The sequence below is a fragment of the Podarcis erhardii genome, assembly GCF_964252035.2.
Source record: "Podarcis erhardii genome assembly, chromosome: 9".
NCBI classification, from domain to species: Eukaryota; Metazoa; Chordata; class Lepidosauria; order Squamata; family Lacertidae; genus Podarcis; species Podarcis erhardii.
The window spans coordinates 40294409-40438587 of record NC_138512.1 but is presented as its reverse complement, the minus strand read 5'-3'; the positions used below and the strand labels follow the sequence as shown (position 1 = coordinate 40438587).

At 42.0% G+C, this 144179-nt stretch overlaps 2 protein-coding genes across 6 annotated transcripts; both read left to right on the top strand.

Annotated features, from left to right (window-relative positions):
• Window positions 1–51918: 51918 nt before the first annotated feature.
• Window positions 51919–106864, top strand: TRIM2 (tripartite motif containing 2). Of its 5 annotated transcripts, none has more exons than XM_081875319.1 (12): window positions 51919–52208; window positions 81912–82093; window positions 84521–84758; window positions 87806–87957; window positions 88822–89002; window positions 89832–90555; window positions 93750–93853; window positions 94124–94291; window positions 94503–94671; window positions 95800–95870; window positions 100815–100955; window positions 102410–106864. In XM_081875319.1, the coding sequence occupies exons 2-12, from the start codon at window positions 81960–81962 to the stop codon at window positions 102560–102562; spliced, it is 2235 nt and encodes a 744-aa protein (XP_081731445.1). In that variant the 5' UTR covers window positions 51919–52208; window positions 81912–81959; the 3' UTR covers window positions 102563–106864. The 5 variants fall into 5 exon arrangements, with proteins under 5 accessions (XP_081731445.1, XP_081731448.1, XP_081731446.1 ...); XM_081875322.1 differs by lacking the exon at window positions 51919–52208 and adding an exon at window positions 52501–52781; XM_081875320.1 differs by lacking the exon at window positions 51919–52208 and adding an exon at window positions 64343–64475.
• A 1391-nt stretch (window positions 106865–108255) lies between these two features.
• MND1 (meiotic nuclear divisions 1) lies at window positions 108256–141883 on the top strand. Its single transcript, XM_081875504.1, has 8 exons — window positions 108256–108414; window positions 112204–112269; window positions 113601–113658; window positions 116617–116765; window positions 129135–129209; window positions 129979–130093; window positions 140088–140132; window positions 141650–141883. The coding sequence occupies exons 1-8, from the start codon at window positions 108412–108414 to the stop codon at window positions 141754–141756; spliced, it is 618 nt and encodes a 205-aa protein (XP_081731630.1). The 5' UTR covers window positions 108256–108411; the 3' UTR covers window positions 141757–141883.
• The last annotated feature ends 2296 nt before the right edge of the window (window positions 141884–144179 follow it).

Sequence of the window (144179 nt, the reverse complement as noted above, 5' to 3'; positions counted from 1 at the left end):
AGCAACAACAATAATTAAAAGTTAAAACAACAATAGACTAAAAACAGATTAAAGCTCACACAGCTTTCTAAACATGTGGGTAGACTTGTCTAAACAAAAACGTTTTCAGCAAATACTGAAAACCACACCCTGAAGGTGGTTGCCTGTTATCAGTAGGCAGGGGGTTCCAACATGTAGTTGCTGCTACACTAAAATATATAATACATGCACCGACAACATTATTTTTCATTGCATGTTAAAAACATATCTGTTCACACAGGCTTTTCCCGACAAGATATGCTACTGCCCAAAATGCATATTGTATTGTTGTGGCTCTTTGTGCGAGTTTTATTTAGCAGATATACATTCAAATGAAGAAATAGCAGCAAGAGCTTCGGGCCATTGAGTAATGGATGGTAGGTGTTTTATCTTTCCATTCTTGAAGTGTAAGCCTCTTTGCAACCATAAGAGTGATGCTTTTAAGTAAATAAAATAAAGGAGACACATGGCCATGTGACGGCTCCTTTCCACATACTTCATGGCACATCCAGCCACACGAGGAACTGATTGTCAGTGGCCTCTGGCAATGGGGTGAGCTGTGAATGTGCTATCACACACCACTTCCTTGCATTTTTGGGAAATGACTGGAACATGTTGAAGCACCTGCCAGTCTCGTGGATGGAGGCTTCAGATAGCCAGCTGTGCAGCACATAAACAGTCCTGGGTTACTCCCCAGCTTCTAATCAAAAGCCACCAGAATAACTACAACATTTCAACAGAGAGCTCTGCATGCACCTCCGAGTGGACTCCTGAGCATCCAAGAGCCATGACTGGAGGGGTGATTACGATGGAAATGAGAAACACGGCATGTTGAACATGGCAAAGCTTTCTATTTGCTTTTTGGTTCTTGAGCTTTAAACCCTGAAAGAAAGATAGGAATGTTTGCTTTCTTCATACCTATGAGCGCTCAACATTTTATAATAAATGGAGATTATCTGACATTAGCCTGTCAGCATCATCATAAGGCATGGGAGATGGGATTTGTTTTCCGTTCCCTGATCTGCAAATGTGGGCTGCTAGCAGCGTGACATGCACAGATGCTGATACTGTTCAGCAGGTGATGGTGACTAATGCTAGACTGGCAACCAGAATTTGATGGATGGCTCTGAAGTGACACCCAAAGAATGACAAATTAGTGTGGCCAAAGGCCAGGAAAATGGTGGCAGTTAAACTAAGTAATGGATTTGCTAGATGGCATGGTTGTGAGGCCTTAGCTTTAAAACTGGGCATGTGTTCAATTGGCATGCCATAGACATTGAAAACAGAGAGTAGCTGTAGAGTCACAGGGTTGGACGGGGCCTTCTAGGACAAGAGGATCCCCAACAGAAGGTTGTCTAGCATCTGCTTGGAGATCTCAAGTGAGGGAGAGTCCACCCTCCCCAAGGGAATTGGTTCCAGTTTTCAAAGTGCTATTACTGTAAAGTGAAATCTGTTTTCCTGTAACTGAAGCTTATTAAATCTAGCTCTGCCCCACAGGGCAGGAGAGGACAAGCCTTTGCTCTCTTCTACGTGACAAGGCACCAGGTTCCCCCCTTTATTGTATTTTTAACATTTTATTGTATTTTTAATATTTTATTGGAAGCCACCCAGAGTGGCTGGGGAGACCCAGCTAGATGGGTGGGGTATAAAGAATAAATTCTTCTGCTTCCTTTTCTTTTCCATATTGCTTCTCCAGCCTTTTCTTGTAAGATGTGCTTCCCTTGCTCTTCTCTAAACCCATTCCATTTGTCCTACATTCTTCCCAGATTGCCATACCCATAGCTGGACACAGTACTCCAGCTGAGTTCTGACTCATGGAGATTAAAGAAGCAGTATTACTTTTTGTGGCTGCGGTCCTATTAATGCAGTCTAAGATCATATTACTTTTTTGTAAGCTGCATCACACTGCCGGCTCATGTTTAGTTTGTGATCAACTACAGCTCCAAGATTTGTTTTGTTGGGAGTAAAACAACACTTGCAGTAGGTTACCTGAATTGGAGTGGGTGGGTAGACAAAAAGGTAACCTATTCTTCTCTTGCTGATCCCTTCTTGAGTAACCTCTTGTCATGTAGATTGTGTTCTCATTCTTTACTTCCTTCCTGCTTCGTCTCCAGTCAGTCTTGTTTTGTAGGAGGAAAGTCTTAGTGCTGGACCTTGTGAGCCACCTGACTCAATCACATATAAACCTGTACATACTCAGATTGGCTTTGTTTGCTCTGAGTAATATACTTTAAGTTTCTTTCAACCACCAGGCTTACCTGACTATTTATTTCTGCACTCGGGTTAACTATATGCTAAATTCCAGCAAGTTTCAGTGCCAACTCAGGCATTTCCCCCATCCTTTACCTGTGAATTTTGTGCTTTGGTACTTCTGTGATATTTTTTAGGTGCGTTTCTTTAGCTATTGGAATGAAACAGAATAGTAACAAGCGAGCACATTGAGGAGCATACCTCAGCACATGCTCTCTTTTTGAAGAACATTATTATGATGAACATTATCAGGCCATAAAAATAAAAATTACCAGCCATCCCAAACATGCACCTGATTGTGGAGCTTTCCTCCATGTGTCTGATAGCAGAGCTTGACGCTGTGCGCATGTACATGAGACCAAAGCAGGTAGGATAGAACTGAACACTAGCTGCTGGAAACCACAGGAAAGGAGACTGTTCTTGTGCTCAGTTCCCGCTTGCAAATTACCCACAGCATCTGAGAACCAGGATGCTGCAGTAGCTGGACCACTGGCTTGATCTAGCAGGCTCTTCCTATGTTCTTACTTTTGATATTGCATGGCATTCCTTATTTGCATTTGAACCTGTATTATTCATAGCTGTTCTGTCCATTCGTCAAAATCATATTGTTTCTAGCCCTACAAAAAAAGGAAGGTATTTGTGAATCCATATATGCTATGTATTTCCTAGGGGTGCAAAGGTGATCAGTCATGGATCGCTATTTTGTTTTGTGAATGGTTCAAAATATATTGCAACAATCTGTGTTTATATGCCTTCTGTGTTCTAGTGCATTCAGAAAACTCAGGTAGACGTGCGTATCTGATACAAGCGGAGCAAAAAGGTGAGTTTGCTCTGTCAAGGTTTGTGAGAATCCACCCTTAATGAGAGCACTGTTGGAGGATTTTTAGACAAGACTGAGCGAGCCTTTCCCATCATCCCCTCTTTATGTGAAAACAAACAGCAGCAAGCTGCTTGACAAGTTTTCTGTGGGAAACACAAATGTTTTGTTCACTATAATTCATGCTTCTCATTTCCCCCCAACACAATAGTTTGCTTTATCCCCTCATCTTCCCTTGTTTTTATCTGTACTCCTTCTCTCATCTATAAACTTATTTCAGATAATTTTATTTGTGGGGGGGGGGCACTTTACTTTTTGGGGTCTTTGCTCTTTCTGCACCTCCTTCCCACACCCACCCGTCACTTTTTCTTTCTTGTTTCTTCTCTGGTTTCCTACTCACCTTTGGGCCTGACTCACCTGCCTGGTTTTCTGTAGAAGCAACTCCCAAGGCCTTTGATGGTAACTGCAGATATTTAACAGAAATGTGTAACCAGACCCTGAATTAGCACCTGACAGTTTTCCAGCTAAGGGTCTTGGTGCTGGACAAATGGGTCACAGCAAAATCCACAGGACCAGGGCCAGCTCACCCATGAGGCAAGGTGAGGCAACTGGCTCGGGCGGCCAGATCCACAGGGGCAGCCAATCCCAATGTCAGTCTTCCTTCTTGCCTTGTTCCTGATGTAGATCTTCCCTGGTGGGAAAGAGAGGAGCCATTTGCCTCAGGTGCCAAAATGTCTTGGGCTGGCTCTGCACAGGACATTAAGATATATAGTTGCTAATATCTTTCCTTTTTGTTTAATAAGCAATAGATTTTTGCTGTAAAATTCTGTTTTTGAGGGAAAAAATATATCTGCTCACTTAGGACTTACATTGGATACAACCAGCTGTTTCTGAAGTTTTTGTAAGTTCGTGTTTTAAAATTGTAGGTCACTTTGGAGGCCCTTGGGGGGGGGGCTGAAAGGCAGCTCAAAAATAACTAATAATAATAATAATAATAATAATAATAGGCAGTGGAGAAAAGCTTTGCTGGTTCCAGGAGACGGATCAGGGAAGAAAAGGAGTTATCTGAAAATATGCATCATGCCTGCCGCTGTATCAAATAAAAGGTCTGCCTGCATAACAAATCAGCCACACACCCATAGCTGAAAGGTACCCAGGGGCTTCTGATACCTACAACTTTAGCAACCTTACTATAACACGATTCTGGACCAATTACAGTTCAGTACAGTTGATGTTCATCCGTGCTGTTCTAACACAATCACTTCTGGCCCTTTTAGGGAGCGATTCTGCGTTGTTCTCTGTAACAACTTCAGTCAAGCACCTATCCAGACTCTACTGAAGCAGCTGTTGCTTAGAAGTGGAAAAGGAAAGAGGGCTTAGGGGGCTGATCATCAAGCTGATCTTTATCTGCAAAGGGAAAAGGTCAGAGGTTAGGGTGGGGTAAAGGAAATCTTGCTGTCATTTGAAACCCCTGGAATGTTCACAGGACTATCCTTCCTATCAACCCCGATCTTCTTACCCCCCAAGCTGCCTCCTTCTCTCCGCTTATAAGCAGCCTGCTGAGAAAGACCATAGACAGCGTTGTTTGCTTTAAGGAGAGCTGCCACTTTATTGGCCCAATTAACATACAGCAGCCTTAGGCCCTAAAATTCCCAACACCGCCTGTAACTATGCTTGATCACAGAACTGGCAGCCTGCAACTTCCAGCAGGAGATGGAGAAAGTGGTAGCTGAAATACCCTGCCTTCCAGCTGAGCCCTCCTTGACCTGGAGACCACCAGACATTTGGGACTACAACAGCCATCAGCCCCAGCCAATGTGCGTTGGCTAAGGCTGATGGGTATTGTAGTGCAAAGTTTCTACACGGTGGGCACCTGGTTGGGGAAGGCTGTCTTTGCCTATCTGTGAGCCTGTTGCTCAAGAGCTACTTTTTAATGACTCCCTGTCTCTCCGCCAGGGAGTGGCAGTGACCTGCCCCGTTCTTCTTTAACAGGTGACAAAAGATTATGTCATGAAGGTAAAATATGAAGTTGCAAAGCTGGTCTAGCTCAGGGTTTGCATTGTCTTGAGCTGGAATAAGCTGAGCAATGCTGGTATAGCCTTTGGTTGGCTCTGGCAACAGTCCCTTATTGGCTGAGCACAGCAAAGCAACTTTCCTGGCCATAGTATTGAAGGGGCACCAGACCATTCTCAGCAGGATCAGATGGAGGCATCTCCCTGCTGCCTCTCCCTGCATCAGACCATCAGTCCATCTAACCCAGTAATGTCTGCCCTGACTGCAGCTAGGGCAGGAGTCTGTCCCAGCTGTACCAGCTGGGGGGTTGAGATTTGGAGCTTCTGCATGCAAGGCAGAACTACAGTCTTGGCCCCCTCCCACCTGAACAGCTGCCTCACCCTGGCTAATGGGAGGGGACTTGCCTCCAATGAGGTGGTTTCTTAATTTCTCACCCTTTCCCTCTCATCCCCTCCCAGACCTGTTTAGGGCTGGAGCAGGCCAAGGTGTGATTGGCAGAGGTTGACTTAAATGGCAAGCTCCACAATAGGCCTCCCACACAAAGTGTGCCTTGTCAGAGTTGGAAGGGATGCTTGCTATACTTTCGGCTGGTGGGAAGGGGAGCTGGCCTCTACCACTCACAACTACTCCCCTTTTGCAAATGATTGAGGAGTGATAGACATAAATCAAACACCTAGATAGAGAACCTCATTCTGGCTATGCTTCCATGCTGTCCCCATAGAGGTCGCTTAAAGGTAAAGCTAAAGGACCCCTGACAGTTAAGTCCAGTCGCGAAGGACTCTGGGGTTGCAGCGCTCATCTTGCTTTACTGGCCAAGGGAGCCGACGTTTATCCGCAAACAGTTTTTCCAGTTCATGTGACCAGCATGACTAAGCCGCTTCTGGTGAACCAGATCAGCACATGGAAACACCGTTTACCTTCCCGCCGGAGAGGTACCTATTTATCTACTTGCACTTTGACGTGCTTTCAAACTGCTATGTTGGCAGGAGCTGGGACCGAGCAACGGGAGCTCACCCCGTCGTGGGGATTTGAACTGCCGACCTTCCGATAGGCAAGCCCTAGGCTCAGTGGTTTAGATGACCTAATTATTGAACATGCATCCTGATTGTTTGGACAAAATTTGCAAGGTGGTTAGATTACACCAGCTATTTATTGAGCATCTGTTCCAATTTGTGAGGAGGTTATGCAACGTGGCATCAAGCTTTCATTATCCCACACTTTCCAGTGCATTTTCTCATGACTTTCCTTATTGCAAAAAGTCTGGGGAGCGGGTTTGTTGCACAAGAGCACCCCAGCAACTTTAATTGTACAATCTGAATTTGTCAGTATGTGATTGAATTTCACCCCCAAATAGTTACAGCTTCGAAGAGCCAAAGGCTCTTAAAAAAAACAAAGGTGGAAAATAAGGATAGAGTCTGTGTCCTTGGTATTGAAAAAAATTGAACAGCTCTAAAAATATATGTTCCAAGTGGCCAGAGGGTCTTTTCACACTGCTTCAGTCAGCTTTAGTTCCAGCAGAAATGGTGGGTGTGCATTTTGCCTTTGTAATTGGAATCTGTCTGGAGGTTTCACAGCAGATTGTGACGTTGGGGACTACGCTCGGAGCAAAGTTATGTGAACACAAGACACAAAGATTTGTGATAGCTAACAACTTTCTTTGGCTGTAAAGCAACTGCATTGATCTTGTGCCAGAGCTGAGCCATTCAACATAAACAATAAACAGCAGACTCTGAAGGAAGTCCTTAATAGTTTGCTTTGGGGTCCCCTGGACGATTTGTTTCAGACTCTGAAGAGGCAAAAAGCTGCCTTTGTGAGTGAGCTGGACTATTCTTTAAAGTGGCAAAAGAAACCCAAGAACAAACAAAAAGAGATTTTAAACCTGGTCCTTCTCGTTTTGGGGATCTGAAAAGGTCACAGGACTCTTGATCTGTTTCCCACAATGGAAGAAGCTTTGCTATCTTATCACCAGTTCATCAGTTAACAGTTTTAGATGATTGAACCACCTGGATTTTAATTCATTGTCCAATTACATTTAAATAAACTTTCATCTTAGCAAAACTTTGATTTAGGTGTTGTTGTTTAAAGCAAAAAATATTTATGAACTGTAAGGTAATGTACAATTCAGGATGCAAAAGCTAATACTCTATTGGGAGAAAAATGTCACTTTATTTATTGGTTTTAAAATATTTACATACCTCATACATACGTAATTCTATTGGTATGTCGACTTTCCATAGTTCAAGCCACACTCAAGCAGCTTACAACATGGAAAAGGTACATAATTGCAAACTGAATAAAAGTAGCCATAAACAATAAATAAAACATCAACAAGTACACAACCAAACTGAACATTTCCACATAAATCGTAATAAGATCTAAAATAGAGATACAAAAAAAAAATATTAAAAAAAATAACAGCAATATTCCCACTGTCGACAAAACTCCCTAAATAAAAGCCCAGCTCAAAAGTCTGTTCAGCAACCTCAGCTTTTGTAGCTGGAGTCAGTCAGGGCCCCACCCAGGCCAGGTGGAGAAAGTCCAGCAAGGCAGGGAGCACATCTTCCAGGACTTGCAGCCAAGATCCTTACAAAAAGATTAACTACAAGATCCTGGGCATGTTTTCTCAGATGTAAGCCCACTAAGTTCAGTGGGACTTATTCCCTGGTACATGTAAATTTCAGGCCTGAGACAGCAATTTTCTGCCCAATTAGCTTAAAGTAAGACTCATGGAACTCAATGGGACTTACTTCTGAGTATAATTTCTCTGTAAAATGCAGTGATAATATGCATTTTTAAAAATGCAGCAGGAAGCAGCAGCTGAAGACCATCTGCAAAATCAAAGCACATTTAAAACCAGCAGCAAACATTTTCCCCTAACACAGATCCCTTTTTGTTAGTGTTTGGAGAGGAAGTTTCAAAACCTTCATTCTGTGGTGCTCAGCTTTCCCTGAGGGATACACTTTGTTCAAGATAACCATGTTAATTATATGTATGCATATGAGATGGTGGGGGAGAGGATATGACTATTCATTGTTTGGGATCATCTGTTGCTGCATGGTGTCTTGACAGGTCCTGTAGATCTGTTCAGAGAGACAGGCAGCCATAAATGATTTCCTGCCAGAGTTTTAAGCTCCGCCCCTTCACAAGGTTGATGGAACAACAAGTGTAGATTTGGTGTCTTGACTTCTAAAAGAATAGGAAAAGTAGAGCCTGTATTACTGCTGCTACATTCCTAAATGCAGGTTAGAGTTGTAGAGCGGTTCCTACCTTATGATTATTTGGATACTGGTGTTCCTTAGCATTTGATATATCATGGTAGAATATTCAGCGCCTGTCACATATTCATTATTTCACGGACCTCAAAACAACTCTGTAGGGTAGGTCAGTATTGTTATCCCCATACTACAGATGAGGGAGGAGGCCAAAGTATTTGTGTGGCTGAGGTGACATTTCAGCTGGAGACTCTGCCATTCATAGCTCAAGTTTAACAACTGCACGACATTAGCTTTCAATATGAGACACTGGTTGGGTTTGAAATGAGTTAAATGAATCTATGAGGGAAAAGAAGAAAAGGAACACATTTCTCTTAATCCCTTTATTGGGAAAATATATATAAATATTCCCTAAGAAAGCCAAACTCGTTTATAAACTTCAAAAGAAGGAAAATCAGCTACAAAACATTAACTCAAAGCAGCTTTAGAGATGAAGAGTTTGGGAAGAGTGTGACCACATTCAAAACTCTTCTCTTACATTTTCATTTGGCTTATTTTGATTCCAGAGCTGATTCCAAAGCTGCCTCAGGATTCTCCTTTTACAAACTTTTATAGGCCATTGAAACAGCAGTCCTATAACCACTTACTTGGAAAGAAGTCCTATTGAACCCACCGGGACTTCTGATCAGACAGGTATAGGGTTGCACTGTAATTTACTAAAGAGTCTGATATGCCAAACCTCATGCAGCTCTTCTCATGAGTATGGGTCAGGTCTTGTTTCCAGTATTTTGTAATTAACATTAATGTTATCCACAGAACTCCAATTAGATGCCTATATTGCTGTGGAATATATAGCCTGAATATAGAAAATGTTGAAAAGGAGACCCAATGTCCAATAGTTTATTGTAGTCTAGGAAATGACTTTCCAAAATACCTGAACATAAGAATAATTCAATCAAATTCAAATATACATTTTATCCATTTGAATACATCTCAAACAAAGCTCTGTAGTTTTCCCCATGTATATGCCCAAGTTCTTTTCATGTAAGCTGCCAATGAACTACTGATTTATAGTAGTTTTCTCTAAAGTGGGTAGCAAACAAATTCATATCTGTTGCAGCAAGGATGTACTGCAGCTCTCCAAATATTGTTTGGCGAACTTTCTCCCATTTTAAGATGCATTACAGTCGTACCTTGGAAGTCGAGTGCCTTGCGATACGAAAGTTTTGGCTCCTGAATGCGGAAGTGATTGAATGCTCCTGAATGCGGAAGTGATTGTTCCGGTTTGCAAAGGTTCTTTGGAAGCTGAACGTCTGTCATGGCTTCCATGGCTTCCAAATGGCTGCAGGAGCTTCCTGCAACCAATCGGAAGCCGCACCTTGGTTTCCAAACATTTTGGAAGTCAAACGGACTTCCAGAACAGATTCCGTTTGACTTCTGAGGTACGACTGTATTTTTAAATCATGCCATAAAGTGATCTTATATGCTTTGGAGCAGACCACTGTGCCTCTGACTGTCATACCCAGCTTAGCTTCTCGCTGAAATAGGGAGCTCTGGTGAAATCCTCTTATCTCCTCTGTCACTCACTAAACCATAATAACCAAACACAGATGGGGCAAAAGAAGTGGCTTCTGGATCTTTCCCAGATACTATTCTGTATGGAGGACAGGGCCCAGGCAATGCTTGGATTTCATAAGGGACAAATGGCAGGTACAAAAAACAAAATAGTTGTTTATACAGTAAGACCATCACCAGTCACCTATAAACAGAAACATTTGAGAATGATTTGATTATAGAATAGTTACTATTACAGCAGAACTCAGATAGAAGTGTTTGTCTGCTACATTTCCTGAGTATTGGGAATGGTTAACCACTGCTTGTTTATGCATCTTAATTCATGTTAATGAATGCAAATGTAAATTCAACCAGTGGCAAACATTAATTATGAGGTAAAAACCAGCCCTGTCTATGAGGTCAACTCCTCTGCCACAGTGAAGACCTTTCTGCTGAGAAAAGGTCGTAACATTTGGGCCTTTTTTTTTGTTTAGAGAAAAGGTGGCTGAGAGGCACCAGGATAGAACTGTACACAATTATACATGGTGTGAAGAAAGTACATAGAGAAATGTTTTTCTCCCTCTCTCATAACTCATGGATATCTGATGACGCTGAATGTTGGAAGATTCAGGACAGACAGAAAAAAGCACTTCTCTGCACAGCATATACTCAAAGGCAGCAACAGCCAACAACTTGGTTGGATAGAAAATTCACAAAGGATAAGTCTATCAGTTTCTGCTAGTGCCAACAGATATGTTTTTCCTCTGCTGTTGAAGGCTGTATGTTCTGAATGCCAGTTTCTGGAAACCGCAGGAGAGAAGAGTGCTTCTGTTCTGAGGGCCTGCTTGTGGGCTTCCCATAGGCATTTGGTTGGCCACTTGGAGAACAGGATGCTAGACTAGATGGGCAACTGGCCTGATCCAGCGGGTTCTTATAAGGATTTCAGAGTGATCCAGGATTATAGTCTTCCAAATAGCAAATTATGGTGCCCTTTTATCTAAACCAGGGGTGTGGAATGTTGTTGTTGTTGTTGTTGGAATGATGAGCAGGGGTGGGGACCTGGCATAATCTTTGCAGGTCACTTTTGATGGGCAGGCCAGACCAGACCACTCACCTGTCAGTCACCTAAACGCTGTATGACATCCGGTGCTAAATGTCTAATGACAATTTGGAAATGCACAGTTATTGCCATTCTAATTCTTCCTTTGTTTCTTTGCTTTAATCTAAACCTTGAACTGTAAATGAAACAGCAACCGCTAAGATTCTTGCAGTACATGAGCCTTGCAAGCCCCATGTTCAGAGAGAATCAGCTCCAGCGTCACTGGGGTTTGCTTTTGATGCCAAATTACAAAGTACCCGTGCATCCCGCGCTTACTGAGGAACAATGAGATGGGCACTCAAAAGCTCCCAATGGTTGCTTTGCAGATATGGCTTGGGTAAAATGGCCTCTCAGTGGGCCCAATTTGACCTGTGGGCTAAGTGGGTGGTGCTATATTTTCCCTTGCTTTCTTCCACCCACATCTCCCCACTCTCTGCCCCTCAGTGGGCTGTAGAGAGACAGATCATCCTTGCAAACAGATCACTTTTGAAACGAGGCCAAGGTATAACCCTTGGGTCAGTACTCAGGGCTGGGTGCACCTATGCAGTAAACAGCTCCTTAAATTAACATTGTTTAAATCGTATTAAGTTGTTGTTGTTTCAGATAAGCTGTATTTATTTTCACCGTGTCATTACAAGCTTTTGAGCAAGTTCATGCAAAGCGGTGCAGTTGCTCTACGCCACTGGTCTTCAGCTGGTGGGTCAGGACCCACGTACAGGCTGTGCCTTGATCCAAGGTGGGTCGCAACGAGAGCACTACTACCATACAAATGTATGGTAAAAGATTAAGAAATAGGTCCCCAAATGCATGTTTGGGTTAAAAGTGGGTTCTGGGTCTGAAAGGGTTGTACATACCTGCTCTAGTAAATATTGAGGCAGAATACAGGGAACCCTTTTAGCAGGTAGAGGCTCTGTGCCTATAAGAGATGCATTTCAGGCTCTCCACATAGAATGGCAATCCCTCTATGCTAAATGAACAACATCAGGGCCAAAAGAGGATTTTTTTAAATTTAAAAAGCTATTTTTGTTGTTTTATGCTAACAATGAACTATATCAACTTTAACAAACATTGAATACTATTATTCTCAACATGACCATATGCTAAAGCAGTAGAGTCCACATCTCTGTCTGTCTGTCTGTCTGTCTGTCTGCCTCTCTCTCTCTCTCCAAGCATCCCCAGATTTGTCCTTCACTTAGACCCTCTGCTAGCTCTGCAGGTCCAAACTAGACAGATTGTTAAATGAGTTTTTCCTTTGATTCCATGGGGGATTCCTCCCCCCCCCATGCAAATACTAGCTTCAGAAGAGGGATTTTCAAAAGTAGGAGAGGGTTTAAAATTTTTTTTTTTTTAAATCCTCCTTGCCTTCTCTGATCCCATTAAGTATAAACCCTTCTCTAATTCAATTTGCATTTTTAAAAATCCGCACATTGAATGCAAAGAAGCATTAAATTACACTGCGTTGTCTAGTTGGGGCCTTAGTTGTTAGTTACTAGTTCTTCATAGGGTTCTTGGAGAACTCACTGTACACTAACTGCATGTTTAAACATATTTTTTAATATTTAGTTTCAAGTTCAGACATGTTTAATGAAAAGTGGTTCTTTGCTCCACCAAGTGGCATTGTCCTCTCATGACAAGAGCAAGTTGTTAATGGGATTTGGTTAAGGACACTTTAAGAACGGGAGGGGGTGGGGAGAAGCCACAATAACATGAAATCAAGTGACAAGGCCTCTGCCCTGAATCTGCACCACAACTGGCTTGCATGATTGCCATATTTTTTTTTTTAACACAGAGACCATTCCTACACCTTTAAATCAAGAGAGGGCACCCTTTTTCACCTCAAGGGCTATATTCCCTTCTGGAAAAAATCCAGGTTGCCAGCTAGTGGGGGAAATGTAGTGTTTAATAGAGAAGGAAAAATATCTTGGTTTGGCTGAGCCTTGCAGCCTAATCCCACAGTCTTGTTTTACAAGACAAAAATGGGCAGCAATAGGAGGAAGAGCCCTTCTGCCTGTGTCTCCTGTGGCAGTGTTGCACCTACGCAGAAAAACTCACAGTGTTGCACCCACAAATCGTATAGGTGAATTGTGCAAGGTCTTGGCTGGATCAGATGTGAGCAAAGAAGTGGCTTTAATGCAACATGTTAATCATGTTGTTGTTGTTGTTGTTGTTGTTGTTGTTGTTGTTGTTGTTGTTGTTGTCTTAAAGCACCAAGTTTCAAGGTCCCTGGACCAGGCAGTCCAAAGGATGCTGAACATGAACAGGATTCCAAGAAGCTTTGCCAGTACAGAAATGGTGCTAACAGCTTGTTGCAAATATTTGCAGAATCAGGCTGTTACTGATCTCAAAAGTACAAAAGCAAAGCCAATACTATTTATTTAAAATAAAGGAGTGGCCTAAAGGCAGAGAAGACCTTCCTCCATTTTAGCACCAGTAATTTTTATAAAAGAGGCAAGAGACTCACTTTTTTCGGGTTGTCATTTCAAAACTGACTCTCTGATGGCCACCTATTGTCCCTCCCCCCCCCCTTGATTTTATTAAGTTCCATGAAGGGTTTTCTCCCTCCCAGTGTCTTGACACCACCCCCTTCCTGAGTTCTTTTCACGAACAGCTGTTGGGTTGCCCCAGTCACTAATGGGAAGTTCTTCAGAGTTTCAGGAGCTCTAGCTGTGAACTGGTTTCCCAAGCAAGGGAGGAAACCTTGTCTGAGTCTCGTCTGTAATGTGTCGGTCAGGGTGTGCTTATTAAAAATTGTTTTTGAATCCTATTCTTTTTCTGGTGTAAATACTACTCTCATAGAGTAGCACTTCACAGGTTGTGATTTACTCAAGAACAGTATGTTCTGACAGAGCACTTTTTGTTTTTGAGGGCTCCTTAATTTGCAACAAATAACAAATCATAGAATGCCTAGTTCTTTGCTAAAGTGCTTGACAAATATGACATAAGTTGTGATGAAACTGCTTTCCTGTTGCGGCAGGACACTTTCATACCGACCCCATAATTACATTGGAACCTCAGTTACAAAAGTACTTTAAAGGCTCCATCTCCAACTAATGTGTAACCAGAGACAGTCTGTGTCCTTCACTCCTTAAGGCAGTGTTTCCCAACCTTGGGTCTCCAGCTGCTTTTGGACTACAACTCCCATCATCCCTAGCTAGCAGTACCAGTGGTCAGGGATGGTGAGAAATGTAGTCCGAAAACAGCTAGAGACCAAAGGTTGGGAAACACTGCCTTAAGGATCAGTTAAGAGTAGACGTTGCATATCACATGCAGGGCTTTCAGTATTTGTGTGTGTGATTTGACAGATTCACCCCTTTTGTTAGAAGGCTTCTGGTGTAGCAGGTGAAGGAGAAATGTTTATGTCTCGGGAGTTCACAAATGCTAATATGTGAGACTGGAACATCCTTGGCAGCTTTGGAAGTAGGGTGTTAGACCATGCAAAATCTATAGGCTAATATGATTTGCTGGGGGAATTAACTGAGTACTAATAACACATTTATGATGGCATAATGTCTGATGGATCTTGCATATGATGAAGTGCACTTTAGTTCCCAAATGTTTATGCCATGCTACATGTACATAAAGTGCTTAAAGATTTTTTTGTTGCTACAGACTAACATGGTTGTTCCCTTGGAAGTTATGTTCAGAGAAACTAAATATTACTCCCTAAATAAAAAAATCACTGAAGCCATAAATATGTTCCAGTAAGGTCCCACTAGGAAGTATCAGACCTTTGCAATAAATGAATGAATGAATAAATAAATAAATAAATAAACAAACACACACAACCATGCTAGCAATGTCTTTTCTTTGTGGGCAATGGGTTGACAACATTAACCTGTAATCTCTTGTCTGAAAGGACCACACTGTTGGAAGTGAAACAGCAGAAATCATTCACTGTGTGACTTAACGTTTACCGGTGATTCTGTTAGTATTAAAGTTAACTAGCCAAGAAGGGATGGATGGAGATGTTACTTAGCAGAGCAACATGATTTTCACGGAGATAGCTGTGATTTACTGTATAGTTCTGAGGATGTTTTCCCCTGTATAGTCATTTGAAAGTCTTCCTGCTATGTACAAAGCATGGACTGAGAGAGACGAAACGTAGCTGTTTATTTCTCCTAAAATTATTCACTGTTTCTGTTCAGTTTTGCTCAATCAAGTGTTACCAGCACTTTTCTTTCCAGGTTCCTTCTGTGTTATTGAAGTGACTTTGCTAACACTCATATAAGCGTATGAAGTTGAGTTGGACTCTAGCTTGTCATGGCTTTCCAAGGTCCAGGGAGAGGTGCTTCTTAGTCCTGTTACATGAGATCTTAGCTGGAGATGGTGTTGAACCTGAGACCTTTTATATGCTAAGCATGAGGTTTTCCACTGGTTAATGGCCTCTCTCTGGCCTTCAAAAACTGTTGACCATCAAAGTAGAGACTAATGGGCAAGGTAGTATCTGGAGAAGTCTTCTCTAGCTGTTCTCCTCTGATAGGCCCTGCGGTGTAGGAGTAAGAGCTCAAGTGTTTATTCATTACCTTTTAGAGCTATTCAGGTAAGGCAGAGGTAAGGCAGCTCAATGAGATTAACTAGTTAAATGTTTATACAATGTTTGCAGATACATAGAGCTATACAAATGTTACATATTATTAACTGTACTTGGCATAAAGAACTTGCCCCTGGCAGCCAGCAGTACTGCTCGCTCCCGTTGCAGCTGAAGGTATGTGAGTGTTTTTTAATTGGAAGGAGGAAAGGTCATGAAGTTGAGAGCTCCATTTGCAAGTATCTTTTTAGCAGTAGCATTGAAAGGGCTCAAAAGGAGAAGAGGAGTTTGCAGATGAAGCGATGTTTTGGCAATCTTTTGTGCCACTTCAATCAAGGGGGTTCTCAGAATGCTTTGCATTCTGTGTGGTGCAGTGGTTAAGAGCGGTAGTCTTGTAATCTGGGGAACCGGGTTTGCATCTCCGCTCCTCCACATGCTGCTGCTGGGTGACCTTGGGCCAGTCACACTTCTCTGAAGTCTCTCAGCCCCACTCACCTCACAGAGTGTTTGTTGTGGGGGAGGAAGGGAAAGGAGAATGTTAGCCGCTTTGAGACTCCTTAAAGAGAGTGAAAGGCGGGATATCAAATCCAAACTCTTCTTCTTCTTCTTCTTTGTGGGGATGTGGGCCGCAAGTCTTTAAACTCTTGTCTTGAAATATCAAATGTCAACCCAGCCCAAGATACAGCCCAGGACACAGTCTGTACACACTACAGATGTGCATATGAATGGATGTATGGCGATGGGCATAGCAATTGCCATTGAACTTCTTCGTACACAGTGTGCAATTTGAACAGCAAGGTTAGCAGGGAGAGAATAAAACACAGCCAGCCAGCAGCTACTCAACTATATCACAATGGTTTATCTCCCATGTTAATCTGGCATTTAAAAATGGCTTCCTTCCTTTGTCCTTCTTGTCTTGTCTGTGTTTCCAAAATACACAGGAATTGCAGAGTTCTGAGTCTAGACTGCATTTGAAATCTGTAATTGGGGTCCTCATCCATTAGAGTAAATGCCACCACACCCCCAAAGCAGAAAGTGAGCATGGAATTTTAGAGGCCCATCACACATAGAATCATACCTGCTGACTCTTACTCTAGGGCTACTAAACCCCATGTTTGTGTCCAGTCTAGCTTCATGCAATGAAACTTTATGTCATACAAAAAAAGTTATTATCCAAAATGTATGATTATCCAAGCAGTTTGGATGTTCCCCCTGGACTTCTGGAGAAATGACATTATTCTGTAATGGTTAATTGTTAGACAGGTTCGTACCATCTGGTAAATGCACAAGCACTGTTGTCCAGCTGCCAATGAAATTGTCAGCCAGTTCATGCAGTGCACTTTTAGTCCACGTGAGCTGTCCGGACTGTCCCCAGATTCACACTCACAGGGATCAGCATGATGGCTGGGATCCAGTTAACTGCCTTAGGCACACCCAAAGATTTAGCAGGCTGAGTGGAATTATTACCTTTTAATTGTGCAGCAGACCCTCCTCCATATGACGTATCAAGGCTGTCCTTGAAACACCCTCCATTTTCAAATGAGCTTGCCGCAGAACATGGTGGCTGCTGTTGAAGAATCAGAAGTCCATGCTACAATTGCATTATTCATTGGATTCTGGATAATAGGTGCGACAAGTGATCATGGACAGAGTCACAGGTAGAAGTGGAAGCTGTTTTGGATCACTCATTTTTCAAATCCTAAATTCAGTCCTCTACATTTCTGCAGCAATTTGCAATTTTGTTTTTTAAAAAATCCTATGAATATTCATCAGCAGTACAATGGTACCTTGGTTTACAACCATAATCCGTTTTGGAGTTCCGTTCGTAAACCAAAACAGGTTGTAACCCAAGGTGCCCTTTCGCCAATGGGGCATCTCCCCCAAAATTGTTTGTAATCCAAAAAAATGAGTTGTAATCCAAAAAAAGTTTGCAAGCCAGGACACGCACTTCCGGGTTTGACGTGTTTGTAATCCAAAACATATGCAAACCAGACTGTTTGCAACCCAAGGTACCACTGTACTTGAGAACTAGGCCTTCATCTATGTTTGCTCTGTATAGACATTACATTTTAACCAGAGATAATTGGGGTTGTGCAACCCTTTATGTTAGCTGCCTTCCAGTATAGAGTAGCTAGAGGACTGGGAATGATGCCAATTAATCTGAATACAGGAAGCAAATAGATTATTGAACATGTGGAGGCAGCTAATTAGAAGGGGTAAACACCCTATGAGTTTGCAGTATAGTAGGGCGGCATAGAAATTAATTACCAGTGGAAAGTGGTAATCCTTTTTCCTCAGAACTTACTTCAGTCTAATTTGTGCATGCTGGCAAGAATAAGCATATGTGGCAAAGCAATCTCGTGCTCTCTGGTGTGCTTGTGTGACATGCTAAACTGTGAATGTGTGGGCTTCCAGAGAACAGATAATGACCACTTTGCTTTGCTCCTGTTCTGGTCTTGCTTATTGCCTCTCTCAACCAGACTCTGATTTAGAGTGTTGTCCAAACCTGGGTTTGCTGTTTGCTCTCTTCAAATTAACCATGAGCTTGTAACCAAGGTCTGTCCTATGGTTTTCACTCATGGTTTGTACAGAAGAGCTAAACCGTGACTTCTGGGTTCAGATAACATGCTAAGCCAATCTGTTGCTTAGTTCAACACAGGCACAGCAGCAAAATGACTCAGCAAAATGACTGAGGAGTAGCATGATCTCTTATGTTTATGCTAAGCCATGATACACGTGTTGTGATATGAAATACCAATTCAGAGCTACATATCAGTCCCCACCCATATATATATATATATATATATATATATGCAGGTTTTGGTGTCCTCAGGTGTCTTCCCGTGTAAAAGTTGGGGTGTCTAGGCGACGTTTCGACGAGGTCTCACTCGTCATCTTCAGGCTGGTGCTTTCGGCTTCTTGTTACTGGAACAGAGCAGGATCTCAGTGTTTGAGTTCCTATAAATACTGTAGAGGGGGTGTGGTGTATAGCCTCCAATGTTCTGGGCAGAGAGGAAGTTCCCAGGCTAGTGTGCCTTTTCTTCTTTTGTTCCTTAATTACTTGAGAGATATCTTGAGTGATTTCTTGAGTGATATCCTGAGTACCACTTAGGTGGGTCATTAGGTGTGGATTAGTTGTTAAAGTCTTTGTGTCTTGACCTCTTGAACTTTGTGAAGAGTTTTCCTGAGAAGATGGCTGTACTGTACTTAGTTGTGCTCTGGCTTGGCTTCGTGTATAGGGGCGAGCTGTGGTTTTGTGGCTTGTGTCAGCCAGGTCTGTGTAGGGATTGCAGGGGGGTGCAGCATCCGGAGGTGCCACCATGGATTGGCTACTGGATGGTGTCTGTAATTCATCTGTGGAGAGGGTCTGGGTTTGGGTCTGGTGTGGTTGATTGGTGTTGGCGTTCTGTGTGCCTCTGGATCTGGTGTCAGTTTTTGTGGGGAGGGCTAATTTCCAGATGTCTGGCAAGCGGGATGTGTCGTCACGCTTGTTCATGTTGTGAGGGTGTTTCTCTATCTCGATGGCTTCCATGATTATTCTCTTGTGGTGATGTTCCGTGTTAAAGAGCAATTTGGAATCTGCAAAATTAATTTCGTGTCCTGTTTCTTTCATGTGTTGGAAAAGAGAGGAAGTTTTTTCTTCTTTTTTGACGGCATTCTTGTGTTCTGCGATACGTGCATTTATTCGTCTGTTTGTTTGTCCAATGTACGTGGCTGGGCAGACTTTGCAGGGTATTTCATAGATCCCTTGGTTTTCCAACTGGATTTTATCCTTGGGGTTTCTGAGGATATTGGCTATTTTTTGGTTGGTGCAAAAGGCTGTTTTGATATTGTGTTTATGGAGGATTTGATATTGTGTTTATGGAGGATTTTGTGTTTATCGAAACGTCGCCTAGACACCCCAACTTTTACACGGGAAGACACCCGAGGACACCAAAACCTGCATTCCTGTACCCGTGAAAATCTACGAAAGCATATATATATATATATATATATATATATATATATATATATATGGTACTGACTGTAAAATAATAACTGAACACACCTCAGCTGTCCACCTTTGTTAAAGGTAAAGGACCCCTGACAGGTCCAGTCGCAGATGACTCTGGGGTTGCGGCGGTCATTTCGCTTTACAGGCTGAGGGAGCCGGTGTTTGTCCGCAGACAGTTTTTCTGGGTCATGTGGCCAGCATGACGAGGCCGCTTCTGGAAACCTGAGCAGCGCACGGAAACGCCGTTTACCTTCCCGCCGGAGCGGTACCTATTTATCTACTTGCACTTTGACATGCTTTCGAACTGCTAGGTTGGCAGGAGCAGCAACCGAGCAACAGGAGCTCACCCCGTCGCAGGGATTCGAACTGCTGACCTTCTGATCAGCAAGCCCAAGAGGCTCAGTGGTTTAGACCACAGTGTCACCCACGTCCTCCACCTTTGTTAGGAACCCCTTAAAAACACTTTTCCTGAAATGTATTTGGGAACTGAAGGAAATAAACAGGAAACTGAGAGAAACAAACAAATGGAAGTCATGGAGCAAATGGAAGATGGAGGAGTAGCTTTTAAAAGAGATGCAAGATGACTATCGGGAAGAGGAACAGCTGGCACTGAGCAACTTGGATTTTAGCGGTTGATCCACCATCTTGGTTGCACTTCTGACTGGTAAAAACAGCTCCGTGCTGTTTTGCCAAAAAAGAAACAGCAAGATTATAATCTTCTCATTTTGAAAGCCCAGGTGTAGCAAATAAGCAACATGTTTGCAAGCACTGATGTTACGGTGGCTGTTAAAACAATTTATTGCCTTTCAACATCTTGCCCGTACTTTTTAATTAGCGTTACCCCTCTATCATTTGTGTGTACGTATGTTTTTTCCCCTTAAAGTCAGTTATGTGAGGGCCCTGATTGCCCAACGGTGTAATAATAAAATGTGTAGTAAGTCAGGGTGAGTGTTCTTTCAAGCAAAAGTGGCTCTTACTTGTTTGTTTTTGTCCCACTCATTTTTAACTTTCTGAGTTGGTTATATAACTGTTCCCTTTGGCTTGCTGTCAAGGTTCCAGGTAAATGATAGCTGTGCTGCGCTTGGCTGAGGAGTCGACTCACACAGCTGGTCCACGTGTCCGCGTTGTATCCCCAGCTCCTAAATACTCTGTTGAGTGGCAGGAGGGGCGTACCTCAAGAGGTGCATGTTTGCCCTGTGGCATGACGCAGAGGGGTGTTTTGTAGATGGGGCAGAACATAAGCAAAGTCAACTAGTTTTAAGGACTGAGTTAGGCAAAACACCTGAGTATGAAACAGGCCATCGATAAACCTTTCTCCCCCGCACCCAGAAAGCAGTTTGGGGAGATGACATGGTGACGTGGAAAGGATGTACTGAGACTGCATGCACATCATACATTTAAAGCACATCTTCCTCCACGAAATAATCCTGGGAACTGTAGTTCCCCCGTGCTACATTTCCCAGCACCCTTAACAAACTACAGTCCCCAGGATTGTTTTTTGAGGGAAGGAAATGTTATTTAAATGTATGGTACAGATGCAGCCTTAATTCCTTCCCCCCAAATCATTGTTTTGCTCCAGTTTCTCCACCTTGGGACTTGGCCCACATTTGTTTGTTGTGTTTATACCCTACTTTCTTCCCTCCAAGGTGCTCAAGGCATCATACGTAGTTCTCCCTCTCCTCATTTTATCCTCACCATCAACCCTGTGGGGTAGGTTAGGCTGAGAGTGAGTGGACATAGAATCATAGAATTGTAGAGTTGGAAGGGACTCTGAGGATGATCTGGTCCAATCCCTTGCAATGCAGAAATATGCAGGTATCCCATACGGGGTTTGAACTTGCAACCTTGGGATTTTCAGCACTAACCAACTGAGTTACCATGCTTGCATGTGACTGGTCCAAGGCCACCCCATGAGTTTCTTGGCTGAGTGGGGATTTGAATCCCTAGACACTCACCACACTGTCTCTCTTTGTGGTCAAGAAACACTGGGGGAAGGGAAGGTTGGCCAAACCCTTTCCCTGATGGCCAGTTTTCCGACTACATAAGACCATACAAAGAGCTTGCTGGGATCAGGCCAATGGCCCATGTAGTTCAACATCCTGCTCTCACAGTGGCCAACCAGATGCCTGTAGGCAGCCAGGAAGCAGGACCTACGTTACAAGAGTGCTCTCCTCTCCTGTGGTCTTCAGAAACTAGCGTTCAGAAGCATGCTGCCTCCGAGCATGGCAATGTTCCCCAGCTGCTTCCTCCTCCTTGACAAGGGTTTGGCACATTCATTGGCTCTGACAGAAATGAAAGTAGCTGAGAGAACACTTTGTAGCTGAGAAGAGGCCATCAAGCCATTCACCAATGGCTGCAATCTAACGTGCAGTTTGGTCCTAAGTCTCGTTGAACTTTACTTAATTTACTTCTAAGTGAGCAGCCATAGGGCTGTGTTGTACATTGGAATGAATCGTCTGCAGTTCAGATTATTCTTGTTTTCAGGCTCTCACATAACCCTTTCCTCCTGTCCCTCGCACGGCAACGCAACTGACATGTGGCAGCTTGTTTGCATGAAATGACTATCATAATACATGCAGTGGAGACAAGCTTATCACATGATAAGCTTGCCATTTGATAACAGCTCTTTCTCCTGGCAATGTGAAAAGGCTCTCAATGTTATTGCTTTTAGTACAGTATAGCCTTGTAGGTCTGGGGAAAGATGTGAAGCTTCTGTTTGGGACAGATGGACTCCAACTTACGGTAATCTTGCTTTGGCTTTATCATGGCCATCTACTGACAGGGTGGACTAAATTTATCAGATTTCCCATTTTTCATTCATATGTTCCCTGAACAAGAGTACATGCTAATTAGTTGTGAAAACACTTACAACATACAGTGGTACCTCGGGTTACATGCACTTCAGGTTACATACGCTTCAGGTTACAGACTCCGCTAACTCAGAAATATTACCTCAGGTTAAGAACTTTGCTTCAGGATGTGAACAGAAATCATGCTCCAGCAGCGTGGCAGCAGCAGGAGGCCCCATTAGCTAAAGTAATGCTTCAGGTTAAGAACAGTTTTAGGTTAAGTACAGACCTCCGGGATGAATTAAGTACTTAAACTGAGGTACCACTGTATATTGGTCTGCGGTGCTTTTTACTTTCTAGAAGCAGAATCCAAAACATCTTCCCTCTTTCCTTTTATGCTACAAAATTATATCTGCCTAGTTATCAGACAGAAATTATTTGTTTGGTTCTCTTTAAACACATGAAAGGGAGCAAGATCCCTTATTTCAGGGAGGGGATCTGTAGTACCCCAAATGTTGTTGTCACTAAAAACTCCCATCATCCCAGACTATAGGTCATCCCTGCCTGCCTTGAAGACAAGGGCTCCATCTGAGGACAGTGTTGGGCTTCCTAGATTGCAGCCAGGAATGCCAAAACCTTTTCAGAAGCAAGTGCTTCTAATTACTGGGCAGAGCCATGATGCTCCGTGATATAGAAACTCCATGCTATTAGTCATATACAGTGGTGGATGGTGCTGATTGTGACTGGTAGGGCAGAATGCAGGGAGGCCAACAGTAGGTGGCGCAAGCACCAATGCTAGGCAGAGCCATGCCCTGGCTGGTTACAAATAAGAAGGCAGGCAGCTGGGGACTGGCTAAGGGCAGACTGTGGATGGTGGGGCAGTGCCCAGATTGTCCGAATGGACCAGTCTCCAGCACTGATCATTTCACACAATAATAAGTATAAATACACGGCCTCTGTGCTGTAGCTAATGCTTGACCTCAGTCCTTGGAAACTAAAAAAAACCACCCTCCTCCAATGGACCCTGTAGGCTGAAAAACGTTGGGATGTGTGTGGTTTTTTTGAGAGGAAAAAAACTCCCTCATCACATCAGAACATGAGCTGGGTGGCAAAAATCAGATAAATTGTAAGAAGAATGGCTCAAGTATACAGAGCAATTTCCCACTGCATCCAGGGCCCAGCATTACAGCAATGTTTATATATATATAGAAAGACACACACACACACACACACACACACACACACACACAGTGTGTTATTATAGCTTTAAGGCAAGCAGAGGCTCACTATATTGTTTACTTCATCTTGGAACACTTGCCTGCCGACTGTTGCTGGATTGATTGTGTTTGCATTCATGTTTGTTGTCCTGCCCACCACTGGCATGAGAATGTGGCTCTCAGGGTGAAAATTTTTACCTACCCTGGCTTACGACAATACTCAGATAGATGGACCAATAGCCCACAAGTCCCTCCGGGTGGCAGGATGGAAATAATGACCTGGGGAGAGTCAAAGGAGACTTGGGTGGAGTTGATAATAAATCATAGAATTGTAGTGCTGGAAGTGAGCAAAGGAGCCAACTTTGAGGGGCTAGGGTCCCTTCAGAAACCCCAATAAAATATTTGAGAGGGCTGGGTCCCCCAAGTTGATGGGCATTGCCATTCAGATGGTGTGTGCGCACACATCATGTGATCGATTATTTACGACAGGGCTTACCTGCCCTCCCAATATTTTATTCAAGTTGGCACCCAAGAAAGGAGAATTGTCTATCTAGTCTCACCCCCTGCAATGCAGGAATTTGTAACTATCCCATATGAGGATCAAATGGCATTATCAGCACTGCGCTCTAACCAACTGAGCTATGTAGGCTCATGTAAATGTTGACCCCTGCATTCCTAGACCACAACTGTTTTCAAAGGCTGTTCCAGGCAAACACTCCACGATAAATGTTTGTGACATTGTGACTTTGACAGGGCGCCATGCAATGCATTATTTGCACGCAGCAATCTCTCTTATCTTTCTTATCTTTGCCATGCTTACAAAAGTCCGATGCCTTTGCATTATGTTTTGAAAGCTTATTTCACAACAAATTGATTAATCTCCCCCCCAAAAAAAAAAATCCCCCCAGCTGACCCACATTATTTGAACATCATTATTTTTGTCTACCCTGTAACTACAGGCGCAGCTTTAGGTCATGTGATCTTGAGTGGCATCTAATAAAATGTGCTTGTCCCTATCCCTGGCACAGTTTCTCACTTCCTTTCTGATGCATGTGAGGCTCCAACAATTTGTTGATGCTTATTCCCAGATATGATAAATGCTCAGCTTGAGCAATTTACATGGAATGTGAAGGCAATTCTCTGACCTTGAACAAGCAGAGTTTCTGAGGAGGTGCCAGGAAGCCAATCTCTGAGCATGTGACTTTGAACATGCTTAAATGAAACTGTTCTGCAAATATGAGTCTGATTAAAAAAAAATCCAGTTTGGCATGATTCAAATGGATTCCACATCCCCTCATTATCATTGTGCATGAGTGGAAACACATTGCTAGTATCTGATCATAAGGCTTGAGCCCTGTGAAATCATCGTGTTTTGCATCTGCGTGGTGATTATTTAGAAGAAAATGGAATTCAAGCTTCCTCATTCACTTCAGTGGTATTGTACTCCCATAAGGTGAATGAGGCAGACTTTGGGGTGGTTCAGATGAAGCCCTTCACATAGTTAATGTTGGGCCAACACACTCCATCCCCAAAGATGCCGCTAATAACAATGCAAACTCAAATCTCACGAGGAGGAGTAAGAGTGTGCAGTGACACTATGTGTATACTGATAAATGTTCATACAGTGACTTCCTGCAAGAGGAATCCCATACTCTCCAACATTTTGTAAGAAAAAAACAGGGCAACCATCTCCGTCGCTCGCCCCCTCCCTACTGCTGACCCCTTCCTTGCCTGCCCACTCACCCCCTTCTTTCCCCTCCCCTGCCTTCACAGCCTTCAGCCTCCTTCTCAGCAGCCTAGAGCAGCTTTGGGAAAGTCGCCCTAGGCCCTGCCACGCGGCCTAGAGTGGCCTCTGGGAAAACCAGGGCATCCCGAATCGGGTTCAGAAGCCAGGGTAAGTTCTGTAAATTCGGGATGACCTGATAAAATTGGCACATTTGAGGGCTGGGTCATGCCAAAGGGCACATTTTGGAACACCCCTTATCATGCTCTATACACATACATAGATGAGCACATAGCATATCCTGCAAGTGTCCAGGTCCTGTTTTTTCACGAGAGTACGTTGGCCATTTTGGGCACTGCTATCTCACGCAGTGTCCCAAAACACATTTTAGGGCACACGCGAGAGCATGGTCCCAAAAAAATAGCATCCTTTGGATTGCTTTTCTTATGGGCATATTTTGGGGGGCACAATCCATCAGAATGTTGAGTAAGCCCCATTGAAATGAATAGGAGCTGTCCGAAGAGCAGTGCTCCTTTGTTCCTGTAGTAGGCAATGAAGATGAGGTCCCTGGTAGGTTTTTGCCCTTTGGACCCCGCTTCCTCTTGCTTAGAGACAAGGCTGGGGGTATATCAGTGTCAAACCAACAGCTGAGGTTGCCAGGTAAGAGTTCACTCCTAGGGCCAGGTCCGTCAAAGAGAATGCAACAAAGCACAATGTTCATTGCAAGGATTTGTTTTCTCTTTTGCTTGTCATACAGTGCATTGAAACCCTGCTTAAAGGACTATCCCATTCACATGCATAGAGCTTGCTTAGCTTAACCTCTTGTCATCATCTAACACATGTAGCTTGAGGTATGAGGCTCTCCTAGGATTTGGGGTTACACCCACTTCTGGTGTGGTCCTTGAGTTCAGTTTTGGCAGCCACCCTCAGAATAAAACTGTTTCTTTTTCTTTCAAAAAATAAATATAAAATCAAAAGGTATATCTGGCACAGTTTCAGGTCTAGACCCTGCTGCTTGAGGCTAGGGAGCGAGGGATGTTGTCAGGGAAGGGAGGAGGTGCTCTAGTACTATAAATACAGAGAGTAAATTAATTTTCACCCTGTTTTCCACTTGAAAAATAAAGCAGGAATAACACAGTGTATGTCTTGCCTCCAGCGGCAAATGCTGGGAGTGTAGAGTTAAAAAAAAAAAAAAGGAAAATGAAAAAGTGATCAGTCTTCATTATGGAAAACTAAACAGGCATTTTCAAAGCAAACAAATCTTGCACTTCATACCCCACCTAGCACTGCTTGACTCAATCATTTGCATGGCTTTATGAAAAGACAGGAACTGCCTGTGGCCTAGTCAAAACAACTGCTTCCTATTTTAACTCTTCACATGCAATTTTTACAATTACAATTATTTTCATGTCAACTATTTCTCTGACAACTGCATTTCATGGTTAAAAGAAGCATTTGCTTGTTTTCTGTCCCGTATAAGCGCATGTACATATTTCCATGGAAAGGACTTAGATCTACCTGATAGTGTGTAATTGAAATTTACGGTTGGATAGGAAAATATGTTGCTGTTGTACAGGGGTACTTAAACAATTACTCTAAAAGCCTTTCCGCGCCATAAATGCATAATTTGAATTCCTTTTCAAATGACAAGGGTTCCAGATGTCTTCACTGAAGAGAGCTAGCAAGTGTCATTGCTGAATTCCCTATGGTCTCTCCCCCTGCCTTTCTCCCAGCTTAATTGCGTCTAAGGCAAAGGAGAGGAACCAGTGGCCAGGGATGCAGGAAGACACCAATTTTTGTTCCTACCTATATTCGTCGCGTCACTGTTTCTATTTTGCTGCAGTTCGGCTTCTGACAAAAGTTATATTATTTGTCTTGCTGCCTGCTGTGGTTGAATTTTATGCAACTAATTACATAGGTATGTGACTGTTGATAAGGGATATTATTGTAAATTATTTCTTAAGGTCCTTTAGAATATTTTTATTATTTGATCACTTGTATTTATGTTCGGATCATTTTCTCATACTTTTGTGTGTGAAACATGTTGCTTGCTAATGCAATAAAAAGTAAAAAAGTAAAAAAGTAACAACATTATGGAATAATGTAATTAATCACATTATTATTACATTATTCCACACCATTCATTTCAGTGCAAAGAAAGCAGAATGCAAATAGCAAGGGAGAACTCATTCATTATGTATTGTTTGCAGAATGGAAAAAACAACAACAGCAAATACCGATCATATTCGCTGGATTTATTTTGTTCTGGATCTGGGGTGAATAAGCAAACCCAACAATTTCTGTTCCTGTTTCTGTTCCCACTGAAATCCCCCAGCATCCCTTTGGCTCTCTTTCTCCCCTTGACTATTGGTCTTGTTGACTGAGGATAATGGGAGTTGGAGTCCCACAACAAACACCTGGAGGGCTACAGAGGTTTCCCACCACTTAAGGGCCAAACTAGACATGATGTTTGCAGTGTGAATACAATTAGCACATATGTTGTGGTGATTCATGCACTGGTAACCTCAAGACTTGATTACTGCAGTATGTTCCATGTAGAGCTACCCCTGAGCCTTGTCTGGAGGCTCCATCTGGTAAAAAACACTGTCGCTAGACTGTTGATGGGGACAGACTATTACAAGCACCTAACTTATCTGCTCAAAACCTTGCACTGGCTGCTCATGTTCAAGGTTCTTGTATTGGGTATATCCCTTGCCAATCACTGAGATCAATGGGGGAGTCACTGTGAATGGCCCCGCATGGCTTGGACACGTGGCTCACATCCACAAGGAGCTGTCCATTCAGTACCATGGACGAATTTTATGGAACCCTCTTTCAGTTGAGGTTAGATAGGCCCTCTCCCTTTTGAACTTCAGGTGCCTACTAAACACTTATTCTTTGTTTCAGCAGGCATTTTCATTGAATTATGATTTTATTATTTCAACTCTTTTTGTACCGTTGTATTGTTTTTTCTATGCACCCCTTAGAGATGACTGTATTTAAGCAGCATATAAATTGACAAAATGAAATGTAAAGCCATGGGGTGGGGTGGGGGCTAAGCAACATCAGAACCATATGAGGTGGAAGGGGAAGTCTAATGCTTCCCTGCCACCTTCTGTGATTCTGATGAAAATCACCCCAGTTGCTTTTGGATCAGAGGGAAGCCCACATTGGTGCGAACAGGGACTTCAACCTGATGAAAATGAAAAGGGGAGGTTAGTGGGAGTGGGATGGAAGGGTTGAACTATCATCTCCACCTGTGGCCTCATACTATTCCCTCAAAATCCCAGATTTTTTCTTATAAAAACACACACTTTAATTGCATTCACAGAATTAACTTCATATCTTGGCCTAATAAAAGTAACTGCCTCATTTTAGCTCTGCACATGGAATTTTCACTTTGCACTGTGAAAGGGACTTGTCAACAACACTTTGCTGATTTTGATAGCAGAAGGTAAATAAATTAAACACCCAGTCACAGTATTATCACCTGATCTCGAAATGAATAAATAAAAGACGCCTTTCCCCTCTTAAATGCCAAAGGACAATCTCCTTCTTCCCTTTCCCAAAACACTTTTTTTTGAAACGGACTCACATCAGCACAATTATTCTCCTGGCCAAGTCTGCATGCCTCAGATAGTTGTTCTTAAGTAATTTGTGGGAGAGTTGAGTAAAGGGATGGGAGGAATTGGGGTACATTTTACAAGGCGATACAAAGAAGCCTAAAACTGTCTGTGCAAGAGGCTTGTTCCCACATTATATACTGGGTTTTTAATAGTTTTGTAACTGTGGAACATTACATGCTATAAAATGGAATTATGGCTTGAGAAATTGATAGGACTCTGTGACAAACTCACTGAGTAACCTCTTTTGTTTCCAGCCAATTTCAACCTCACCAGAAAACAATCTTTGTTCAACTAAACCCTCCAAGAGTACTGATTACTTTATTTTGTTCTTCCTGCTTTTTGACAGGCAGGGCACAGTTTCAAATTTCAGATTAATCCAGTAGAAAGTGTGGGTTATATACAGTCTCCCTTTCAAGGATTGGCTAAAGTTCCTCAATCCAAGCGCTTGCAGTGCCATATATGGGCTCACTCTTGCGCAAAATGTGAATCAGCCCTCGTTTTCTGTTTCGCTGCTTCTTCTGTTGATGAAACTGAATGGTGAAAACATGCTCCGCTGCTTTTGGCTAATGGGAACTGATTTGCAAAGCAGCAAGTGTAGTCTTGCATGAACTGATATTGCCATATTTGACTGCTTTTGCATTGGCGTCTATGCAGATGCTGTCCAGAGAGAGACTGAAGTACAGTATTGTACCAGTTTTCTCTCTTAAAAGATCTGGGACTTCTGCTCAGGGTCACAAGTCAGGAAATATGTATCCATTCTGTTCCTGGTCAAAAATAATCAGGACATACCTCTATTCCCCACTAGGTGGCATCAAATGCTTCTAAATCAGGACAGCTTCAGACTACAGATAGCTCATGGAAATGATCATTAGCAGGTTTTCATTCGTTTATTTTAACATTCTTTCCCATTTAGGGCTGTGGCAGCTATAATGATTATTAATGGCCAGTGTCAACGTTAGCAAAATATTAATAAAAGCTGATGTCTCCTTTTTCACAGAGATGCTATTTGATCTGCCTTTACTATTTTTGCTTACTCATGAAATGACAAGCCATGGTTTGGCACCACATGTAAATCTGCCCATATTAACAAGCAAGCGTTTCAGGAGTGAAGAGTTTCAAGGCAGTCCTAATGCCAGGCCCAATAGCAGTCCCACCCCAGTTTGGGTTTCTTCTTTCACCATTCGACCCATTTTCCCAGCTCAAGGAGTTGTGGTTAAAGTTGGTAACCCTCTCAGGTCAACGGAGAAGGCCCACTTTGGTTTAGCAGAGCCTATTGTCTCTTTAGTAAACAAGTCATCCTCTTTCATTTTCATTTAGAGCATTTGGATTGGAAACTAGAGACGTAGCTTGTAATTCAGTAGAGATTTCCTAGGATTAAGCGCACAGTTCTGTCCTTATTTAGAACAACCATGACATCAGTGATAGGAGATTGTTGGCTAAATGTCAGGCACAGCAGAGTATTCAAATGCTCAGATTTTGCATTGACAGGGCAGGAAAGATTCATAAGCAAAAACCCTCTCAATCTGGTAGTAATGTATGTTATCTGCAGAATCTGTGCTTGGGCACCTGACCAGCCTTCCTGTCCATCTTATTTAACATTTTTATTGAGAATATTTTTAGGGCTGGTTTCAAGCAGAAAGCCATCTCAAGGTAGCTTACAAAATAAAATGAGAAGACAATAATCAATCATTAAGTCTCTGTCTGTCTGTCTGTCTGTCTGTCTGTCTGTGCATACAATTAATTAAAGCAACACCATCAAAATGGTTTTCAATACAGGCCAAAAATGTAATAATAATAAATAAATGATGATGAGTTGATAAAATGTAGCCCTGTGTTATGCCCCAACTAGAGGATTTCTTATCAGAGGTGACCTAGACCCCACAGTACTTAGCAAACCCCAGGACCCAACTAGATCTAGGGACAAGAATAAGTTTCCGAGCACAATTCAAAGTGTTGGTGCTGACTTTCAAAGCCTTAAACAGCCTTGGACCAGTATACCTGAAGGAGCATCTCCACCCCCATCACTGAGGTCCAGTGCCGAGGGCCTTCTGGTGGTTTCCTCGCTGTGAGAAGTGAGGTTACAGGGAACCAGGCAGAGGGCCTTCTCGGTAGTGGCATCTGCCCTGTGGAATGCCCTCTCACCAGATGTCAAGGAAATAAACAACTATCTGACTTTTAGAAGACTTCTGAAGGCAGCCCTGTTTAGGGAAGTTTTTAATGTTTGATGTTTTATCACATTATTATTATTATTATTATTATTATTATCATTATTATTCTGTTGGGAGTCGCCGTGAGTGGCTGGAGAAATCCAGTCAGGTGGGTGGGGTATAAATAATAAATTATTCTTATTATTAAATTGGGACTCTCAGAAGCTGAGGCTAAATGGGCCTTGAGCCTGTGGGAATGATTGGACTTTAAGCAGCAGGCTGAATCCCACGCCATAAGGAAAAGCGGCAGAGTTCAGGGAAAGAATCCTCAGAAATTAAAGTCTCCTTGTGAGCAAGTACCTCCTCTTAAGGTGACCTATTACTGACAACCACTGACAGAATTCAGCAGGCCCTTTCGTGTGGTTCCAGTAGTTCCAACTCAGATACCTCAGAACCAGTCTGGAGGAGCTGTTGGGACAATGCCTTTCTGCCAAACCTGTGTTCTATTCTGGAGCCTCTTGTTGGCTGGAATTAGGCCACAGATTGTCCTTCTGTGTGCCCGTGCCCTTGCTTGAACTACTGCTTACCTGCAATTGTTCCTTGGGCTGGCCTTGCTGGCTTACTCCATGAGCCAGCAAGGACAGGACTGAAACAACAGGCTAATTTAAATGTAGTCTGGAAAGGGTACATGCTTCCAAAAGGATGGGGCCACCACAGAGAAGACCCCATTTCTTGTGCCTGTCAAGATAGAACTTAAAGATTTATTCTATTACATCAGTCAGGTGATTTTATCTCTACACCCTAGAGTCCAAGATTAATGATGGTTTATTTTTAAAATGAGATTTGAATTGCAGATCAGCAACACTTCAAATGAGAGTAATTGCAGACCAGCAACAATTTTTTAACAAAAAACTTCACTCATTGATCATTTGTGGGTATGGATTTTTCCATGCACGAGTCTATCTGTTCATTTTTCATGGGGGAACATCACCACAAGCTAACTTTTTCCTATTATTTTTCTGTGGTTATGTGTTTTCCTATATATGTAACCCACAAGATGCAATAAAGACAAAAACACATGAAATGTAATATTGATTTTCAGCAGCTGAATTTCCCACGGAGGTCATTTATAACAATATTTCTAGCTTATGAATTATTGTAGGACCATATCACCCCAAAGGGCTGTTTCTTTATAACTACAAACAGCTATGTGTGTGGAAGGAGATCCCCCCGCCATTGCATTGGACAAGTCAGTGTTGTTCTGCCTAACTTGCTGCATGGATTTTTTTGATGATAAATTGAGATATCCCCATGTGTGCCACCTTCAGCCTCTGCAGGTAAATAAAATAAATATTCCCAACTTTTTTGAGCAAAAGAAACTGCATGAGTACGCATGGGAACTGTAGTTTATTGGGAGTTATAAGAGGGGATCTCTAATCCCCTCACAGAGCTACAATTGTCAGAGTGGTTTAACAGTTGATCCCTCTTCCATGGAAACTCTGGAAATAGGGTTCTCCTAACAATCTTGTAAAAGTAAAGGTAAAGTGACCCCTGACCATTAGGTCCAGTCATGACCGACTCTGGGGTTGCGGCGCTCATCTCACTTTATTGGCCGAGGGAGCTGACGTACAGCTTTCGGGTCATGTGGCCAGCACGACTAAGCTGCTTCTGGTGAACCAGAGCAGTGCACGGAAACGCCGTTTACCTTCCCACCAGAGTGGTACCTATTTATCTACTTGCACTTTGACGTGCTTTCGAACTGCTAGGTTGCCAGGAACAGGGACCGAGCAATGGGAGCTCACCCCGTTGTGGGGATTCGAACCGCCAACCTTCTGATCGGCAAGTCCTAGGCTCTGTGGTTTAACCCACAGCGCCACCCGCGTCCCTTAACAAATATTGTATCCCTTAATAAATCACCATTCCCAGGATTCTTTTTTGGGGGGTGGCGGGGAGGAATGTCCATTACTGTTTAAAGTGGTAATATACTGCCTTAAATGCATAGTGTAGATGGGGCCTAAAACTAGCAAACCGTGTTAAGTGATAAACACCATGATTGTTAACGGAAAGATCAGGAAAACAGGACCATCTTTGCTGGGTGGCTCAAGGACAATAATGATGGCGTCCGGCAAACTGGTGTAGATATGGAGTTTGAATGCTCAGTGCCACCCCAGAAAAGGTGCGCTCTCTCTCTAGTAAGTAGCAGCAAGTAGCAGCATAGCCTTTAAGGGAGGAAAGATAAACAGGAAAGTTCGGGCCGTGATAGCTCATGCTGAATCAGAGTGGCAAGGCGGAAGGCAAGGAGACCAACATTTAGCGGAGCTGGAGTCAATGATAGGCTGAGCCAACAAATTACAGTTTTGTCCCCATCCTTCTCCCTGCTGAGTTGTGCAAGGGCAGCACTAAAGGAGACGGAAGCTGACAACCAGTGCCACCCCCTGGACCCCTTGTAGGCAGGTGGGGGGGCTGGCTGAGGTTGGTGAGGCAGTGCCCCATTTACCTCCACTGGGCATGGAGAGTGTAGAGAAGTTGGTGGCAGCAGAGAGAGAACAGAAGAACCCCAAGAGTATATAATAATAATAATAATAATAATAATAATAATAATAATAATAATAGGACCAATGGCTCCCATAAAGTATGCAAAGCATTGAAACTGCATCCTGATCAGGAAAGGTTGACCACTCCTACTTCCTGATCTTGGATGAGCTCTCCCTCATGCAAAAGTGACATGGGCTCTCACTACTTCTTCCTAGGATTACGGTACTTCTAAATCCTATCAAGCCCTTGGCCTCACTTGGCCTCAGCCTCCTTCATGCCCTACCAACCAGTCGAGCAGGAGAGAAAACCACCTCCGACATGCTGGAGGAACACGCTGTGCCTTCATCCGCAGCCCGGCTTTCCCCAATAGCTTTTGTTTCTTTGTTGCTGTCCGCAGAAAACAGCTAGAAAGTCTTCAGATATAAATCAGGGCTAAGCAGACGGGGCGAGCCGACGCTGTGTCACAATGTATTATCTCTTGAGTTTGTGCCGCATGGCTGCTGGCGGTATGGAAATGCTGCAGAGCTGAGAAATAGGCTCAAGAACACAAGCCCAAAGAACATGAGAACAAGGTAGGATACTGGGTCTGAAAAATTCTCAAAGGGTGGGACATGGTCTGTAAGAACTGTGTGGGCTTCAGCAGCAGTCAGCAGGCAGTAGCCTAGGACTACTAAACAGGTATTTTCAGTAGGGAAAGGGCCATAGCTTAGTGGCTGAGTTCATGCTTTGTATGCAGAAGGTCCGAGGTTCAATCCTTGGTGTCTCCAGGCAGAAATTCCTGCCTGAAACCTTGGAGAGCTGTTGCCTGTTGACAGTGCTGTTATGTACTGAGTTATGAGCTGAATAAAGAGCATGAAATCCACTCTCGACTCCAAGTATATTTCAAGTACTAAGTTAGATGGCCCAATGGTTTCACTTGGGGCAAGGCAGCTTCCTTTTTTTTTATATAAATATTTATTAAGGTTTTTAAATATAAATGCACACATAATAAACAATCTTACTTCTTTTACAACAATTTCATCACTTCTTTGGACTTCCTCACGTCTCCCGCTCCCATTTACATCGATAAAAATTTTTTCCAAACAAATTATCAACTTGTTTACAATCTCATGTCCACGGGGCAAGGCAGCTTCCTATGTTCTAAGCATATGATTGATTCAATGGTTTGATGCAGATAGGTCTGTAGCCTTTTCCTGAATCTTTTGACTGGTGGAGGAAAAAAAATATTATGTTGGCCACACTTGTGATACATGCAGTTGCTGGCCTGGTGGAGTTGGAGCGATGATATTTCCAAGATGGAGTCATCCATGTATGAAAGCACCAAGGCTGTGCGTACACTGCTGTTTACTGCAGCTCCAGTGTGTTCCCGCTGTTGGTGTTCGAAGCTGAGTTAACATGATGCAGGCCACAATATGTATCCTTGTGGTTTCTTGAGAAATACTGTGGATCGATGTGTTTCCCCTCAAACTAGCTTCCATCCTTTGTAAAAATGCAAGTGGTGGCTAACCTTAGGTGTGTACTGTGCATGTGCAGATAAAAGCTTTGTTGACTAGGACAAAATCTTTGTTGAATAGGTTGGCGCAGGCATGGAGAAACAAATCAGGTAATACACATGGGGTGTAGAAATTCCCACCCTCTCTTTGGTGTGTGCAGCCATGTAAAATTGTGACTTTAAATGACCTTTCAAGTCATTTAGGAGAAAATGACCTTACTGCATTTTAAGCCACTAATGTATACATAACGCAAGTCAGTGTATGTCATGGTGTACCTTTATTCTTTTGGTTAAATTATCAAAAAGTTGTCACTCTTTAAGTCATTGTGATGGCAACCTTTCAGGTTAACCATTATTTCCTATTATAGATTTTATTTTAAAAGCCAGGATGCTGTTAAGAATTGCATGTTTATTTTGCTCTGTTCTATGCATAGGGAGGGACATATATATAGCCCAAGCCTTTGACTTATCTGGCATATCTTTGTTGTGGATGTGTTAATTTATTTGTCTAAAAATTGCACATAAGCAGGGCCCTGTGCTCATCTTCCAAAACAAACATGTTAAGTATGCAAGGGCCAGGGGAAATAAACATTTATCTGATACAGATTCCAGAAATTAAAGTCATTAGCAATCTTAATATATTATTGAAATGCCCATTATATATTACTTTACACATTATATGTATTATCTTTTAATATGCAGAAAATGCCTTAGTAATCTATTATTAGAGGCTTAAAGGATCACTTGGAGACTTAAAATCCTCTTAGTACACTGACAAAGATAACAGGATGTATCCTAAAAGACCTTGAAAGCATAGAAATCTACAGGTAAACTTGTTCCAGAAACTCAAATACATTAGCTTGGTGAAGCATGGATGTGCAGAGAAGTGGATATATTCAGCCTGTACACGGCAAAAATTAAACATTTCTGACTCATCTGATGCCAGCGGTAATGCTTTAGGTTGAAACAGTCTTTGGAGTTGCAGGGCCTGGTGTGGTCTGGAGGGGATTCCAATAGATTGAATCAGGGCTAAAGTTTTGGAAACGGAGGGCAGGTATGGACATTAACTAGATTCATAGAAAGTAGAGTGGATTTTTAGATGGATCTGGAGTATTGCTGTAAAGCTTTATATTACTTACTAACTAGGGAAAGAAGATGGGGGGGGGGCGCTATTCTGATGACTCAAAATAGCACCTAATGTTCCTCCAGTGGGAACAATACCTATCTCATCAATGAGAGCAATTTCACATCATAAATTGGTGGTAGGGAAGGAGAAATCCATGTTTAAAAGGGACTACAGTGGTACCTCGTGTTAAGTACTTAATTCGTTCCGGAGGTCCGTTCTTAACCTGAAGCACCACTTTAGCTAATGCTGTGCCACGCCGCCGGAACACAATTTCTGTCCTCATCCTGAAGCAAAGTTCTTAACCCGAGGTACTATTTCTGTGTTAGCGGAGTCTGTAACCTGAAGTGTATGTAACCCGAGGTACCACTGTATTCTTGATGAGCACAGTCTCAGCCCATGCAAACCCTATGGGAAGTGTTCCCTGAAAGACACTTTTAAACAACAACATGTTCCCTGAAAGACACTTTTAAACAACAACAACAACATAGTTCACCACCCTTTGTACAGTTGCATCAAAACCATTCCCCACCACTATTACCATCCTGGGGGTCACACGCGATAATGTCACCCAGCTAAACAGCCAATCAGATCTGTTATTGTGGCAAGTCTCTAAGGGCGAGCACAACAAATTCAGAGTGGGGAATGACTTCTTGTATTGCACTGTCTTTCTCTAGGTTGGTGAGCTAAGAACAGGGTCATGCTTTATTTACTTCCTTACTTAGATACATAAGATAAACCTCTGCCCTTCACTATCAAATGCCAGGGTGGTTTACAAAACACATTAAAATAAGACCATATTAGAAACTCTCTCACACACACTCTCTCTCTTTCTTTCTTTCTTTCTCTCTCCCACCCACCCACAAAAACACACAAATCCACAGGAAACTAAGAAACTACATATCACTAAAATGCTAGGAATTAGGATCTGCAAATGCTTGGTTGAATAAACAAATCTTCAACAGATACCAAGCACAACTAAAGTTGGCGGCCATCTGTTGTACTGCAGCAGGCAGGGTGTCCCAATAACTGCAATAAGTCCTGTACCAGCAGTTGATACTTCCAAAAGGCTGGGAGACTGGCCCCCATCACCCTCCCCAACATTGGTCTTTTGCTGCTGCCAACCTCCTCTGGAGTAAGGATCTGGGAACCAGCTGTATGTCATCTAGGCAAGTGAAAAGATATGAACTGTATTTAAGCCAGGCTTCTTAGAGTGCAAGAAGACTAGAACCAGAAGCTTTGTTTTGCAGTCCTCCTTCTTCTACAGACCCCAGGTTTACCATTCTAGAATCACAGGGCTCTTATGTGCACATCCAACCCAATCTCACTTCTGTAACATTACAGTAAGTACATAAGATTTTTGCAGTAGTTAATGCTTTGTTCAGAACATTCTCCATTCAGCTATTATTTTTACATCGTGTTTTTGTTTGATTGTCTTGATTCTCCTCTTGGTTCCGCAAGAGATGTAGGACATACAGTATATCCAATAAGTATACGTGCCCAGTTGGTACTGCCAGGAGGCTAGGAAAGAGGCTGACCTTAATTGCCCTCCCTGACATTTGCCTTTTGCTGCTGCCAGCCTCCTCTGGAGTAAGGAAGGGGGAGCCAGCTGTATGTGAGATGACCCTCCCCTCTGAAATGTATCTAAGGAAGGCTTCTTCCAGTGCAGGAAGACCAGAACCAGAAATTTTATTGTCAGTTAACTCTTGCTTTGTTTTGTGTACTTAAATAATGAATTTATTCTGTGTTTGTTAAATTGCTGATTTGATATTTTTTAATTTACTGACATGCTCTGCATTTCGATGTTTTAAAGGTTTCCTTTATGTATCCAGGGCCGAGACCGTTTAGGGCTTTAAAGGTCAGCACTTTTGAATTGTGCTCAGAAAGTGAAAGCCAATGTAGATCTTTTAGGACTGGTGTTATATGGCCCAACAACAACTTTTGGCCATATGTTGTTATTCCAATGACATTTGGGGTGGACCACATTGATGATCCCTGGTGTACTGAGAGGGTTTGGGATCCTAACCTTGCTTCTTTTAGCCTTCAGAACAGGGGTCAGCAAACTTTTTCAGCAGACAGTCCACTGTCCCTCAGACCTTGGGGGGGGGGGCAGACTATATTTTGAAAAACAAAAATGAACGAATTCCTACGCCCCACAAATAACCCAGAGATGCATTCTTAATACAGTGGTACCTCGGGTTACATACGCTTCAGGTTACAGACTCCGCTAACCCAGAAATAGTACCTTGGGTTAAGAACTTTGCTTCATGATGAGAACAGAAATCACGCAGTGACGGTGCGGCGGCAGCGGGAGGCCCCATTAGCTAAAGTGATGCTTCATGTTAAGAACAGCTTCAGGTTAAGAACGGACCTCCGGAATGAATTAAGTACTTAACCCGAGGTACCACTGTAAAAGGACACATTCTACTCATGTAAAAACACACTGATTCTCGGATTTAGAAGGCAATTGGGCCGGATCCAGCCCCCAGGCCTTAGTTTGCCCGTCCATGCTTCAGAAAGTTCTGAATAGGGCTTTTCTGCCTTCCCTTAGCCTCTGCACCCCTGAATTCCTATTCCTGGGTTTGGAAGACCTTTGCGAATTGTGTGGAATATGGAGGAGGGGAAAGCTGGCAGAATCTTCCTTATTCTGGGAAGGGAAGAACAACTTCCGATCCTTTGTGTGCACAAACACACAATTGTTAAAACAGCAGGAATCTCTATGCACATTTCTTCTTCTCAGTTGTCTTGTGGAGCAATGCAGGCTTGGTAGAATTCACATAGCTGAATGCTTCTTAGATGGATTATAGGATTTATATAAATATTGCTTGACAGGAAACTGCTTACAAAACTGCAGCAAAGGAAATTGGTTTTGGTTAGAGAAGAACCTTATCAAGACTGACAGACTTCCAGCGATATATGAGACAGAAATATATTTTTTGCTCTTTCTTGTCAGGTTTTGTAAAACAAACTCTTGCTTTTACAAAAACCGAAATCTTCATCTGTTCTTAAGAATTGCTTTAATGAAGCATCAGAACAATATTTTAAAAGCACAAAAAGTTCCAGTATAATCGGTGTTACTGGGGCTGTGGTTTCATATTGCGCATGTTATGGGCTAGCTGACTTTAATACACACACTGTACCCTTACATTGCAAAAATAGGTGGCATCAACAAGACTGAAGGTATCCCAAGGTTTGCAGAGCTACAAAAGATCTTTAGAAGGAGAGGAACTAACCAGGGCGGGGGCAGGGGTTCCAAAACAACTCAATGAGAACTGAGGATGCTTAGTAACCACAGAATGCTGTGTGTGTGTGTTGGTGGGGTATAAGAAATGGAAAGTTGGTTGGGAAGGTGGAATGGTGTATAGTATTTGTGGTATGGAATACTGAACATGAATGCTCCACACTGCACACACCAGTTATAATAACTTAGAATTGCACTATTGTATTTTAATATTTTGTTGGAAGCCGCCCGGAGTGGCTGGGGAAACCCAGCCAGATGGGTGGAGTATAAATATATTAATAATAATAATAATAATAATAATAATAATAATAATAATAATAATAATTAGAGTTGTTACTCCTGCATGAACAAACTCCCTTCTCCATCCCACTTTCGCATATGAAAATATCTGAAGGTTACTGTATGTTTTTTAAATGGGGTAATAACAACATGGCTGTGAGGATTACAAAAAGGATAACACAAGTAATGACTGGCTCTTTTCCATTAATATTATTTTTATTGCAACAATTAAATGGTTACTAGAAGCCAAAACTAAGCATTGTGTAGAATTTAAATGGCTCCTGCCTTAAGCGGCTGCCTATCTTGAAGCAAGTTCTATGGAAATCAGTGAGAAAGGACCCTGGGTGTGTATGAATATGGTAATGGTCAAGTAGGAGAGTTATGACAAAGAAGTACTGATGTCCAGCCAAGGAAAGGTTGACAGTTAACAGACAGTGCTGAAAAAGAGACTTTTCTCCATAATTGCTCTCTGTCTCTGTAATATTCTGGCACATGCTTCTGGCATTTAAAGCAGTTCCACAACAACTTTATGTTGCTCAGTTTAAACGTGTGGTAAAGTGCCAACAAAGACTTGAGTCAAAGTGGAAAATGTAGAGGAACCAATGCAGAAATGAAGAGGCTTTGGATGTATTTCAGCTACTGGTGCCGATCCAAAATTGCTAACGTTAAAATTTCAGATAAATGTTAAGCGTTTAGAATTCCTGTTCAGTCTTCAGAATTTCTGTGAATGTAAGTCTAATTACTGATTCTGATGCTATAGGTTTGCAATCTTCACAAGGGTTAAATGACAAACTGAACTGACCTTGAAATGCAAAAAGTCAGCACGTACTGAGAGCTTCTTTCAGTTATGTTCTTTTTAAATGCCTTATAACTTCAGTATTACAGCAGTGTTATCGGTGCAGGCCAAAGAGTCACAATTTCCAGCACACAAAGGTTTGTGTCCTTGGCAGGCATAGCCCATTTGATGGTTGATAACTGCAGTCACTCAGTTTGCATAACTCTTTAGATGGCTAGAGATTATGTACTCCTGGGGCATAATCACATGTGCACTGAAACATTGGCAATGGCATCTTCTTGAAAGGGTGGGCATGAAATAACAATCCAGGCATTCTCTTAGGGGTTAGATTTTATCCATGCCCAAGGTAAATTTGGGTTCTGGTTAATCTGTCTCTCCTTTGGCTCTGGTACATTTCCAAACTGAAGCCTGGTGAAATCTGCTGGGATCCTTAGTCATTTGCCCCCAGTTGTTCCATGTCACAAGTGGCTGCAGCCTGGAAAAAGCGACACTGTCAATTTGTTATTAAAACTTTAAAAATAAACCAATCCTAAAACGTGCCTGTAGTTTCTGAATTGAAATTAGAGTCTGCCTGGCTCACTTCCCATTTGGAATCAATCTTGAAAATATGGAACAATTTAGATAAGTATCTGGTTGAAGCAGATTTCACCAGCATTCCTAGTAAGTGTCACAATTTGCACCACCCACAATTTTCTCATCCAAATAATCTTTGTAACAAAGGAAGTTAGAAATTCCTACCATATTCACCGGACTCATAGTTTGAGCTGTCAGTGGTGACGTAGCAGGGCTGGTCCTACCATTAGGCAGAATGAGGCAGCCACCTCAGAAAGCAGATGCTAGGAGATTGGTAGACGGCTGCAGCCCTCCCCAGCTATTTTTCTCTGTTGTGCTACACGGGCTGCCCTCTGCCCCATAAGCTGTGCTGTCTTGCATTCTCCAAGCTAGCCTGTTGCCCTCAGGTGTGATGGAGGATTCTCTGCCAGTCCAGTTGGCTTCTGTAGGTATGTTCCATCTTGCCCTTTGCTTCAGGCAGAAAAATGTCTTGAGCCATAACCCCAAGATCCAAAAGATAACATTTTTGGTGAAGGAATGAGAAAGGGGTGGTTTCAGCCACTGAAGGTTTCTCTAACACATCAGTAGGGAACCTTTTGTTTTTCTGTTGAGTGTGACATTTACCTGAGGTAAACTTGGTGGTGAACAGGTCCAGAGCCGTAAGTGGACTGGTATTTGCAGCACTGCATAGTTGTGTGTGTGTGTGTGTGTGTGTGTGTGTGTTTTCTTGTCACCCCATCTCTCTCTCTCTCTCTCTCTGCCACCGCATTTCTGTCTCTATTATCACCTAGAGCTTATATATAATGTGCTCAGCTAAACATTTTAGCTAAAGGTAATTTGTATATGCTTTTCAAAAGTCTGATATGGTTTGCCATTTGTCTCCCCTCCGCTTGGCTAAAATATATAGAGAAGGATTCCAGGAGAGACAAAAAATGGACTACTCCGCTTCAGAGACATATTTGTGCTAGTTTAATGCCCTCCTTGGAAAGAGCCTGTGATTAGACTATCTAAAATAGCTAGTTTGAACTGGAAAATAGTGGTAATAGTGGGCTTTTTAAATAAGGTTTTTCATTTTTTCCAATCACTCTTGGCCTTTCAGAACAGTAGTTTGCTTATTCTAAGAAGGTTAAATCACAACGGAGTCTAACCAAATGCTGAATTAGAGTGATTTTGGACTGTCAATCGCTTTGTTCAGTTTCTTTAACTCCTTGTGCGGAAGAGGTTGCAAGGAAATTGAAACTGAGCTCTGAAGCTTGATCCTGTTGTCTACAGCATCACAAAACTAGCGGGGTATTTCTATTCTTACATATATGAATAATGAACATCAGGTGTCTGCTTTCATTTAAAAAAATAAAAGTTATTCAATTAGGTAACATTGCACTCGGCACCACTGAGCCCGGCCCTCCCTCCTCTCAACCCTTGTCCATCATGGTTGCTTAGAAGTTGCTGGAATGGCGGGGGAGATTTACCAAGCTGGTCCAGTGTGTGGTAAATGCATCCTTGAGAGATAGGTACAGTGGTGCCCCGCAAGACGAACGCCTCACAAGACGGAAAACCCGCTAGACAAAAGGGTTTTCCATTTTGGAGGCGCTTCGCAAAACGAATTTCCCTATGGGCTTGCTTCGCAAGACGAAAATGTATTGCAAGTTCCTGCGGGTTTTTTTTCCCTTTCCCCCCCTTTTTCTAAGCCGCTAATCCGCTTATCAGCTGATCCGCTAAGCCGCTAAAAGCCGCTAATAGCGCTAAGCCGCTAAGCCGTCAATGGGCTTGCTTCGCAAGACGAGAAAATCGCTAGACGAAGAGACTCGCGGAACGGATTAATTTTGTCTTGTGAGGCACCACTGTACCTACATCTCTTAAGAAGGCGGCAGGGTGCCCATTCCTCAAGAAACCCATATTGGACCAGGAAGTGCTATGTGCAGGTTATGAAAAGGTGCTCAGCACCATATACTGATAATCTGGGCCCATTCCATTCTGGGTTCAGGCCTGGTTTCAGAACAAAATCAGGCTTGGTTGTCTTGATGGATGACCTGTTACCAGATTAGGGGCATGATGAGCACGTCTCTGCTCATTCTTGATGTTTCAGTGGCATTTGATATTTTTGACCATGGTCTCCAGCTAGATCAGCTCTGTGGGCTGGGAGCTGGAGGTAATTAATAATAATAATAATAATAATAATAATAATAATAATAATAATAATAATAAATTTTTATTTATACCCCACCCTCCCTGGCCAGAGCTGGGCTCAGGGCGGCTAACACCAGTAAAATTACAATAAAAACATAAAAGGGGAGGGGGGAACCAAACAATTTAAAATACAGGTTAAAAATACAATTTAAAAGGCAGCTTCATTTTAATAATAGTCCATAGATCAAAACCATAAGGGGAGGGAAACATAAGGGTCAGACTGAGTCCAAACCAAAGCGGAACAGCACTGTCTTGCAGGCCCTGCAGAAAGATGTCAAGTCCCGCAGGGCCCTAGTCTCTTGTGACAGAGGTAGCATGTTATGATGCTTCCACTCCTGCCTTCAGGCTCCTCTCCATGAAGTAGCATTGGTAGACTCCTCCATGACCCCATGGAAGCTGAGCTGTGGGGTTCCACAGAGCTTCATCTTGTCCAAAGTACTGTTTAACAACCACTGAAAGTGGTCCTTAGGAGATTAGGAGCGAAGTGTCACTGGTGTGCTGATGATACCCAGCTCTTTTCTCCTTATCATCTGAGTAGAAAAGGTTGTTCAGGTTCCAGAGAAAAATATATGAGTGCACTGGGGAGCTGGAGAAAGACAAAACTGAAGCTGAATCCTGATTGAAGCACTGTGAATAAGTAATTCTTGGGATCAGGAATTGGATCTGGCTTGTCCATTTTGGATGGGGTTGCATTCCCTCTAAAGGAGTGGCTGCATTGTTTATGGCTGCTCCTGGACCAACACTTCCAGTGGTGGCACAAATGACTGCAACTGCAAAGAGCACCCAGAAGTGGCTCTCTGGGCAGGACAAAGCTGCTAGGCTAGCTGTCATTAAGAAGGGCAGGGCAGGTAAATGGTGATGACCTAGGTGGAGACTGAATGAGTGAAGAGATCAGAGGATGCACAGGGGACTGTAAGACAGACAGGGCCAACTAGATGTAATTATGTAGATACATACAGGAGATTGAGATCTGGAAGAGAAGAGCAGCAGGAGAGAAAAACTTTCTTTTTTCTGCTTAACACCCTCACAAAGGTTCCTTCTTTATAATTTCCACCTGCATGAAACGCAACTGGGAAGGTGGGCTCGAGTGGTAAAATGGTGCCCGTCCCCTGCTGCTCTTCCATTCTGATCAGTTGTCTATGCCTGTTTTTCATTGGACTCCACCCACACAAAAAAACACACCATCACAGAAGCCTCTTCCACCCATCTATCTGCACACAAAAAAATCCAGTTTTGCCCTCTGTAAAGACTGCAGACCTGCTCAATATGTGCTCTTTTCTATCATTTGTCATTGTGGGAAATGAAGCTCATCGATTCGTTCAACATTCACAGCCTCTGGGTCATGTACACATTAGATTTCAGCTTCCTTTTACATGGTGAGTGCTGCGTGGCCTTTGACTGCCCCAAGTCTTGAGGTTTCCTTCTCACTAGTTGGGGAAAGGTGCAGGGCTTTGCTCAAAGGCTGAATTAAAAAGGAAGGGGGATACTGCTGGCAACCATGCTTTTCACGTCTGTTGTCTCCTTCAGCTAATCTCCTCTGCTTCCTCTCCTCTCAGTTGCTAGGCATGTGCAGCTTTCACAAGAAACTGCTTAGTAAATTATTAATTGGCAAACACAATGCAACCTCAAATGTACCATTCGCTGCCCATCCATCCACCAGCCTCAGTTAATTTTTGCACTAGAGAAAAAAGCTCATTATGTTCTTTCATATCACAGTACATGGATACTACCGTATCTTCCAAGATAGCAATCTATTGCCATCAGTTTAACTTTACGGTGGTACCTTGGTTTACAACCATACTCTGTTCCAGGGGTCCGGTTGTAAACCAAAACAGGTTGTAACCCAAGGCACGCTTTCGCCAACCAAAATGGGTTGTAATCCAAAAAGAAAAAAAGGGGACACACACTTCCAGGTTTGACGTGGTTGTAATACAAAACAGTTGCAAACCAAGGTACCACTGTATCCTAATTGGAAAAGCCAGAGATTGGTCTTTCACAATGGATATTACGCTTCATTTTGAAGTACTTTCTAAACATTTTGGGGGAGCTGCAGTAGATGTTTAAAAGCACTGAAATATCACACACACTAGGCAACAGTGTTCCTGCCTTCTTAAGAAAGCCTTGTATTATATACAATATTCATTTTTCAATTTGTTTTCCTTGCTCCCTTTGAGCAATATGCCTTTGAAGTTCAAGGCGTTACGCTGTAAATCTGCCAAAGCTTCAGGACTGAAGTGGCAGTTCAACTCTTCCTAACCCTCTCAGGGGATCTCTCTCATCTCCCCCCTCCCCCCTTTTGCCTTTGAAAATATCTAGGTTTTGAGGCCCAAAACCAAGCAACAATTTTATGGGCTAATTTGATACAGCTTGCTCATATCTAGGAAAAGTAGGTAAAATGACATTGGCAGCAATGAAACGTAGTAGGTTATTATTGTCTCCCTGGAAAAAATCCTAATCTTTTCTAAAACAGATTATTTATGCCTTAACATAATTAAATCACAATCAGGATGGGGTGGGGGGGAGATGAAGAAAAGGTACACATTCACAATCTTTCTCACACCCCCAATCTTTCAAATCAATTTTATACACGGAGCAAGGATTCAAATATGCGCTGATAACTATGGGACTAGAATGAAAAGGTGGCATATATTACATTTTTAACCACTTTCTACAAGGTGTCTCAACATGATTTACAAATCTGTAAAACACAACACAATAAAAAATGAAAAACTAAATACATTAAAACAAAATTATTAAAATTGCTCTTCCAACACTAAGCATGAATGGTACCTCAGCCCACTAAAAGATGGCTGCTACAGAACAGGGCAGAAATCATACCACAGTGTGATCCAGATTAATGACCACATACATACTCTTGGTACAAGGTAAGTGAGGGAGGTAGGGGAAAGGCCCACCAGTTTACTTCTATGGCACACAGCAACTTCTTTGGATATGCTAAATTGTGGTACTTAGCTAGCTAGCCAAAGTCATTACTTTGACAAGTATGGCAGTTCTTATACGTTCTGGTTTGGCAGTTCTTATACGTTCTTATACACATTTTACCCTTACAGCTATATGATCACAGGTTTTGGAAGGGGCCCAGAATATCATCCAGACTGACACACACACCCCAAACTCATAACAGTATTATACAGTAAATCACACCCATTTCCTATAAGAAATTACCCTGTTGTGGGTAGTTTTATTTATATGAGGTATCCTCTATGGGAAAGTGTATTTTTCTATCCTTTGTTTAGTTTCAACAAAGAAAATGAAAATAAGACATAATTATGGTTATATGTTCATTTCACGGAGTGCATTCCTGTCTCCAAGGAAAAGACAGCTATATAGGCATTGTATACATAGGTCACTGAACATCTGTCAGATGGTTGCTAGTGTTACTTTATGCTTCAACCACCTTGGGCTAGAATATGACCTACTTGTGTTGCTTCAAAGATGAATGATCTTGGTCAATGAACCGAATTGATTATCAGTTCCCACCTTTAAAATACACAAACATGGAAAATGTGGATACTTGATTGTTTAAAAATCTCACCATCTCCTTGCTCCTTCCCTGTATTTAGGAAAGATAAAATATTTCTTAATTTGATGAGAGGTTGGAATTGGAAATAGTGTAATGTTATTTGGATGGTTCATGCCCACTGCATTGCATGGCTCATTTGCTTGCACAATGTCTTCTTACACAACACTATCAAACCGATAGTTACATAAATTCAACTAACAAATATACCCACAACGTAACTGGCAGTGTTTAACTATATAAATTATACATCATGTAAACATAACTCTTTTCACATTATCTAGTTGAGTAGAAGCAATTAAGGTCCAACATTTAGAACAGGAAATACAAATAGATCAGTTCTTATATACGTAATGTCCAAATAGAAGCTTTTGTGTTCCACAAATGAATCAGTTTTTTTTTTAACGTAATGTCCAAATAAAAGTTTTTTGAGTCCCACGTACCATATGTCTTAGCGAATACCAGTGTCAAACGTAACAATTTTAAGAAGCAGTACTTGCAAAAGATGAACTTTTCCTTGTAATGCTCCACATCTGTCTTTGCAAAGTATGGTTGCTGTATGCAGCTGCTGTATGCAGGTATCGGACGAAGGATACAAAAAATCTTAACATGTGCCTTTGCAACATATAGTTGTTGCATGCCGGTATCAGACAAAAGAACTTAAACATAACAAGGATTCCTGGAATAATACCTTGTTTCGCCCTGCTGGGCTTCGTAAACTGAGCATACTCTAAATAATGCAGATAAACATAATAATGTAGGTTTTTTACAAATTAAAAAATAAAACATATAACACAGATATTGAACAATGAATCTACATACCATATTTTGTGTATCAGAGACATGGAACGAGTGACATAGTGGATACTGCATTAAACAACCAGTAGTACTATGTTTGCTTTTATAGACAGAGACAATGTTCTAATTACAGGTGGCAGCAATCTACAGCAAAGTTTTTTTCTCTTAATGTGACTCCCTTGAAACCACCATGTTCAACGTAAATTTTTTAAGGTTATCAATGGTATATCAAGATATTAATAATAACTCATAGAAAACAACTATATTCTATTTCTGTATTTTAACATGAGGGATGCAAAGAATCAAGCAGAAAAATAAATCTGGCTTCTTTCTGCATAAGGATCTTTTTGGCTTGTTCTACAGGTCCTTGACGCGGGTGGCGCTGTGGGTAAAACCTCAGCGCCTAGGGCTTGCCGATCGCATGGTCGGCGGTTTGAATCCCCGTGGCGGGGTGAGCTCCCATCTTCAGTCCCAGCTCCTGCCCACCTAGCAGTTCGAAAGCACCCCCGCGTGCAAGTAGATAAATATGTACCGCTTTATAGCAGGAAGGTAAATGGTGTTTCCGTTTGCTGCACTGGTGCTGGCTCGTCAGAGCTGCTTCGTCATGCTGGCCACGTGACCTGGAAGTGTCTCCGGACAGCGCTGGCCCCCGGCCTTTTAAGTGAGATGGGCACACAACCCTAGAGTCGGACACGACTGGCCCGTACGGGCAGGGGTACCTTTACCTTTACCTTTACAGGACCTTGATATGCCCAGATCACAAAGAATGTTAAATCCTCATCTGAATGTGACGCTTGAATAAAATGTTGCACTAAACTAACAACACTGTTTCTGATTCTGGAATGGTGTTCTGATATTCTTACTTTGTTGCACAATGTCTTCAGCATATTTTCGGGATTCTTTTATAGTAAAACTGACCTTGCGGAAACCAGACAAGCTTGGCTATATTGTCATTTGAGTTAGTGGTGCTTTGAAGTTGGACACAAAATTATTTCTAAGCAAACTAACGCATAGCCTGCTTCTCAAATGCAATCCTCAACACCATATACACAACGAACGCAAACAATGACTGCAATATAAAATAAAATAACATGGCTGTGTCCACAAGAAGGTGTTAATTTGTATGTGGGTGCACACATGAGCACTTTCCATCTTATGCCACTGAAATCTATCTTAACGTTTCCTCTCTACACCAGTGGGCAGCCCTTGATGGGATGTATTCGCACTGTGTGTTGTTGTCTCCTCCCTTCAATTAATATTTCCTCACCCACCATAAGTTCTGGAAACCTGAAGCTGGAAACCTGTGTGCAAATTCTTGTTTACCTGTTTATTTAAATATACTAGATTTTTAAATATACTAGATTTGCACTAAAGAGCAGTTAATAATAATAGTAATGATGATGATGAATGTCTTTATCGTTTCAAGTCAGGAAACCTGCAGTCTGTTGTGTGCATGTCTACAGGAATTTGATGAAGTGTATGCACACTTACTTTTTTTTTTTTAAAAAAGTACAATTTTCTCATTGTACCAGATTGGGTAAGGGCGGTGCATGGCGTGCTTAGATGCGCTCCTGCAATGCATGGGCAGGGGGCAGGAAAGGAAACCCCAGCACAAAATGGTTGTATAGGCTGTAAACTGTCCTGTGATCTTGGGATGAAGGGTGTTACATAAATTTAACACACACACTGTCTACAGCAACAAACAGGGCCCACAGCTGAGAGCTGCTCACCTCATAATACTGTGGTACCTCGGATTAAGAACTGAATTCGTTCTGGAGGTCCGTTCTTAACCTGAAACTGTTCTTAACCTGAGGTACCACTTTAGCTAATGGGGCCTCCCGCTGCCGCCATGCCACTGCTGTGCGATTTCTGTTCTCATGCTGAGGTAAAGTTCTTAACCCGAGGTACTACTTCCGGGTTAGCGGAGTCTGTAACCTGAAGCGTCTGTAACCTGAGGTACCACTGTACTTTTTCTATGCCAGCATCCTGAGTATTGCCAAGCATCTGGACCCAGCAACTATTTTAGGATGTGTTCACATTACCACCTTAGAGTGCAGTGAAGTTGTTGTTTCTTGGTGCATTTCGCAGCTCTTCCCTTTCTCCTCAGCTGTTCAAATCAGGACAGGGAAGTCTTTATCCTCTGTAGAAAAATGTTTACTCTGGAGTGCTTAAATCATTCCTAATTTGTCTATTCAATCCGTATGAAGTACAGGAAACATAACAAAGTACAGGATATGTCATGTGAATATGGATTAAAATCCCACCACTGGAAACTGAAATATGAATACAGCCAATATTTTTAACTTCAGGATTTTGGGCAGTCGAAGCTTAGCTACTTTTTTTAAAAAAAAAAAATACATTCCGAGTGTTGCATGAAATCTAATGTGCACATGCCCCAGAGGCTGTGAATGTTCAATGAAGCTATGAGTTTCATTTCTTACAGTGTCAAATTACAGAAAAGAGCACATACGGAGCAGCTCCTACCTGGAGGGTAAAATTGAATTTTACATGTAGGTAGGCAGAAGAGTTTCATGTGGATTTCCTCCCCACCCCCACCAAAAAGAAAAAAGCCATGGAAGACTGTGATCACAATGGAATAGCAGCAGGGGAGGGGCTGCTTAACCCTTTCTCAGGGTCCTCTGCCCACAATCAAACCCACTTCCCCAACTGTTTTTGCTCATGTGGGGGAATTTTTTTAAAAGAAAGAAAATGTGCAATAAGACCAGCACCAGCAGCTGGTACTTCAAAGAGGCTGGGGGAAGAGACTGGCCATCATTGCCCTCCCCAACATTTGCCTTTTGCTTCTGCCGGTCTCCTCTGGAGTAAAAGATATGGGAGCCAGCTGTATGTCATCTAGCTTGGTAAGAACTGAACTTAATTTAAGCCAGGCGCGTTGGAGTGTGCATCTGTGTACAGTGGTACCTCAGGTTACAGACGCTTCAGGTTACAGACTCCACTAACCCAGAAATAGTACCTTGGGTTAAGAACTTTGCTTCAGGATGAGAACAGAAATCATGTGATGATGGCAGGAGGTCCCATTAGCTAAAGTGGTTCCTCAGGTTAAGAACAATTTTAGGTTAAGAATGGACCTCCAGAACGAATTAAGTTCTTAACCCGAGGTACCACTTAACCTGCTGCTGCCGCGCCGCCGGAGCACGATTTCTGTTCTCATCCTGAAGCAAAGTTCTTAACCTGAAGCACTATTTCTGGGTTAGCGGAGTCTGTAACCTGAAGCGTATGTAACCCGAGGTACCACTTTATGTATCTGTAAAATAACATTGTTCAGGGGTATTGTGGGAAATTCAAAGGGTGGCTAGACAAAGTCACCTAGCACTGCTCAGACTAGAGTGCTGCCATTGCAATCACATAAACCCAGCCAGGGCCCGCGGACAGGTGAGCTTAACATAGGGAGCTGCCTTATGCTGACTGAATCAGACCATTGGGTCCATCTAGCACAATATTGTCCATACTGCTGGCAGCAGCTCCTCAGGGTTTCAAGGCAGGGGTCTCTCCAAGTGCTATCTGGAGATTCTGGGGATTGAACCCGGCACCTTCTGTATCCAAGTCAGGTGCTTTACCCCTGAGCTAAGGCAGAGGTAGCCCCCAGTGGCTCTCCAAAAAATATACGAAGCCCCAAATGTAGCCTTTACTCATATGGGAATTGCTCCATCCCCTTGATCTTTATGGTTGTCTGAACTGTTTCTCAACAATATGCTTTTCAAGGTATTCTCCCCATCCCACCCCGCCAGCCTGATGCCTTTTGGACTACAGGTCCCATCAGCCAGTGGGGTGGAGTAGTTATTAACTTTCAGAATTTGTTAAGGGGAGAAGGCATCTCGCAAAGTAGCTGTGCAGACAGTAATACAACACTTGGGTGTAAAGCTTCCAGCGTTTATGAATGGTTTTGCAATGGAGTATTTAACCAGAGAATGAAATTAATTTCCTTTATAGAAGCAAAGGGGGTGGGGGTGGATAGGGGGGGGGAATTCCTTCATTAATAAAATCTGACTGGCAAGTATTGCTCCTAAACCCTCATTCTGAGCAAAGTATCAGGCAGCCTCATTATACTGGTAGTGTCCTTTTGAAAATCTCTTCCAATGTGGATTTCTGCCAGTGTTTAAAGACCGAAATTAAATTTATTCAGCCAGTCTGCCAGAGCAAGGTCAGTTTTTTCTCTCTTTCTCTGTGTGTGTGTGTTTTTAAAATACTATTCGGATGTAAATGTCACATCCATTTTGGAGGCCACTCATAATCTGGGCCATATACATTATGTAAGGTTTCCATGGCAACAGTTTCTCTGAGGGGAAACCTAGCTGTCTGCAGTTTCCACAGAAACTGCTCCCTGCTGAGACAGGTGCCTCGGAGGGAAGGGAAGGGAAGAGGAATGAGAAGGATCACGTGACCTTTGCAGCATACAGGCGCTGTAGCAGATGCAACGGTGCGCTTCCTCCCTCCTCCTCCTCCTTCCTCACCTCTCTCCCCTGCAAGGATCTTGGGTGGGGAGCTTTCCCGCCCCCTGCATCCTGTAATGCACATCTCTTGATCACAAGACCTTGGGCCTATATGGAGGTGGTCCTGATTTGGAAATGCCACTCACCCCGCGGACACTGAATCCGGGCACTTCAGCCTTTCAGGTCCAGCCTTTGCAGAGTCACTTTGCATGGGAACATTTCACTGGTAAATGAAAACTCTTTTTCTTTTTACTTCCTTTTCCTTAAAGAGCTGGAAAACAGAGGAAGGGGGTGAGGGGAAGCCCGTTCTCCGGATTATTCTTTTGCTCAGCGATCGTAGTGTGTGTTTTTTTGGCCCTGGTGAATCCAGGGAGTTAATGTGTCTTAATATAACAGGGTGTGAAATAACGATTCCAAGAGATATGACGATGATAACCCTTTCATTAAAAAAAAAAGCATAGCACCGTTTTATAGCTATAGTTAAGAAGGAGGCGGGGAGGGTTATACTGTGGCATTCATGGAAGTCTTAGTGCTGGCATAACTGCGGATTAACATGCAGCCTGTTTCATCTTCTGCTGTCACCTCTTTTCCTCTTTATGGGGAAAACAGCCTGACATGGTTATTAAATCTGGCAGCTGGGTTGTGCACGCAGAGCATGTAAGAGAATGAGTGGCTTTCAGAGAGCAGCCTCTGTTTTTCGCTGCTCCTGGGCTTGAGAGACGGTTCAAAAGGCTCTTTCTCTTCTTTGTAATTACTAATCGGTGGATCACTGCACAAGTATTCGCAAACAATTGCAAATGTAAGTATTCTTGGCTTGGCTTGTTTGCTGCTTTCAGGTTGCCAATTAAGGGTAGGGGTTTCCGGGGGGGGGGGGAGTTGGTTTTGTTTTTACTGCAGTGTTCTAGTTGAAAGAGCAACAAGATGAAAGCCAAAGACCAAATCGGGCAGGAATGTTTCTTTGTAGGAATGAAGTGACTTTACATTGAATGGTTAAAGGAGGTAGGGAGAGAAAGATTGGTGGCTAGGGAAGTCCTGTTTTGCAGCTGCTAGTGACTGCAGGTTTTCTGTGAGAGGTAAAATCAGAATCTCAAGCATTTATTTTTTTTACCATGCTTGCTTTAAAGTGTTACATCTAGAGAGACGTAAGGAACTACTTATTCCTCAAAACAAAGGTTTGTTTTTTGTTTTGTTAATCTAGCATCCCTGGTTAAATTTTTAGAAATAAACCCAAACCTGTAGCTGAGAAATTTTGCAGGTATCTGTTTGGAATAGCTGGAGCAGGGTGTGTTAAACCTGCTAGAAAGGAAAACAGCAATACCAGCAAAATGCTGAGCAACACCTTTTTTTAAAAAAATAATAATAGCCTTTTGTAATGTAGAAAGATGATCTTTTATTGCCTTTGAAGCATAAAATACTGAAAATTTTTAAGCTTCAGGGTTTTCTCAATGCTGAAGGTTTAGATTTTTTTCCTGACATTCTTTTCCCATTCTTTAAAATATGCATTTCATACCTAATCAAGTTATTTCACTTTTTCCTTATAATATATAAGACTACAGAAATGTGGGCTTTTGGAGTACAACTTGCCAACTCTCATTCTGTTACAAATAAAACTTGCATAAGAAAAAAAAGGTACAACTGGTATTATGCATACTCAAATCAGATAATTGCATGAGAAATGCCTGCCGTTTCCAGTCTGTCTGAGTTGTCATGTCTCGTTTGTTTATTTCCAGGATATGTTATTTACTAGAGATTCAGTCACGGTATCCCATTTCTATCTATGTAGCAATTTTATTACTGCAATTCTTTCACATGCTTGTTATAGGAGGGAAGCGTGAAGAGACTAAAAGGCTGCTTATGTCTCAATTTGGGTGTTCCTTTAAGTGGCTTGGAAGCTTGGGAAATGGTTTGCATGCTACCTTCCCATCTCCTTTTTCCAAGTTGTAACAATCATAGTTTTATGTAACCTCAGAAATAGACAATTACTGTATAGGCAACTGTGGTTACTGTTAACTTCCAAACCATGGTATGCAAACACACTTAAAACCATGGGTTGGACTGCTTAGCACTAACTATAGTTTACTGAATCCAAATGTCTTGGCAACCTGGTTTATTACAAGTCCAGAAATGGAGAAGAGAAACTGCATGGAAAAGGAGAGGATGGATTCAATGTTCTGTATCACTGAAATTGAGCCTGTTCTGCTGTTCCAGGCAAAAGCACACATGCATCCCCTGTTGTACTGCAGTGAAATTGGAATGCTGTGCATTTGTTTCTGTGTAACCTGGAAAGCTGTGTACTCTATAAAAATATAGCTTGGCATCCCAACAAGTTAAATGCAGTTTGGAAATGCTCTGCTTTCTCCTTTTTCCTGAAATAGCCACACCCTGTTTCACTATCTGTGAAAATGATTTTATTTGGTGACAACAAAGCACCCCGGGGGAAGCTGAAACCCGTCAGTTAACAAACCAACTGCTGAGACAAGTGGTTTCAAGGGCAATGTCCATCACAAAAAAATAAAATAAAATGGAATATGATGCTATTGGGCACCATGTGTGCCTGGTGAAGGAAGGAGATTTCCCAGCTGGGAAAGGTGCCTGGTGGAAAATGTCTAATCCAGGATCAGGCTGGATTAAAGTCTTGCATTTAGAAATATGACGGCATTTTTTAAATCAAAAGGATTATCATTAAGCTATAATGAATTTGACTTTAATGTTGTTGCATGGGGTGGTTTTGAAAAATGGCTAAAAGTTGAGACGTTTAAGATTCCAAATACGTGATGGCTTGTGCTGCCTTTTCAACTATGCTTCATATTGTATCTAACATCTAGTAGTTAAGAGCCAAAACGAAAGGCAATCTGTTCTCCCTTAAGAAAATCTGGTCCATAATTTGCATAGCTCACTGACTTCCTTTGGTTACTTAATTATGCAAAAACAGCACTTTGTGCATGTCCAGATGCAATCTGTTGTTAGTTCACTAGTTCCATTTAAGCAAATGTCAGGCTCAGAGTCCTGGCTGCAAATTGACCCTAATAGGGTCCTTGGCTGCTCACTTGCTCTTTGTAGTCTGGGGAGCCCCACCCACATCCCACCTTTGCCCAGCTATGATCAGCCATCATCAGGGGACAGGAGAGCTGTTCTCATGCTGCTAATCAGCCATCTTTTGAACACCAGAAATGTTGTGGGAGGCTTTTGCTTCCAATCCTGCCAAAATCAGTGGGCAATGGGGAAAGGTGGGTGTGGGTGGGTGGCAAGGTTGTGTGTGTGTGTGTGTGAGAGAGAGAGAGAGAGAGAGAGAGAGAGAGAGAGAGAGAAAGGTGAGAGAGGTGTGATGGCAGCACTCATCACCAGTATTGGTGATATCCACAAGTATGTGGCATCCAAACAACCATTCAATGCTGGATATGGTCCTCAGGTTCAAAAAGGTTGCCCATCCCTGGCAAAAGCTTAGTGAAAAGTGCTACAAAATGTGGACTGTGATTCTGTTTTATTTATTTTATTTTGTTGAGTGCACGAAATGATGTCCTGTTTTTAAAATGCTTCTCTGAGACAGGGCTTTGCTTTTTGTCTCATGTATTGAGCTGTTTGATTCAGATGTCAGATGTCCAAATGCTATCAGTTAAGCTCAGGGTTGGCCAAAAACATGAGGGTGGGGGGAGAGGAAACAGGCCCCCCTCCAGTCAAGGTATGCAGTGGCATAGCGTGGGGGGTGCAGGGGGAGCCGGCTGCACCGGGCGCAACATCTGGGGGTTAGGGTTAGGGGGCGCAAATCCACGGGTTAGGGGGTGCAAATTACTTGCCTTGCCCCGGGTGCTGACAACCCACGCTACGCCACTGAAGGTATGCAACAGTGTCCAAGGGAACACAGTGTTGGGAACACAGGAAGTGATTATCTACTGAGCTGGACGTTTGGCACAGCTAGGTCAGTATTGTCAACACTGACTGGCAGTGATTCTCCAGGGGTTCAATGTGAGTCTTTTCCATCTCTACCTGGAGACACCAGAAATTGAACTGGGGACATTTTGCACGGGATAAAACCCTCTCTGTGACCCACCTGCTACCAGTCAGTCTTGAGAATACTGTGCTAGTTGAACCAATGTTCATCCTACGTTTACCTGAGACAGCAAATCCCACAAGCACCTCCCTGTCCCACCCTGGCAAGTCAGTACAGTAATAAATTAAATAATAATTGTTGCACTTTCATGATACCCAAAATCCGATTGTTTGCTGCACTTTCACTATACTCCTTGGTATGTTCCATTATGCACATAGATTCATAGAATTGTTGAATTGGAAGGGACCATTTGGGTCATCTAGTCCAACCCCCCTGCAATTCAGGAATATTTCACCCACTCGAACTCATGACCCAAAGATGCTCTACTGACTGAGCTATGGTCTGGTTGTTGTTTTTTAATATCACAGTAGTGGTGGTCTGTTTACCAATGCAAAAGGGCTGGGAGTATCTGTTCCTCTGCAATTGAACCAGCTTGAAACAAAAAAAGACAACCCCAAACAGTTATATTTCACAGAAGATTATACTGAGAAGTAGGAATGAAAAATGCTATGTCAGAATGAATTGTGAAAACTGGAAAGCCCTAGGTGGCCATGGATTTCAGACAGTTCTTTAGCCTACAGATAAAATTTAAATTAGTAATCAGTTACTGTCCAGGCACTAGGTAATTAGTAAGCAAAAGCTAACCAGTGATGCTTAAAACTGGTTAAGGACTTAAATGAAACAATGCCCAATATGGATTCACATGGACAGTGACATTAGTGACCATGTGACGATTTTAGCTGATGAATTTTATTGTTTAATGTTTTTATTTGCACATTGGGGTACTTTTATAGCTCTGTTTAGAGTATGTAATGTTTTAATAATATAAATGTTTTAAGTCTTTTTATCAATTCAGTATATTTTCTTTTAATTATCAAATGATTCTGTGTACATTGCGGCAGCCTTTGGCTATGTGCAATAAAACTGACTGAGACTGAGCTCATCCTATTTCTTTGCTGAGATGGGCAATGTCATTTAGTAAATAACCACTGTTGCAGTTTGAAGATAGATTTTAAAAAATATTCTTTAAAGTCTATTAATAAAAGTCAAGATGATCAAAAGGCCATTTTAAAGCAGCAGGGTAAGGCATGTAACATAGCTTCCTTGTGTAAGGCCAGCTGTGAACACCACGACATGAGCTTTATCAGCCATGAAACACAGTACTTAGGAATCAATAAGTATTGATGAGAAAAGAAGCAATTATTTACAGCGTAATTACAGAGATGCTGGTGGTAGTTCAGTTTAGTGCTGACCTTGACATTTTGGGCATGGAGGAAAATAAATAATTGCCTCTAATTCAGGGGTGGCCAACTCCCAAGAGACTGTGATCTACCCACAGAGTTAAAAACTGGCAGTGATCTACCCCTTTTGGGGGGTTCAGGTCAAAGTTGTTGAGATTTTTTTTAGGAAGGAGGTAAAATGTTGGACATGAAAATGTGAACAGAAAGAAATTGCACTGAGTCAATGTTTGAAATAAAATTGAACATTTACCCCCCCCCCTTCTTGACCAAGTACAGCTATTCTTGTGGTGTTTGACCTAAGTATGGTATTTTTTGTTCACTCTGTATATTGTGCAAATTCCACTGCCATTCAAGTCTGCTATTGGGGTCGATGATGGCTGCGTTCAAACAGCACTTTATTCCTTTTTCACAATGTTTCTTTACGTGATAATTTCCACATTTAACACGCTCTTTCACATAACACAAACGCCACTTCTGGGCAACTGGCAGAATCTATCTGAAGTTTAGCACTAATTTCTGTGTTGTTTGCTTGCGGAAAATTGCAAGAGTTTTGCATTGTTTCCTGCTTGGCAGGGGGTTGGACTCGATGGCCCTTGTGGTCTCTTCCAACTCTATGATTCTATGATTCTATGATTGTAATTTCACCTAACAAAATTTTGGGCGTACGTGGAAGACATGTCTTTCCTGCCATTTTAAAATTTAGCGCAATGTGGTGGCATGTCAATCAAAAGCCACAGTTCCATAATACAACAGATAATGCAGTGTAAAAGGAACATAGAACCGTTTGCATTATAATCAGGAAGAAAAATGCAATAAACCCCATGTCTGAATACCCTAGGCGAGCACCCTTGAGGTAAACAGGAATGCACAGTTTTTCTTTGTTTTACCCTTTGTTTACTTCATAACACCCCCCAAAGGGCCTAAACCTGTTTTCACAAACTCTCACACTGTTTAAGCCTCTGGAATAGGGGCTAGAAGAAAAATCATAGCTCAGTAGTAGGGTATCTGTTGTGCATGGCAGTAGGTCCCATGTTGACTCTCCAAGTAGGGCTGGGAGAAAACCCCAGAGAGCTGCTGTCGGTCAGTGCAGACAGTACTGGGCTAGATGGACCAATGGCTTGAGTTAGTATAAGGCAGCTTCCTATGTTCCTAACAGGGATGGGGACCTTTAGGCCCTCCAGATGTTTTGGACCTCAGTCCCAATCATCATTGATCATTCGACATACTGGTACTCCAAAATGTATTGTGGGCCCCTGGTTGGGGAAGGCTGAGGTTAGTCCTTCCTCTCCCACAGCCCCAATTCCAATTGGATGCATTATGAGAAGAATTGATGTGGGGTGAGCCAGCCATGGGTGTCCCATGTAATGTAGTTTGGTGACCTGCTCAACTAAGTTAGAGTTTTTTTAAAACTCTGCACTTGGGAAAATTGGCCTGGCAAGTTAGGTTCTAATGTGGATCTTCATTCCTCCTCCCAGGTTTCATTTCTAGAGCAGCTTCCGCTACCTGATCATATGCTGATGATGGGAGAGAGCATATCTAGAAAAGGAGGCCACGGCTCAGTTCTTACATAGCAAGAAGCCATGTTTAATAGCTCTTTGGGTTTGAGTAACATGCTACTGCGCACTGTCTGATTATTCCTGCTTTGATCCCTTCTCCCCTCAACCCCGGCCCAGCACAAACCTTGAAGACTTGGTTTGTTTGTTTTTTTGTCTGAATCTGAAATTGTGGTTTTTTCCTTCTGAAGTTCAGCAAGTCATGATTTGTTCTTGGCTTGGCCAGCAGATATCCATTCTGTTTGCCTCCAAAAAAACCTCTGTAATTCAGGTGTGCGAGTCATCAAACTAGATTTTAATGTGGGACATTCCTGCTTAGATCATCCTGGTTCTCCTAAAGCCATGGAGAGGGGCCTGATTTGGATAGGAAGGAGAGTTTAACCCTCTGCAACTTCTAAAGTTTGGGTCTCTTTCCCTATGTGCTTTCCTGCCCACAGCTAATATCAGCAGTTTATGGATGATGGAGGATGAGGAGGAGAGGCCTTCTCCCTTCTCTCTTACCCACCACCAGCTGCTTTAGGAGAAGGAAATGACATGGGAAGATCCAATCATGGTATAGTGGTTAAGGTGTTGGACTAGGACCTCCTGGGAGAGACCATGGTTCAAATCCCCACTCAACCATGAAGCTCATTGAGTCACCAAATTTCAGACTGACCTACCTCACAGTATTTTTGTGAGGCTAATACGGAGAGGGAGGGAGAGCTATATACACTATCTTTATCTCTTCGAAAGAAAGGTGGGATGTAAAATGGGAAAAACCCCAAGCATAATTTTTCAAACAGCCCTTAGTTATTTCAGTTTATTTGCATTTTCAAGGGGAGCATTTGAAGCGTGTTTTCCATTTTTGTTACCGTGTGTGCAAAGCATATATGCAAACACATTCTGGTGTTGTTGGCTTGCCTGCTTCCACCAAACAAACACTGCAGTAATAAAATCTCAGCTGAGGAGAAATTGATAAAGAGTGCAAACGGCACGTGGATGGCACCAGAAACTCCAGATGACATTTTGCAAAATATTTGCTGAAAGGTTTTATTGTTGTGGTTAACAATTGCTGGTCCTTAGACACGCCAAGCAATGATACACAGTGGAGTCTCTCTTTTCCCACACTTGGTGTGTCCAGTCTTTTTCATGGACACCGTTTGTTTTCAATCAATTTAGCAATTATAATCAAGCAGAACACCCACCAGCAGACAGAATGAAATGCAGAATAATAGCTCTGCCTCTGTGTTGGGCATAACAGCCTTTCTGTAGGGAACGGGGGTGGGGGGAGAGACATAGTATCTGACAAAAGTTTGAGTCTTGGGGATAAGATGTAGCACATTTGCAGTATAGTATACAGGGAAACTCGAATTGCTAATGTAGGTAGTTAAACCTGTTGAATTAGAAGCCTGCCTGGAGCATCAGGCTCCTATCAGCACTGGGAATTTATGGGAATTGGGTTGAGTGATGAAAGGACATCTGATGTACACAAACCATACAGCTCAGCTATAGGGCAGCTACTGAAATGTTTGAGTGCTACCAACTGATTGCACCAAATCACTTTCAGAAACACTGGTTTTTACCTTGCTAGCTCAGAGATGTAGAACCTCAGACCCAGGGACCAAATGTGGCCCTCCAGACTTCTCTGTCAGGTCCTCAAAACACTCACCAGATAAAACATCCTTTAATGGGTCCACGCCCCATTTTTGCATGACTGGAATGCAACCTTGAAATCTGATAGTTTCTCCTGATTGTTTGGATGAAGGATAGAAAGGGGCAGATGTAGAAACTCACCTGCTGTACAAATTTTATGTTTGTTGCTCCACTGCCTTTTGCCTCTGCCCACCCACCACTGATATGTATTTTCCACAGAAAATATCCCACTTCATATCTTTATTGGCAACAGTGAATAGATGCATGTTACAAATACAGTGTTAGGCAAGCTTGACAGTTCCAAAGTTTTTATCTTTTATTAACTACAAGTAAAATAAGCATGCAAGATAAGATCGCTCTCTAGGGCATTAAAAAACTCTATTTTTTTTCCTAATGCAAATTACTCTCTGCAAATTACTCCAATTTGCACTGGAGAATTTCCCAGAAAACCCACATTACTGACGCAATTTTATAATAATGGCAAATATTTGCCAAATGCAAATATCTGTGCACCTCTTCTTTCCCAGTTAAGCTCTGAATATGTACTGGTAGCCGCTGCTTAAACAGCTCACTGCTTTAATTATAAACACTTCAAAGGAACATGTTTCTAAATTAAACATATGAAAGATCTCTTCCCTTCTCCCCTAATAATTGGTGGTGTTTGGCTGACCATTGATAATAGTTTTGATTTATAATTTGATAAGCATGTTTCAAGATTATGAGAAGTGCATATAAGTATGAGAAAGTTAACCTAGGAAAAGGAAAGCTTCTTTTAAATTTTAGTATTGACATTCTGGATGAAGAAATGGATCTTGTTTGTCAGTCCCCCAGAGCTTGTATTACTAGTGATCTCTGTTAATAACATGACAGCAGCAGGGCTGGAAGCAAAACCCCTTTAAGATTCAGAACAAGATCTTTCATAGGATTTTGACCCAATTATTGTTTGTTAGATCTGAAGGCCACCTTTTCCAAACAATTGTTCCATATAGCAGTATTGTATTTTCATTGTTCATCATCAGTCCAGGATTTCTGTGGTGCTACATCAGAGGTGGGCAGCCTAAGGCCCATGGGCCAATTCCGGCCCATGAGCTTCCTGGAACCGGCCCACAGCCATTCTGTGGATTGGCGTGGGGATTCCATGCTTTTTTTTTCTCGCCGCAGGGACCGACTTCCAGGTTGGAAGAGCCCCAGAAATAGCGTGTGTGCTGGAAGTGTGCCGGAAATAGCGTGTGCACATGCGTACGGGCGCTCCTCATGGAAGAGCACTGAAAATAGTTTGAGTGCACACACAGGTGCACATGCTCTGGCCCACCGAGAGGTCTGCCGGGCAGTGGACCGGCCTAGCCTCAAAAAACGCTGTTGACCCCTGTGCTACATGGTAGCTGAAGAATGATTGTTGCATTTCCTGCATAGTGACACTGAACTTTCTTGGAAGTAGGTACCATTATGTTCAATGTGACTTACCTGCATGAGTAAGTGTGCAGTCTAAAGTAGTGTTTCCCAACCAGGAACCATATGGCCTCCCCCGCCCACCAGCACAGCCATAGATATTCCCACACCCATGTTTCTGCCATTGAATAATACAGTGGTACCTCGGGTTGAGAACTTAATTTGTTCCGGAGGTCCATTCTTAACCTGAAGCACCACTTTAGCTAATGGGCCTCCCACTGCCGCCGCTCTGCCACTGCACAATTTCTGTTCTCATCCTGAAGCAAAGTTCTTAACCTGAGGTACTATTTCTGGGTTAGCAGAGTCTGTAACCTGAAGCGTCTGTAGCCCGAGGTACCACTGTGCTTTCACTTAGACTAATGCCATCATCTTTTTAATACCTTATAAGTCAAAGGCAATACTGTAGTTTACTAGTTTGCATTGCAGTAAAGCTTCAGGTTAAACCATGGTATGCAGTATTAATGTAGTAGCAGACCTGATGCTAGCAACTGGGCAACTAACCAAGTATCCACTCAATCCTGGCAAGGGGTCCAGATTCCTATAATCCTCCTCCTGCTGCTGCTGCTGCTGCTGTTCTGTAGCAGACTAGTATTGAAGATGCATAGTTCTGTATGAACAGAAAGACTAGAGGACAGCATGTGTAGAATCTGGAAATTAAAGAATACTCATCATTTCGATGACCTAAAAACTTGATTGGACAGTGTCTACAGCAAAAGATTGGCTCTTAATGGCCCTTGAAGTTACATGCATGGACAACCCTATGGATTGTTGTGGCTTTTATGATCAAATGTATGCTGTGTCCTTTGTAAATGGTATAGAAATTAGTATTAGCATTATTTAAAATGCTCTGCAAAAATACAGGAACCACATGCCAAGGAAAACAGTAGCTGCTGAAGTTTCCGCTTGCCTTGTGGTGTTGGGATCCCTGCCAGAATTCAAGATGGCATACTTGCTTCCTTAAGGCATTCTGACCAGGAAAATATTATTAGGATCATGTCCATTAAAATAATATGCATCACCTCAGTGTTCAAATTGCTTCACATGCATACTACAACAGTCCTGAGAGGCAGGTCAGGAATATGACCTCCATATGGCTTAAGGCCACCTTGTGAATTTGTGATATGACATGAAATCTGAACCTGCAGCCCCCTGGATCACAGTTCATTCTTATCCACTTCACTGAAAGCAGCTGTGTAGAAGGCTCCTATACAGATTTCAAGGCTGGTTCTATAGTTCTGTACTTGTTCCTTTCCCTCCACTCTCACCATGTATTTAAGACACTTATTTTCACCCCTTTTGACAAGGACCTCAGCCTGGTATAGAATCACAGACACAGGTGGCACTGTGGTCTAAACCACTGAACCTCTTGGGCTTGCTGATCAGAAGGTTGGTGGTTTGAATCCCGGAGTGAGCTCCCATTGCTCTGTCTCAGCTCCTGCCAACTTAGCAGTTCAAAAGCACACCAGTGCGAGTAGATAAATAGGTACTGCTGTGGTGGGAAGGTAAACAGCGTTTCTGTGCTCTCTGGTTTCTGTCATGGTGTTCTCTTGCACCAGAAGCGGTTTAGTCATGCTGGCCACATGACTTGGAAAGCTGGCTGTGGACAAACACCAGCTCCCTCGGCCTGAAAGCGAGATGAGCGCTGCAACCTCATAGTTGCCTTTGACTGGACTTAACCATCCAGGGGTCCTTTACCTTTACATAGAATCACAGAACTGTAGAATCGGAAGGGACCACGTCTAGTCCAACCCCCTGCAGTGCAGGAATCAGTCACCCAAAGTGGAGCTCCGACCCACAACCCTGAGATTAAGGGTCCATTTTCACTCCCTTTTTATTCTCACAATAGCCCTTTGAGGTAGGCTGGGCTGGCATGCCTGGCATGCTCTGGTCCATGGGGTCACGAAGAGCCAGACATGACTAAACGACTAAACAACAACAACAACAACAACAACAGACTGAGAAATAATGACAAGCCAAAAGGTTATGACTTTTGTAGGGAAATGAACCCAAGATCGTCTTGGTGGTCCTATATCATGCGGCTTTTAGTGCAAGATAAATTTCTCCAAAATTTTGCTCCGTGTGTGTGTATGTATGTGTGTGTTTATTTAACATAAAAGCAGGACCAAACTAAACAATATGTGGTGGCTTGTGAGCTTTCAGCACACACAGCAAACATGTGCTTTTTCCTGGAGTGCCTTATTGATACATATTTTCCCCTGGTCTAAGCATTCCTCCCCCCCCCCCCCCCGCCCTGTTCAGCTGTGAGCACTCCCAGCACAGTTAGTTTTTCCTTGTCAGCTTTTCTCACTGCCCCACTCTCCTCTTTAAGAATGAAACACAATATCTTAACCAAACAGATACCAAAGAGGCTCATCATTGGCTGGCACTGTCCCCTGATAGCACGGGTCCCGCCTCTTTGGTTGTGCTGACAAGCTGTTTATGTTTTTGCAAGGCCACCCTTTAACTCAGCCTCCTGGTGGTTATAATGGGACCAATTGTCTGAATGCTGCAGGGAGCAGGCTTCGAAAGAGGCTGCATTTCAGTGCCTGGAAGGACATAATGGAACGCCTGTAAGTAAGCTCCTAACTGTCCCACCTTTTAGAGGAAAATATATATATATCCTAGGATTACAGAAAATCATTATTTAGTACAGTTCTTGTGTTTATGATTCAAAAAAGTATTGTGTGTGTGTGTGTATTTGGGAAGGAAGGTTGAATCTTTTGAACAGCAGCTACTTTATATTCAGCGACATGCTTCTGAGGACTCCTCTATTCATACCTCAAATGAGAGTGAGATCATCCTGGAGAGGAACAGAAACAGATGGAACAACTTGCGGGATAAGGTTAACCAGACAAACTTGTTGAAGAAGATCTTTTAAGACTTTTTTTAAGAAGCATGACTATGACTTGATTCTCCTCTAAGTGCTTCTTATTAAAACATATATTAAGCTGCAGAAATTCATCTGAAAATAGACAAGATGTGAGGTGGGGGGGGGATATTGAACACCCTTCTTTGAAAACAATGTTTTTAGAAAGAGGCATGCTGTAGTGTAGAACACAATGCTTCAGAAAAGTGCTGTTGGTTCTCCAAGATGTATTTCTAGGAATAAATAGGTTTTGCTCTGCGGTGTCAGAATAACTGGTCTGCCTAATCAGCTGAAGCATTTTCAGGCTCACAGAATGGAAGAATGAATTAAACACCCCAGCCTCCATGGACAAGTTATGGAACAAATTTTAGCCTCTAGATAAAATTGTAAAATTAATCAAAAACTTTAAGTTATTGTATAGGCATGAAGTACTTCTAAAGAGGATCCTCAAAACCCAATGCTGGAATGGTAAACTTCACTTTACCACCAGTATCAGTTGTGAGAGCTGATTTTAGCACAGTGTCACTCAATTCCTGAATCATAAAGACCCCGTTTTCTAAATAGAGAAGATAAAGAGATAGCAGGTAAACTACGTCTCCTAGGCTGCAAGGGATGTAATTAACTTTTAGAACTTCAACAACTGATATCTTGCCTTGCCTTTCATTTAATTGCTAAATTCCTCCCAACAGTCTCTTCTAATAAGGAGTAAATTTCCTGAGGGAGTTTGCTTTGGTTAAAAGAACTACCCACACTTCATAAAGGGATCAGACATGCAAAATATCAGGTGAAGCCACCAAGAAAGCAGACTCTTCTTGTTCTGGCAGTTCCCTGCACTTTTAACAGCTGCTTTACAGGCTAACATTTAAAAGCTGCAGCTTTCCAAGTGATGAGTGAAACATCACCTGTTGAATTTCCATCAGCCTCCGAAGGTGTTAGAATAACAGTAGTCTTGCTAGGAAAAGAAATGGGAGAGCTCTCCAGAGAAATCTTCTTAAGCATCCTTGCATTTCAATTTCATAATATTTTATGTAGTATCTGATATGTCAGATGCTACTTAAAAAGAGAAAGTCCTTTTTGAAAACACACTACAGTGGTACCTCGGGTTACATAAGCTTCAGGTTACAGACACTTCAGGTTACAAACTCCGCTAACCCAGAAATAGTACCTCGGGTTAAGAACTTTGCTTCAGGATGAGAACAGAAATTGTGCTCCAGTGGTGCGGCAGCAGCGGGAGGCCCCACTAGCTAAAGTGGTGCTTCAGGTTAAGAACAGTTTTAGGTTAATAACAGACCTCCGGAACGAATTAAGTACTTAATCCGAGGTACCAGTATAATAACTTTTGCTTATGTTTTGAGATATCTCCCAAAAGAAGGCTCTGTGTGTAACTTACTTGCACATGGTAATATTAGTCCAATATTTGTTGGAATATTTTGGAATAGCTGTTGGAATATTTAATACATGTTACAATATTTTTCCTCCAAAAAACATATTACCATAAGTTACATGTATTTCCCAGGTTGCTTTCCCTCTGGAGCAGGAATGGGCATTCTGCAGCCATCCAGATGTTGCTGGACTCATTTCTCATTCTGCTTGAATATCATAGGCTAATGGGAGCTGGGGTCCAACAACAGCTGTAGAGCCACATGTTTCTGACCCTAATCTAGTCCTGCTATCTTTGCCAGTTGAACCGGAGCTTTCTCTGTCTCTGCCATCTGTAACTGCGGCAGCTACTACAACATGTATTTAAACATTTATACTGACAAGAATGGAGACAGACCTAGGGAAAGAGAATCTGATAAGGATCGTTTCAAAATTCATTGGCAGCAGTCCTATTTGTTAGCACACCAGCAAATAAACCTGTACACTTTTCTGTTCTTAAATAAATGAACATCTTTTTTTAGTATCTTTTAGCCTGGAATGTCAACATTGCTAATAGAAAGTGGCTATCACAATTTAGTGGGACACGGATGGCGCTGTGGGTTAAACCACAGAGCCTAGGACTTGCCGATCAGAAGGTCGGCGGTTCTAATCCCCGGGACGGGGTGAGCTCCCGTTGCTCGGTCCCTGCTCCTGCCAACCAAGCAGTTCGAAAGCATGTCAAAGTGCAAGTAGATAAATAGGTACCGCTCCGGTGGGAAGGTAAACGGTGTTTCCATGCACTGCTCTGGTTCACCAGAAGCGGCTTAGCCATGCTGGCCACATGATCCAGAAGCTGTACGCTGGCTCGCTCGGCCAATAAAGCGAGATGAGCGCCGCAACCCCAGAGTCGGCCGTGACTGGACCTAATGGTCAGGGGTCCCTTTACCTTTACTAGCACAATTTAGTACATGTGGGAAATGCAAAAATGGGTCTACATATCGCCTGCGAAATTTGCCTAAAGCACACCTCTCTCTCTCTGCTAATCTGATAGAAGGCCCTAAAGCAGGGGCCCTAAAGCAGGGGCCCTAAAGGCCCTAAAGCAATGTGATGCCTTCTAGATATTTTGGACAACAGTTCCCACCTTTGCTGACTTTTGGCCACAGGGGCAGAGGCTGATGCGTGTTGGGGTCCAAAGTATCTGAAGGGCACCTAGGCACCCCTGTCCTGAAGCTTTGAAGGAAAATGTCAACTTTTCCATCTCCTGCAATTCTCTGTGTCACCTCTGCAGCACTGGCACCCAAGTGTTGTCTACTTTTCTGGGTTCCCAGTGTCAGTGTGAGGGTGTGCTGGGTGGAACGTACTTTTCTTAGTACCCTTTTAAAGATGTTCTCTGCGGTTTCTGTCAGGAGTAAGTCAGCCAAGTGTATTTGACCCTTAATGCTGCTTTCACTGTTACCTTGATTACAATCCTTTTGGCCTGTGGAGACATGTGTGGTTTTAACTATGGAATGGCGGCATACTAATAAAATGATGATGATGATGACGAGTTGGGAGGGAAATCCTTCCCACATTAGCAACCGAAGCTGCTGCATCATGCCCAGATGGAGGCCAGAAAAGCAAGCCCATTTCCTTTATATCCTTTTATTGAAGTCATGGCTGTTTTCAGCAAACTTTGTTGTACATAATCAGAAACTGCTAGTGGCTCATGTAACCACTATATATACACACATTTCATTCCTTAGAATAGGATGTACTAAGAGTGATCCTCTAATCCAACCCAACATCTGTAGTTTGACATCTTCCAGGTATCCAAACAGAACTCTGGATGGTCTTATCAGTGTGAACGACTTATAACCCGACTTCTAAATTCTCGCTACCCTGTCAAGGATGAATTGGCAGCCCAGGGAGGAATGCCTTTATCCTTACCCTTCCTTCCTTTTTATCTTCTCCTGTCCTTTTCTCTGCTCCTTGGTGATATTTAGGATTGGCAAGAGAGATTTTCTTTCACTAGAATAATCTGCAGTTGTGTGAGCTATATTTAGAATAGTGTTCAAGGCATAAAAGAGTATAACATATAATTTTTAAAAACTTGATTATGTCTGGGCACTTAGTTAAGAATGTGCCTACCCAGTCTTTGTTGACTCTCAACTGATGATGTGTGATAAGACTCTCATAAATCAGACATCATCTTGGAGGGCTTCTATATTGCCTCATAATATCTTGAAGACAGTACTTTTCAATGAAAGCACTTTCTGTGTTCAGACAATGAAGCTGCAATTCTGTACCCAGGTTCTTAGGTGGAAGACTCACAGAACTAAACGGTTTACTTTTGAGTAAATGTCTAGTGGATGGTGCTGTAAGAGTGATGGGATGCTATTTATGTGCATGTGTGAATTGGGCTCTTCAGATGAAAAATAGGAAAGCATGGCAAATAACAAGGGTAACTCTTATGACTCGTGGTTTGAGTATATAAAGTTAGGAAAAGCTAATCCTGGCCTCACTCAGAACTGCGCTGAGGGTGTGTGCAAGGAATAAACTGAGATTGCAAAGCCATTGTTTGCCTCCAGTTTCACTACTGCACTCAGATGACAGATAATGTGCTAATTTGGTGCTGTAGAGTTAAATCGGGAGGGGTTGGAATGCAAACTAATCTGATGGGCTTTGAGCTACAGTTGCTGATTTGAGCCTGGCCACCTGTGTTTGTTCTGCCAGTCCGTAATCTGCGGTTTGGACTAGCAGATGGCAGCACAAAGATCTGCACAAAACCCCTGTCTGGCTTGAAAGTAGGCATGCTTCACTTTCTCTCTCTCTCTCTCTCTCTCTCTCTCTCTGTGTGTGTGTGTGTGTGTGTGTGTGTGTTGTTTGGTCGCTTTCTGCACATCTGCATGCAAATCTCCACATAGAAACTGACTGAACTGTGTCAAAATTCTGCACAATTATGTTGGGTCTGCATGTGCCAGGCCAGCTGGAAGGAATAATATTGTGACAGGGCTGCCTGTGACAGTCCTAACGCCCCACCTGGGTCAGCTGGTGCCATTGCAGTGAATTGTATGATCTGCAGCTAGGGGGATGTGGTGTTTGCAAGCTTCACTCTCTCCTCTGTGATTACATCAGACTATGAATCAGGTCAGCTGGAGCCGGGCTGGAGGGTGTGCGGGATTTAGCTTTCTGAGTAAGCTTCTGTCATCCTGGCACTTTGACCAGTTTGAAACGTGGTGTGTAGGCCATGCACTTGATCCCTCTCAGCATGAATTTCATTTGTTCTTTCAATTCCCTCCCGCCCCTCCCCAAGCGTGGTTTGCCAGGCATAGAGACTTGCATACCGATACAAAACTGGCTGTGGATCTGTATTAGGTCTGGTTGTAGGAATATATTCATTGCCACTGGTGAGATCTAATGCTGCTTTCAAGGTGCACTGCTGAAATTCTAAGATATATTTCCCTGGCAGTCAGCTAAACATGCAGTCTTCTTTTTGAAACAATGTCGTTTTTCTTTTTAAAGAAATGCAGGTTTGAAACGGACATGCACTTAAACTTGTGAAATTCTACTGACAACCGGATAGAATGTGCCTTTGTGTTCCTGATAGATAGTTCACGAATAACTGGTGTGTGAATGGTCTGGCTGTTTAACACAATAAATTCTACCCCAAGAAGAACTCTTGAGTAAATAAGTTTTAACCATATTGTTTGCTTTTTCTCCTTTTCCATTTTCACTACATCACTGGTGCACGTCAAAAGCGGTGGCAGCCTTTTAATCTGTAGAATTTTGAGATAATGTCGTAACATTCCGTATAGCCCACCATGGAATAGTGGAGCAATGGTATTTGGAAGGAAGTTCTTACTGGGTGGTGTGGTTTTTTTACTGGTTAAGTTTTACTACAATTCCTTGCATTAATTTTCATTACGAAGCTTCTGTTGAAGTGTTAGAAATCTCAGCAGAAGTGTGTTCTTAACAGCAATTCTGCTGTGTTGATGCAGGAGTGTGAAAGATGAGGGAGGGAGGGGGGAGGGAGGGAGGGGGAAGGAGCACAGTGCCCCTCCCCCCAAGTTTGTTTTGGGAGGAGAGGGTGTTGGCCGTGTGTGAGGTCAACAGCTGGCATTTTGATAGCTTGCTGCCTGCAGAACATCTATTTTAGAATTTCAGTCATTGCATCTTGAGAGTACAGAATACCAGCTTGACAGTTACAAAAAGGAAAAAGGACTTTTGCCCAGTTTTGTATGTCAGGAGTTGTCTGGCTGTCGGAAGAGATTGTGGGATGCTCTGTAAGCTGGAAGAGCCATGAGAAAGAAAACAAATACTTCCTGATTTTTTTTATTTTTATTTTTAAAAATCCTGGCTCAATGCCAGGCTTCTTGCTTGTGAAATGTGGAAAAGTGTCTTTATTAAAAGAGGAATGTAGTCAAATTTTCCAGGAGAAAAAAACATAATTGCTTTTAAACAACTTTTTCTAAGTTTGTTCATCATTTGTTGTTTCCTGTTGTGCGTGTTTTTAAACCAAACCCAAGCGTGGTAACCCCCCTTCTATTTCTTTTGGTGGAAAGAAGATGTTCAACAGATAAGGTAAGTCAGCAAACTGGAAGTGCAAGATTTTTTATTTTTATTTTTATTTAAAAAAAGTTTATTGCATTTTAAATGTTAGGAAATGATTCCATGTCTGCTGAGTGTGGAAGTAGTGACTTTATTTAAAGGTTGTTTGATCTGCTTTTGTCTTTGTACAGTTATTCAATAACACCTTATTACTTAGGCTAGGTGTTTGGATCTCAAATGATAAGCACATAATAGGATTATAGGCATACAGAGAGAGGTGGGGGAAAGAAGGTTTTGGTGTTCTCATGTGTTTGGATCAGCGGTTTTTTTAAAAAAATATCTGTGAGCACATTACATAGTCTTAATGAAATCTGTAAATTAATTGCTTGCGTTAACCTTATTGTACAGGCAGTAATATTATTGCAGCTGGCAGCTGGAAACTGTTGGCATTCATTGAATGTTGACAATACTTGAATCAGGTGAAGTCAGTGAGTGAGAAACCCCAAGTTTCTGATATTCGCAGTTAACAGTTAATATAATTTGTAATGTTCTAGGGACCTGTGAGGGTTTTAAAAAAAACCACAACTGTGCAATTTTTTTGTTTAGCCAAAATGTAACCTTATAAGCAACTTACAAAGACTAGGCCTTTAAAATACTAGGCTCATTTGAGATTGTAGTGGGACGGTGAAGCTGTCTTATCCGGCCAGATATAAAGGGTAAGCGATTGTTATGACCAGTGTCATTATTACTTGCTATAAAGAATGTGTGAAACTACTGTGGTGCATTGCTATGCAATCACTTATCACAGGAATGCTTCCTTTTATCATGCCAAATAATTTCTCATCCTTGGGAACCAAACTAGGAGGTGGATATGCTTATCACAGTCTGCCCTATTCTATTTTATCACAGTCTGCTTCTCCTGTTTACACAACTTTGGAAATCACTTTTCGTTTCTTACTTTCAGTGCACACACTGAAAGCCCAATTTACTAGAAGAGAATGAAACATGGGGTGGGGTTGGATGGTTTCAGGAAGGTCTGTTTATGCACATTTAATAGGGAGTGAGGCCTAGTCCAGATACTGTACTGTTTTCAGCTGCATGTCAGCTGCTGTATCATGGCTGCTTCTCCCAGAGGTGTAGCAAGGTCACGTGGTACCCAGTGTGAAATTTTTTTTGTGTCTCCCCCCCCCCACATTGCAATTTTTGAGCTTTTTTTAGGGAGGATGCCCCAAAAGTTGTCGACCTTTTTTTTTAGGGAGCGTACAACGATCACATAAAACCGTGTCAGTGCCGCCAGCTGGGGATACAAGCACTGCCTGCTGGGTGTGCCAGCGACGCCCACCGATCGCAAAAATCCAAAATCTGACCACTGATCGCATAAAACTGCCCGCCGGGGATGTGAGCGCCACCTGCCGGGGGGGGGTGCCAAGCTGGTCATGGACTATGGTCAAGTCTAATGGTGAGGTTTCAGTAAATCTGCAGCTCTCACCTCCAACTTTGAAGGTGCAGAAGTAGGTGGAAGCTGCACTGGCAGTTGTGTGGTGATCCCCACAACCTTCCCAGCTCCAAAGATTGAAGAAAAACTGGGGGTTTTATGGCAAGGCAAAATGCAATGGCCATGAGATTAGCATGCCTTCAAGCAGTGCTGTCCATCAGGGGCAAAACTAGGCTTTATTTCACCCAGTTTGGCACACACCCCACACATTTGCATAGACACATACTGGCTGGGAGCCTCAATGACGCCCCTCTGGAGGATTCACTGGGGCAAAGAACCCCACTAGTCCCCATCCCCCGGGTAGCTATGGCACTGCATCCATGTTGGTATATTCCTCATGTTGCTTGGCTGGGAAAGGCAAGTGGGGAGTAGAGATTACTTTGCTTTGGTAGAGACAAAAATTGTAATCCTGTTCAGCCACCTTGTGTGATTGGGAATAGTGACATTGCAGCTGTCTGCACACCAAGTAATGTGTGTGAACTGGGCCTGACTATGCTATACTTTGCATGCTTGCTCAGAAGTGAGTCACACTATTCCCAATTGCTGTACAGTGGTCCCTCAGGTTACAGACGCTTCGGGTTACAAACTCCACTAACCAGAAAGTGGTTGCTCCAGGTTAAGAACTTTGCCCCAGGATAAGAACGGAAATTGCATGCCAGTGGCACAGCAGCTGCAGGAGGCCCCATTAGCGAAAGCACGCCTCAGGTTAAGAACTGTTTCAGGTTAAGAACGGACCTCTGGAACGAATTAAGTTCTTAACTTGACGTACCACTGTACTAGGTTAGTGTTGCACTATTAAAACTGAGATTTCCCCACATTATCTCCTTTTTAGCCCAATTCATCTCCATTTCACTTACTAGTGAAATGCTTTCAAATGTGATTGGAAGAGCTGGCATAATAACTGATACAAGAACAATACAGCATTCACAAAATTATTGGCCAGGTTTACATTTTTGCAACAACAAACTTTATGAAAAATCAAGCAATATGGTGGCATAAATACAGAGATTAAGCCTATTTTGTCTCTCAGGAACTTAACGTAGTATAGAAATTGTATCCTGTCATTGACATTTGCACACACTTGGACACAGAGGAGGTTGGAGTGCATTCACACTGTCAGTCCCAAGCACACAGAGGTTTCTGGAATAAGTAAACCAAACCTGTTAGATTCAGAGTCCTAGGTGGTTATGATGAATAACCCAGTGGATGTGAAGGCAAATAAAAAGCAAATGTCTTAATTTAAGCCTGGAATCCTCAGACTCTAATGCTAAGCCATCTAAAGCGAAGAAAAGTGCCAAAGCCTTCTGAATAGTACTTGGCATTGTGTTAGGAATTGTTACACTGGGTGAGTGAGGACTGTATTTTTGTGTATCTATTGCAGTGTCTTTAAGCATAGCTAAATTAAGATGAGGGCTAATCTCAGGACATGCAAAATATGCAGGATGTATCTAGAACTTCCCATCTCAGCTGCTGGTTTTATTACTTGGGTGAGTTTATAAACAAGCAGGCATGATGCTATCTTTGACGCTCTAATGTCATGGGAGGCATCAGATGACTAAAGGCTCATAGTCTGCTCTGGTTTTCCATGACAGGAAAACAAATTGGAGAGTTGTAGAGTTGGAAGCTACTTGAATGTCAAGTAATCATCTGCCTTTTCAGGAGTCACCTTTTAATTCCAACCTGCAGCATGGAATTCACTTTGAATTTCCTGCTGCATCATCCTGCCTGTCAGCTTCACAGTGGTGATGGTTTGTGAGCAATACACCAGATGTAGACAAATTATCCCGTGCGTCCTTTCTGCTATTAAAATAGTCTCCTGTTCCACGAATGAATGCTATTGTTTGTCAATGTTATACTATCATGTATCACAATGACACAGCATAAAATATATATAATTTGTTGTTGTTTAGTCGTTTAGTCGTGTCCGACTCTTCGTGACCCCATGGACCAGAGCACGCCAGGCACTCCTGTCTTCGACTGCCTCCCGCAGTCGAATCAGACTCATGTTTGTAGCTTCGAGAACACTGTCCAGCCATCTCGTCCTCTGTCGTCCCCTTCTTCTTGTGCCCTCAATCTTTCCCAGCATCAGGGTCTTTTCCAGGGAGTCTTCTCTTCTCATGAGGTGGCCAAAGTATTGGAGCCTCAGCTTCAGGATCTGTCCTTCCAGTGAGCACTCAGGGCTGATTTCCTTAAGAATGGAGAGGTTTGATCTTCTTGCAATCCATGGGACTCTCAAGAGTCTCCTCCAGCACCATAATTCAAAAGAATCAATTCTTCGGCAATCAGCCTTCTTTATGGCCCAGCTCTCACTTCCATACATCAATACTGGGAAAACCATGGCTTTAACTATACGGACCTTTGTTGGCAAGGTGATGTCTCTGCTTTTTAAGATGCAGATATAATTACCTCCTGGTTTATTTCTTCTTCTTCATCTCACTTTGGACTCTGAATTGGAGCCTCTATAATTGGCATAACTACCTATTCTGGTTATTTTATATCCATACATAAGATATGTATAGAGAGAACTAGTTAGATTTTGCTTTACTGAGAAACTAAACAGTTGTTGCTATTACCTTGCTTGCTGACCTAGTCTCTGAAGTAGTTTACAGACCCAGTAAATAAAAACAGAAAGTGTGTGCCTAACCTTAGAACTGTGACATGTAGTGTAGCTTCGGGCTGCTTGTATGCTAATGGTATCAGTTTTCATCTGGGAGGTGGGTTGGCTCTCATTCATGTGGAGTGGAGTGGAAGAGTCCTATTTTTAATGACTGCTGTTGGCCTTTTGCCGTAACGTTGGAATCTGGGTTGCCTTAACTAGTTCATTGTGCCTTGCTGTTTTTGAAAGTTCCAGAGCACTAATGTAACATGTACTTAATATTATTTGGTCTTTGACATGGGTCCAAATTAAGATTGCCTGTGAGTGCTCCAGTTGGAGAACAGCCTTTACCAAAGGTGTCATGGGCTTTGAAAACACTTGAACTCAGAGCGCAAGGGAGAAACGTGCTAAGAGGAAGGCAGGCTTGTCAAATCCACACCGTGATCAACTCCCGTCCGGAAACCAATGTCCCCACTGCGGAAGGACGTGTGGATCCAGAATTGGCCTCCACAGTCACTTACGGACTCATTGATAAAACCATGTTTATGGAAGACAATCTTACTCAGCTACGAGTGACTGCCAAAGAAAAAGAAGAATTTTCCCAACCCTTATTTTCTACTTGGTAGTATGCTACTCAAGGAACTGTTCTTTGAACTCTCAGTACTATCAAGAGACTGCATTACCTAGCATCCTGGGTATTTTGGGTCATAGCATATGTCATTAGGCAACTCAAAATGCTTTATAAAACAAGCATTTTCAGAAGGCCACGCGAGTCTTGCTACCATGCCAAAATCTGGTGTTTCAAACTTTATGCAATGATTTTCTGCCTCGCGGGATGCTTCACTGTTTGGTATGTCCACAAATAATTCACAGAGCTAGGAAGATTGCTGAATATTGCTGAAAGGAATAGGGTAGGAGGGAGATTTTTGAATATCCCTCTTCCTCTCCCCCAGCTTTAGGAATAGAAACCGTTATTGTGAATGGTCTCTTCAATCCTTACATAGCAACTTTCTTTCCTGATCTGTGCACCCAGCTCATCACCCAAGTTGATGGTGTAACCCTAAAAGATTCTATGTATTTAAGGACCAAATTTTAATTATTTAGTAACAAAATGCTTATACTTGAAAGGCAAATATAGTGACTGGTTTCAAAAGGCCTCCAAGAAACCAAGCTTGAACCAAGGACACATTCTACTCATGTGAAAAACACGCTGATTCCCGGACTGTCCACGGGCTGGATTTAGAAAGCGATTGGGCTGGATCCAGCCCCTGGGCCTTAGTTTGCCTACCCATGCGTTAGGGAGGTCCCATTGGAACTTGCTGTCAGTGTGTGCAGCTTGCAAGAGAACAATTGGGAACTCATTTTAATCTCCCAACTTTGTAGCCATCTCCTAACCACATAGTGCCACAGGTTTCAGGAAAGCTGCCTCATGGGACAAATCAGGACCTGTGCCACGCCTCATTAGACCCACAGGCTAGAAATTGGGGAAGCAAATCTGAGATGCACAAAAGCAGGGGAGGAAATGAAAATCCCACTGCATTCTTGAACTTTCATATAGCCTTGGATACAACTCACTGTTTCTGTTTTCCTTGCTCAATTTGGTTGAGTACTTGCCAAAAGGAACTTTTAAAAAATGTTTTTTTTATAATTGGCAAATACTTTGTGTTCAAATTAGCCTGCTTAAATTTGGGGTGCTGAGACGAGGCAACCTGTGCATAAAATAATAATAATAATAATAATAATAATAATAATAATAATAATAATAATAATAATAGCAACAACAACAACTTTATGATGAAGTTGAATAAACTCAAGTCTTATTTGCTGTCTCTGAGTTGAGAAATATTAGGTGATTTCAGGGGATGGTTCTGGTACTTAAAAACTTAGTACACTTTGGGGTAGATTGGTGACCTCATCTCATTCTGCACATTACACATTAAGCAGATACAAAAGGATTATCACATTAAACATGGGCATCATGACATAAAAATATAAGCAGCAGGGAGAGGCTGATTAGAGATTTCTCCCTCTTTCATTTTCATTGATTACATCCCATTAAAAACCAATAACACTTCCTTCCAAATAAATGTGTGTTGAATCAGAGCATCAGTACTCGATCTATACTTCAGTGTTGAGAGAAAAATACTTACGTGTGTTTTTTGCTGCTGAACCAGAATGTAGCTTTCCCTGCCTGCTAATCCTGTAATAGCATTCCATATAGACCTTATCCAGCATCTGAGCCCTGAAACAGCTGATTGCTGACTAGAAAAGAGGAAGAAGAAAAAAATCCACCTGGCGAATCTCATTGCAGCTCTATGCTGCATCCCTATCCCACAATCCCTTGCACGGTTTGCTGCAGTCTTTCAGCTACGGGTTGAGTGAGAAAGATGTACTAAATAAAGATTGATTGGCTGGAATCCTTTCGGGGTGTGTGGTGGGGGGGGTCTCCCACTTTGTCAGTGATCCGGAGAGTGGGGGGAGGGAAATTAATGACTGCTTGGCTGGGCCTCCTTTTATTACTTCCAGGATTCTCCATGGAGTGGTGGAGCATTGTTAGCTTAAGCAAGAAAATAACGCTGCGTCTCTAGTAACGGCTAACAGGAATTCTCTAAGAGTTTCACATGTGAGGCTTTCAGATGTGATACATCACTGTAATTATGGTTGGCTCATTTGGACGACTGCAGGACACAACTCCATCCTGGAAAGGCTTTTCCCTTTTTTCACTTGGCAGTGCATTGATTTAAGCTCCTTTTCGTGAAGATGGGTACGTCTCGAGCATTTGTTTGTTCAGTATTGTGCCTGGTGGCTAGTAACGTTATGCCTTTTTGCTCCCATCCCCCATTGCAGCTCCTTGCTTTACATGATGATGATGATGATGATGATGATGATGATGATGATGATGCTGCATGCTTTAAGGCTAGAAAAGTTATTTAAACCATATGTGAGCAAGATGATTTTAAAAACAATGTGAGAAAGCAAAAATGTGGAGGTGCGTGTGCATATGTACAAGATAGTCTTACTTCATGATGATGATGATGATGATTAATAATAATAATCATTTGAATATATAATTGATTCTGAGAGGAAACAGACTGTTTTTATAGCCTTGTCTCTCTGGTTTGGGTTTGCCGTGCTGTGCTTGAGTAATTCTACCTATAGCTTATCCTGTCTTTGAAGCAGCATTTATATAGCAGGAGTCCCACCCTTGCCTGCAGTTCTGGAGCTTGCGAGTTCCATTGCAAACGTTGCTACTGGAAACCTATTCATTCATAATGCATGGCTTAGACCCTCTGGGTTGTGCTCACCATTGATAAGTCGTAGGCGATTCAGTCTGATCTTTCAGAGTCTAATCACAGCTCTGGTTGGGTGGAGCACTGCCTTTATTTGAAAATCCTATACCTCTTGAACAGGCTGCCCTCAATCTTCTTTATACTTTCATTGTGTAAAGCCATAATTCTGAGATAAGTATGTTTATTGAAACTCTGTAAAATATTTCTTTTTAAAGCTCAAAATGGTTTATTTTATTAGGAGTTTTGTTTCAGATGGGTGTGGCTGCACACACTACTGATTTCTTTCTTCCCTCCTTTCTCTCTTGATATACACTTAATATTAGTGTTCTTGCAGTATGTGCACACGCATATGCAGTGTTTCTTAAAGACAATTTTGATTAGAAATTGGGCACTGCTTTGTACATCTTTTATAATTAGAAACCTGCAAGAAGGAATGATGATGATGATGTCATTTTTCTGAGAGGCTGCTTGATGCAAGCATTGATCTCTCATCAAAGGCTGCTAGGTATTTAAAGCTTGAACTCTGGATTTGGTTTTTGGTTTTCTCTGGAGGCATTTATTTAGTCAGTGGTGAGAATTTTTGTAGGTTTGTTCATCCAGAGAGTGCACGTGTCACCCCTTCTGCCTGTCTTAAAAATGGATGAAAAGAACTTGCTTCCCAACTTAAAGATAACAGCTTGTCTTTTTATAGCTTTGCACTAAATTTTTAGCACAGTTTATAAACCTTCCTTGTTACAGAGCCCTTTCAAACCAAATCTATTCCACCTCTGCAACATACTACATTATATACAGTATGTGCTTTTCAGGTGAATCTGTGTAACATCTGGAAAAATAAATTGTGTTCTGAACATAAAACTTACCTGCTTTATCATATGAAGTTCATTAAGATGAGTTTCAGCAAACAGAACCAATCTGTTATAGACAGTAGAAAGACTTCTTGGGACAAGGAGACATGGGTTCTAGTTTCTGCAATCCATGGTCTCACTCACTGCATTCAGGTGATCCTCCAAACCAGAGCTTGCTCAAACCATATTTTTGTAGTGTTGATAAGATGCACAACTATGGTTTGATTAGACCTGGAAGTTGCCTATTAAGCCACATGTGTCAGGGCAGGAAGGAGTGTTTGAGCTCATGGCTTCTCTCACACACCCTGTTTGGAGGATGCAGCCATTGTGTAGCTATTAGCAACTCGCTTTCTGTATTCTTACACCTATTTACTTGGGAGTAAACCCCATTAACCAGGTTGAACTTATTATTATTATTTGTTAAACATGCTTAGGAGGGGGCTATCCAATAGAAATTTAAGTGGGGATGTGCGAACCTTTTAGAGTTCCTTGCCCAGAGAACAAAGCAACACTTGTAACTCTTTTGTCTTTTACCTTCCTTCTTCTTTTACATACATGACTGAGTATGTATAAATCGTATCTGGACTGGGACCTTGGGTATCAGAACATTCGCAGACCCCAACAGCAGTATAGTAGGAGGCCTAATATAATATCCTCTTTGTGTAATAAGAACAAGACATTAACAAACACTCTAGTCACTAGGCTTGAACAGTTTGAACGTCTCCACCCAGTCAAATCCATTCAAGTCTGAAAGAGGATTCTGGGCATGTTTGGGTGCGTGTGCTTAAAAGCATCCTTCTAATCGGTAGCTCTATGTTCTCAGGGTTCCCTGGAGGGAGGCTCCTAAGTAATTCAGTTGAATGTGCATGAAAACCTACGCTGTATGGTGAAGCTGATTGTGGAAAGGTCAAAAGCTGAGTCAATGGGGACTTTGGGGGTGTGGCTGGTGCATGTGCATCCATTCATTTCCCTACTCAAGTTTTTCAACTGCAGCTAAAACAAAACCTGAATGTGACTTAGGTAGAAGGAAATAGTAAAAGGTGTTGGCTTCTGTGCACAGGCAAAAAAGTATTTATTTCATTTCTATCTTGCTCTTCCAATAGCTCAGAGTGGCATATGTGGTTTCCCCTTGCTACCCTGTGACCCTCCATCTGCTCTTGAACTACAACTCCCATCATCCCTGATTATTGGCCATGCTGGCTGGGTCTGATGGGACTTGAGAGTCCAACAACATCAAGAGGGTAGCCACCCAGTCAGCTTGATGGCTGAGTAGAGGTTTGAACCCGTCTCTCTCTCCATTCCTAGTTCAACATGCTAACCACTAGCTGGTATAGGGAATTTATATTGTCTTTGTTGAAAAGCATTATGTGTCTTGTTAGGTTCTGAATGTATTATGCCTATTTTGCTTAATTGCACTTGCTGTGGAATGGAAATGAAATATTTATGTGGTTTGCAATTGATGCTTTGCAATTGCAGGCATGCAATTTTTGAGATGCAATTGCATTTTGAAGTTTGAGGCTTTCTATAAATCCAACGAACAACTTACAGTTCATATGTGCAAAGATGATGTTGCTTTCTTCTGCTGGTTCTTTCTTCTGCTTTCTTCTTACTGAGTCCTGTTTGCTTTTGTGCAGTAAAGGCTATTGGAAAGCTTTTGTCTTTATTTTTTAACTAGCTTTGTCTAAAAGAAGGGTTTATGGGGGAAATGAAAGATAGCATATGAGTGGAGTTACTTAGTCAAATATATGCCTTTGTTTCCATGGGCAAAAGCTGTGTGAGAAAGAGATCTGTGTTTTAACTCTGTGTGACTGAGTCTTACCTTCCTGCTAATGGAATGTGGCCCTCAAATACATTCTACAGCAGCAGTAATGTGATTTTCAGCATGAAAATGGTTTCTTATTTCATATTTAGACTGCACTGATATAGATGGTCTGACTACCTATGTTCTTCCTATTATGAGGTCTAACAGTATGGCCAACCACTGGTGTACAGCTGTAGCTGATGATGTATGCAATATTATATTGGTGAGAGTGTCTTAGAAATATGGGAAGGTCAAAAACAGAGAGGTGTATTTTGCACCACATGTTACCTGATTCTTTCAAGTGGTGATGGCAGAAATCCAACCTACTCTATGCAACTCATGTGCTCCACCAGTGAGCAGGGGCGCCGACTTATAAAAAATATTGGGGGGGCCCAAGACCTCCAAACCGCTGCTGCTGGGGGAACGAAAGGGGCGAGCCCCGGGCTGCCCCGACCTTAAGTGAACCTGTGAGGGCCTGCCCTTTGCGGCAGCCGATTGGCTGCTGCCGTGGGCAGTGAATATTAATGAGCTAGGGGGAATCCCCGCTTCTCGCGGGGCTGACGCCAGCCCCGCGAGATTGTTGATGGGTCGAGAGCCCGCAACCCCACCCCCTCTCTAGATCGGGAGTGGCTTTGTTTTAACTTATTACTGAATGTATTTTAAAAGGTAACTATCGTCAAACAAGGAAAATAAAAAATACCAACATAATTTTGTGATTTTACAAAGCATAATATAACTAATAATTTTCTTAAATTATTGGGGGGGCAGAGCCCCCCCAAACGAATTTTTGAGGGGGCTCGGGCCCCCTCAGGCCCCATGGAGTCGGCGCCTATGCCAGTGAGCTATGCTCATTCTATAGCATTAGAAATGTACACCCATCCGATCTGAAAGCTTGTTCAGTTGGTTAGGGCACCCTTTTTCTTATACTCGATATCACAAAAGTATGGCCAGGTTTTAGCCTCGTCAGTTCTTGGATGGGAAGATAGTGGGAACAGGATATAAATATAAAGAATGAATTTTAGAAGCTAATGCATTGTAGTAGTTTTTTTGCCTTGGCAATCTGCCCAGATGCTTTTAAAGCAAGTATTTCTAGTGTAGCATTTCCAAGCACTACGCACTGCCTTCTTATAAATCTTGAATCGGGATGAAACCCACTGGGACCCATTGTTAACAGGAAGTCAATTCCCCACGGCTTCTAAAATGCTGTTGTTTGCTTGAACCTTTCAGCAGCGTGCAGGGCAAAAGAGAACAGGACCCACATGTCAGTGGTCTAGGATGGCCAGTGAAGGCACCAACATCCCAAGTCCTGTGGTGCGTCAGATTGACAAACAATTTCTGATCTGCAGCATATGCCTGGACCGTTACAAGAATCCCAAAGTACTCCCCTGTCTGCACACTTTCTGTGAGAGGTAAGAGGATGATTTCTGTTTCCCCCAGCCAAAAGTGCATTACAGCTGGCTTGTCTGTCTGGATTGCCACAGTGATCTGTTCCCAGATGTCTAGGGTTACACTGTTAATTCAATGAACCCCTCAATCCAGGCAACAAGTTCTCCTGAAATACAAACTTAATGAGTAGGAAGGTAAAATGCCCCTGGGCTCATTTTGATTTATAAGAAGAAAGACAGGATTCAGATACTACTGTATTGCAAAAGTAATCTGTGCTCTTTTGGTAAACAATTCTGTCTTTATTGTGAATGTTCACCCTGTTTTTATTTTTAAGATATGGCCTTCCATGTCAGCAATACAATTATACATAAAAGGGTGGTAGCAATACAGTGGTGCCTCGCAAGACGAAATTAATCCGTTTCGTGAGGCTCTTCGTATAGCGGTTTTTTCGTCTTGCGAAGCAAGCCCATTGACAGCTTAGCGGATTAGCGCTATTAGCGGTTTAGCGGCTTTTAGCGGATCAGCTGATAAGCGGCTTATCAGCGGATCAGCTGATAAGTGGCTTAGGGCTTAGGAAAAGGGGGGGGGAGAGGGAAAAACCCCCGCAGGAACTCGCAAGACATTTTCGTCTTGCGAAGCAAGCCCATAGGGAAATTCGTTTTGCGAAGTGCCTCCAAAACGGAAAACCCTTTCGTCTAGCGGGTTTTCCGTCTTGCGAGGCGTTCGTCTTGCGGGGCACCAGTGTAATTTCTTACTGGGATATTTGATCTGAATTTAGGCAATGAAACTTAGCCCATTTAGCTTAAAAGTAGATTTCTTCAGCATGAGTAGAGCTTGGTTCCAAGTGGAAAAGGTTCAGAACTGAAGGGTGCAATATCTGAACATAAAGTGCCAGAGATTAGATGATTCAGGACTTTGGCCTACAACTCCTATCAATCCCAGCTGGCATGGTCTTGCTGTCTGGGGCTGATGGAAAATGTAATCCAGCAACATATGGAGGGCACCAGGTTTCAGCTAGAAGATATGCAGGACTTGAACCGGTGGCATTTTTCCCTACGGTGCATTTCCTTTCCAGGAAAAGAAGCAGAGAAGCCTTATCATTTTAAAAAATGCTGCAGCGCTGTCTGAAAGTGGAAACGACATTTCCACCATTACAGCTTTTGGCTTTTCATGGTTTGTCTATTTTCATTTTGTTAAACTGCTTAGTCTACCATGTTCCATAAGCATTTGCTTTGTTCTTTTTAATGTTTTGAATGCAGCGCTGCTAATGACCCTTATCTTTCTATGCATTTTAGAAAGAGCTCAGGTTTTCTTGGTGTATTACATTAGAATCCGCTTCAGCCTGAAAGGTAGTCATATGCATTTGCTGCCATGGGCTGATTTTTGTCTGGATTCATCTTTTGGCACGCTAGTGCTCAGAGTGATGGGCCCCAAGCCAAACCTGGGCTTAAAACAGCCTGTGGTGACAGATGCACATAATTGCCTCACCACGGGCTGCAGCAGTTAGAAGTCAGTAAAGGCTGGGCTTTTCCCTCACAAAAGCTAAGGTGACTGTAAGAATAACCCTCCAGAATGGTTCATCAACCTCTGTGACGTGGAGCCTGGAAAACAATTTGAATAGCCATAATGCTGTTGTTGCTTTTATTAATGTAAGATGAAAATGGCAAGTGATACTTTGCAGTGTTTCCCCCCAAGCTTTGGAGCAGAGAGTGAGAACAAGCAGATGAAAAGATTCTCTTGTAACCTATAATGGTTGTGGAGAAGAGCACACTTCACAGCGCAAGACTGTAGGGTCAGGAAGTAATTCCTGTGAGCAGAAGCTAAGGCTTTCTACAGGAGTCATAATCATTCATGTTTTTTAAAGGAGTGTTTAAAATGCATTGCTTGTTTTCTGCACACTTATCTCTGTTCTCAGATTGTGCAGATTTAGGCAGTGTATATATATAAGCCACAGATGACAGTGTCCTAATAAGAATGAGTGGGTACACCGCAAGAAACAAAGCTTCAGTCATACCAAAATCTGCTCTCTGGAAAAAGTTGCTGTTTTGATAGTGCAGCCTGGGGCAGTCTCTTCTTCTTGCACTAATTCCTTACCACCTTTTCTCCGGTTTAGACTGTCTCCAGTCATCTCATTACATCATTGCCTTTTTATTTAGGTAGAACCCCCTAGCGCTCACCCCCACCTTTGGCTGTCCAGATATTGCTGTACTACAACTCCCATCCATTGGCCAAGCTGGCTGGTGTTGATGGGAGTTGGGATCCAATAACTTCTGGAGGGCAACAGAAGGCAGTCAGGGTGTTTTGTTCTTTCCTCTTGATATGAGTTGCAAAATGTGAAAAAGTAAAGCTGTGTTCATGATTACTCTTCTATTCCCCTACTAGGAAATCACAAACAATACAGTTTACTTTTTGCTTTTGATACTGGCTTATCTTTTTACCATCCTCATTAGGTGCCTACAGAATTACATTCCAGCCCACAGCTTAACCCTTTCTTGCCCAGTGTGCCGCCAAACGTCCATCTTGCCAGAGAAAGGGGTTTCTGCTCTTCAGAACAACTTCTTCATCACCAACCTGATGGATGTCCTGCAGCGAACTCCAGACAATAGCATTGAGGAGTCTTCCATCTTGGAGACTGTCACAGCTGTTGCTGCAGGGAAGCCACTCTCCTGCCCCAATCATGAAGGAAATGTAAGTGGATTAGGCGCCTATAAATAAGGCTTCATCAATTTATTTGGCAGGGAAATGGCAGTTTTCAATGGTTCCCCCTGAAATGAAAGTTGGGGACTATTGGACTTGCAAATGATTTATTAATTTCTGCAATGACAACATAAATCGTTTGCTTGATAGATTTTATTCAATTGATTGAATGCTTTCATTGGATACTGTACTAGAGAGAGTGAATTGGGATGAATTTGTGTGGGACATCAAATTAACTCTCAGTCAGCCCAATATTGATAGTTTTGGTTATTTTTTTGTTTTGTAGGGCATTGCATTGACATGTCATGATATTGATCATGGTGGTTAGTAAATGTGCTTTCTGGCTATCAAGATGAGATGTTAATGTTCTATAATTCATTTAAGCTGTATTTTGTACATCAATTTTAGTTTTAAGTGAAAGCAGCTGTCTATAATTCAAAAGGTGTATTGCTACTTTTGCTCTTCTTTTCATCCATAAATGAAATCAAGTATTCATTGAGTTGAAATTCCATTTCCTTTTCCGTTACCACTACTGTTGTGAGTCCTTTCCTATCATCAGTCTGTTTTCAATCTTTACCAACCTGGTGCACTTTAGATGTTGTTGAACCACAACTCCCCATAGCCCCGGCCAGCCTTGCCAATCATCAGGGTGGGTGCAGGTGGGACCCTAAGAAGCATCTGGAAAACACTTCGCTGTGGAAGGCTGACCTAGGCAATCCAGATCATAATAGGTAAATTAGGGAGCAAATGAACTGCAGGAGGTGTCTACAGAGCAAATATTTCCAGAGCAACAAAGCAAACAAAACAGAACAACGTCAGATTTAGGGTGGGCTGTTCACCAGTACAGGGCATGAAAAATTGATAAGCTCCATAACTGAGAAGATCCATTTGGGGGTGCCAATTTTGGGCTCATATTGTAAAATATTCCCCAGGTCTGCCCTTGAACAGAAGGGAGAGCAATCCCTTTCCCAGCAAGTTCTTAGCTAATCTGGCCTAGGTACAAGGTTTGGGAGTATTCCTTTCTGATAGCAGGTCATAGCCTGCATGTGGACAAAAACCATTCAAGAGAAATATTATTAGATTCAGCTTTACACCACCTGGCAAAATTGTTTTCCGGTTATGGTAATCAGTGGCACTGAAAGATGAAAAATCTGCATAGGGCACATATGCTAAAAAGGGTCCTTGGGAATAAATGGAGCATATGGGCAGAATTATGTCATTATTCCACTTGAACTGGTGGGTTGGCATCCTTGTTGTTGCATCACTAAGCACTATCTTGCATTCAAAGTGTGCCAATATAATGTGAGCGGCATTGCAAGCATTGCTGTACATGATTAGGAAGCTTTTCGTAAAATTGAAATGCAATTAAGTGCTTGGCAGCATGACTCCTGGATGTAACACACAGTGCTATACACTTATGGCCCTCCTGATGTCATTGGCCTCCAGCTTCCATCAGCCTCAGCCAACATGGCCTACAGTCAAGGAAGATGGGAACTGTAGGCCAGAAATCTGGAGAGCACCATGTTCCCCTGCTCTCTCCTCTTCCCCTCCTCCAATTATGATCATTGTTCTCCTTTGTTCCTATAATCCTCCTTCTGTTAATGTATCACTCAAAGCAGGATTGTGATTTTTCTTGATTTTATTTTTTTAATCTTTCTGTAAACCGCTTTTTACAATTAAATGGTGTATGAAATTTATGAACTGATTAAATAAATTAATATGACTTAAAAAAACAGATGCAGTATTACAAGACAAAAGTACACCTTTTTTGTAGGTAGGTTGGTAGCATATGTACCTGGTTTTCATCTGCAAATCAGGAGATTTATGATCAGTAAGGTCCACTCCTTACAAACTATATATTCTTGTTGTGACCATGACATCTTAGTTTTAGGCAATAAGTTCCAGGCTTTCCTTCAGTGAGACAGTTCTTCATTGCATGGAGTTTGCCTTCTTTCTTTCTTTCTTTCTTTCTTTCTTTCTTTCTTTTTTGAAGAAGTATCCAAACCATCTTGGGAGCACGTGCAAAATATCTTTATCTTTCTGAAGTATCAGACTCCACTAAGTAAGAGTAGTGCCATTCAAAACAACCTTAAACAGATTGTGGAAACTTCTTCAGTCCTTTTTCTTTTGTAGGTTGCAGACTAGAAATAAGAAAGTGAAAATGTTTTATCCTTTGTTAGATGAAAAGCTTCTATTTCTGTGGATCTGCAAGTTTCTTGGCCTCACCGAGTCCTTTTTATATAATTCCTTTTAATGTTCTCTTGCTTAGTTTGAAAAATAACTGATGCTCTCTCCCTCTGGTAAACTTTTAAATGCCAGCCCTAAGCAGCAATGATCACTCTCTGTTAAGCTTTTGGCTGCCAAAAATATGGCCCTCATTATATGCAAACCTGATGCCATTCTGTTTTGTAATTCAGAGTGCATCACTAATGCCTTAGGCATTTGTGAAGTAACTTAATACTGCTAAAGCACAAGGCATGACAGTTTTATCTGAAACCAAATAGTGAGAAAATGACAGCCATGAGAAAGAACATGACAGCCGTCAGTGTACCTTTTGGAATTTCAAGTACCCTAAATTGTGTATTTATTTGTGATTCTTAAAAGTAGGGAAAATTTCAACATAATGGTTCATACAAACCACAGCTATAAATCCATGGCATTAAACATAATCACTGCTTTTTAACATTTTAATCACAAGCAAACATTTTGTTTTCATGGTGCAATAGGTTTGAACTCCGGTCGTCAGCTAACATGGCTATTTATCACATAAATCCCATTCTGCTGACTTTTTTTGCTTGCAGGATTTGTAGCAGATTTTTTTACCAGCACAGGGCATTAGCAGAACAATCCAATGCGCATTTATTCAAAAGCAAGCCCATGGAAGTCTGTGGGACTAAGGCTGCAATCCTTGCCCTGCTTACCTGGGAATTCAATAGGGCTTGTATCTGAGTAGACATGCTCAGTATTCAAAATGGTGTGTCTCTATTTGGAAAAACTGGTATTCTGCTGATAGTCACACTCTCCCTCTCTGTAATCAGCTGATGGAATTTTACTGCCAGTCTTGTGAGACAGCCATGTGCCGGGAATGTACAGAAGGAGAGCATGCAGAGCACCCCACGGTACCTCTCAAAGATGTAGTAGAACAACACAAGGCTTCGCTTCAAGCACAGCTAGATGCTGTCAACAAAAGGTATGGAACCTCTTCTGCAATGTGCATGCTTTAACACACAGTGTGGTGGAGTAGCCCCGACCTCACACCCCAGACATTGTCACCTGCTCTCTCTGATCTGAGGGGTTCTTCCCTGGGGCCTCTGCTTTCCAAGGCAGCCAGTCTGCTTTCCAAGGCAGAATACAGTGGTACCTTGGTTTTCGAATGTCTCAAAAGTTGAACATTTTGGTTTTCGACTGCCGAAAACCCAGAAGTAAATGCATCCATTTCCAAATGCGCCTCAGAAGCCAAATGGCTTCCACTGAGTGTTTCTCAATTAAATTTGCAGACCGCCTTCGGTTTTTGAATGTTTTGGAAGTCATACGGTCTTCCAGAACGGATTACGTTTGAAAACCGAGGTACCGCTGTAGAGAGAACTATATACAGTGGTACCTCGGGTTAAGTACTTAATTCGTTCCGGAGATCCGTTCTTAACCTGAAACTGTTCTTAACCTGAAGCACCACTTTAGCTAATGGGGCCTCCTGCTGCCTCCGTGCTGCAGAAGCACGATTTCTGTTCTTATCCTGAAGCAAAGTTCTTAACTATTTCTGGGTTAGTGGAGTCTGTAACCTGAAGCGTATGTAACCTGAGGTACCACTGTAACTATGTTATATAAAGAATTTCAAAAGGGGTGCCTGAGCTTGCTTTCTCTTGCCTCTTTCCCCATCCTTTTCCTTGTGCTATAAAGTCTCTGTAACAGAATTCTTCTAAGAAACACTTGAAATCTGATTTGTATCTTTATCCCATTGTAATCACCAAGAATAAAAATCTTGTTGCATGATGTCACAAGGAAAAACTATGGCAATTCTATTTCAAACAGCACTTGTGATTTACGCTTCCAACAGGCTTCCAGAGATAGATACAGCACTTCATTTCCTATCTGAAATTATACATCAGCTGACCAACCAAAAGACCAGCATCGTAGATGAAATTCATTCTACTTTTGATGAACTCCAGAAGACTTTAAATGTCCGCAAGAGTGTGTTGCTCATGGAATTGGAAGTGAATTATGGCCTTAAACATAAAGTAAGACCCTTGTTCTTTTCAGTCATATTTTATTTCATTTGTGGGGTATGTGATGCTACTGGGAGAAACAATGTCTGAAATCTAATCTTTAGCTGAGAGAGAGGCTAGGAAATGGCATGTTTGCCATGTAAGGTTAATTGGGAACACAATTAATCCAGCACATCCTTGAACAAATTCATTTTATCCAACAAAATTATCTTACAAAAATGCAGAAGTGATATGTAACAGGAGTCAGAGCTATATTTTTAATTGTTACGGTGTGTTTTTTATTAAAAAAAACAAAAACAATGGCAACAACAACTTTATATTGCATCGTTGTTTCATAGTTTTTGGTTGTATTTTCATTTTTTACTTTTCTTTTCTGGATAATATTAGTCAAATAGTTGTAAAAATCTTATAAAAGCTAAATGTCCCTATCTTGGGGATGGAGGAAATACAGTGTTCTGGGTCTTTTCCATATATCCTCATAGGAAAACGTTTATCTGTCTTCAGTTTGGCCCAAGGCTTGTTCATGCAATACAAAAAAAACAAAACAAAAAAAAAAAAAAACACAACAGTTTAGTTTTATGTCAAAATAATGCCATGAAGAAAAGCTCTCCAAACTGGAAGCTCTTAAAAAAAAAAATCTTCCAAGAGAACTTAGCACTTATTTGATCAATGCTATTCAGGTGTTTTGTTTTGTTTTAATCGAGCCCAACAAATTTTCTGCAACATTATTCCGTTCAAGGTCATACCTCTACATTTCCCATGATAGGTGGGAATTCATTCATTTATTTTTTGGGCTACTTGGTTTAAAACTCTATATAACCACAGCATTCTGTCTATCCAGGTCCTGCAGACTCAGCTTGATAGCCTATTGGAAGGACAGGAAAACATAAAGAGTTGTAGCAACTTTACAGCCCAAGCACTCAACCATGGAACCGAGACGGAAGTCTTGCTTGTTAAGAAGCAGATGAGCGATAAGCTGAACGAGCTGGCTGTCCGCGACTTCCCACTGCAGCCTCGTGAGAATGATCAACTAGACTTCATAGTGGAAACAGATGGGCTGAAGAAGTCCATTCATAATCTTGGTACTATTTTAACCACAAATGCTGTCGCTTCTGAAACAGTGGCCACGGGTGAAGGACTGAAGCAGACGGTGATAGGACAGCCTATGTCGGTCACCATCACTACCAAGGACAAGGATGGTGAGCTCTGTAAATCCGGGAATGCTTACCTCACGGCTGAGCTCAGCACGCCCGATGGGAGTGTGGCGGACGGAGAAATACTTGACAATAAAAATGGCACTTACGAATTTTTGTATACTGTCCAGAAAGAAGGGGACTTTACCCTTTCCTTGAGACTCTATGATCAGCATATCAGGGGCAGCCCGTTCAAACTCAAGGTAATCAGGTCGGCCGATGTGTCCCCTACTACCGAAGGAGTTAAGAGGCGTGTGAAGTCTCCTGGCAGTGGACACGTGAAGCAGAAAGCTGTGAAAAGACCAGCTAGCATGTATAGCACTGGCAAAAGGAAAGAGAACCCCATTGAAGATGACCTGATCTTCAGAGTAGGTATGGAGTGCTTTGCCTTCTAAATTATTTGGATTGCAATGTCCAGCTGCGAACAGAGTGCATAAAACTATTGTTTTGGGATAAGTGTCAACACTAAGCAGGAGAGAAGAATCTGTGGTGCTCAAGCAATTGTTGGATTCCGGTTCCCATCAGCTGCAACCAGCAGGACCAGATGATGGAAGCTGTAGTCCAGCAACCTTTGGAGGGTCCTTGGTTTCCCATCCCTGCCCTAGGACATTATCTAGCTCAGAGGTGTTGGTTGATCGATGGATATTCATTTGAATGAAAAGTGGCATAGACATGAATAGTGGCCTACAAACAATAAATAACAACAACACAATAAAACATAATAGCACATCACAGATACAGTGTGAATCATATAAAATAATTAACAAATCATCAATAAAACAGATGCAATCTACAAAACGCTACTCACAAAACATCAACTAAAAAAGAAGCTGAACATCAAAATTACAGCAAAATTCATATAATTAACAAATCAGTATGGCTTTTGTAATCTGTAAAACAATACTAACAATTCGGTCTTTAACGTCCCTCGAAGGACAGCCAAATTTAAATAACAATTTGACACACAGCTGTGAGGCATTTGCGAGCTTTTTTGCGGAGAAGGTCTTGTTGCTCCGCCATGACCTCCCTGCCAATTTGGATACAATAAAGGAACTGGAGGCCCCTCGACTGCCCTCGGGTTCAGTATTGGACCACTTTGACCGGATATCCCCAGCCGATGTGGACAGACTCCTCCGAGCTGGAAAGCCCACCACATGTCCTCTCGACCCGTGCCCGTCCTGGCTGATTAGAGCGTGTCCAGACGAGGTGCGGGCCCCCCGGGGGATATCATCAATCTGTCCCTTGGCACCGGGACATTCCCAGGGGAACTGAAGGAGGCAGTGGTGCGCCCGCTCTTAAAGAAAACATCATTAGATCCCTTAGATCTATCCAATTACCGCCCGGTTTCGAATCTTCCATTCCTGGGTAAGGTGATTGAGAGAGCGGTTGCTGAACAGCTTGGTAGGTTTCTGGATGAAACATCGGCTCTGGATCCATTCCAGTCCGGCTTCCGCGCTGGTCATGGGACTGAGACGGCTCTGGTCGCCCTAACAGATGATCTCCGCAGGCAGCTGGATCGAGGCGGGTCGGGGCTGCTGATTCTTCTAGACCTGTCAGCAGCCTTCGACATGGTCGATCACGAACTCCTGGACCACCGCCTTGCCGACGTGGGGATCCAGGGCACAGTCCTTCAATGGCTGCGCTCGTTTCTCTCTGGTCGGGGACAGAGGGTGGCGCTTGGGGGGGAATTGTCATCCCGCCACTCCTTGGTGTGTGGTGTGCCCCAGGGTGCAATACTCTCCCCAATGCTTTTTAACATCTTTATGCGCCCCCTCGCCCAGCTTGTCCGGAGTTTTGGGCTGGGCTGCCATCAGTATGCTGATGACACCCAACTCTATCTGTTGATGGACGGCCACCCGGACTCTGCCCCAGACACACTGATCAGATGCTTGGAGGCTGTGGCTGGATGGTTACGTGGGAGCCGGCTGAAGTTAAATCCTTCGAAGACAGAGGTCCTCTGGCTGGGACGGGACGACAGGGGGCTGAGGGGGCAACTCCCATCTCTTGCGGGGGTGCAATTAGTGCCAGCACCGTCCGTTAAGAGTTTGGGTGTAATCTTCGATACCTCCCTCTCCATGGAGGCGCAGATTGCAGCTATAACAAAGGCGGCATTCTTTCATCTCCGCCAAGCTAAGCAGTTGGCTCCTTACCTCTCACGCCCTGACCTAGCCACTGTGATCCACGCGACGGTCACCTCCAGACTGGATTATTGTAACTCGCTCTACGTGGGGCTGCCCTTGAGACTGACCCAGAAACTCCAGCGGGTGCAAAATGCTGCAGCGAGACTCCTTACGGGGTCTTCGCTTAGAGATCACATTCATCCGGTGCTATACCAGCTGCACTGGCTCCCGGTGGAGTACAGGATCAGGTTTAAGGTGCTGGTTTTAACCTTCAAAGCCCTATACGGCCTAGGGCCCTCGTACCTACGGGACCGCCTCTCCTGGTATGCCCCACAGAGGAACTTACGATCTTCAAATAAAAACATCTTGAAGGTCCCAAGCCACAGAGAGGTTAGGCTGGCCTCAACTAGAGCCAGGGCTTTTTCGGCTGCGGCTCCAACCTTGTGGAACGCTCTCTCACAAGAGACAAGGGCCCTGCAGGACTTGACATCTTTCCGCAGGGCCTGCAAGACAGAGCTGTTCCACCTGGCCTTTGGTCAGGGCGCAGCCTGACTCCCTCCTCTGGCAATCTTTACAAAACTTTAGTTTATGGTTGCCATCAATTTTGATTTTAATTCATTTTAATCCATTTTTATAATGTTTTATAATGTTGTACTGTTTTAGTGTTGTTAGCCGCCCTGAGCCCGGCTTCGGCTGGGGAGGGCGGGATATAAATAAAATTTATTATTATTATTATTATTAACAACATTAAAAAATAGCAACAAAAAGTAAGCTAAGCACTGTTACGTTCATACACACACTCTTCACATTCCCCCAAAATCGTAATCTCACTCTATTTGATTTGTTAAAATACACATAATATTGTTAAGCTTGTTGTAAGTGAGCCTTAGTCATACTGTAGTTGGACTTTTCTAACTAGATGGCTCTCCCTCTAATTTTCTGTGCCAAAAGTATCGTATTTAGTCCTTGCTGTATGCACTTCTGAGAATGGGTGGGGGAATCATCCCATTTATATTGCTTATGGAGTTCATAATTCAAAAACAATATTTCTGTAACGGGACTGCTTGTTTATCTCATCCCTCAAAGGCGTATTCCAAAACCTTATTATCTTGAAAGGCAGCTGGAATTCCCTCTTGGACATTCATGCACACAGAAGTCCCTGCCCATAGTGGGGGATAAAGGAGGGAGCAACACACTCAGCTCCCCCAGAGTCCCAGACACCCCTGCTCTGGAGATTGTGGACCTTCCCCTGTTGATCTTTATATTGTATATTCATGATAATGGTTTGTTTTCTCTACCCCAACCATTGTGAAGCCCCTTTCCATGCAATACAACTAGACTCCTAATGATGAAACTGCTGATTGGACCTAGAGAGTTGAAATGAGTTTTTGCAGCCATGTACTTGACTTCTTTCCTAATTGTTTTTATATGTACATCTCCTTTTAGGTACCAAAGGGAGAAACAAAGGGGAGTTTACAAATCTTCAGGGAGTAGCTGCATCTACAAATGGAAAAATATTAATAGCGGACAGCAATAATCAGTGTGTGCAGGTATGCTCGTTTTTCTTCTCTTTACCCATAATGGATTGTTTTGGAAAGACATAGTATTGATCAAATGCGGAAAAGAAACATGTTCTCTGAAGTGTCACTATCCTTGATAGTGAAGGATTCATAATTACTTCTGCGTTCACATAATGACTCAAATGCCATTTTCCAGTTAAAAATACATTCATTTATTTAAATCTACACCCCACCTTTAATCTCATGGATGTGTATACATGGATACATCTTATGTGAAAAAACTGTTTTTGAAAATTACAGATATTTTCCACTGATGGCCAGTTCAAGAGTCGTTTTGGTATCCGGGGAAGGTCCCCTGGTCAGTTGCAGCGGCCTACGGGAGTGGCTGTGCATCCTTGTGGTGACATCATTATTGCCGACTATGACAATAAGTGGGTTAGCATATTCTCCTCTGATGGAAAATTTAAGGTAAGTTTATGAAGTACAAATAAAAAAAACAAGGAAACTCACTGCCATTTTAAAATTAATAGTTTGGTAAACCAACGATTTTTCTGAAGGCTTGGGGAATTCTGTATTTCTTGATTGAAGAACTAACTGTTGGTGATGAGGGAAAGGATGGACAAATTCATGTAGATGAAATTATTTTGTTTGTTCAACTTTAATCTCTTTGCTCCTATAGACAAAAATTGGATCTGGAAAGCTCATGGGACCAAAAGGTGTTTCTGTGGATCGCAATGGGCACATCATTGTGGTGGACAACAAAGCATGTTGTGTGTTTATCTTCCAGCCAAATGGAAAAATAGTAACCAGGTTTGGAAGCCGAGGCAATGGAGATAAGCAGTTTGCAGGTATCAGTTGCTGTCTAATATCCATTTTCTTTTATCCAGATCGTGTGTGTGTAATTGAGCATGCTGAAAAAGCATCACTCTAACTGCACCACAGTAAGCAAGACACAATAAGTAGACTGTAGTCCATTAGTGCTGTCACACGTCCATAATTTCCTGGACATTGCCAAAACTTTGACAGCTTTGCCAAAAAAATCTCAACAACATTTTGAAATATGGCAACCCTCTAGTCCAGGCATGTCCAAAGTCCTAATCCAGTCCACCGGTCGGTTTGATCCTCCGGGGTAAAATCCCCCAAAACCCTCAAATTTCAATCCTAAAAAAAGCTCAACAACTTTCAACTTTGGTCGGCCCCTTTGGTTGGCTCTCACAGCCCGTCACTTCATCAAATCTGGCCCTCTTTGAAAAAAGTTTGGACACCACTGCTCTAGTTCATGAACAATTATGTCGTAATAAACACACATAGTACACACAATGTGGGTGTAATTTTCACTCTAGTTGTACCTTAGGCCTTTGGGGTGAGGGGAGGCAGTCTTTCAGGAACAACAAAACTCCTCTGGTCTGACTCCTGTGGCTTGCTGATCATGTCACGTTTTAAGACAGAGGGAGTCAATGTGATGATCTCCACATCTGGCTGGACCCCAATTCTCATCAGCACCAGCCAGCATGACCAAGAACAAGAAGCATGCTCACTTGCAAATGTTAAACAAATTTTAAGTAGTCTATTGTTCAACTTGAAAGTTGTACTAAACATTTAGTGGGTGGAAACCAGTCAAACTGGTTTTGAAGCTGGCCAGATAGAAACCTTTTTATTTATTGTTCTCTAGAGTACTTGTACTGTGCCCAAGTTCATAATTTTATTGAGTTCATAGCTGATTATGTTCTTCTTCAGCCATTAACATGTGACAGTGAATGCAGCAACATGTAGAGTTCAAAATGGAACCTTGAAGCACCACCTGGTGTTGCCTTTTCCAGAGCCACCTCCAGTCAGGCATGCCTCTAGCGCATTGGTCCACATCAACCATTTTGATCAGAACTCGCATGCATACTGCTAGTTCACATGGATTGAAATATTGTTGTCATGATTTATCTTTCTTCCTGCATTGAAATTTCTTCCTTCCCTTATCGCAGGGCCTCATTTTGCAGCCGTCAACCACAATAATGAAATTATTATTACAGATTTCCACAACCACTCGGTCAAGGTACGATGCTGTTACTTCTTCATAAAATATAAAATCCCATTGATAATGCATTGAAGCTGTTACTCCCAATATGTAGTTAAATTCACAGGTGTTGTGCATCAGCCAACAATAAATAATTGTTTACGTTTAGAGGTGGGGAAATACTTGGATTAAGTCTCTTGCTTTGCTCTTTTAAAATAAAGCTGTGTATGTTCTTTTAAACTGATTCAAGAAGTACGAAGTTGGATCTCTAGAAAGGAGCTCTTGGAGTCTTTTCAAACCATCATTTTGAAATGCTAGTTGTCCCCTGGAGAAAGTTAGTCTTGTGCCAAGTATTCAGGATACTCTGGGTCACTTAACATAATTGCAAAATTACTACATAGAAGTAAGCCATATGTGCCATTGACTGCATAGGAAGCTACATTATACAAAGCTGGAATGAGGAATTTGATGGACCCTGGTCCATCTACTGCAAATCATCCAGAGATCTACCAATAGATGTCAGTCTGCCTTCTGCCCACCCTGCACTCAGTGACCATTGCTACACCCTACAGAAACTGTACAGAGACTTTTCAAGTGGGTTCTGTGATAAAAGTAATGTGTAGAACAAAGCCAAGAGCAGCAGGAAGACACAGTCCCATGTGGGTAAGAGAAATGTGGCTTGGGCTATTACAGGGCTTCTTTCAATCTACATACAGCTGAGAAGTATAACTCTTAAGTTGGAGCTAAATGGGCAATTTTGAATTGAGACTGTTTTTCATAGGCTTCTGGAATTAGGCAGGAAATAACTGTTCCTGTGGTTTTGGATTACAATTAAGGAAGTAAGTCCACAGGAGAGACCCTAAGTGGATTGTTGGCAGAGTTTAGCAGCAGGGGGGCTCCTATTTTAATAAACATATACCCTGAGAAGCAGCAATTGTTCAGCAATGCAGGATTTCCTAATGACAACAGAGGTTTTCAGCAAACAAGGAAATAAAATACAGTATGTTAGAAATCTGACTGAAAATGGGGAAGAAATTTCATTGCCATCCTGCTAATAAAATGGAAGGGAACTCAAAGCCGATCTGGTTCCCAGCACATAGTTTTCAAAATACACTGTGGCCAGGATTGTAGCTAACATCCCCCCTTCCTTCTAGCTTCCCCAGCAATACTGGAATGGGCAAGGGCAACTTTCCAAACCTTTCTCTGTAATTGTTGTGGCCTTGCAGCTCAGGGAATATTTTCGACACACTGATTTGTAGTATAACTAGAAAATGGTCTTGACCTTCTGCTAACTCCTATGTAAATGTTGCCACATTTCATTTACACAGGACAGTCTACTATGTATCATACCCAAAATACAAGGAAATGGAAGCATGCAAATATAATTTTATTGAGAAGCATGGATTGTATTATAAAGTTGTCATGAAGCCAAGCTTTCGTGCATATTTATGGTTCTGTTTTTTTAAACACACACACACACACACACACACACACACACACACACACACTTAGCTAACAGAAACAGTTTGATTTTAAATTGCTAGGAAAGCAAATCCTCCCCCCTTCAGCTCTCCATGCGTGGGAATGTTACTGATTACAGTGAAAGGAAACCCCCATGTGGGAGGGAGGATGCACTAGGAAATTGGATTTGGGGCTCTTGTTTAAAAATGGGCATACATGACATTAATTCTGTAATACTGGGCATCACACACTTTCAATTTTTGGAATTGAAAAAAATGTTTGCATGATGGGACTTCTAGTTTCTATTCCCACACTCCAGGCCCCCCAACACCTCCCCAACAAATCTGTTCTGGATGACACTCCAACCCTCCAGATGTTGGGAGCATACAGAGGGCTGTTGGGAAGAGGAGAATAAGAAGGAACTGCATTGCGCAAATGAGTGTGTAATGCTAACCATGGTTTAGCACTATGGACATGAGTTGGAGTGAGCATGAGTGAGACTTTGGCTTGTATGCCTACCCTCTTCATATGCAGCTGGGAGGAGGACTTTGGCAGATTTACTTTCCCTAAATTGGGTTGCCATTGTGTGCAAACCAAAGATAGTGGTGGATAACTAATTCTGGTCTGTTTCAAAACAAGCCAGCTACAAACTCTGCTCCTTTGAAGCTGGCTTCTTAAATTAACCTGGATGCTCCCCACCCTCATTGAATCACCATCTTTGGTTTGCTTGCAATGATAAGATTAGGAGAAAGTGAAAGTCAATTCTGATGGAAACCCACTCTCCCAGCCACACAGAAGGAGGAAAGGGGAGAATGCATGAGTTTAAGTCACTATGGCTTCTTTCAGCTTGTGCCTGCAATACCAAACAATGGCTTGCTGCTACATGTGACCTGCTCCAGAGATGTGCAGTCCAATCCTATATGTGTTTGCAATAGGATCCTGTTACAGAAAAACAAAAAATGATTTTTGTGTGTGAGAGAATGATTTCTTCTTGCAAGCAAATCATGAACTGTAACCAGGGTTTGTTTGTGGCTTATCGCACATGCTTTGTTTAGGAGAGATAAGCAATGAGTCTGGGTTCAGAAGCCACCATGGCTTAGCTCCCAGTAGCACAGCAACAGTAGACTTAAGACCCTTGTTTGTTCAGCTAAGCCATTGTGTGTCAGCAGCTTAGGATGGCTTTAATATTTTAGGCTTTACAAAACAACAACTTGCTGGTTCCTTCATAGAATCATAGAATCATAGAGTTGGAAGAGACCACAAGGGCCATCACACTCCTTGGCAGCAAATTCCACTGTCGAACAGCTCTTACTGTCAGGAAGTTCTTCCTAATGTTTAGGTGGAATCTTTTTTCTTGTAGTTTGGAACCATTGCTCCGTGTCCGCTTCTCTGGAGCAGCAGAAAACAACCTTTCTCCCTCCTCTATGTGACATCCTTTTATATATTTGAACATGGCTATCATATCACCCCTTAACCTCCTCTTCTCCAGGCCAAACATGCCCAGCTCCCTTAGCCGTTCTTCATAATGTAGCACCCTGCTTGTGGTTAACGCTTAGCTGGAATGAAATATTCAACGCAGCAATAGAGAAATTAAAATAATAATTTATTTGTCAGACAAATAAATGAGAGGCACAGTGGTATATGGTTACCAAGCTCTGGCCTGGCTTCCTGCCATTCTGGCCAGCACTTATATTTCCTTAATCCAGCCCCCTTGCTCCTCCTGTGGCTGCCTCTGTCCAATCAGCCTGGTTGAAATTCCTATTGGCTGTTTGCTAGAACCAATCACAAAAGATACACCCATTTCCCTTCCCTTTTATGGGAAACAAAAAGCTATATATTCTTCTATCTATAAATGACAAATAAGTAGTAATATATCTTACATGTGTCTCAACAAGGAACCTTAATTACCAGCTCACCTCTTGCCCTCCTTGCCCTATTGCCTTCCAAAACAGATGGTTAATCTTAACTTTTTATCTTCAAGGATCTTGAGTTCACATCATCATTGAAAGATCTCCTTCTTTTGGAGGTCTCTAAACAAAGGCCTGACAACCATATGTGTGCTCTAATGATGTTTCCTGCTTGGCAGGGGGGCTGGGCTGATGGTCCCTGTGATCTCTTCCAACTATATGAAATAAGAATCTAGGATAAGGATTTAACATTTCTTAGTTTCTAAATCCTTTGCATAATTACATTTAAGCCAATATATTTAATACATAACATAAATAATCTTTTAAAAGGAAAAGAAATCTTAAAAGGATCTCAGTTTAAGAAAGAAACAACTTTAGAAAAAGACTTCCCTAAATACTCTCTCCCTTTCTGCCAGCTTGATGCTTTTCCATTGCTCTTGACCTTTCAACCTTAGGAAAATATGGCTCAAGTTTAATGGGAGGCACATGGTTTTATTTTACTATTTATCAACTCTTAATTTATGTTTTCTCAGCCTTTTTTATATTCTGTAACATGCAAGGTCAGTGTCCTCGGACTCAGCCTGTAATTCCCTTTTTACGACTTTGAGAATTGTTTTCTGCTATAAATCAGGGGGCCCCCTTGTCTAGGAGGAAAAACATTGCCAAGGTTCTTAGGCAGCTGGTCTTCTGCCTGGCATAAACATTTGAAAATCTTTAAGCTTTTTAAGATACAGGCCCTGATCAAAATATAAGCTTTGATAAAAATGCAGGCTTATGATTAGATGCCTCAATAAGGCATTGTTTCCAGGCCTTTGACCATTTTGGTTGCCCTCCTCTGGACACGTTCCAGTTTGTCAGTGTCCTTCTTGAACTGTGGTGCCCAGAACTGGACACAGTACTCCAGGTGAGGTCTGACCAGAGCAGAATACAGTGGCACTATTACTTCCCTTGATCTAGATGCTATACTCCTATTGATGCAGCCCAGAATTGCATTGGCTTTTTTAGCTGCCGCATCACACTGTTGGCTCATGTCAAGTTTGTGGTCAACCAAGACTCCTAGATCCTTTTCACATGTACTGCTCTCAAGCCAGGTGTCACCCATCTTGTATTTGTGCCTCTCATTTTTTTTGCCCAAGTGCAATACTTTACATTTCTCCCTGTTAAAATTCATCTTGTTTGTTTTGGCCCAGTTCCCTAATCTGTCAAGGTCGTTTTGAAGTGTGATCCTGTCCTCTGGGGTGTTAGCCACCCCTCCCAGTTTGGTGTCATCTGCAAATTTGATCAGGATGCCCTTGAGTCCATCATCCAAGTCGTTGATCAAGATGTTGAATAAGACCGGGCCCAAGACAGAACCCTGTGGCACCCCACAGGGTTGCACAGATTGCTATAATTTTCTTCTGCAGACAGTACTGTCATTTTTGGTTGGTTTAACTATACTTTTGTCTATGACTTGGTTTCTTCCTGGTGCCTCAGAAAGGGAATGTTTGTCTTCCATTAAGTTTTGATTTATACGTCTGAGGATGATAACTATTTAGTTTTGGCTTTAGGCTCTTAACCATCATCATCAAGTACTATATAATTTGTGTCTTGATTTATTTATTTTTAATTTATTCAGGTATTTAACCAGGAAGGTGAATTCATGTTGAAATTTGGATCTAATGGAGAAGGGAATGGACAGTTCAACGCTCCAACAGGAGTAGCTGTAGATTCTAATGGAAATATTATTGTAGCAGACTGGGGAAACAGTCGAATACAGGTGAACAAGTGATTTTTAAGTCAGTTGGCTCAGTATGATGTATGTTGTTTGGATGGGGATGTTTTCTCATCTTCGGGTCCAAGCATCCCATCTCCAAAATGTTCAACTACAACACAGTCTCTTGCATATTTACAAATGAAGTAAGAGTCCTGTTGACTTTCCAACTCGATCTTACACTGAGATAAGAATTATTGAGCTCGGGAGAGAAAATATCAATGAGTAATGGAGTAGCTGTATAGTTAAGGGAACTTGTGGCTCTTCAGCTGGTAAGAAGCATGTGTCAGGATTAAAGATGTGCCCATGTTAGGATCTAAACACATCCTTCTGAGAGGAGTGGAAACCTTTTGTTTGAGGTGGGGAAACCCCAAAGCATTGTCTGAATGCATGATTATATTACCCTTTATCTTCCCTTGTACCCAATAAAAGGACTCACACACAAGATCTGAATTAAAGAATGATTTAACATAAGGGGAATGCCAGCCTGTATGTTAGGAAAGAATTCTAAAATAAACCTCTTAAGTCTTAACAAGCATAACCTGTGTCCAGGTTTCTAAGAACCCCAAGCCTCTAAACACAACAACAGCAAGAAGTGTTTCCTGCTCTAACCTGGTAGCAGACAACTAGATAGGGCAGAGCATAGATAATAGATTGATTAAATTTAAAATATTTCGATGTTCTGCGTTTCAGGACAAAACCCTCCTAAGGCAATTTACAGAAGATAATTACTCCATAAACCAAGTTGTAATATACCAGTAAAACCCAATTACAGAAAAACTTAAGAACAGCAGCAGCTGTTTCAAGAAATTTCGTACCCAACCCAGGGCACTTTTAAGAGAATGGAGTTCAAAACAGTTTTTTAAAATTTATATTAAGATGGGCCATACGTACTGGGAGAGAATTCCAAGGTTATTTGGGCCACTGTTGAAAAGGCTCTGTCTCTTATGCCCACCAGTCTGGTGGCTCTTAAAGGCAGGTCTGAGAGTTTTCTATGGGTGCAGACAGCCCTTCAGGTAACCTTTTCCCAAAATATTTAGAGCTTTAAAGAGCAATGCCAGTGCTTTAAGTTAAGCCTGAAAATGATTAGAAAGTATTGGTGTGTCTATGCTCTGAGCCTAGGTCCCAGCAAGCATCCTTGCAGCTACATTCCTGTTGTTGTTGTTGTTGTTGTTGTTGTTGTTGTACCCGCCCATCTGACTGGGTTTCCCCAGCCACTCTGGGTGGCTGTGAACTATCTCTAAATACAGCCTCAGGCAGATTAAATTATGTCAGTCTAGTCTGGGTGTGACCATGGCAGACTTTCAGCAGATAGGGTCGTAGCTGGTGACTTTGCCACCTTCTACAATTCTATTTACTTCATGTGAATCTGCGTGGCTGCCTGCATTTATGCATATTAGCTTCTAGGTATCCACAGTTCACTGTCTTTGGCTGACATTCTCTCTTTGCCTTTTTCGCAGGTTTTTGATGGGAGTGGATCCTTTTTATCCTATATTAACACATCCGCCGATCCACTGTATGGTCCGCAAGGTCTGGCCCTTACTTCAGATGGTCATGTTGTAGTTGCAGACTCTGGCAATCACTGCTTCAAAGTCTATCGATACTTACAGTAACAACTGCGGCGGCTCCTGCTCAAGAAGTTACTAGCCTCTGAGGGCCAACATAGATCTTTTTTGTGTGTAGGATGTCTACTTCTTAAATATTTCAATTTTAATACTGAAGGAGTCTCCAGTTTTTGTTTTTTTTTAATTTCCAAACCTACCTTGTTTACATAGGACTTGCACCTCATACGTTACGCACTGAACTGATTATAAGGATTAATAAATAAGACCCTCTTCCCTCCCCACCGAATTTAGAGACAATGGGATACTAGACATGTGAACTGCGGCTTGTAGATCAGGCGTTCATGTATTTGACAGGGGGGGGTGAGGTTCTGAAGGAGGGGAAATAATTTTAAAAGCAACATGATCTAAAGCGTTTATTTAACATGTGAATGGGAGCACTTGTTTAAAGCTTCCATTTTTGGAAATTGTTACTGTAGAGCATTATTTAACCCAGCAGGAAGTCTGGGAGTCTTCTAGATCGCATAGCTCTAGTAAGTATTACACTTGTAACATTCTTCAGTCTTAGTAACTGTAATGAGTAGTTTCTTTTAGTAAAGAGATATGGTTAGCCCTTCCTGTCAGACCTAACGCAGCTTAACTTCTAGCACTATAAAAATCAATGCAAACTTCTTGCCCTCTGTGGGATTGATGTACATGTTTATCAATTTTCCTACTGCTCAGTGTGTGTTGTAGGGATTTTTCCAGAAACCTGAAACTTCTAAAAAGCTATGGGAATATATTCCAATAGGGATAGATTACTGATGGCACTTCATAAAATCAGTTTCCTATTAGCACTGTACTGATTCATTAGGAAGTTAATTGCCATTATGTCAACCTCGCTAGCTTCACACCTGACACCCGTGTTTCAGACAGGTTCTTGCTATGGTTTATGAAAGCAATCTGCTTTGTTCCAGTTGCCCATTTTCACATAGGATAATAAGCCACACATGTACCACATCTGAGGGCCTGCCTTGTGCAACCAAAGGAGAGTTTGGTGGTCGACAGTTTTTTTGTTTGTTTGTTTCATTTTGGGTAAAACCAAGGGTTACCAAAGCAGGTGTGCATTTGTTTGAATTCCAGAAAGACTGAGCATCAGAATTAATTGAACAAGTCTTGGAAGATCCTTATGAGTGCGAGAGTGTTCTACAGAGGGATTTCAAAAACTGTTCATGACTTCCTCCCTCATATGTGCATGTAGTGTGGGGAACAAAAGAACAAGGAGCATAAATGTAGGTGATAACAAACAGGAATGTGCATAACCCTGTGTATGAGAGAATGTTCTGAAAGGGTCTATTTCCCTCTCTTCCCCCTCCCACATACAAGTCTTGCAACTTCTAATTATCAGATTCACCTCAGTGCTTGCAATGTGTTTTCTCCTTTTGCTTAAGTTATTTCCATCAAATACACGTTTGCCTACGTTGTTACATCAAGTGAGAAGAAAAATACATTTGACAGCAGTGTGGGGTCACAAATTGCCTCCGGCCTTACGCAAGAAGATTCCTGATGGTGTGGTTCGTGAATCCCAAATTTTACGTTTTTCTTCTTGATCTTTAGTTTGACCTGTCAGGGTGGAATCGTAATATCAGCCAGCCTGCACTTTTGGGGTGGGTAGAGCCTTAAAACATTTAAATAATGAGTACAATGAGAAGACTTGCAAAAATGAAGATTATTACCTACTTTTTCCCACAATACAGTAGCTAAAAAGTTGGTTGTTTTAAACTAAGGAATAGATAAACACTGTTTAAAGGCTTTTACTCCTTCTCACTTACTGTTATAAAATAAACATCTTAAATGAGTAATGTTAAGAATCTAAATTTATGGTTCCTGGATTAATATTTTTGAGTGTCTGCAAAGGCAATAAACAGACACTGCATGCTGTTAGTCTCAGACACTGAACCACCTTGAAATCTATTTAAATTCTTTGTGAAAAGGGATATCCTATTTACAATTTTATATGTATTTATTAAGCCATGCAAGCAAAAACAAAACAAAAAAAACCTTAAGCTGTCTCGTAATTGTTATTGAACTTTTAATATAAAGGAACTCACAAACTGTTAAGTATGTTATTACTATAGACGTAATTCACAACATATTGTCAAACCAATCTGGCTTAAAATTTTAGATGCCTATGCTTTTATAAACATGTTCTTGTGACAAAAGGAAATATTCACTTGAATGTTACTGTTCTTAGTTCGGCAATTTCTTAAACTGGATCTAGGAGCACAACTGTCCATCATGATAACTTCTCACTTCAAGTGAAGATCTGTGCTCACATTTCAATGGAATTTTTGTAGGAGCCCTTCCCAGTGAATTGTATTAGGGAAGCATACAAACTTAAATTGTTATAAATTCACACTTGGAGACCATTTCATGCATGCGGACATTGTCCTTCAAATGCTTTCCTAAAGTAATTGTTTCTTAATCCTAGTAAATAATACCTTAGTAATGTTGTATGTACTACCAACTCAAATTTTAATTATTGCTTATTTCCTTTACAACAAAGCTAACATATGTTAAGGGTAATGTGGCCTTTCCCTCAATATCTAACTTTTTTTTAATTTTAAAGATCCTGGTTCTTCCTTGATAAATTGTTAAGATTTATAATCTGTTGGTGATGCACACTATTTACAAACTGGTGCTAGTCTGGAGCATTGTTGAATTTCATGTTTTTGCCAGATGATATTTTGAAAGCTTAGCAACATCAGCTAACTGAGCAGGGGGCAAAATGAGCGTTTGAAAATTAGCTAGCAATAATCAAAATGTTTCTTGCTCACCAATTTCCAGTTGTTCACAATTGTTGTCCTTTACCTGGTTAGCTGATGGAAGAAATGAAAAAAATAACCATTGTATAAATGTAACTTCTTTTTTTAAAGTCATTTTTGGGGGGCTGGGCAAACATTTGCCAGAATTACAGAGTTTACAAAGGCAGGGATAAGGCACCTGTGGCTCTGCTGATATTGTTGGACTCTTAACTTTGATCAGCCCCATGGGCCATCATCAGAGATGATGGAATCTGTATTGCAACATATGGAGGGCCACACATTCCCAATCCCTGATCTAAGGCATGACCCATCCCCACTTACACTGCCAAACCCACAGCCCTAGGACACATCTGCACTACAGACTTAAAATGGATTGGTAGTAAAAGGTTGCCCCATGGTGTTTTTTTGGTGATTCTGGTTTATGTTTGCAGTGTCCATCTTCTGTCAAGTGGTGCCCAAAGGTAGTGTAATAAGTAGTAAATGCATCACGAGCAGTGCAAGTACATGTGTTTATTAAGGTAAACACTTGCTAAAAATAAGCCTAAAAATGTTGTCAGTTCATTTTTCAATAAACTCGCAAACTGTACATTGAATGATTTTTTTAAACTGTAAAAAAGGAAAACTGATAAATACTAGTAAAGTTTTTACACTGATTTAAAGTTTCAGCAAAGTAGCAAGAAAAATATTGTCTATTGTTGTTGTCCTTCGTAAACATTACAGGGCTTTCAACTTTACAGCTGATTTTTTTCTTTGATGACTAAGGATCTAGTGTTGCCATAATGAAAACAAGTGCCCATTAAGTTATGCTTGTTGTGTGAGGAAATGAATTTTTAAATTTTCTTTTTAATGGATGACAGTAAGAAACAAAATGTTAATGTCCATTGAAAATGCTGTTGAAGATGAACTGTGAGCAATGATTTTGAAGGTCTGTGTTTGGAGAATGTATGGGAGATGTTTGTATTTAGCATAGGATGATTCCAAAATGGTGGTAGTTTCCGATGAATGTACCACGCTTAAGTGGATGTTTGTGAGCAACACAGCCTTAACCCTGGTGGTTTGCTTTCTTGCTTTATGACATGGGAATGTTCCATAATGTGCATCGTGTATTGTAATCTCCCTGCGCTAGAAACTGAATTGTTCAATATGTTGTACCTTTCCAGTCCTTGGAGTGAACGACTTTTTTTGTACATTCCAGCTTTGTAAGCCAGTTTCATATGTTTTGTTTAAAGAATGCTATAAAGTCTTGCACTCTCTGAAAACGATGCTGAAGTATCTTAAGTCAATTTTTCTTTCTTTCCCACCACAGCCATGCACCCACTCTTGTTGAGAAGAAATATAAACTATGTCTAGTTAAGGCTGAGGATGAAAGGTGTTCATTGAAGAGTGTTTGTGTGTAGGTTTAGCTTTGTGTATGCCATGGTATTTTTATGCTTTATCTAACAGAGAAAGCTGAAAAGAAAATACCTTGTGTTGGAACAATAGGAAAATTCAGTCAAATGTGTATCTTTTATCATGCACAAACCCCAGAAATAAAAATAAATGAATAATGTGTGTTTCCTTTTTTTTCATGTTTCCTTTTTTTTTTACAATGTTGTATTGATTTGTTTGTATTGCTTTGTTGAGCACTTCTTGTTAATAGGGCAGAAGAAGAATATATACTGAAGAACATAATTTTATAACACATATACAAAGAAGCAGAGGGGAAGGCATTCTAATGAACGTTAGGTCGTCTCCACACATATGTACACCCAAGGCATAGAGGGTGTGCTAAGATCCAGACTTCAGGCCCTGATATCCACATGTTCAGCTTGAAATTTGAAATAAGAGCTGTGAACTGGCTGAGAAACTCTGCTACCAGTGCACCTACTGGAGGTCTATAGTACAGTAAGTAGCTGATAGTGTTTTTATGTGTCCTGTTTGCCCAAGTAGCGAAAATTCTGTAAGAGTCCAGTTTTCTTTATAAGAGTAAAGTAGCACTCGAGACTTTTAGGATTACTTTGTTGGTTTACCAATGTACAGGAAGCATGTAGTGGAAACAAACAGACTTTTATGCTGTAGATAGCACTATTGCTAATTCTGACTAAACGACCCCTTCGATTCTCCAAATGCAGAATCGTGCATTTTTGTGCATGATTTGTGGTAGTGATGCAAGCTGCGTTTGCGGCTGTTTAGAGGTTTTATTTACAGTGAAGTGGTATACAAATGTCTTTAAATAAAAGAAGCACCACATCCTTTCAAAGGTTCTCGTGTGAATTAACTGTTTCATAATCTTTGCAGGTAGACATAGTACTTATGCGGGATTGCATTGGAGGCATAGCAGAATACTGCAGATAGGTTTTCTCGCTCTTGTCAGATGTAGAGTGAGGAGCAGGGAGAAACCACCGTGCAAAAAAGTGCTGCGGAACATAGACTGGGGGGCGGCGGGAGGTTAGATTAGAGTCCCGGAAGCCGGCTGAAGCGTGGTCCTTTATTTTCCAGACTGAAAACGCGCTGTTTTATCTTGCTGCGTGGTTGTTGAAGGACAAATGAACGAGAGAGATCCCCTTTCCAATTTTGTTCCTCGTTTCAGACGTCTATATTGTGGGCTTATTAATAACTTTATTTGGATAAGTAACTAACTCACTAACTCACTGTGCCAGTTTGCAAGATACTGTGTTCCAACAGCGGTCATTAAAAACGTAATAACAAATAAAGAGCAAATCAACAACAGGGAAAAAAAAACCCCAAACCCTCCACGAAAAACAAGCAAGCAATCCAAACCCAGCAACTGAGATGGCAAGAGCTCGGCTACAGCGACGTCCATTTTGGGAGGGCGGAGGATTAAAGGAAGCCGGTGAAAACTTTCCCGGAAGTGTGTTCTCTGGCGCGCGCCTCTCCCACTTTTCTTCCCTCCTAGCTCTATGGAGATAAGGGTGGAGCGAGAGAGGCGGCGGCGAGTTATAAAGGGCAGGGCAGGGCCGGCTCGGCGGGGCTGCAGTACCTCCTTAAAGGCGCCAGGTGGCGGTAGCGTACCAGGGAGGGAGGGGGCGGAGCAGCGTCGGGGTCTCTTCCCCCTCAAACTCAAATTCCCGCCATCCGGGGAGGGAAGGAAGAAACATGGTAAGTGATCGCCGCCGCCGCCGCCTCTTGGGCTCTCCGCGCTCCTGCCGGGCTCCTCCCGCGCTGCCAACCAGTTCCCTGTGCGGCGGGGATGCTGTGGCTGAGGGCGGGTTCAGGTTGCAGTGGAGCGGGGGGAATGCGCTGCTCGCGGGTCGGCGCAGGCGGCTATTCGGCAGGCGCAGCGCGGAGGGGGCGACCCTTTAAAGTAGCTCTCCTGCTCCCTTGCTTTATATGAGAGCACAGCTGCCTCAGAAAAAGTCCACATTAATGGACTTCTTTCCCATATATTTGTGGGACATCTTTCCCATATATAGTGTGTGTGTACACACACACACACACACACACACACACACTGTATATATAAGGGACGCAGGTGGCGCTGTGGGTTAAACCACAGAGCCTAGGACTTGCTGATCGGAGCTCCCGTTGCTCGGTCCCTGCTCCTGCCAACCTAGCAGTTCCAAAGCACCTCAAAGTGCAAGCAGATAAATAGGTACCACTCTGGCGGGAAGGTAAACAGTGTTTCCGCGCGCTGCTCTGGTTCGCCAGAAGTCATGCTGGCCACATGACGCAGAAGCTGTACGCCAGCTCCCTTGGCCAGTAAAGCGAGATGAGCACCACAACCCCAGAGTTGTCTGCAACTGGACCTAATGGTCAGGGGTCCCTTTACTCACTCACTCTCTATGTATATTCCGCCCTTCTTCCAAGACAGCCCCCCGAACTTTCTTCCATGTTGTCCTCTCAACAACCCTGCGAGGTAAGCTAGGGCCGAAAGTGACAGTGAATTGCGTCATTGTGCCTGCGGTCAGAATGGCAGGGGCGGGTGTGACGTCTCTCTGAAGACAGGCATTGATTTTGATGGGAGATAAGCAAACATTAGCTAGATAAACGGGTGAGATAGGTGTCCTTTTTGTAGTTGTATTCAGCAGTGTGCCATTGAGGCATTCATAGTGGTTTATACCAGACAAGGTATAAGGGGTCAGGGGACCACCAGCAGTCAGTGAGTTTCATTCGGAGGGACCCCGGAAGGTCTGTGGATTTATGGCTGGAAGACTGCTCATCCAATGCGTGAAATGTTCGTATGGATTTCTAATGATATTTTCACGTTAAGCTTTTTGAGATGGGAGTGGGCTAAATATTTAAATTTCCCCCCAAAACCTGCTTGCATACTAGCGAAAGGCAGCAAGCTCCTGGTCTTTGTGCATGGACTATAGCATAAGTTTGAATGACCAGTTGTTCATTTCTCCATCGCCTTTGATTACAGTGTACATACTCAACAAGTAAGTTTCAGTGAAAAGGAAGACACGCAGGAACATGTGGGAAGCTGACTTACAATACCAGCATCCTATATGATAAACTTTAATTCTTATTCTTTGTCTGGTTTGCAAGTAATAGGCTTTCATGCGCACAACTAGTAGAGATGCAGCTGCTTATCCACACTGCAGTGCCATGAACCTGCAGGAAATACCTTGCAGACTAGCACCGCTCAGTAAATGAAATGAGGGGTTAAAAACCTCTGTTTGGGTTGAGCAGGTCAATTACCACAACCTCTCTTCAGTCCTGCTGCCAGCAGCTCCGCTGAAGTTCTCATGCTGCTGAGTTTTTAACACTTATAACACCTGTTGCTTCTCACACATTCTGAGAATCACAAGTAAAACCACGCTGGGTTAAAGAGCATGTAGATGTCAGCATTTCCAGGCAAGTATAACAGAACTCTCGGTAGGACAGAAATTTAATATTGCATCTTGTCACTGCTTTGGGTTGAAAACCCATGTCCTGGCATGCTTACCTAACTTGCTTCCCCAAGAGATTGAAAGGATTTTTTTCCACACTGTGGCTTGAGACTTTTTTATGCAATATGTCTCCCACGTGCATTTTAGTCTTTGTGTTATGCTCCCCAGATATAACACATATAACAGAGCATGTGTCCAAGCCATGTATTTAATATTTTGCCTGGTAGCCACAGGCAACTAGGAATTTTGTGCAGGTGAATGAATTGGCTGATGGAAGAGGGGTAGATCTCTCTCCATTTCTTCTCCTCCAGTCCACTTGGTTTCTGTGGATTCAGTAAACTCGGCTATGTCTTTTCTCCAAGGCTATTTAAGAAAAAGCTTTTTTAAAAAATAAAAAAATAGCCAAGGCCATTATTTTGTGTTTCCACGCTGGTCACAGAGAAGGGATTCCACCTACTCTGCAACCAGGATGGAAACACAGACTATACAAGCTCTTTCAGGGCTATGGTTTGTTTTGTTTGCTGGCAAGTATATTGTGGTCTCATTTACAAGGCCACTGTGACACACATTTATGTATTACTGAGGATGTTGCTGCTGGGGGAGGGGGGAGCAGCCCTCTTGCTTAAAAAATATGCATTCTATTACAGTGGTACAATGGGTTACAAACGCTTCGGGTTACAGACACTTCGGGTTACAGACTCCGCTAACCTGGAAGTAATACCTCGGGTTAAGCCCTATTAGCTAAAGTGGTGCCTCAGGTTAAGAACGGTTTCAGGTTAAGAACAGACCTCCGGAACAAATTAAGTTCTAAACAGAGGTACCGCTGTACTGGAAATGAGCTGTGCATAGCAACCCTGTGCATGCTTAATTTGGAATATATCCAACTGAAGGAAGTGTGACTTCTAAGGAGACGTGTAGATGCAAAAGTATCAAGTATTCAAAATGTATTGATTATTCTGGGAAGTCTCAGATTTTCCTATTGTATGCCATCTCTTGGCATGGCATAGATGAGAAAGGCAAGGGAAGAGAGGCTTGGAGTAAGCAAACAATTACTTCTGTGGTAGTTTACTTAAAAAGAAGAAGCTTATATTGCAGGTGGTGTTAGTCATTGTTTCAAATCTTGTTACTCATCCTAAATGTGCTGCCTGCCAATATTCTGAATGTGGGTCATCATGCTTGATAATGCTTGTGGTGCATAATGAATGGTGGAATCATATGCTTACCTGAAAGAGTGTCCCACAGAATTCAGAATAGACATGTATAGGTTTGCAGTGTAGGACAGGCTAGGAATATTTAGGATTCATTCAAATGTATTTGGAAGGAGAGGTTATGTAGTTTGCAGCAAGAGTCCTGGGCATACCATTATGGGTTCCCCTCTGACCTTTGACTTTCCCTGTAACAGCTAATTGCTAAGCTTCTTTAAAAAAATTAAAAGTGCCAACAACTGTGGCAAATAAAACCCAGGAGATCGCTCTGAATGTGCATTCCCACTCATATTCTCAGAATTGCGTGCAATTTTTATTCAAGGGGGGTTGTCACAGCAGGCTTTTCTTCTGAAGGGCTGAACATGAACAGAAACTGATTCTGCATATCCTGGTAATTAGGTCTTAGTAGTTCATCGATTACATAGGCCAAAATCAATATAATCTAATAATACCAATTAAAGTCTTAATGGACTTATGTTGTCAGACCCACACCAGGTGTAACCCCATGACCTCATAATGTATCATGCCACCTTTCTTTCCCATCTTTTAATTCAGCACCATTTATGACCTTTATCCTTCCAGCAGAGATTTAGCCAATTCACTCATTTGGATTCAAGCCAAGGTGGAAAGTTCTTGCATAGTAGGCTTATAACTATAACCCAAACTAAAACACTACTTACAGTCCATATGGGAGGCATAGGAAGTTAATGTGTATTACTGAGCAGTTCGATTGTTGTTTTTTATTGTATCTTTCTTTTGTATTTATATTCTATTCACTGCTTTGGGGGCTTTTGAGCCAAAGCACTCTGTTTATATAAACGACAACATAACATGTTTTCCCCCCTATTCAGTCAAAGAAAAGGGGGCTGAGTGTTGAAGAGAAGAGAACACGGATGATGGAAATATTTTTTGAAACAGTAAGTAATACTTTGTTGTTGTAGGTAACATTATGAATGTTTCACAGTGAGCATGTATTGACCCAGAATTGAAACATGCAGTTGCCAAATGTGTGTAGGGCTGGCCCAGAACTGATTGCTGCAAACTGAATTCTTGTGCCAGAAGCCCCCATAATGTCAGAAAGGATGTGTACTACAGTGGGGTGTACTCTAAGCTTGCACAGAGAGCTGGCTGTATCAAAACCAGTATGAGAGCCTTTGACCTGCATTCTCCTTCTGGTATGGTGAGCACCTATTGAAGTTGGCTACCTGTGTGGTTGACAACCAGGACTGCATTAATTAAAGCAGAGATGTTTAAACCCCACACATTCTTGGACTACAGCTCCCATCATCCCCAACCATTAGCCATGCTGACAGGCTGGTGGGAATTGGAGTACAGCAGCATTTTGAAGGGATGCAGCTTTTCCATTCTTTCTTTAAAGTAAGATGTTCCAAGATGTTTTCAGAAATCAATCTGTATGTAGCTCTGAATTGCATAAACCTAAATGACCCCTAGACGGTTAAGTCCAGTCAAAGGTGACTATGGGGTGCGGCGCTAATCTTACTTTTTAGGCCAAGGGAGTCGGTGTTTGTCCAAAATGCAGAAATATCTTCATGCTTGAGACTTTATATATATATATGTATATGTATATGTATATGTATATGTATATGTATATGTATATGTATATGTATATGTATATGTATATATATGTGTGTGTATGTGTGTGTGTGTATGTATGTGTGTGTGTGTGTGTGTATGTGTGTGTATATATATATATATATATATATGGATATTTTACTGTTTCCAATTTGCCCAGTAGCAAGTGTAGACTTGTCTTGATCACAAATAAGTAAGGTGGTTTTAGATCACATTCACACCATACATTTAAACTACATTAATACTGCTTTAACAGTCATGTCTTCTCCTAGGAGGCCTGGTAACTGTAATTTACCCTCAAAAAACTACATTTCCTAGAACCCTTGACAAACTACAGTTCTCAAGGTTCTTTGGAGAAAAGCTATGACTGCTAAAATGGTATGAGAGTACAGTACGGTATGGAATATGACCTTAGATAATTCCTGGGAGCTTCTGTTGCTCCCAGAAAGGCGCAGGTAGGAAATTAATCAGAAGGATAGCCAGTTCCCATATGTGAAAGCAGTAATGTGGTGCAGTAACTTATGTAAGCTGCAAAGCGCACTGAGTCATAAATGTTAGTCTTAAAACCACAAGCCCTTAGATTAATTGAAGGAATTTCAGAGTCATTGTGTGATTATGGATGATGTGTATGTTATTTTTATTTTATTTGTGACAGAAAGATGTATTCCAACTAAAAGACATTGAAAAAATTGCTCCAAAAGAGAAAGGAATCAGTGAGTACCTAGACTTATTTCCCACCAACCTTTTACTCATAATAGCAAACAGTTTTGCCAGGGAATCACATCATAGCTGTCAGCTTTTCCCTTTTCTTGCGAGGATCCTATTTGGAATAAGGAAATTTCCCTTAAAAAAGGGGAAACGTTGACAGCTATGTATCACATCCTATTCACGCATAAACTTTAAGAACGTGATCTAAATAGCAGTATTGTAAGGAACTATACAAGTGCTGTGCTCTTCATGGTGTAGGTGGAGGGCTAGGGAACTGGATCTGACCATCAGGCAGATCCTTACTTCTCCCTTCCACCCCTTGCCCCATGGGCCAAGTTTGGCAGGTTGATGGGGGTGCCCACATATCAATCACCTGTTTTCACAATCACGCCAGGGAACCCATTTTTGTCTTGGTGTCAATTAGCTGATTGTTGGGATTTGCACAGCACCACGTATGGAGTTATGCAAGCCTTGACACTTACCTAGTTGTCGGTGCTTGCAGAAAGCTATGCACAGGTATTTGCAGGAGTTGCCAATCTGCTGATCTGTGGTGCTTGCAGACTCCCTTTGGTCCAACCACTTATTTGGATGCCTCATACCTGATGTGGGTGTGGCTTGGCTAGAACAGCCTGATGGACCAGATGGAGAGACCCAGTGGACTGAATTATGCCTGCAAGCTGGACAGTTCCCCATAGTTGCTGTAGGCTGATAAGGGAGGAACAAGGGAGAATCAAAACATACTGACCTTGTTGTTTGTGTGGAATTTCTACACACATATAACACTTCTTGCTCCATAATTAATATATAATTGAAATGCTAAAAATGGACTGTGGGGGGAGGGAGTTGTTTTCTTCTTTGGCCAGACAAGTGATTTTTTTTTTTTATAAAAGGTGAATGCTTAAATTTTTTTTGGTTCTGTAGCCATTTTAGGAATTCAAAGTATGTTGCATATAATTGTTTCTGACATACCTGCCAAAGAGACCAGTTCTATTCCCTGTGTTCCTCTGCAATATGTCAGCTGTGGTTATGTCATCTGTGTGCCAGATTTGGGCAGCAGGGGGACATAGAGAGGCAATTTCAGCAATGCCTAAACAAGTCTTAATTTTTTTTACTCTACAAATTTTCTGTACTCTGAACAACATCTAAATCAGGGGTTGCATGGCTAGTAGTCAGAGATGATGGGAATTGTATGCCAACAACATTTCAAGAGCCAGAAATTCCCAAAACCTGCTCTAGATATGATGAGTTGTATCCAATTGACATTATTAAAAATTACTAACGTAGAATCATTCATTTTAGTGGGCGACCCCGAGTACAACTTGATTCAATACACTAAATAACTTTTATTTGGGCTGATTTTGGAGACTAGAGCTAAGTTTTCTGTGCCCGAGACTTTGTGTGCATTTCCTTTTGACTAGTTTATTTTAGAAATTATAATGAGCTGTGAGATTTAAGATGGCAAGGGCTAGATACCCAAATAAATAAAACTTGCACCATGCTACTATTCAGAATTATCTTGGAACAGGTAGAATATAAAAACAATACCCCTTCCAGTTTAATTTAATAAATAATAATAGTAATAATAATAATAATACCATGACCTCGCAACGATGGCTGTTGAATGAGTTCAGTAAGTCCCTTGGAAACTACAGACGTGGCCTCTTGACATCTTCCAGGATAATAATTCCCACTCACATTATACAGAGCTTATAACCCATCTACTCTCAGTAGCCAGAAGCATCATAGCCAGACTGGAGAGAGCTGTCAGGAGTAAACATGGTCCAATGGTTTCTAATAGTATAGGAAACATCCTTATTAGAAGAAAAATTAACCAATAAACTGAATCTGACATGGGGACAAATAGAAGAAGACACCTTCACCCTGGTTGGGTTCCCCTTTATCACATATATAGCCCAACAAGACAACAACAATAATTCACTGACAGCATACAAATCAATATGTCTAGCCTGACCCAAAAACCAACACACTCACACACATAAACAAAGCCAACCAAAGACAACCAAGCACACCCTAAGCCACCCCAACCTTTCTCACCACCAAGGAAATATAGCAGGTGAATAGAAAGAGAACCCACACACGTGACGCTGACACAGAACCCCACACATACACTAAGTAGAAAAATAGAAGCATTGCCACTCCACCCCACCCTATGCTCCCTCCCACTCTTTCCCCCCTCTTTTCTTCCCAACCTAAATACTGCATGCAACACTCATGTCTCACAACAAATGTAAGTGATCTGTAGAAAACACAACTTGAAAAAAGAGACAATGCACATATTTTTGTACACTAAGAAATCTTTAATAAAAATTAATTTAAAAAGAAGGTACAGTGGTACCTCGGGTTAAGAACTTAATTTGTTCTGGAGGTCTGTTCTTAACCTGAAACTGTTTTTAACCTGAAGCACCACTTTACCTAATGGGGCCTCCCGCTGCTGCCACGCCGCCGGAGCACGATTTCAGTTCTCATCCTGAAGCAAAGTTCTTAACCCGAGGTACTATTTCTGGATTAGCGGAGTCTGTAACCTGAAGCGTATGTAACCCGAGGTACCACTGTACTGGTACTAACAGTAGCATACCCTACAGAACCACTCTCAGTTATTCCGCTAGAGTAGAGTCTTATGTCATCTTCTGAGGAATATGTCACATGAATATTTTCCCATCACATGACAATTTTCATGCCTTGTGGCAGAGATTCTCTTAGAAGTGCAATATGAGCTTCCTGGGTCAGGCCAGTGGCTCATCTAGCACAGCATCCTGTTCTCACAGTTGCCAGCCTATGGGAAGTTCATGCTCAGCAAGCCTAATTTAATCCATACTGTCCTGCAGTGACTGGCAGAATTTGCCCAAGTACCATACTTGTAGTATATAGTATGGTTTCAGAATTAGCCAGAGTTCTCAATGTCCAGTAAAAGTGTTCTAATGCAGTGTTTGTGTCCTTGACAGCTGCTATGTCGGTGAAGGAGGTCTTACAGAGCTTAGTCGATGATAGTATGGTGGACACGGACAGGATTGGGACTTCAAATTATTTTTGGGCTTTTCCAAGTAAAGCTCTTCATGCAAGAAAGCGTAAACTGGAGGAACTGCAGAATCAGGTAATTCAAGGTTTGTAGTCTACCTGCCACCCACCACACATGGATGGAGGGATGCCTGAAGGCCAGCATAATTTCAAGTAACATTTTCCCCTTTTCTATTCTCGCAGTTAATAAACCAACATGTTGGTGGTTGTAAACCTGGCCTGTTACATAATTTGAAGCCACTGGCTTTTTCTCTCAAATATTTATTCATTACAACTATTTATAATCCGTTCTTTAGGGCACAAAGACTTTCAGAATGTCTCTGCATGTAAACTAGTTTTTTGGCCCTAGGCATATGTTTCGAGCTGTATGCTTAATAGATAGCACTTAAAATATTTACTGGGCATAATAATCTTTTTGCATCCAAGATGTTTAAATTCTAGATTATGACCTCAGCATTCATAGCCTTAACTATGATTAACTTAGATGCATACATAGTTAAGGGCAGCAGGGCGTGGGGTGGAGGAATAATCCAATGTATGGTCTCTTTTCAAAAAGCAGAGTTTGTACCTTAGGGAAGGTTGGAGGAAATACACAATCCCATGGTCTGTTCTTGATTTATTTACTACTGTGAAGGAACAACAGTGTGTTCCATCTGTGCTGACCCTTCTACAGAATTAGTTGATTCTTCAATGAAATAATTATTAAATTGAAATATTCCTCTCTCTGGGAAATGATCTCAGACTCGTATTTTCAAGCTCAAGTGAAGCACTGATAGCTAAAGCCAAATTACTTTGGTAATTACAAAGCACCACTACCACAGAAATCTAGTGAAAAATATACAGGGATGCATTGGTTCCTCTAAGGAAATGAAATTCTAAGATTCATATGGAATGAATGCAGTTAATTTTTCAGTGAATGAATGCCCCGTAGAATGGGGCATTTTAAGTGCTTGCTCAAACTACTTCCTAACAACTTAGAAATCTCTTGTGACTTCAGAAATGAAAAAAAAATCTGAATTTTCTTTCTGTATGTTTTATTGTACTGTCTGTGGCAAAATGAGGAAAGGGATACTGGTCACAGGGAGGCGAGGATCTGTTTAGTGCTCTGAACCTGGAGGAAAATATGCTTTAGGGGTCTTTCTTTTTGTTCTCTGTGAGTGGGGGAAGAGACCACCATCCTGTAGCCTACAATTATTCCACTTTCCAGTCTTCTTTTACAGGATTATTGGATACAAAAAGCTTCGTGGTGGTTGTTTGATTAAATGTTAAGCTTTAGTTGACTAATTGTTAAAAAGTGACAGATTTAAATCAACTGATTGAATTTGATGAAGGTGTTGCCATGTGTTAGGTTTCCAAGGGGTTCCTCGAGAGCAAGCAGGCAAATATCTCCCTGCTCGGCTGAGAAGCCTTGCTTTTGCTGCAAAAATTAACCTTATCTGTGCGGAGCGCCACTCTCCCATGAGTGGGCGGTTCCTAAATTTTCCCCAGCAAAGCAATTTCTTGACGCCCAGTCTGCGCCTCCCCTCTCTGCGCGGATGCTTACTGCGCAAGTAGGGCGTGGGTAACGGAGGACCCCTCTCCTCCCTGCTTTGCCCAGGCAAGGTGTCCTGGCACCGCCTCGCTTCCTCCTCGCCCTGCAGCTCCTCTCCACTGGAGGCGTGGTTACTCTCCTCCATTGAAGAGGAGCTGCTTCCCACAATCCTTGGAGGCTCTCTATAATCCGTTCGGCTTTTCCTCTCTCCCTCCTGAACCGATGGCAGTTCCCTGACACTGTGTTTGCTGTAGTGCGTTTTTGCTGCAAATCTTTGAACTTTACATCCCATAAAACCTATCCTGATCATGACTGCACCAAGAAAGAGATGTTGGGATCATGGTGGCTGCCCAATGAAAATGTCAAGGTAGTGTGCAGCCACTGCAACAAAAAATAAAATTCCATGAATGTTGAAATATATGCAGGACAGACAAATTAAAGATTCAGGACAGGCAAAAGAAAGCACTTCTTCAGACAGTGCAAAGTTAGCGTCCGGCATCCAGTCCCGTCAGATGTACTGATGGCCACCAACTTAGATGGCTTTGAAAATGTATTGGGCAAGTTCAGAGAAGATAAGGCAAGCCATGATAGCTGTGTACTGCATCCAGTTTTGGAAGCAGTGTGACTGAATACCAGGAACCGGGGAGGACAAATGAGGAGGGTACTTTGGTCTTGGTGTCCTGTTTGTGGCTTCCTGTAGACAACAGATTGGCCACTGTGAGAACAGGATACTGGACTAGATGGTGCCATTGGTTTAATCCAGCAAGGCTCTTCTTTTGCTCCCTTACAATCTTGCATGCTTTCAGATTGTGTGGGGATAAACTCGGCCCTCCAGATGTTTTGGGACTACAACTCCCACCATCCCTGACCACTGGTCCTGTTAGCTAGGGATGATGGGAGTTGTAGTCCAAAAACATCTGGAGGACCGAGTTTGCCTATGCCTGGGATAGGGTACCAACCGTGGGGTGTCATGGCTAATCATTCTTTAATGTTGGAGAATATTAATGTGGCAGGTGCTTTTTAAATACATGCCAAATACATTTATGCATTACTTTGTATATGCTTCAAGTTATTTTATTTAACAGAACAGGACTAGGTACTCAGCTATTAGTTTCAGCAGGTTGTGGATCAGCCTGATAGGCTATAGCTTCAAGAGTAAATGTTCCGACAAATGTGTCATTGTTGTTTTAATATTGCTGTTTCTCTTGATTAAAGGTTTCCTTCAGCTCCTGCAAAACCTGTATTAGATTCATGCATATAGGATTTGTTCATTGTGAATAGTGAGTTGTGTTAGAACAGTTGGCCACCCCCACCTACCTCTGTTATCCTGCAGAGTTCAAGAAGACAGGACTGTTACAACATTTCTTATCTCATTATACATGACAAAGCCATTTTTCACCTTCTCACCCCTTGCTTTTTCCTGTAAGACCTATTGCAGTCGTTAGGAGTCGTCAACAGGCTCATCACAGCTATCTGCCAATCACCCATTCCCACCACCCTTCTGAGTAATACCCCTCCCCACCTTCTCACTATATAGAAGGGTCTGGTGACTTCTGTTTCAGTGTATCTGAAGAAGTGTGCATGCACACGAAAGCTCATACCAAGAACTAACTTAGTTGGTCTTTAAGGTGCTACTGGAAGGAATTTTTTTATTTTGTTTTAACATTTCTTAAGTATGTTTTTATCAGGTTACATAAGGTTTAAGGTATACCTATTAGTTACTAGTGTGGGGGAGGATATTGTCATAATATTTATATACGGGCTCTAACAAAGCCTTGTACAAAAAGAATTTTACAACTGGTGTTGCCTGCAGGCTCACAATGTAATTATTCAGAAAAGTAACTTAATTGTGTGCCTCATTTGAGTATGGCTTACAGGATTGTAAAATAGTCTAATGAGATGTCAGTGACTGTGTTATTTTCTATTTGATGCTTATTGGATTTATCGCACAGGTGCCCCCAAAGATTCCGTTGTTGCAGCTGTTATTATTTACCACTTCTTTTCATAAACAACATGTTGTACAGAACACAGAATGCAATCTAGTCTCTACTCATAGGGCACTGCTTAAAGGACAGAAAAAGGAACTTTTCTTAGGAGTGGGGACAGCTGTGTATGAGTCAAAGGCAGGAGTGAGAGTTTAAAGCAATGCATGTTGACATAACAAGCAACCTAGTATGCTGGTTGTGTCTTTATTGAAGTGTGCTGTCATAGTAAATTGATATCAGAATAAATGTCAGTTGATAACCAGTTTCTATAACCAGGCGTGCTTAAATCACCCTCCTTCTCACAGGTCAATTTGGAATGGGCTCTGGTAAAACAATTTATTTTTTAAAAAATCAGGAAATAGAAACCTGGGCTGGAATAAAATTACCTGGTGCTGAAATGACAACAAAGTACCACCACTAAAAAGGGTCTTATACCAATTGTCATCCATTGATGGCACCTGGAGAAGGACCTCAGTAAAAATATAATAAAATAATAATAATAATAATAATAATAATAATAATAATAATAATAATAATAATAATTAAAAAAAATTATACTCCACCCATCTGGCTGGGTTTCCCCAGCCACTCTGGGCGGCTGCCAACAGAATATTAAAAATGCGATAAAACAAACATTAAAAAACTTCGCTAAACAGAAGATTAGGTGGAGACAGGTGATCTTTAAGGTACCTTTGTCACATGGGCAGCTGCTTTATACGGAATCAGACCTATTAGTCTCTCTAGATCAGGTATGTCCAGCTCCCAAGAGACTGCGATCTACTCCTACAGTTGTTGACCTTTTTTTTGGCCAATTGATCTGGATCACACAGTCGACCAGGGATGCCCCATGATCAACCAAGATAGTGATTGACCGGTTGGACATGCCTGCTCTAGATCAGTGTTCCTTGTATTGATGTTGCAATTTCATCCAGAAGACATTCCCAGGCCTACTTGAAGTTGCTGGTGAATATCACTGACCTATGGCCCTCCCCCAAAGCATTAAAGGTCAAAGCTAGTCCGTTAAATTGGGCCTGGAAGTGGAGTGGGAGTAGTGAAGTTGATAAATACTCTTACTTTCCAGTCCCAATTAGCAAAATGTGCAAGCTTTCAACAAACAGGGAATCGTTTTCGTAAGGTAGTTTTCAAACATGTGATCTTGCAGTTCACAATCAGAAGTGACAGCCAAAAAGGACTGTACAATATGCAAAATAAAATAAAATAAAATAAAAATTCCCCACATTTGAATTGGGCCTTAATGTTCCGCTTGGCATACCAACAAATTTCTTTGTTGCCTTTGGTTTAGAAGATACATGTGCTAAAATGTGTTTTTATCCACATGCAACCAAATTCATGCTTTATACATAGACTGGGAAGATTTACTCCCCTCAAAAGAAAGTTCTGTCAGTATTCAAAGACACCCATTCAGCAACTGTTGTTATAAAACCCTACAGTTTTTTTAGCCTTTGAGGAATTGCTGAACCACACCCAGCACATTTTGGACCAGCAGTGGTGTCTGACTCATCTGCACCCAACCAGGAAAACAAGACTTTTTCTGCTCCTTGGAATTTTTAACAGTATGACTAAACCTGGGTGCATTCTGACTTATATTCCTGGAGAATCACAATTTTTGGAGCATGATGTCCTATATCAAGCCATCTGTGATGTGGAAGGTAATAGCAAAAACACCTGATTTGTGTGTTTCTGGTAATTAGTGAGCCTTACTCTAGAAATATAGCACCCTATCCACCCATAAAGCAGAGACATCACCTTGCCGACAAAGGTCCGTATAGTCAAAGCTATGGTTTTCCCAGTAGTGATGTATGGAAGTAAGAGCTGGACCATAAAGAAGGCTGATCACCGAAGAATTGATGCTTTTGAATTATGGTGCTGGAGGAGACTCTTGAGAGTCCCATGGACTGCAAGAAGATCAAACCTCTCCATTCTTAAGGAAATCAGCCCTGAGTGCTCAGTGGAAGGACAGATCCTGAAGCTGAGGCTCCAATACTTTGGCTACCTCATGAGAAGAGAAGACTCCCTGGAAAAGACCCTGATGTTGGGAAAGATTGAAGGCACAAGAAGAAGGGGACGACAGAGGACAAGATGGTTGGACAGTGTTCTCGAAGCTACCAGCATGAGTTTGACCAAACTGCGGGAGGCAGTGGAAGAGAGGAGTGCCTGGTGTGCTCTGGTCCATGGGGTCACGAAGAATCGGACACGACTAAACAACTAAACAACAACATCCATCCATTTTAATTAATTTACATGGAACTTTTGTTACAAATGTGTTTTTCAGACCTTTATCTTGCCTCTCTTCTCAAGAGTATTCAGAAACATTACAATCACTTTCGTTTACAGGAAACAGAGACTGAAAGTGACTAAGATCAAATCATCCTTCCTGAGCCTTTGGCAGATGAGATACTTCAACACAATTCCACCCAAGACCAGACAAAACCTAGGATTATTCTACTTTTGAATGACGACAAACTGTAATCAGTGTAGATAGCTGGCCAACAGCCAAATTAAAGTAGAGTAATATATACACACACACACACACACACACACACACACACATACATATACATATACACACACCCCTACAGACCCGATCATGCCCTGTTTGGGTCTTAGAGTTATACTTTGGGGTTTAATTCTAAGACCATTTTGTGGTTCACCTCAGATGCCAAAATGTATTGTCAGTCGTTGATTTCGCACTGTTTCTGTGCTTTTAACACTTGCATCGCAGGCATACATTTTGCAGGTCATGTTTATCCAGTCATAGCTTCTTCATGCTGGGAACAGGTTTAATTGTGGGATTTCTGCCTGCATTGTAGTTCTCAAAGCACAGGAGCTTTGCCAGGAAAAAAAAGTTTGTAAGTGGAAAAGGAGGGCTGCCCCTAGGCATTTGGAGTTAACAACAGACTGTGCTGAGGCTAGCCAGCACATGAACAGCCTTGAGTGAACTGATTAGCTGTAGGTTTGGGGTGCAGGGTAGCAAGTACATTTTCAGTAGAAGCAGATATACCAGTGTGAAAATGAACCATAAACAGGGGGGAGATCAGGAGCACTGCAGCCAAACAGTGAAAGACACAGAGAAGACGATGCACAGGAGGACATGGGAACTGAAGCTCAAGTTAGATGACAGCTGGGCAGCTAACATTTGCGCTCGTGGTGCTTGCCTAATTCACATACAAGATCTCTTACTTGTTTCTCTTTTTTCACTCTCAAGGGGGCTTTGAACTGGGCCAGAATGTCTAGAATGTTGAAAGTAGCAAGCCCAAGAGTATAGGAAACCTTTCTGTTTAGTTGGTCTGTAATAGTTGTACTGTGAATAGACAATTTGAGTTAGGATTGCAGAATTCCATCATGTTTGCAGCTGTCAGTATGAGCTAGAAGACATTGCTTAATTCATTCACAGTCTGCATTCCAGGTTGCTTGGTAAATTGGGTACCTACTGTAGAGCGACTGATAATCCTAGACAAGGGTGACTTCCCCTAACAAAATTCTAGCATAATATCTATTGCTTAGGTTCTACACCTGTTCACTTTGCTCCTAACATTAAGACCTCTTGTGACTTAGACCTCTGCTCCAATGCTCAGCTTCAAGAACTAGCCTGCCATCCTCATGGTGATGGTGATGATTTTATGAATCCCATTTCATATATAGATTTCAAGGTGATTTACAATAAAAACAACTGAAATAGGTTTTAAAACAACATTCCCCCCCCCCAATCCAGCTGAAAAAAGGTTGTTGAAACAAAAATGTCTTCACTTGTAAGTCCATAGCAGCTTGAATTGGATTTACTTCTGAGGAGATGGACTGGTGATTATGGAACTCTAGTGAACAGAAAATAGCTCATCAAAATGCTAAATGGTATTTGGTGCCAGGTAAAGCATGTGGGAGGATTATGGATATGCAAAATGACACATGGTTGCAGATTTTGGGTAGATGCAGTTAAAGCTCTCCTTTTTATTCTCTGCTGCCTCTTTTAAAACTGAATTGGTGTATGTAGAATTCCGCAGCCAACCATCTGTCCCTCAGGCCAAGCCAGAGAGCTCAGTTATGAGACACTGAGGCTTTGCTCTGCCTTTTCAATATACAAAAATGTTCCCGTTCCAATTTTGTCTTACTATAAAAAGCAGTACTTTGCCTGAATTAATTAATTTCCGTTTGCTAGCTGTAAGGTTTTCTAACTGGCAAAGCAAAACACACACACACACACACACACACTTTTTGCAATTGCATATATATTGCCATGAGCAGAATTAATTAAATAAGAAAATAAGAGATACACTGCACTGATAAAATGATCTGTTGTAGAATATCACTATATAGTTAATCAAAAGTCTTACTGCAGTTATGACAGAACCGCCCATCAAATCCAATCTGGATGTTATTGTCTGCTTGCTACAAGTAGAGGGCAGCTGGTGTCTAAGAGTTACTTGCAGAACTATGGGTGGTATCCAGTGTACTTGCTCCATTGTCGCAAGGATTTCTGTTTGTGCAACAGGAACTTCCTTTATTTTGCTCTCTCCATGTGCAACCTCCCATAATCTGCTCCAGAGGCTTGAGAACCCCCCCAAAACGGAACAGATTGGGGGGAGGGAGAAGAGGAGAGAGGGGGAAAGGTCTGTTCTGCAGCCAAAAGTCCTTGTGCTGATGAAATGAATGCACTGAATTCTTCCCAATAGATCCAGACAGTTCCTTGTAAACCAGATTACATTTACCAACTAGCATTTAAATACTGAAGCCAGGTTCTTTTTTGGAATACATAGTAGGGCATTACCATTATTAGGGCAACCGAAATGTTACAAATAGTGTGCAAGCTTTTGAGTTTTCCAGAATGCATTAGCTGGCTAGATAGAACATAAACCGAAGCTAATGGGGTGAGGGATTTTGACTGACACTGAAGTCGTGGAGTCTGCTGGAAAGGGAAAGTAGCAGCGGACATGAAAATGAAACTCTTAGATGTTATTTGGGTTGCACCAAGATTTGTTGCATGTGTCCTTCCCTGCCTCTGCTGGAATTCCAGGACGCAAGCCAGAGTCTGGCTTGTTGTGACATTGGAACCTGGGCTTGTGGTTTGTTTCCCCCAAACAAACCACAAACATTAAGCTAAGAACAAACCTTGGCAACGTTCATGGTTTATTTGGAGAGAAACAAACTAGGAGTACGCTTGGACATCATGATAAACCAGATTCTGGCTTGTTTCCCTGTGTGTTCACTTTAAACCAGTTTGCTTTATCTGTGGTTTAGATTTAATGTGTAAACCAGGCTACTAACATTTCCCTGTTCCTGAGGATGTGGCCAGATTCATGGCATAACAGTCAGTTTTTTAATTTTATTTCTATGATGTATGCATGTGTGCATGCCTTTCTAGATTGCAGGTGTGCAAACCATTATAAGTGGTTAAGAACATAGGATTTGTATGGTGGTCACAACCAGTGCTTTTCTTCTAGTAAAAAATGTGCCAGTACTCACCATGAAGTTGTTACAATAAATGCCACACTTTCAACCAGACCTTTCTTTTAGGGGGGGGGAGTGCTGGTACTGTGTGGCCTTGAGTACCCCCTGGAGAAAATAGCAGTGGTCAGAACTCAGTTGTGATTACTTTAGCATTGCAGTTTGTGTGTTTTTTAATATGTCCTTATGCCATATTTACATTGTTTTCCTGGCTATGAAATATTAAGTGTGTTACAGCTTTAAAAGGTCAATATAGCAAGGAATACTTTTCAGTGGCTGCACTTGAAGGACATTGGTTTGAATTCTAGCCAGTGCAAATTTTATGATTAGGGCTTGCATTTGCGTGAGCAACACCATGATCGTAAACATGGCTATCTGGGAGAAAGGGTCATTGATTCCATCACAACTTTTTTCTTCTTCTAATATGTGTTCTTAGCACTGCAGTGAGGTTTGTAGAAACTTTTCTACTACAGTGGTACCTTGGCTGTCGAACGGCTTGGCTCCCGAATGCCGCAAACCCAGAAGTAAGTGTTCTGGTTTGCAAACTTTTTTTGGAAGCCGAACTTCCAATGCGGCTTCCACTAGAAGTTGGTCCCTTACCTTTCCTGCCCCGACCTGGCCACAGTGATCCATGCGACGGTCACCTCCAGGCTTGACTACTGTAATTCGCTCTACGCGGGGCTGCCCTTGAAGCTGTCCCAGAAACTCCAGCGGGTGCAGAATGCTGCAGCGAGCCTCCTCACGGGGTCTTTGCCATGGGAGCATATTCATCCAGTGCTTTTCAACCTGCACTGGCTCCCGGTGGAGTACAGGGTCAGATTTAAGGTGCTGCTTTTGACCTTTAAAGCCCTTCACGGCCTAGGACCCTTGTACCTACGGGACCGCCTCTCCCAGTATGCCCCATGGAGAGCCTCAAGGTCCATAAATAGCAACACCCTAGTGGTCCCGGGCCCTAAGGAAGTTAGATTAGCTTCAACCAGAGCCAGGGCATTTTCAACTCTGGCTCCGGCCTGGTGGAACACTCTGCCTCATGAGACCAGGGCCCTGCAGGATCTGATTTCTTTCCGCAGGGCCTGTAAGACAGAGTTGTTCTGCCTGGCCTTTGGCTTGGAGCCAATTTGATTCCCTCCCTCTCTTTCTTTTTTTCTTTTCCTTCTCCTCCTGCGATGAGGCTACATTTTAATATTTTAATGTTTCATTATTTTAATGTTGTATTTTAATTTTGTTTTTAAGTTGTAATCATTCAACTTGTTTTTATTATTGCTTGTAAGCCGCTCTGAACCCAGCCTTGGGAGGGCGGGGTATAAATAAATATTATTATTATTATTATTATTATTATTATTATTATTATTATTATTGTGCAGGAAGCTCCTGCGGCCAATTGGAAGCTGCGTCTTGGTTTTTGAACGGTTCCAGGAGTCAAACGGATTAAGTTTGACAACCAAGGTACCACTGTACTACTAAACAGAGTTGTAAAACAAGTTTAAGGGAAGATTTCATGTTCGTCTGCTTTAAAGTTTTGGAATCCGGAAAGCGGGTATCTGGGTTTCTGCATTTGACTAGAAAAAAAACAGGAGATGAGGTCTGCAAATCTTTGCAGTGGAAGGACACCTTTTAAAAAGGCTTCACCATAAAAGGCGATGTGGATAGAGTGGGAGCTGTAAGTACTTGTCAGTGAGTCAGCAAAAGAGAACCTTAGCAATGTCATTTGAATAATGTGTTGCGAACTGTTCTTAGTTGTGCTGGAAGAATGAATCTGAAAAAGTGCTATGTAAGCAGGATTTCTTGAGACCTTAGAAACACAATAGTCTCTGCATTATAAGTATTATATTCACTATATTTTGTTGATAATTGAATTGCTGGGCAACTTAGGAGCATGTAAGGTTACTGCTTAGCCAATGGTGCTTTTTTGACAGTAGCTGCTAATAAACTATGAACGTGCATTGGAATCCCATCTAGTCTTTTTGTTTAATGTTGGAAAGAGCTGTGTAAGTGTATTCACATGAACTCCACTTGAATTCATAATAAATATAGTCACTGTTCATTTCATTAAACCCCGTCTGTCTTTGTTGCATGGTATCCGGAAGGCCTGCACAGCTTGACACTCACCAGCTGTTTATGGCGACCTTTCAGTGGTTTCATAAACCACCTTGATGCAGTTTTGAAGATACCATAGCAAGAAGTTTAAAAGCTCACTGGCCTAAGTACATGGCTGGTGGGTTGTATTCAGTTTGGTGATTCAGTTGTTGTACCCCTTTGGTATGTAGGTATCTTTGTTGTTTCACCCAGAACAAATGTGTTGCTTCAGTGTAGCAGATCCGTCATATCCATAAATGGTTATATGTGCAAATTTCACATTGTGGGAGAGGCAAACCCCCTCCTCCCATATTGGAGTTTTCATGAAAAGAAATTGTGATGGCAAATCTCTACGTGATCCACCACTTGATCTGAAGCAGATGAGGGTATCCCACCACCACCACTGCAAGAGACTTGATGTTGCATGCTTGGAAACTTAAAGATGCACTTCCGGTCTGAAGTGCTACAGTCCAGAATTAGATTTCCTTCTTCATCTGCTGTTTGTGAGAACTAGGACAAAATACTGAAATTGATCTATAAGAAATGAAGTGCTCCTCAAGCTCTAGGATGGGTGTTTGGAATTTGGGATTATCTAGCCTTGTTTCTTGACACTAGGTGTGCATCAAATTAACCCATTTAATATCCCTGCCTTTTCCTTTAGGAGGGTGTAAAAAGAAGTTGGTCAAGGACACAGGCAAACTGGAACGTGTCCAGAGGAGGGCAACCAAAATGGTCAAAGGCCTGGAAACGATGCCTTATGAAGAACGGCTAAGGGAGCTGGGCATGTTTAGCCTGGAGAAGAGGAGGTTAAGGGGTGATACGATAGCCATGTTCAAATATATAAAAGGATGTCACATAGAGGAGGGAGAAAGGTTGTTTTCTGCTGCTCCAGAGAAGTGGACACGGAGCAATGGTTCCAAACTACAAGAAAAAAGATTCCACCTAAACATTAGGAAGAACTTCCTGACAGTAAGAGCTGTTCGACAGTGGAATTTGCTGCCGAGGAGTGTGGTGGAGTCTCCTTCTTTGGAGGTCTTTAAGCAGAGGCTTGACAACCATATGTCAGGAGTGCTTTGATGGTGTTTCTTGCTTGGCAGGGGGTTGGACTCGATGGCCCTTGTGGTCTCTTCCAACTCTATGATTCTATAATTCTATGTTCCCTGTACCCTATTTTGCTATTTAAAATGCTTCAAGATTAAAGAGAGTTTATGAAATAGTCATGTCTTGGTCAGAATCCTGATTTATCACTTTATTTATTACAGGTTAGGCCTGTAGCAGACTTACTCTGTTATTTCTTGAGCTGAAAAATTGTAACAGTACAGTCAAATATAAAGATGAAGAGGTTTTTACTAAAAATAAATTGTTTTGACTTCTGTTTCTTCTCTCCCTTCAGTTCTCAGAATATAGCCAAAAGAAAAAAAGCTTACAAGAAAGCATTGAGAAATCAAAAATTGGGCGCCAAGACACTGTAAGTTTTACTGAATTTGAATTATCCACAATAAAACATAATCTGAAAACTTTGGGGTGTTAAAGGTGGGTGTTATTTCTTAAATTGGGGTGCATTTGTGGCAGCAGGTGGCATAAGGCAAAACTTTGTATTGTTTTGGGGGCAGAAGCATAGGAAGAAAGGGGGGAAGTCTTGTATTGATCTTGTTATTTTTTAAAAATGCTTTTCTTACTAAGGCTTACTGCACTTGCAAATAAGAGTTAAATGCCCACTTCTGCACCAGAACATTTTCGCAACTATGATGTTATTGGATGCTATTTCAACGTTGCTGGCAAATGCAGTAGTATAATACAGTACGATGATGTTTTGCGTTGGAGTTAGGTTCCAGGGTTGGCACATATATGCAAAATCATATATACCTGAACCACTGCCTTGGACCCACCTCTGTGTGACCATCTGGAAGGCTCTTTCTGTGCTGGGAAAACCCAGCTCAAAAGGACCTTTTAAGTTTTCCACCTTTGCATTTGGTTAATCACTGGGATTTCAGCCATGCAAGGCTGAAATCACACAAGTTAATCACACTTAAGATACGACCTTACTGTACTGAAAACTGCTTGAACTTTTTACAGGCAATGCCACTTAGCCCAAATATGTATAAAGTCTGGTTTGTTGAATCAGTGTCATAGCTCTAGATCTGGTGCTTGCATCCTTAGAGAGAAAAGAGGGTAGAGTGAAACACTTACGTTGTAGTTGACACCTTTTAAGAATACTGGTTAATTTTTGAACACAGGCAGAACGTGCGGCACTCATAAAGGAACTTACTGCCCTTCGTCAGAAGAGAGACCAATTAAAGGCAGAAATAGATAAATACAAAGAATGTGATCCGGATATTGTTGAAGAAATCCGTAAGTTGTGTCTAGAGTTATTTTAGCACACTGTGTAGTAACTGAAATTTTGGAACATATCAGGTGTGTCGTCTGAAACCTCAGTCATTAGCAAAACTTTTAAATAACTCAGTTAGCTTGTCAATGGCAGGGAAACTAATATCTAGATGAGGGGTGGGTAACCTTTCTCAGCCCAAGTTCTGCATTGTGGGTTGGCCACCCCTCCAGTGGTGACCGCGACTGACAGCACATGCTCACTTGCACATTTCCACACATGCTCACCAGGCAGGCAGATGCACATGCACACTCAGCAGAGCAGGGGGGTTGTTTAGGAAATAAGTGTGATATTGGTGGCTGCCTATCAGCACTCCTTCCTGTTTTCTCTCTAAGACCTAACAATGGCAACACACCAAGGTGAGTTGTGGTGATTTTCAAAGGGTAAGAAGTGCCTTGTTTAAAAAGGTTGGCAGGCCACTAAAAATGGCTCAACACGAGTAATCTAGATAAGTAACTTACACGTAGCTGGGTGATAAATATTGTAGACATAGTATGAGTGGACTGTGACATGGGAAGGGAAGGGAAAGCGCTATAGAACTGAAAATAAGATTATGTCCTGCTGGATCAAACCAAAAGTTCATTTGGTCCAGCATCTTGTTTCCCACATTGACCAGCCAGATTCTTCTAAGAAGCTCACAATCAGGGTATGAAGACAATGTCCCTCTCCTACTCTTGCTCCCCAGCAGCTGATATTCAGTGGCACGCAGCATGTTCTCCTAACAACTGTTGGCAGATTCCATACGTTTTGTTTAATCCCCTTGAAAGCTATCTAAGCTAGTGGTCATTGCCACGTTCTGTGGCAGTGAAGGCCATGAACTGCTTATGGGCTGTGTGAAGAAGTACCGTATTCTTCGCCCCATAAGATGCACCTGACCATAAGACGCACCTGGTTTTCAGAGGAAAAACATATTATTTAAAGGGAGCGCCGAGCAGAGCCTGTATTCATCCCAGGCTCTGCTCAGCGCTCCCTTTCACGAGCCGCGTGGAGCGTGTGTGCGGTGCTTGCAGGCTTTTCCCCAAGGAAGGAGAAGGGCAGCCCGTCACTGACGGGTTGCGCTTCTCCCTTCTCGGGGAAAAGCCTTCAAGAGCTGCACACACACTCCGCGCGGCTCTTTAAAGGGAGCACAGCTCTTGGGGGCTTTTGCGGGAGGTGGGGGAAGGGACAGAGCCACGTGCAGCGATCCCTCTTGCTGTCCTAGCTTATGGGATAGCCACATGCAGCCTCTCCCGGGCAGCGGGAGCCACACTCCCTTTAAAGAGCGCGCGGAGCGTGTGTGCGGCTCTTGGGAGCTTTCCCCCAAGGAGGGAGAAGGGCAAAAGCCCGCAAGAGCCTCACACATGCTCCACACGGCTCTTTAAAGGGAGCGCCGAGCAGAGCTTCCTGCCTGCATCCGCTCCATAAGATGCACACACATTTCCCGTTACTTTTTAGGAGGGGGAAGTACGTCTTATGGAGTGAAAAATACAGCACTTTTGATTTTTTCCCCTCCTGAGACTGTTGCTGATCAATTTTATTGGATGTCCACAAATGTTAGTATCATGAATGAGAGAGACAAAATTCTCTCTTGCCACTTACTCAGTTCCTTGAATAATTTTATAACCTTATATAATATATTTCTGCTGGGTTGTCATTTAAAAAAAAAACCTGCTCCTTAGGGTTGGGACGAACCCCTTGAATAAATATAGGGGTTATGGTTAGGGGCAAAGGCCAAAGAGAAAACAGAAAAGTTCTGTTGTGTAGACAAAGTATCTGCTGGTAGACCTACTTAATTGATCCTTTCCTGTTTAGTAGAAAGGGTAGACCCTTTCCTGTTAGTCAATCACCACCCTTTCAGACTCTGTGCGTGTGTACATATATTTTGAACTTTTTGCTTGAATATGTGTGTGAACCACTATGGTACAGTTAGTAGAAGAGTAGATTTGGATTAAAAAACAAGATATTTCATCTCTTAAACTTGTTGGGTAGTCCTAGGGAAGTCACTTTCTTTCAACCTAACCTGTCTTACAGGCTAGTGGTACAGATAAAAATGTTGCTTTCAGTTCTTTGGTAGAAGGAGAGGAGTCAAATAATAGTTACTGAATAGGAAAGCACCAGATTCAGTGTTTGTTCATCTATCTCAGAAAAGAATTTGCTCTTTGGCGCATTCCCTAGTTGCCATTATTTTGTTAGAGTTTTGTTTTTTGTTTTTTTCCACAACTGTTGTCTTTCTTTACTTCTGCCCATCCCTATTTTACCTTTGCTTGTTTAGATTAGTAGCCCAAACATTTTCCCCTGAGGACCACATGAAAATTGCTGAGGGTCTTGGCGAACCATATGACAATTTTTCTGCCTGCTGTAGCAATTGTTAATTCCACAAAATGCAAATGAAATACAATATAAGAACTAAAAGAAGCAATTGAAATACAGTTAGAAATCAGTATGAATATTCGGGGCAATGTATGTGCCGTCTCCCATCTTCAACATCCACAGGCATGCTGTGGACCACCTGAATGAAGCTTGTGGACCACAGTTTGGGAAACCCTGGTCTGGAGGTTTAAATTTCCTCATAGCAGGAAGGTGGTAATGGTTACACATAGATGCTTGTGTATTTGAATAAACAAATGGGGCCCAGCAACAACTTGTTGCAGGGGAGGCGGGCTTCAAAGTTCTCCCTTATCAGAAAGAAAGGCAGCTGGTGTTCCTGAATGGGAACACCTGGAAGACCTTGAAAATACAGATCAGGTTGGCTGTCAGGTGATAGAATCTGCATCTTCAAAGTAGTCCGGTTGCTCAGAGCAGGAAAGCCACACCATTTGAAGAGCGATAGTTATCTGCATTCTCTTTCTGCCCCCACCCTGCAGATTACTCATATACACTTTCACACTCTTCGCTTTGTTTTTTTCAAAAGCTGTTTTTAAAAATACATATTTTATTTTTTCTACTTTTGCAAACCTCTCGATTCTCATGAGGATGCTGATGCCTCCCTGTTGCATGTTGGTGGTGCTGTTTTGGCTACATAAGTATCGAGGTTCGAAAACGAATGTCACAAATGGAGGGAATGCTGATAACACACATCCTTCCTGCCAGCATGGTATGATACAGACAAAATACCCATGGTGTGATCTTCTGTACAGACACAAAGTCCATGAGTTGACCATTTAAAATGTACCTCCTGCATTGATCCAGCATGTGAGTAAATTGACCTGCCCTTTCGAGTGAGGGCTGCTTCCGCTTCTGCAGTGCGATAAAGCTTTTTGTGCAATGCAAATTTTGGAGGATCTCTTTTGCGACTGTGTCTTAGTTAAATCCTTGAACAAATGTCATTGTGCACATTAATTATGCATTTCCTTTGACCCAACATCTGCAGAGGCCTTCTGTAAAGCTAAGGAAGTGCATAAAACAATGCCGCATCTGCCTTTACACTTAAGAACAGTGCATATTAAAGACTACTGTGCTAGCTGTGCCTTTGTGGGGCTGCATTGTTAAAGCATTAGATCTTTGTGAACTGTTTTTTAAATTTTTTAAAAAAGAAATCTGTCAAGTCCCATCAATGCAGGCTTCCCATGTCCCTTATGGAAAGGTCAGACTGTCAAATCTCATCAGTACAGAAGTACTGTCTCTCCAAAAAGTGTCTGATAGGGTTTGTCAGGACTATGTAACAAAAGACTTCTGTCAACTCCACACAAATACATTGTCTACAACCATACGCTAGGCTTAGTTGTACTAACCACACACTATTGACCTATTTGGAGTTTCTTTCTCGCTCTTGAAATAAGAGAGCTTTTTGCTCATAACTCAGCTCCACAGTCAGCACTAGAAGATGGGCTGAAAATCTGCTGTTTGTAGTTTGAGCCTCTCCCCCACCACAGCAGTTCCCAGTCGTCTTCACATAGCCGCCTCTCAGATTTTTCTGTTGTGTGGACAGCAGAATAACTGGAGAGAGAGCATAAGTTGGCTTTGCCTCTTGGTCATCCTAAAAATGGAAGAGGGCTGGAAGAAAGGTCTTTCCTGGTCTTGTCAGGAATGATGGGGGTTGGAGTCCAACAACATCTGGAGGGCCGCAGGTTCCTCATCCCTGATCTAGCCATTGCATGTTTTATGACCGCACTTGGTACAGTCATACCTCAAGTTGAATGCGCTTCGGGTTGAGCGTGTTTGAGTTGCGCTCTGCGGCAACCTGGAAGTAACGGAGCACATTACTTCCAGGTTTTGTTGCTCGCGCATGCACAGACGCTCAAAATGACGTCATGCGTATGCGTATGCGTGGTAGCGGCAAAACACGACCCGCGCACAATCAGACGTGCCGTGGTGTCTTGCGTTTCATACGGGATGTGAACAGGGCTCCGGAACGGATCCCATTCACATCCCGAGGTACCACTATATTGTCAAAGAATTTAGCATCCTAACAACAGTGGTTTTTATTTTTAAAGGTTCCTGTGTAAAGATAAAGTTATATGCATGTTTAGTGACATGTTAGCAGTCAGAGTAGGTCTTTTCAGTTTGTTGTTTTCATGCTATTGTAAGGTAAAGGTAAAGGAACCCCTGACCCTTAGGTCCAGTCGCGGATGACTCTGGGGTTGCGGCGCTCATCTTGCTTTATTGGCCAAGGGAGCCAGCGTACAGCTTCCGGGTCATGTGGCCAGCATGACTAAGCCGCTTCTGGTGAACCAGAGCAGCACACAGAAATGCCGTTTACCTTCCCGCCAGAGCGGTACCTATTTATCTACTTGCACTTCATGCTTTCGAACTGCTAAGTTGGCAGGAGCTGGGACTGAGCAACGGGAGCTCACCCCGTAGCGGGGAATCAAACCGCCGACCTTCTGATCGGCAAGTCCTAGGCTCTGTGGTTTAACTCACAGAGCCACCCGCATCTCTCATGCTATTGTAGAATGATGCAAAACATATTTGCATATATTGGCATGGTCTTCATATTTCCTTTTCCTGTAACAGAATTTGACCCTGATGCAGAATTTAGTCTTTTCTTTTCTTTCTTAATTTTAACATAGCTTTGATATTTAAGAAACTTGGTGCTTCACCCAGCTACCAAAAGGATAGAGTTAACATCACATTTGAGTAATATAAGATGTATGTAGCATAATATATAACAGAAACAAAGTGCAGGCACTTAAGACCCCAGATTAGAAAATGCTGTACTGCAGTAACTATCCGAATGTGTGCAAACAAGCCTCACTGCAGATTGGCATAGAAAGTTGATTCCTTCTTAAGCAGAGTATGTCACAAGCGTGTGTGGAGTCATGAAAGAGCTCTCTCCAAAAGCAGAGATGTAGTAGTACAGCTATTATCACATGTTGTTTTGTATTGTCACACGTTATTTGGGAGTGGTAGCCAGTGCTAGCTCTACTCCAAGTTGGACCTGTTTAAGTTGATGTATATGACTAATTTAGGTTCAATAATTTCAGTGGATCTGAAGAACGCTGTCGAGGAAACTCATTTTACATCTTTATTTTTTATTTAACAAAATGTATTACTGTAAATAGGACATCAAAGTAGTTTACAAAAAAAGCCACATACTGAAATCGTCAATAAAAGACAAATGTATTCTTAAAAAATCAGAATATAATTGAATACCAGCTCTTAAGCTAAAAACAATTAAAACACATGCTAACTTCTACTTGTCTGGATAGGTTTGTCTACACATTTTTTTTTTAGTAGACACCAAAAAGTGTGCAGCCAAGGTGCCTGTCTGATGTCAATATGCAAAGTTTTCCAAAGTGTAGGTGCTGCCAAGCTAAAAAGAGAGAAAATCTTCCAAGTGTGGAACAAGTATTATGTGGACTTGTAACAATGCCAGTTCCTCAGATTGAAGCAGTCAAGTGGGCATATATTGAGTGAATGTATAAGTAACAGAAAGTGAAAAATGCTCTGCTCTAGAATTGCTGTAGTAATTTCTCTGTTTCAGAAGTTAGTGATGGCCTGTAGAACAGGTTATGTTTCTCATGATTTGTGGACATTCTTTGCTTTTTATTGTAATCATCTCACTATTTAAGTGCAAAACATGATTCAGTAGAACTGTACAGCTGCAATTTTAGAGCTTCCACCCTGATTTCAAATGGTGCTGGAATACAGTCATTCCAGCCTTTGCAAGTGTTGCTGAAGTAATTGCTCAGGAATATCAGAGTAAAAATGTGAGTTACTATGTGCTATTTTAACAGTAACTAATTTGAAAGTCTCCTAGATGATTGGACCATTGCTGGCTAAAATAAATCCATAAATCCTGCTTGCTGGTAGATATTTGAAACCTGATAGCCTACACTGAGCCAAGCCACTTCTTGTTTTGTAAATTTAGATACTCTTTCTATCTGAACATTATTGATGCTTTTTTCAGGGTCAAGAACTTGAGGTTCCTGTTTTCTAAAAGGTTTCATTTTACATCTTGTCAAGTTGCCTTAAAAGATGAAAGGGCCAGTATTATTTGCAGATACTTCTTGCTGAAAATTCAAATGATGCTTGCTGTTAGTAGGACTATGCAAAAACCCAGGCTGCCAAATCCTCAACGCGGGGTAATAAGGTTACGAAGGATTAAGAGTCCTATCATTGTTTATAACTGTTGATTATTGAACTTTACCCAATATTTTCTTCTGATCTTTTATATCAACTCTACAAATAGTTTGAGACATTCTCTTTCTCCAAGGTATCCAGTTCTTAGATCTTGCGAAATGCTTACTGCTTTGCTCACAGCAATTATCCCACTCCAATCCCAGAATTTACATCCCTTAAGTTTGCAAAAGGCCATTTACAAGCAACTTCCCATTAAGCTCCACCAAATGATGTGAACCTGGAAACGCCCTGTACAGAAGTACTCTCAGTTTCTAATGCAGGGATGACTGACCTGTGGCTCTTTAAATGTTATTTATTGGATTCCAGCTCCCATCAGCTCCAGCCAGCATGGTTAAGTATGGTGGGAGGTGTTATCGAACAGCTTTTGGGGGACTACAGGTTCCCCATTCCTGCTCTCTTGAGTTTGGTGTCTGCTACTCCATTCTGTCCACATTTGCAGGCAGTGATTCCATCTGTGCCTTAGACAATCTTTTCTTTGAGTCAAGACTTTTCTCTGAAGTTGCAGGTGTGCCTTGGAGTAGTACAGATAATGTTTTGCTGGCAGTGTTAGTAGTAATGTAGTAGCAATGTTCTATCTATCTATCTATCATCTATCTATCTATCTATCTATCTATCTATCTATCTATCTATCTATACCCTGCCCATCTGGCTGGGTTTCCCCAGCCACTCTGGGCGGCTCCCAACAGAATATTAAAAATATGAGAAAAGATCAAACATTAAAAACTTCCCTAAACAGGGCTGCTTTCTGATGACTTCTAGAAGTCAGATAGTTGTTTATTTCCTTGGCATCTGATGGGAGGGCGTTCTACAAGGCGGGCGCCACTACTGAGAAGGCTCTCTGCCTGGTTTGTGGCTTATGGCTGGGTTGGGAAACTTGTGGCCCTCAAGATGTTGTTGGACCACAACTGCCCTTCAGTTAGTGCAAGCATGTCCAAAGTCCGTTTCGGGGGCCTAATGCGGCCCCTGTGGCAGTATATGTCCTGGGGTTAAATCCTTAAAAAAGCTCAGCAACTTCGAGGTAAAATTGTAAAAAAAGCTCAACAACTTCAATCCTAAAAGAAGCTCGCTTCATCAAATGTTCACTTCATCAAATCTAAAAAGTTTGGGCACCCCTGAGTTAGTGGGTGATAGGAGTTCTAGTCCAGCAACATTTGGAGGACCAAAGCTTAGCCACATCTGGCTTACAGACAAGACCAGGATGGAGCTTAAGGCCAATGAAAAGCTGCTGTTGGCAATGAAAAATGTTCTTCCAGGCATAGGGAGAAAAGTGATGCATATAAGACAATGGTGTGTATGTAGGGGAGAGAATTATGGGAGCTTATGTAAAATATAGGGAGTGAAGACTACAAAGAAATGTCACTGTTTTGGCAGCAACACGTTAAAAGGTTTGATACTTCCCATGTCTCCAAACTTGTAAGATAGCAACTAGGTAAACATAGTTAAAACTCCAGTGGCTCTTAGAACCTTATTTAGACTAGAGAGTCACGAAATCATTTAATATTTTTTCCTATTAAAGCACAGTTTGGGGTGCACCCAAAACCTCCGTGTGAAATACTTGGGGTGAAGTATTGTCTTTTAGATGCCGCATGTCCCTAAAGACAGTTGCAGTGCATAATTATACTCTTTGTCGGATTCAGTTGTGGACCCACACTATACCACCTTCTTATATAATAATCACTTCTTATCTAATAATAATAATTGAAAATAAAGGCTTACTGGGAGACTTTTTAATGTTTTGCAGCATCATTAAAAAGTAAGCTTATTTTATGCCCTCTCTGAAAACTTAAAACAAGTGTTGGTAAAAAAAAAAAAAGTTGATTTAAAGAAAATGTTTGGGAACAAAACCAATGTTTTGAAACTGTTGCTTTCAACCTGCTGAAACAGTATTTCCTTATGCTCTTTATATTGGGCTTATTTTATTTATTTATTTTAAAAAATTAAAATAAAAAATGTAGAAAGTTAATCTAAACTTCCTATTTCTATGTCACAGAAAACACAAAAGGTCAGAGGCCCATTTTCATTGTGTTTTTTTAAGAAATGAAAAAATGCAAATACCTTGTGAACCGGGCTGAGAACAGTACTTAAGACTCAAATAATGTACATTAGCCTTCCTCTTGTGTTTGACGGCAGCTCATTTTGCAAGTTGAGTAAGTCTTGCCTACAGTACAAACATCATAACAATGAAACATTTTATGTTTCTTTAATTTCTCAGCGTCCCTAGAGACAAGCTGCAGGCTGTGCATTGACCACTGCCAATAAATAATATAGGCAAGCACTGGCAAGACAGAGGGGTGTGTGTGGGTGTGAGAAACATGACAGCTCTTTCAGGCTTTCAGTATGGGAATCTGAGTCTGCGTCTGTATACACTCCAGAGGGGAAAAGCTGAAAGAGAGTTGTTTGCTATGTATACAGTTCCCCACCACCATCCCGCTTCACAGTGTTTGTGAACTGATCTTAAGACTATTTTAAAAGGATTATTTGGGTACATGTTTAAGCTACTGTTTTATACATTCCTTGGAGTGCTTGCCTTACTTCCATAAGTTATCTGTTTGCACAAGCAGGCTAGTGTGTATAAACCTCAGTCTAGGAAGCATGTTCTTCCGTAATGAAAGTTGCAGTGCTTGATGTTGATAGCGACTGATTCCCATATAAGGCTGGTCACTTGAATAAATTGCCCTCATGAGTGAGGAAGGTGATTGAAAAGAACATGTGAAGTGGCCCATGAGCAAGGTCACTCCAATCACTTAAAAAGAAAGAAAGAGAAATTTCGCCAGGAGGTGAAAGAATCTCTAATTTGTCCGTGTTTTCTTTTTGTGTGTGAGAGAGAGTGAAAAACCATGTGGATTATTTCCTTTTTTAAACCATATAATTTTCTTTGGCTGTATCAAGAGAGATGATGATGCAGACATTTCTAATGATGCACCACAAAAGTCATGATTCTGGAATAGGATGTGTTGAGGGCCACAAATATGTGGTCCTAAAAGCAAGTTGAGCAAGCAGGTGGGGATGTGGTCAACAGAACTGCAAGAGGGATGTGAACAGTTAGATCCCAATCTTATTGAGCCCAATTTTTCCCAACCTGTGTGCGGAGCCGTTTCTGGTGCATGATAGCAGATTGCAGTTCCAAAGTTGCTACGTGACATTTTTTAGCATACTTGTAGAAACCACATATTTAACATGCTGATTCAGTTTGATATAGTTATGTTAATCTTATTTGAAGGTTTGGTGGAATAATAAGTTCAAAAGTAAAACATTTTTAAGCTGTTGCAAAATAAGAATTGTGTTGTGTGTTCACAGAACCACTTTAAAATGCCATTTTAACCCCTTAAGGCTGTTGCATTACATGAGTAGAAATTGCTGGTATTGATTTCCTGTTGTTTCTTGTTTTGTTTTTTCCAGGTCAAGCAAATAAAGTGGCTAAGGAAGCAGCCAACAGATGGACTGGTGTGTCTGCATTTGCATTCCTTAGCAACATCCCTGTCCCTTCCTTGAGGAAAAATAAACTCAAGAGAAGAAGCAATCATTCATAAAACTTGCAATTTGTTAGCTCTTACCAGAGCTGCTATACAATTCATAAAATATTATTTAACTGGTAGTGTTTGCCATTGCTCAGGAAAATACTGCACATGAATGCTACTTCTCATGAATGCATCATTATAAATTTATTTCATGTGTTCTTAACAGCTGGAGTCATTGTCACATGTCATTATCATTTTTGTTCAGTTTCAAATCACTGTATACGTTAAGCAAACCCAGTCTGCAAATAATGTGCACAGTAGGAGAATTTGTTCTTTGCATTTCATTTCTGCACAGCCTATAACGGGGGGCTTTCTTTCTCTGCAAACTAGCAAAGTACTTGACTTTCAGCTAGTAAAAGACTAGTGCAGGTGAGCCTGGAGGACACAATTGTGCCTTTTAAATTTGATTCCACAGCATATCTTAGATTACAGCAAGCTCTTCTTATTTGTTATCACCAGATATCCACGTTTATGGGGATCAACGGTACCATATAAATGTAATTTTGCACTTCACAACTGCTTCGCATGACACCTTGTTATCAGGTCTAAAGCAATTGATGTTTGTCTAGGATTCAGCTGCATCACTTCTTCACCCTGATAAAGTCCAGCAGAAAATAAAACATGCACATTCCACTCACTAAATTGATCTATTGAGCATGCATCACAGAAGGTGCAAAATATAACTAAATATGATGGATTGCCTTATCCCACATAAAGTTCTCTTTTATGATTATCTTCCGAAGTCCTTCTCCAGCTGCCCCCTGCCCCCACCACCAGAAGTTAGGCAGGTGGCTCTTGGAGAATGGCCATTCTACTTTTTGGAATGTCCTTGCCAGGAAAGCTTAGCAGGCATCAACTCTTTGTTTATTTTCCTAGACCTTTTAAAACCACCTTCAGAGCAGCAATGCTGAAGGGCAGGATAAAAATAACAAATCTCCTTTTTTGTTTGTTTTTTGTTGAGCTGCTCTGTTACTCCTCTTTAAGTGTTTGCAAGCAATGCTGTTTAAAGAACTGGATATGTGTTGACTACTAATGTGCCCTGGTCCCCTTCCTTGTGATTTTCCAGTTCTGTTGCAAGATCTGATACCAGTTACCACTTGACAACTCCTGTTGTGGAGAGTTTCCTCCCATCAGATGTCCTGTTGGAGGTTTGAGACTGGTGAAGAATCTCTGTGGGTAACATACAGACAAGTTCATGGTAACCAGTGTTAAGTGTTGCAACAGAAAGGCAGAAAAATCACTTTGAGGAAGACCTTGGAATGGAATGGTAATGAAACTGGCCTTGCTGTTTCACATTGGCAGTGGGTCTTCTTTTAAAAAATAAAACAGAAATCCCTGATGATTGAAATTATGGAATGGAACTCTCCATTCTAAAAACTTTATTTCTTGAAAACAAAAACCATCTTATTTAATGTTTTTTCCCCACCCCTATTTTGTCCACAGATAATATCTTTGCAGCAAAATCTTGGGCCAAACGGAAGTTTGCATTTGAAGAGAGTAAAATTGACAAAACATTTGGCATTCCTGAAGACTTTGACTACATCAATTAGAAAGTTTAAGTAAGAATGGCAAGTAATTTAATATTGTTCAAGAGATTTTGTTTTCATTACGAAGTTTCTTTTTCTTTTACCATTATTTGTATTTTGGTTAATAAAATCTGAAAATATATTGAAAATATATTTTTGCTTTCACTCTGTGACCCAGTAATTTTATCTCATAGAATCATAGAATTGCAGACTTGGAAGGGACTCCAAGGGTCAACTAGTCCAACCTCCTGCAATGCAAAATGAGAGCTAATTATAATCAAGTCTATTATTAAGGTAGATGCTATAATGTCCATTTTGTTAGCTGCATTATGTCAGAAAGTGTTGCGGCCTAGGCCAAAAACGTGGGTGAGAGAGAGAAACTGGAAACCGTGTTTTATGCTGTAAATAAATAAGGCGGTGAAATAAATTACTTCTGTAATTAAAAGTTTGGGGGGAAGATATGAATGAACAGCTATATTCATTTCATGCAGTCCTCTAGATATGCACAAAGAATAGGCAATGCAGTTACAGATAGGTAGCCGTGTTGGTCTGCCATAGTCAAAACAAAACAAATCTGAAGAAGTGTGCATGCACACGAAAGCTCATACCAAGAACTGACTTAGTTGGTCTTTAAGGTGCTACTGGAAGGAATTTGTTTTGTTTTGACAATAGGCAATGCAGTTAATCTCTTGATGGTTTAGTCAGTTTTCCTAAGCTATGGTCTAGGATCACTGTGCAATTTTGAAAAACCAGGTAGACCCAAATAAAAGGCATAATAGGGCTGTACATGATCCTGAAGATATTGTTAAAATTTGGGGTGGGGGAATCAGACCCCCTATAATCTCTATATTCAGTGAAGTGTTAGAATTTGAGCAAACTCATAAATTCATGAATTCAGCTGTGTTGTTGAAGAAACAAAAGGCTTAAAAAGGCCTTTGATAATGGTAAGTCATCAGGAAAACATCAGACTCTGCCCTTTTTGCTAAGGGCTTGAGAAAGAGCTTGCCAGGGTGACTGAGTGGGGGACAATGCTGGAAGCAGAAGGGGAGTTGTTGTTTTCTCCCAAGTGCTGCTGGGAAGAAGAAGGAGGAAGTGAGGAGAAATCCATGGAGGCTGAAGGGCATGAGCCATGCTGGATGGCTGAAGCAGGCGAGGCTTAGAATGCCTCTGAATCCAAGACTGCACAGCTGGGAAGGACAAGCCCCTTTAGATGTGAATGCTGTGAACTCTCTCTCCATAAACTTCAGGTGTATATATGTGCGAATAAACCACACTTCCTAAAGACACTGCAGAAACCGCTGCGCCTCATTTTCCCAAAGGAAACCCAAACCCTGATTGAGTGCTAAGACCACTTGGCAGAGATCGGGGTGGCCAGTAACAATATTTTCCTGGGATAAGCAGAAGAGGCAGTAGATTAGTAAAATGTAGCAATCACATTTCACTGACAATAGTGTGAAATAGCACAAGTGCTGGGAATTATCCTCACACCCACCATGACTGCAGTTTCAGTCATTGTAATATTGTGTTACTCGTTGAGGGCCTTTCTACAAGACTTGAAATAAACAGTTGCTACATAGCTATGGTATCTCCCTCAAGTTCCTCGTTCGTTCATTCATTCACAATCCCACGGCAAACAGCACCACATGCACTGAAGTCACCTGGCAGCTGCCTTTACCTGCACCTCATCTGGATCAGGCCCCCTGCATTTCTCCCATTTGATGATACTTTGCTGCCAAAGCTGGCTGGGTTTCACATGCTAGATCTGTGGAAAGTGGTTCTGGTTGGACGTGTGCATACACAGCTCCCAGGCATCCACCTGTGGACAGAGTGCTGATGTGTACGCACATTTCCCAGTATTGCCCCCTCTTTGCAGCCCTAGTATATGAACCCAGTGGACTTTATGGTGGCAACAACAGGGCAAAATGTAGAGCGGACTGAATGAATGGGGGAAGTCTACCACCACAAGGCAATCAGCCATCAGGGATCTCTCTCGTTAAAAAAATTACAGTATTTTTTCTTAATACACCTATCTTTGCATGCCAACGTTTTAGCTATTATTGAGAAAATGGCGTCTAATCCTGAAAACCCTCAACAAGTCTCATCTCTCCCATTGACCATCTGCTGGGGCCTTGGACCAGTCAAATGTCTTTCAGCTTTAATCACCCAACTGTAACTTATCTGGCTCTGTGATTGTGAAAAATAAACAGTTCAGATTCTTGATTTGCAATGTGCTTTGTGAAATGATAAATACTAGTAATATATGTGCTTCCTTAAGAGCAAGGAGATGAAAGACATCCAAAACGTAAACAAAACATAGTACAATATTAACTCCACTGAAACCTTAATAATGCAGTAATTCAAAATATGCGTTCTGACCACAAAAACAAAACCATTTTTTTCCTGGAAGCTATTTATTTTTTGTATTCTTTCCCACAACTTAATGTTAA

Excerpts from the sequence above, each read along its gene's own strand:
- MND1 (XM_081875504.1), top strand. Across the intron at positions 113,659-116,616 it reads TCCAAAAGAGAAAGGAATCA|CTGCTATGTCGGTGAAGGAG; the intron begins GTGAGTACCTAG and ends TGTCCTTGACAG. Across the intron at positions 129,210-129,978 it reads AAATTGGGCGCCAAGACACT|GCAGAACGTGCGGCACTCAT; the intron begins GTAAGTTTTACT and ends TTTTGAACACAG.
- TRIM2 (XM_081875319.1), top strand. The coding sequence starts at position 81,960 with ATGGCCAGTGAAGGCACCAACATCCCAAGTCCTGTGGTGCGTCAGATT. Across the intron at positions 95,871-100,814 it reads TCCACAACCACTCGGTCAAG|GTATTTAACCAGGAAGGTGA; the intron begins GTACGATGCTGT and ends TAATTTATTCAG. Across the intron at positions 100,956-102,409 it reads GGGGAAACAGTCGAATACAG|GTTTTTGATGGGAGTGGATC; the intron begins GTGAACAAGTGA and ends CCTTTTTCGCAG.